This window comes from Chionomys nivalis, chromosome 23, assembly GCF_950005125.1.
Source record: "Chionomys nivalis chromosome 23, mChiNiv1.1, whole genome shotgun sequence".
Lineage (NCBI taxonomy): Eukaryota > Metazoa > Chordata > Mammalia > Rodentia > Cricetidae > Chionomys > Chionomys nivalis.
In genome coordinates this window covers 8,764,609-8,908,787 of record NC_080108.1, presented here as the reverse complement: position 1 = coordinate 8,908,787, position 144,179 = coordinate 8,764,609, and the positions used below count along the sequence as shown (strand labels likewise).

Here is a 144,179-nt window from a genome sequence, read left to right as displayed (position 1 = left end):
CTGAGAGACCTGAGCAGAGCTGTAACAACTTCACTGGAAAAACCTGCTTAGCAGAGTTGTTAAATTGGGGAATCCTTTCCTTGGAACAGGGCTGTGATCTGCTATGCTTACAGTGACTTTGTGGTACTCCTTGGCTCCCAACCACCACGACCCCTTTCAATCCGAACTGCAATGTTTATATCACTGCTCCTTAGTTTTCCTTCAGAAAAGAACAGGCCTTCTAGGCACATCAAGCAAACATGGCATAACAAGATGCAGTAATACTAGGCACAAAACTTCAAATGAAGGCTGGAATCCAATAGGAGGAATAGGGTCCTAAGGAAAGGAAAGTGAGTCAGAGACACCACCATTCCCAATATAAGGTGTCCTACAAAAACCTCAAGCTAAATAATCATAATATGTACACAGAGGACCTCACAGAGACCCATTAAGACTCTGTAATTGCCTTTTCAGTTTATGCAAACCCCTATGAGCCCTGCTTTGTTGATTCTGTAGGCTTAAAATGAAGAAAAAAAATCCTTGAATTTAAAAATACAAAGGATTATCAATGAATTCCAATGTGAAGTCTATATTTAAATATGGCACTTTAAATACAATGAACAAAAGTTTTATATTTATCACATAATTAAGAATTTGAATTTTTATAATTTCTGTTACAAGATTTTGCATCATTTAAATGAATATTTTTGAATGATCTTAATTTTCATATACTGTAAAAGTGCATATCATTAGTATGTAAAAAGTGGATATTATTAAATAAAACATTCACATGCCCAAACAGCTCCAACTAAAATACTTAACAAACCAGTGCTGCTACATTAAAAGTTTGTTTACTTAGCCTTTGAATACAATTAGATATTTCCGTGTGTTTTAGTATTTCAAGTCATCTTTTGGTAGTATAAGGATTCATTAGTTTTCTAATGAAGTTGGGATTTAAATTTCTACTAAGAATTTTCCTTTTATATTTATAAAAAGATAATTTTGTAACTTTAAATTTTCATACTTGTCTACAACTAGGCAGAAATAATTTTAATACTTTATCATAGTATCAATCATTTAGATCATCTATCTGAAAATCAGATTATCAGAAACAGTCAGACATTCGTGAAAGAGAAGATGAAGTAAAAGCCAAAATGGAGAAAGACATCTGTCCAAAAATGAAAGAATTTCAACAGTGTGACAAGTTCTGACCAGTTTAAAAGTTGAGTGACTTTTGTTGCTAAGCATACCATACAAGTTATTGTTCATTGCAAGGAGTAGGTATCACATTGCTTTTCAGGACATATTAATAAAATCTCTTAATCTAAGAGTAAGATGAAATGAAGGTATCTGCCTTTCCTTACCAATTCTTTCTTGTGTGAAAGAGACCACTTGTTGGTCCCTGGCTGCTCAGCCCCCAAAAAACCACACAGAAACTATATTATTTAAATCACTGCTTGGCCCATTAGCTCTAACTTCTAATTGGCTAACACTTTTATCTTAATTTAACCCATATCTGTGTATCGCCACGTGGCTGTGGCTTACTGACTAAAGAATCAGCGTCTGTCTCCTGTGCCAGCTCCATGACTTCTCCCTGACTCTGACTCCTTTCTCCCAGCATTCAGTCGAGTTTCCTCCACCCAGCTCTGTTCCCCTATACCTCTGCTATAGGCCCAAAGCAGTTCTTTTATTAACCAATGATTCAGCATTCAGAGTGGAATCCCACATCACTTTCCTCTTTTCCAACCTGTTATCTCCTTTCTCTCTTCTTCTCTGCTCTCTTTTTTCTTCTCCACTCTTCTCACCTCTTTTTGTTCCCCTGTTCTCTTCCTTCCTTCCTTCCTTCCTTCTTTCCTTCCTTCCTTCCTTCCTTCCTTCCTTCCTTCCTTCCTTCCTTCCTTCCTTCCTATCTTTTTAGCTTTCCTCTTTTTCTTTCTCTTCCTTTCTCTATATCTCTTGGCTACTTTTCTCCTTTTACTTTATTCAATACACATTGTGCCTTTAAAACCTCAAGTGATACAAAAATACTGAATCCTTATTGCAATGCACTGACTGAACTTTGTTAGAGTTGGAGACTCTAGGAAAGTAATCCAAAAGAAATTAATAATGATGGACCCTCTAGCTTCCATAGTTTTAAGCCTATGAATTCCCCATGTCTATAAATGACACCCTTCTTTCCGACCAATTGTTTTCCAAATTTTGGAAAGTGAAACTAATGATTAAGTTCTCTGAAATTCTTTTCAGCTGTCTGGCTTTTCATAACATGCTGTATCTCAATTTTTTTAAAAATGTGTAATATGTGATTAGTATATCCCTATCTGCTTCAAAATCTTTGCATAAAAGAGCTTATCAACAGTAAAATATAAAAGAAGTTTTGTCATTAATTTTATGCTAACATAATCTTCCAAATATTTCAAATTTCGATAATATCAATGTACTTCCTTAGTCTGGCAATCTCCTTTTATTATATTTTCAGAAATGATGTATTAGATGTATTTAGATATAGAAGATTAAGTCACTGAATGCCCAGGGAAATTTGATTTTGAAAATGTAAGATATGAACCAGTTTTCTTATGTCATTCACATATTTTTCTGAAAAATTGCCTATTTGGAAAGAGCTTAGGTAAAAGATTTAGATTAACGAACCCAAAGAAAGGTAACATTAAATATCTTTTATTATGAATTGAGAAATTTGAAAGTATTACTTGAAGTTTATAACACAACCTAGAAAGATAAGAATTATTATCTTAATTTTACTTAGAAGAAAATTGATAGTTAGAAGGATTAAATCAATAGCAAAATTTGTATAGCTAGTTGATCATCCTAGCTATAAGCTATAGGAAGTCAGATCCAGCTTATTACAACTACAGAGATGAATATTTTTCATTCTGTAACATAAAATTGCTTCTCAAGGTGTCACCATGTTTGCCTGATCCTCTCTACTTAGCCTATAATCTCTTTGGAAGTAATGAAGTGAAATTTTTCATGAATTAACTCAATTATATATGATTTTAATTATTAATAAAATGCTTAAAGGAGATGCAGAAATTCTTTCTTTCCAAAGAATTGTACAAAGACATAAGAAAAGTACATGTAATTTTCTAATCATTAAATTGCATGTTTATGACACAAATTGTTTAAAATCTAATTTTAATGAATATCTATCCATTTTTACAATTTTGGTGAGATTTTAATATCTTAATTTTGTAATTTTATTTTCTTGTGACAATTATAGGTGGGATATTTTTGCTATGCAAGTTTTCAAAGTTGGATGGTTGATAACCCTTATTTATGTGTACCTCATTAGTTTTCTAACTTTTTATGTGAATGATTATTAATAAGTATATCTGCAATTTACTACTATTAATACTTTCTACAATATTGAAATAGACAGACTCCCCACTGAACCAGAGGACAAACAGGCCTCCTGAAATCCTGTCCCCGTCTTAGGCAGAAACCTCCTGCTTAACTACAGGCTATACAAATCAGACAATCAGGGGGAAAAATGAAAACAAAGAACAAAAGAACCCATCCAAAAGAGACAAACTCCTAAATCAGCACCTAGACCTATAAACACCACAAATACAGATTCCTGGACACCAACATAGGAATGCAATCAACAACAGCCAGTGCAATATGTTACCACCTGATCCCAGCTATCCCACTATACCAAGCCTTGGATGTTCCAACACAAATATAACAAATTTATGGACATGATAGAGGGCCTTAAAGAACTGAGTAAATCTCTTTATGAAATTGAGGAAAAAACAAACAAAAAAATGTAGGAAATGAGTATATCCCTTTAAAAAGTCAAGAAAAACAAATGGTTAAGGAAAGTGAATAAAACAGTTGAGGAGAACTTGAGGGAATGGGATAGTCAAGATGGAGGAGGGGCAGATATGAGAGCAAGGAAAGAGATATCTTGATTGAGGGAGCTATTATGGAGTTAGCAAGAAACCTGGCTCTAAAATATTGCCCAAGAAACCACAAGGATGACTCAGCTAGGACCCTGAGCAATAGAGGAGGGGTGTCAGAATTGGACCCTGTGGTCAGATTGATGGTAATCTTAAATATCACCATAGAACCTTCGTCTAATAACAGATAGGAACAGAGGCAATGACCCACATCAGAGCACTTGACTGAGCTCCCAAAATCCACTTGAAGAGTGGAAGGAGTGAGAGTATGAGCAAGGAGGTCAAGACTATGAGGGGTTTATCCACTCAGACAGTTTGCTTGAACTAATAGTAGCTCACCAACTCCAACTGGACTGGGAGTCAACTCTGAAGGGGGTTGACAGTTGGGTCAGACTGAGGGGCCACTGATAGCGACACTGGGATTTTTCTCTAAGGCATGTACTGGCTTTTTGGGATCCTATTATCTTTGGATGTAAACCTTGCTCAGCCTAGATGTAGTAGGAAGGGCCTTGGACTTTCCACAGGGTGGGGTGCATGGCCCTCTCTTAGAATTGGAGGGGGGTTGGGTGGGAGGGTTTGTGGAGGGAGTGGGAGAGGAGTGACAGGAGGGGAGGGAGTGGAAATTTGAATGGATATTTTTTGAGTAATAAAAAAAGACACCAAATAACCCCCCAAAACAAACAAACAAAAAACTGTTCAAGACCCAAAAATGGAAATAAAATCAATAAAGAAAATACAAAATGAGGGAATTCTAGAAATGGAACATTAGGCAAGTGAACACAATCTACAGATCCAAGTGTCCCTATCAATATACAAGAGATGGAAGAGAAATCATCAGGCATTGAAGATTGAAAAAATAGATACAGAGGTCAAAGAAAATGTTAAATATATATAAAAAGTCCTGACAGAAGACATCCATGAAATCTAGGACTCTATGAAAAGATCAAACCTAAGAATAACTGGAATAGAACAAGGGGAAGAATCCGTGTTCAAAGACCCAGAAAATAATTTCAGCACAATCATAGAAGAAAACTTCCTATATCTAAAGCAGGAGATGACTATAAAGATACAAGAAGCATACAAAATACCAAATAGATCGAACCATAAAAGAAAGTCATCTTACCACATAATAATCAATACATTAAACATACAGAACAAAGAAAGAGTATTAAAAGCTACAAAGACAAAAGATCAAGTCAGATATAAAGGTAGACCTATTAGACTTACACATAACATGTCAACAAAGTCCCTAAAAACCATAAGGGCCATCTACAGATGCCTTGCAGACTCTAAGAGACCACAGATCACAGCCTAGACTACTATACTCAGCAAAACTTTCAATCAACATAAATGGAGAAAACAAGATATTATATGATAAAGTCAAATTTAAACAATAACTATCTATTAATCATGCTCTATAGAATATTCTAGAAAGAAAACTTCAATTTAGGGAGGTTAACTACACTGACCAAAACACAGGAAATAAATAGTGTCACACTAGCAAAACAGAAAAGAAGAGAATCACACACACACACACACACACCACAACAATGAAATAAAAGGAATTAGAAATTATTGGTAATTGATATCTCTCAACATCAATATTCTCAATCCCCAAACAAAAGGACATAGACCAACAGAATTGATATGAAAATAGGCACCATTTTTCTGCAGCATTCAAAGAACACACCTTAACCTCAAAGACAGACATTATCTCAGAATAAAGAGTTAGAGAAAGATTTTCCATGCAAATGGATCTAAGAAGCAACCTGGTGTAGACATTCTAGTATCTGACAAAATGGACTTCTAATCAAAATTAATCAAAGAGATGGGGAAAGGCACCTCATATTCATCAAAGGAAAACCCTTTAAGATGGTGTATGGATTCTTAACATTCCATGAAAGAAATGGTATACACATTTGTCTAAGAGAAATCACTAAAACTACTTATCGACTTCACACATTGATAATCAAATACTTCAATATCCCACTCTCACCAACAGACAGATCATCCAGACAAACACTAAACAGAGAAACACTGGAACACACAAATGTAATAAATCAAATGGTTCTAACAGATATCTACATAACATTTCACCCCAACACAAAAAATACACCTTCTAACAGCACCTCCTTGCATCCCATCAAACCATCGTGGATTAGAGATGGATATCAATAAGAACAGAAACAAGAGACAGCTTACAATCTCATAACAATTCTCTAATAAATAAAAATATGGGTCAAGACAAAGGCAGAAATTAAAGACTTCCAAAAATTCAATGGCAATGAATACACAACATATCATATGAATCACAGTAAAAGCACTGCTAAGTGAAAAGTTGATAGAACTAAGTGCCTTCATAAATTTTTTTATGAAGAACTCTTACTAGCAACTTAACAACACACCTGAAAGCTCTAACAACAACAACAACAACCAAAGAAGTAAACACACTCAAGAGGAGTAGATGGCACGAAATAATCAAACTGAGGACTAAAATCAATATAATAGAAACAAACACAATACAAAGAATTAATCAAACAAAGAGTTGGTTATTGAGAAGTAAACAGACAAACAAACCCTAATCCAAACTAACTGAAGTACTGATAAAGAATGCAAAAACGAAGCAGAAATAAAAGGGGAACATAACAAAAACCCCAAGGAAATACAGGAATAAAGAACCTCATAAAGACAAACTTTAAAAATCTATACTCCATCAAATTGGAAAATCCAAAAGTAATGGGTAATTTTCTTGGTAGATTCTACTTGATAAATTTAAATCAAGATCATATAAACAATTTAAATACACCTGTAATCCCTCATGAAATAGAAGCAATTATTAAACGCTCCCAACCAAAAAAAAAAAAATTCCCAAGGACAGATGATTTTAGCACAGAATTCTACCAGAATTAAAGTCAATTATCCACAAATTATTCCACAAAGTAGAAAGAACATTTTAAAAGAAGGAACATTGCCCAATTCATTTTATGAGGCTACAGTTACTATTATGCAAAATGATATAAAGACTAAACAAAGAGAATTACAGACCATTTTCCCATATGAGCATAGATGTAAAAATACTCAATGAAATATTTGCAAACAGAAACCAAGATCACATAAAAATATCACCCACCATGATCAAGTAGGCTTCATCCCAGAAAGGCAGTGATGGTTCAAAATACAAAAGTCAGTAAATGTATTCCACCACATAAGCAAATTGAAAGAGAGAAAAATAACACATGATCATCTTATTAGATGCTGAAAAATCCTCTGACAAAACTCAACATTCTCCCCTAATAAAAAAGACCTGAAGAGATTACAGATAAAAGGGATATATCTTACAAAATGTAAAAAAAGAAATATATAGCAGGCCTATAGCCAACATCATTTTAAATAGAGAGAAACTCGAAGCTATTCCACTACAATCATGAACAAGACATGGATGTCTATCTACTCTCTCCATATCTATTCACTATAGTACTTGAGTTCTAGCTAGAACAATATGAAGGAGATCAAGGGGATACAAAATGGAAAAGAAGTCAAAGTATCTTTATTTGGGGTGACATGATTGTATACATAAGTGACCCTTAAAACCCCATGAGTGAGTCCTACAGCTGATAAATACTTTCAGAAACCTAGCTGGTTACAATACTAACTCCAAAAAAATTCAAAAGCCCTCCTATATGCAAATGAAAATGAACTGAGAAAGAAATTATGGAAATTAGATCTTTCAGAATAGCCCCAAATAATATGAAATATCTTGGAATAACTTTAAGCAAGTGAAAGACTTGCATGGCAAAAACTGTCCTTCACATTCCCATAGACATTATTAACTTTAAATTACATTTTATTAAATTTCCTGTCCTCCCTATACTACACATGGCAACTGGATCTTTGGAGTCTTTCCTGATTTCATGTGCCTCCTCCAAGCTCCTCTGAGACTGACCTGTTTTGTTTCAAGTTTGATGTTAGGAATTAAAGTTCAACCATGAAATTTAGCAAGTGAACAGACTCTGGCAGGTGATCAGCGATGGGTATCCCTCTCAAGCATGTAGCCTAGATGTTTGAATGCTTCTACCCTTTGAATTTGTCTGCATGTGCTCCCCATCCTATTGCCAAGACACTTCCTGGGCACCTCAGACTGTGCCCTGAACTGGCATTTCTCTCTGCACCTGCCAAATTTATGCACTGAGAATTTGTTTCTTCTAAGTAGGAAGATTTTGCTTGGTGTTCAGTTCCAGCAAACTGCAAACAATAACCATATATCAGAAATTACAAACATATTACTGAATATAGCATTCAAACATCCTACAATTTTAAATTTAAAAAGTTGTTCACACAAGTGAAATAATAATTCTTTTTTTCTGATTATTGAATGGCTAGAGCAATATGATTGCTCTTTTTACAAGTTTGACAAAATTTTAAAAAATTGTATGTGAGTCAAATTACTTTTAAAAGTATAATTATTTTGATAGCTTTCTGATGTAATCAGGCTGATGTCTGCGAAAAAATCTTCCCATCAGTGCTGCATAAGCTCACGTGAAACTTGGTGTTGTTTCTTTTTAACATTCCTAGTGGTTATTAACTAACCAGCTGCCAGTGCTGGAAGAGACTTGGAGGTCAGCAGCTGGTTACTTTCTGAATGGAATAAAAGCAGCAATCTCAACCTTCAAAAAATAAACATTAGCTAAGATAATTCCTCTTCCACACTGAATTATCATCCAACCTAAGATTCTTACTGCTTCCATTTTTTTTTGAGTTTACTTCTTGGTCATCTTATAATTATACCAATTATTTATTATAATACATTAACTTCATTCTTTCATTCAAGACTATATATTTTTATCTACTGTCAATGTGGCCTTTTTCATTTGAGTCTTGGGGATTAATGTGTGTTTCATTACTCCATTTAGGCTATTTTACAGGAAAATAAAGTAGAAGTTTGACCATAATTAATGTCTTCAATACATACTCACGTGTGCCATACTAATCCTTGTGACACGGTCTAGCAATTGTCAAGATATTTCTGGTTGAATGACCTCTGTCAACTCCTCGAGGCTCCCAGGCTTCTCCTTCTAATTACAGATTCATCATTGCTGTCTAACTTAATATTGCATTTTCACATCTCTAGCTGTGACAGAACCTGACATGGAAGGTTTGGTCAGACAGCTTGAGGCCATAAAACCCCTTAAGTGTCTTTTGGAATGTTTATAACTTATTTTCCCAAGATAAGCTTAGTCCTTCAGTGCCTGCCAGTAAACTTTCATTTTGGGGCCTATTTAATATTTTATTCTTAGCATTGACTAAATGGGAGAATAATTTAGAGAAAACATTTTATGCTGGAAGAATACTAGACCCTGGGGCATGGATCAGCAAGTGTTCTCTGAAGAGGGTCACACAGTCTATACCTTAGGCTCCGTGGACCAGGCTGTTTCTGTTGCAAGTAACTATCTGTGCCACTGGAGCACAGAGGCAGCCACAGATGAAATATTAATGAGTAATTATTGGTGAGTTTTAATTGTAAAGTGTCAATTACAAACCTGGATGTAGATGAGATTTCAGAGCCATGGATTTCAAACCCTCCTCTAGTGTAGAAGTTACTCACTCTCCCATGCTGTTTGATTAGTAACAGTAAAACGATGAACAAGAAACCATGTAACCTTCCATTTAATTACTCCTCAAGTCTTGTGTACAGCAACCGTTATCCTACATTAACACAGCATATTTGATAGGGCCCCTAATCATTTCTGGGCATATTGAAAGAATATGGTGATTAATTAAGATCCTTTCTTTTAAAATTAGGCTTATCTGATGTATGAAATGTCTATGGCAACCATTTAAAGTCTGGATGAAAATATTCAATATTATCCTACTTAAAATTTGTTATTAACATCAATTTTGGATGTGTTTACTTGAGATCCATTTCCTCTACCAACTTATGGCCACAATGTGGATGTATTCATCAGATGTCAGTGATCCCCAGCACCTCATAGAGATGATGACAGTCTATAAACAGAATTCCACTCTCTCGTTACAAGCTTCCTTTCTCACAATTATTACATTCCTTTTTTCCAACCAAAATTTCCATTAAATCCTTTTGTTATCCAAAATGTCCATTGTGTCTAGTTAATCTTTATTTCCCTGTTTTCAGTTTTCCCCCAAATCACTGTTTCATTGATCTCTACTTCCTCTCCTATTTAGTTTAATCCCTATAATAAGAATAGGTAGAATTTATTGACTATTTACTGCCAGGCATTATGCTAACTATTTTAATTGTATTGTATAATGTTCATGCTAAAAACAATCCTACAGCATACATATTATTATCTTCAGATGAGGAAATATGATTGTGAGGAATGAAGTTTAAATTTGTAGTACTGGTATCAGAATGAATAGAGGCTTGCTACACCCAAACATACATCATGAAATAGAATATAAGTCATTATTCAAGGATAATTTTGGTGGTGTTAACATATGGTACTTTGAAACAACTAAGAGGAATGCAGTGGAAGAAAGGATAAGGTAACAGGATAGTAAAGAACAGAGAATTACTTTAAAGAAATATACTTATTAAATAAAGCAATACTGCGTCTGGGTCTTAAAGAAAACCCTGAAATTTTTCTGGGAAGAAAAATCATATCAAAGGCATATCAGAAGGATAAATACCAGGTAAATAGCAGGGAGGTGCCATTTACCATATATCATCGAGCCTCTACTATAGTCAACAAGAAGAAAAGGACTGGGATTGAGAAGAGACAAAACCCAAAATCAAGTGTGAGACTTCAAAGCTCCATTAAAGGTCCAATTAGACTAAGATGATCAAGTCTTAGAGATGTCCCCAAAGCCAAGAAAAAAGAACCAACATATTGAGAAGATGTGGACCAAAACCTTCCAAATAGAAAATAAGACAACAGAACTAGTGCATTAAGGACTTAGGAATAACTTCACTGGAGTCTCGAAGGCAAAGATCAATGAATGATTTTGTTGGATAAATAAAACTAGATTCATATCCTTGATTTAGCTTATCAATATCTATTTGTGCACTACTAATGAGAATCTTTTCTATTTTTGGAAAGTTTTGAAGGAGTTGAATTGTCTTTTAGAATTTGAAGACACTCTGGAGCCAATGGCTTCAGTGTGTTTTATAATGGTATTTGGTACTGAAATACAATCACCAGAAGTTCTGTTTTTGCTCATTGCAACACAAGCCCACAGGTTTATGAAGCAACCTGTTTTTCTTACACTGTCTGACATTCTTCTATTGTGATTCTGTTCCTGTGCTAACCATCTACGTGATTACAATTATTTTCTCAGTAATGATGTAATACCAGCTTTTACTTTACTCTGCAAAAAAATGAAATTCCAGTTTTAGAAAAAATTCCCACTTTTCTGCAGTAAGTTTAGGATTTTTCTGCTTTTTTGATTTAAATAAATTTATGATCAAATCTAAGATTAAAAATGAAGATTAAGTAATAAATGGTACCTCATTGTCAATATAGAGAAAAATAAACATGCTAAGCTAAAAATAGTTGTTTATACACTTGGCTTTCAAGAAAATTATAACAGAAAAGCAGCATCCTGAAATACAGTCCAGAAATCATGCACTTTAGACTAAAAGTGTTTCTTATTTTGAAAAGATGGAAATACTGATGATTGTGCCGATTTTAAGTCTGGACGGGTCATAAGGCTCCCTTGCAATCATGCAATAATGAATAACTAATTAATAGTGTGAACTTGCTTCTTCAGCAACTGCACCCGTCCCTGAGACAGGTCAATGTGAGATTGTGCGATAGAACTTTTCACCCTGTGTAGGATGCTGGTTTCTGCAGAGGGGGATAACGTAAAACATTATTACTTGAAACAGCTGCACAGTAATGGTCGTGAAATAAAAATGATCCTGGTCAGCTGATTTTATCCCATCTTATTTTGATTATGATGCCATAGGGGAATTGGGGAGAGACTTCTTATGACCACCATTTATTTTACAACCTTCTGAGTACATTCGACTTATGATCACCTCAACAAATGCTAAGAAAATGCTGTAGAAAGTAGCTCTTTTTCACACAGTAAACATTGTAGTGTGGATGGCAAAATGTATACAGGGTACTGACTAAAAGTCTTCTTGTTCTAGTGGGGCCCAGCTAGTCTTAAATGGGTACCCCAAAAGTTGATGTATTGGCAGCTTAAGTCCTTAACTCTATTTATATTTGATGATAGAGTCATTGGGAAGTGATCAAAATTAGATTTGACCATAAGAGTGGGAACTTCTGTTGGCACTGATAGCTTTGTAAGAGAGACCTTTAGCATGTTCACTCTGACTTGTGAATGTAATGCCTTTACCAAATCATAATTCAATAAGGAAATCTAGAAAAGATCAGCAGAGGCTGCTGGCACCAAGTTCTCTCAATCTCATGCCTCCTAGCCAAAGGCCACTTTGGCTGCTGTTCTTTAGAAACTATCCAATATCAGACACTTTGTTACATTAGCAGAAAATTGACCTTTCAGTAATATTAGGAATATAAATTGTGCTCCCTCCTAATCATTTTGGGGTACATTGATTATGATATCCATAATCAATCCACAAATTAAATCCACCAACTAATTAAATTAGTTCTATACCTGAAAATTTTCTAGAAGGTTAACCTACCTTGTCTTAATTGTTAGGAAATCTTCCTGATTCCTTTTCCATTAGACATTTTTGTCTTGGAATCCAGCTACTTGATTCTTTGAATCCCAAGTCACAAGGCATGATCATATAGAAAAGAAGACAATTATAATTGTTCTGTCATTTTGGAGATGACAGTCAGTTTATTTTGCCTTACTGTTGGCTCACCCACAGTGATAACTTATTAAAGGCAAAATCTGAAAGTCACAGAATGTTTGATACACATGTTTTCCAACTTCTTGTAGCTTATAACGTGGAGGTTATAAAATGCTCCTCTCCATTATGTATTCAAAGAGATAAAAAGTAAAATGCATAGCATACATAGCCTGGAAGGAGGCTGAATTTAAGTAGGTTAATATTTTTGTTACACACCCAGTTGAAATAGAGCTACCAAATGCTTGCGCCACAGCTGGAAGACACATCTAAAACACTGGGCTCCTGAAGTACACATGTCTACATTAAAAGCTACCATGTCAAAACCATATGAAAAATAGTCAATATCTATATAGGTGATACCCAAGGACACCATCTTTTCCTTGAATGAGTGACTTTTTTTCTTTTAGAGAGGTCCTGATAATGTCAAATCTTTTGGCCTTATAACTTTCAGCTAATAAAAATTCCTGTTTTGATTATTTCAGTTTCAACACAGGAAATAAAATCACATGTGTGGAAATGGTGTTTGCCTTTTGGGTACATTCTTAAAATAACCATCCGGGGCAAACGAGGACAACAAGAATATGTTAAAGGCAAACAGTGTGAAGAGGAGAAAAAGAAAACCAGATTAAAAGTGGGAAAAGACAGATGAAAAACTTTTAAGGTCAAAGTTTTACCTACTTTGTAAATTTTATGTAAATTTTATAGTCTCTGTTTTAAAGAAATGTCACTTTCATATAGTTCAAACACGCATAAGAAGTTATCTACAGCAAAAGCATGTTGATGTGGATCAAGCATGTTGCTAGCCTCCTGGCACTTTGTTCAGAACTCTCTACATTAGAATCTTCTGCACTATGGTCTATGGTTTGGGTTCAGTTTCTAACTTTTATTGCAAGGTGTGTGTGTGTGTGTGTGTGTGTGTGTGTGTGTGTGTGTGTGTGTGTGTTTGTATTCAAAGACCAGTGCTTTCTTACTGAGCACACATGGATACTGTACTGTCTTTTGTAGATCAGTTTTATAGATTCTGTAGAATCACAGCCCACTCAAGAATAAAACAGTTGGACCTCGCCTGACCTTGGTCTTCCCTACATAGAAATATGGATAACCAAAAATACTACATCTGCATAAGAATAACCACACCATCTTTGTCTCTTCACTTTCCATGTATTTTCCCATTGTCTAATAGGAAGAGACAAATATTTTCTTTAACTGCAAGTACTTAAGTTTACAAAGAAGGAAAAAAAAAAGCCCACACATACTAGGAAGAATGGTAGCTGGGTGTGTTGGCACACACATTTAATCCTTTAATAATCCTTTAATCCTAACACTCACACGAGGCAGAGGAAAGTGGATTTCTGTGAGTTTGAGGCCAACCTGATCTACAGAATGAGTTCCAAATCCTGTCTCTGAGACGAGAGAGAGAGAGAGAGAGAGAGAGAGAGAGAGAGAGAGAGAGAGAGAGTTATCTGTACACACACACATATCTTCATGGATCTGTCTGCGACCCACACTTAGTTCATTGAGCTGCTTGAAAAAGAGATTACATGACCTTGACCAAATTATCTGTACCTTTTGTCTGTTGCTGGAATAAAATACTCTAACAAAAGCAAGTTAAGGAGAAGGGATTTATTCTGGTTCAAATTCGAGGTGCTGGTCACAATAGCGAGCAAGCAAAGGCAGTAGGATCTTAAAGCAGCCGTTCAAACTGCACCCACAGCCAGGAACAGAGTGATGAGTTCATGGTGTGGCTCAATTTATTTTCTTCTTTTGGTATATTCCAAAATCACACCCATGGAATGGTGCCACCCAAAGTGGATGGATTTTCCTTTCTTGATGAATGCGGTTAAGATAATCCTCCGGGGAGGATGACTGGTAAAAATAATTGTCACACAAACCTAACCTGCGTTTGATTTCTAGAACTCAGGGTCAAGGGAGAGAACCAAATCCCAAATACTGTGCATGGAATGCCTCGTGAAATCTGATATACACACCCAACACCCAGTCCCTCATAGACATGCTCAGAAACTCTTCTGCCAAGTTAAGCAATGCTAGTTATCACAATTGTGTAACAGAGAACTCAGAACAAAGGGCTTGTAGGATTTTTCTTGAAGTGAGAACGGACAAAATGGCTTTTATGATAAGTCAGTAAGTGTGGTCCGGGCATTATTTGGCTGTGAGAAAGAAGCAAGGCTTCAGAGGATCAGCCACTAAACTTCTTTCTGAGACGCTTGAGGTCAGAAAATGGTGTGATCTTCTGCTAAATTTTAATCAGGCTACACCCATGTGAGGTTACTCATGGTTGCCTATACCTCCAGCTTCAGGATCTCTTCTGGCTTCTGGGGACGTCTGCACTCACATGTGCCTATGCCCCTTCACATACACATGATTAAAATTATAATTTTTAAAAAAAATATATCAGGTTGATTGAGGTAACAATGTTCAAACAATTGGGCTTACTCAATTTGTTGCATTCCACAACTTGGTACAATAATATTTTTATGCAATACACAGTAGGGATTGTTTGTACATTGTCATTTCTATGTTGCCCTACCTTTTCTGAGTAACCTTACTGCTGTGTATCAGGTAGTTCTAGAAAGAGAGCAAGATGAAAAAAATTTTCTTTTTGAAGTGAGTATTTCAAACCTCTGTGTGAAAAGCAAGGCTGTTATTATATCACTAATTCTATCCAAGTGGTTGCTGAGGAAACACCTGAGGCAAAAACACCAGATGGATATAGATAAAAAGTAGTTTTCCTTTCTGGACTATACCAGATGTGTTTTCATATAAGAATTACTGCCATGAACATCTGGCATCCTGAGTAATTCACTCATAATTTATCAGGATGTTTACTCATAACGTTGTCAGAGACTGCAAATACTGACATGCTTTCCTTTGGATCTTGGGAAGGGACTGTGACCATGCTAGGACATGATTGAATCAATTCTAAACACCCAAGGAATAAGCCAGTCTTTGTAAGCCTGCTGTACTGAGAAGTATATATTAAATATTAATATTACTGAAAAGAGGTAAGACGGCAAATAAGTGCAGCAAACACCCTTAAAAGGATTTCCCTCCCTCATTTCCTAGTGAAGCATGGGCCATTATTTTACAGTTTATAATGAAACCGTCATAAACATTCTCAATGAAGCCTGGCTTGAAAAACACATCCCTGGGTTTATTTACCACAGGCAAATAAAATAAACCAGTTCCCTAATTATTATCCAGCGGAGAAACACAAATTCTTTCTTCCTAAGTAATAAAGTATATTTGATAATAGCAAACTGAATAAATTTTCTACCTGTTGATTTCAAGCAATAGTGAGAACAGTGTTCAGAACGAAACTAAATAGAGAGTAAATTAGAATCTGTAATGATTTAAAAAAAATAAACAAAAACACAGTGCCCTGCATGGTGGTGCATGCCGGCCTTCAATCCCAGCATTCTAGAGGCAAACATGGGAAGATCTCTGAGTTCAAGTCCAGGCAGATGTACAGAGCTAGTTCCAGGATAGCCAGGGCTATATAGAGAAGCCCTGTCTCAAAAACACAACAACAAACTTAGATAAACACATAAATAAATACAGCATGACACCAAGAAAATAGTATTCCAAACACAATAGGACTGATGAAGAAATGAACTCACAGAGAATATGGGAGTACAAATAGACCCTGTCCAGGTTCAATCCAGACAGATTTTTTTAAAAATTGTTTGTATTGATCTATATATTTTACTCCACTCCACTCCCTTCCCCCCTCCCTTTTCTACCTTCTCCCATGATCCCCATGCTTCCAATTTACTCGAAAGATCCTGTCTTTTCCTACTTCCCATGTAGATTAGGTCCATGTATGTCTCTCTTAGGGTCCTCTTTGTTGCCAAGATTCACTGGGGTTGTGAACTGTAGGCTGGTTTTTCTTTGTTTTATATCTAAAAGGCACTTATGACTGAGTACATCTTATATTTGTCTTTCTGGGTCTGGGTTGCCTCACTCAATATGATGTTTTCTAGATCTATCCATTTGCCTGCAAATTTCAAGATGTTATGGTTATTATTATTATTTTGGCTCTGCAGTACTCCATTGTGTAAATGTATTCTAGGCCCATATTTCTACATGCTATGGCGACCAGAATCCCAGACCATAGCTTGCACCTGCTGCACAGGAGGTGGTCAGCTAACCTGTCGCCATCCCTAACAAAGGGTTAGGATATTGTTCTGCTCCTTCTTTGTAATTTGGAGGATGCCTGAAAAGAGATGTTAATTCGGCCCATGTGACAGAGCTGACACACAGAGCAGGAAGACGTGACAGAGCAGGCGTAGGTAGATGTGGCTATGACCACAACCATTCACCTGGTTACCTAGGAAACAGAATGCTAATGAATTTCCTCCTCAGTTTATGTTTTGGTATATAAAGCTGTTTGGAGAACAAAGCAGAAGAATTTTCAGGATGTAAACTCAGAATTTCATGAGGGATCACTGAAAATCTACTTCCCGAAAAAGCCATGTGAGCTCTGTCTTTAATCCCACGCCTCCCCTCTGGTCCAGAGGAGTAATTTAGGGTCCAGGCTGGCACTGGACCCAGGGAATATACCACATCTTCTTTATCCATTCCTCAGTCAAGGGGCATTTAGGTTGTTCCCAGGTTCTGGTTATTACAAACAATGCTTCTATGAACATAGTTGAGCACATTTCCTTGTGGTATGATTGAGCATCCTTTGAATATATACCCAAAAGTGGTATTGCTGGGTCTGGAGGTAGGTTGTTTTCTAATTTTGAGAAATAACCATACCAATTTTCAAAGTGGCTGTACCAGTTTGTACTCCCACCAGCAATGGTGGGGTTTTTCCTTTACCTCACAACCTCTCCAGCATAAATCGTCATCAATGTTTTTGATCTTGGCCATTCTTACAAGTGTAAGTTGGAATCTCAGAGTTGTTTTGATTTGCATTTCTCTGATGGCTAAGGAGGTTGAACATTTCCTTAAGTTCCTTTCAGCCATTTTAGAGTCCTCTGTTGAGAGCTCTCTGTTTAGGTCTGTATCCCATTTTTTATTGGATTATTTGTTCCTTTGATGTCAAGATTATTGAGTTCTTTGTATATTTTGGAGATCACTTCTCTGTCCAATGTGGGTTTGGTGAAGACCTTTTCCCACTCTCTAGGCTGCCATTTCATCTTGTTGATCATGTCCTTTGCTTTACAGAAGCTTCTTATTTTCAGGAGGTCCCATTTATAAATTGTTGTTCACAGTTGTCATGGGATGTCCTTCTTGGGCGGCTGGGAATGAAAGCACTGTCTCTGCTCATACTCAGTGTCTGTGCTAACTGGGGTTATATTTAGGAAGAGGTCTCATCTTCCAATGTGTTCAAGTGTACTTTCTACTTTCTCTTCTATGAGGTTCAGTGTGGTTGGTTTTATGTTGAGGTCTTTGATTCATTAGGATTTGAGTATTGTGTATGGCAATAGATATGGACCTATTTTCATTCTTCTATATGCTAATATCCATTTTATAATCCTGTCTAGGGCTGGGTTAAAGGTATGTACCACTACCACCTGGTTTCTATGGTAAACTAGTGTGTTTACTGGGATTAATGGTGTGTGTTTTTGCTTTCTTGATTATACAGCTAGCCAGCATGACTGTTTTGCTTTTCTGATCCTTAGGCAAGTTTTATTAAAATATAAATGAAATGCCACTACAAAAAACAGAGGAACAGAAGAGATGGAGGAAAGAGTCCATGAGTACCAACACAACACAACAGTAAGCCCTAATAATAGCAGAGGACATATCAAAGAACTACCAACAATTTAATTTAGCAGAATGATATATAAAGAATCCATGAAATAAAAAAAATTCTTTAAAAAATCCCTTAAATGCAACCATTTAAATGTCACCAACTGACTAAAACAGAGACTAATTGTATTTTTAAAAGCCAGAACCGATTATCTATTGCCCTAAAGAAATGCACATTACCTGAAAAGACATAAAATTACCAAGAGTCAAAGGTCAGAGGTCAGCTAACCAACAAATGGAAGCTACAAGCAAGTTGATATTATGATTACCCTGTTGGGGACTGTGGACCCCCAGAGCCTGAATTTTTTATAAACAACTTGTTAATGCTTGCAGTTTCTCTGAGCAAAACAACTTGCTTTCCTGTGTTTGTAGCTGCTCTGAGCAGGAGACCCTCAGGAGTTCCTGATGGCAGGAGAGTGGTTTCAGGTGGGTTTGGCTGGAGCGTGGCTATCAGTTAAGTTATCTGGAACACAATACAGTGGAGCATTCTTGTTTCAAGGATGACTTATGTACCCATGTCTCTGTCTGTGTGTGTATGTGTTTAAATCTCCAGGCCGCTTTCCAGGCTCACATATCGTCCTGTAGTGCAGGCGCTACATTATCCTATATGGTAAAGCGGTTTTCAAATAAAAATGTAGTCAAAACTTATTAACTTACCACTTCAGATAAATATGGGAAAAGATTTCTCAAGACTATCTGACAATCATGAAAAACAATTCATTGTATCTTGGGGTTCCTAATTTCATAAAGTAGACATTGAAATGTATGAAACATCACATATGTACTGATACAGTAGTGGTAGAAGATTGTTGTTTTTACCACTCTCATCTTTAACAAATCCTACAACATAAAATGCTCCACGGTAAATTATACCATGTCAAATATATATATTTATTTTATATATTTGACAAGCATCTATAGAGTATTACATTAAAAAATATGAATGCACAACCTTCTTACAGTTCATAAAAATAATTTATTGACTCATTATATCTTGTTTCATTGTGTCTGGTTGCTGTCTTTTGGAGCCCTGATTCTTTCTGAAGGGAAACGGAGGCATAATAGATCTAGGGGAGAAGGAAGGAGGGAGGGAGGTGATAGAAATGGTGAGAGAGGAAACTGTGTTTGGGCTGTAGCACATGAGGGGAGAATCAATAAGGATAAATAAAAATAGATCAGCTAAAACAGAAATTGATGCACAAATCTTAGTTATTTCCATATTAATATAAAAGGCAATGGTCTGAGATGTTTCTGGAAGAGACAAAAATTTGGAACTATTTGTTTGATCCTCTTCAAAATGAGTACCGTTTTCATTTTTGGTAGTCGATATGAGATTTGTGCCCATCACTGTGCTGGTCAAGGAAATCACTCAGAGCTTTCAGACTCCATGAATGCCGTGGGGGAGTTTAGCGGTGTGGCCGCAGCACAAGAAGCTCAGGTGTGCTTCAGCAATCTAACGGCACAACTGAATCAGACTTTTCCTAGGAGGTACTCGGATAGGATTGGTGGACTGCCCTGTCCAATGGATCCCAGGTTACCCAACCAGGGACCTCAGCACAGACCATAATGTTCTGCAGATTGCGACAGTAGACTTAAAAGTCCAACTCTAGTTGTTCACCAGTTTCCTGTCATCTTGTAATGGACACATACAAAGCAGTCTCTTAGTGATAACTCTTTATTTCTCCCTTCCTGTTCCCCCATACTTTCTCAAGTCTCCATGACTGCCTCTATGATATCTTCATATTAGAGTTTCTTCTCCACAAGAGTTTAAGCTTGACATTTTATCTATACCCCCCACCACCCAGGAATAGGTATATATATCGACATAAAATATTTGTCAGTTGAGAAAAAACAGATGGACTTTCAGGATGCGATCATGATGATGTATAGGACTGACTGGGTTTGGACAATGAAAACACAGAGCAAACAATTGTGCTCATGAAAACAGACCTAATATAGAAGCACAGCACAAGAATTAGAAAACTTGCAGGTAGGTAGTCAAACTTCCTCGTAAAACGGTGTATCCATTCTAAAACAATTTATTATTGGATGTGTTGTGTTCTGAGATCAATGATATCTGCCTGCATCATGGGAAGCTGCATATTAAGACTTTATATATATATATATATATAAAATCTGGACTTGAAGACTGAGGATTCTACCTTCTGGCTGTAGTAGGTGCTCACCATTGCAACACATTATCAATATTTTCTTTCAGTGACTCAGTCTATCCACGATTTCAATGCTTGACTACAATCCCAAAGTTTAAAGTATTTCTGTTTAGCAGTTTAATTGTTGTGGCACGGCATGGTAGTAAAGCAGATAAACACAGACATTCATTTTAAAAAACGAATGTAATAAAATGTATTCCTGAGATGCAATATATGAGACAAAAAAAAACAAGTATCTAATTAATTAGCTCTATGTGGAGGAGTTTGAAAGAGCTACTGAAAATTTCAAAGAGAATTGAGAGGGACTCTGCCTCAGAAACTAGAAAGAAAAGTAAAAGAAGCGGATTACATGTAAGAGATCAGGGGAAGTTGTTATCTAACCTCTCATGATACTTGAGACTGTTTTCTCAGGGATGGCACATTTTGAGAGCACATAAGGTCACTGGAAAACAGCAGGTAGCTACCAAGTGACCAGTAATTCCTGGAATGAGTGCAGGAGGTACAGAGATCATAGGAAAAGAAGCAGAAGACCAGGACAGGAAAGATCTTACAATGATGGGCAGTACCAGAAAGACAGGTTCAGTGATTCTAAAATGGGCAATAAAAAGTCCTCTGATCAGTAGTACCAGAAAGACAGGTTCAGTGATTTTATAATGGGCAACAAAATGACCTGTGCTGGAGGTCATGCTCTCTGCACTCAGCTCAGAAGCTGACTCATTCGCAGAGCCAGCCAGTGGCAGCAAAGCTGCAGACATGCAGACCAGGAGTGAAACTGCAAAAAGGGGGAGCAACTTTCCACCTATTCTAGTTAATCTTGCAGTTGGTGTGTTTTGTTACCATAATTATCTTCTTCTGTACCTGTAACGATTGATAAGCAACTCCTCATGATAAATATAAAGATAGATGTGTTTAAAACAATTTAAACATTACATAGATATATAATTACACATATATATATACAATGTGCATACAAGCATTATACAAGAATGCTGCTATGTTTGTACTATATATTTTGTACTATATACTCTACTTCTAAATTGGCAACCAAAGAAAGATAATTTATAAAGTTATAATATATACCTTTCAAATTAATAAAAATATAGAAATATAGAATGATGCAAATATACCTGCATATTTTGAATGTTTACGGTAAGGAACACATATTTTATTACCCAAATTGCTAGATAAGAGTTCACTTATCATTTGGATATAGTAACCCAAAGTTGAATATTGGTGAAAGAACATGAGTTGAGTTCCCTGATAAGCAGAATCTAGAGGCACCTCTCACCATGATAAATACTTTTGAGCATACATATCTTAACTTGATTAAACCTTTTACAGTGAGTACATATATCAGATCATTGCATGGAATGTCATTGATTCATACAGATTTTATACTTTTTATATAACTACAAAAATAAACTTTAAAAATACTTTTCCCCAAAAGGTTCTATTAGGATCCCAGCTTGTTGAAGGATGGAAATGAAGTGGGGAACGCCAAGAAGACACTTTGCATGGTAAACTAGGCAACACCCTCATTTGAATATATAGGTAGCCCTGAGCTCCTTGGTTTTGAGACAGCTTAGGCCAGTGTGCTGCCATACTTGTATCCTCATATGTGTGGGAGCCATTCAAGGTAAGTTTGGAGTCAGAAAAATCTACATTTAAATACTAACAACTCCTATTATGAACAATTAATAAAGTCCATAAACATCTGTTTCCAGAAAACACAAATTTTCGTGTAGCCATCTATCTCACCTAGCCCTTACAACCTTCCTGCCCCCTCTTTGGTAGTGATTCCTGAAGCTTGGGGGGGGGCATGTAAGATGTGGTTGCCCCATTTAAAATTGAGATTTCCACAACCTCTTGTCTGCTACAGACTGACCAACTGTTGTTCTCATTGCTAATTGCCATCTACTGCAAAAACAAGCCTCTCTAATGGGGGGTGGGGGGCGTTACAACAATCTATGGGTATGACACTAAATATTTCGGAGTTTATTTAACTCCATGTTCATTTAGCAAAATAATAACAGGAGATTCTCTCCTAGAACCTATGACTGCATAGCCTTAGGTTGTTGACCCTCTCAATGGTGTCAGGCCCGAGTTAGTTTCTTGTTGTGGAAGGCTTTAAATCTAATAGGAAAGTGGTTAGTTTGTTCCATAATATCATACCACAATTGTACCTGAGGGCATATCTTGCTAGGATGGTCATTATGTTAGCTCATGGGGTGTATATCTCATTAAGATTTGTAATTACCCCCCAACTTTTTTTCCCTTCAGGCTTATCACGGTGAATAGTGTGATACCTATCCAGTACAGATGAAACTTCAAGGTGAGTACCAGTTTAATTGCTCTGTGTTCTATGATTCCAAAATGTACTGTTTTCAGCAGTGGTATCTTACTGTTAAGTTCTGGATGGTAACCAAGAACAATAGCCTGCAACATTTTGGGTGTAAAGAACCCCACTGATCAACAATTTCTACAAGAAAATAGTGCTTTCTAGACACAACAGTGAGATTTCACAACTAAACTAGCAGTGCCTGCGACTGACTGCACCAGACCAGACAAGATCTAGCTAGACAAAAGTCACAGTATAAAGAGGAGAGGTGGTCATGAAGTTCTGTCACTAGCTGGGGAACTATTGACAGTTGATGGTCGCTGGGAGAGGGACAGTCAGTTTTCTTCAGGGATGTGGTTTCTGAAAAGCTACCCGTGTTCCAATAGACGGCCCTCTAAGCATGCAAATACACACAGTATTAAGTGGACTTAGTGGGTTACAAAAAAAAAAGTTTGAAAATGGATGGGAATGGTTGCGTAGGGAGGAGAGGAGATGAACTGGAGGGGTGGTAGGGAAGAGACATAGTCAAAACCCATTATAAGCATGTTTACAATTTTCAAACAATAAAAAGATAAATTATATACTACTTGACTCTCAATATAAAATTTGAGACATGGAATTATGATTATGAAAATTAAAGAGGGACATGGAAATTACATTAAACTAAGATAAAATGATAACAATGTACAATATAAATACATGACACCTGCTTAATTAATTAACTTTATCTTTTATGTAAACAGCCCAAATGAAACAAATAAAACAAAGCATGATTCAAATGTATGGTAGTATTCTTTAAGCATATGATATATTTATAAAAGCAGAGATAGTTACAGCTAAAACTCTTCCCATAATGCCATGAGAGTTCCTGTAAGTCTCTGAAACATCTAGGGTACAGTTTCTACAGTCATAAGGAGTATTGGCTTGCAAGACTCAAGAAATGTCTCGGAATAAGAGGAAGAAAGAATGTGAAAGCCAGGTGATGCAATGGAAGGTTATGAAATGCACACTTCTGGAGCTGATATATATCACATTAATGAATTCACGGCAGCTGTGCTTACCTGTTAAAAAAAAATAACTTGCACAAGACCAACCTAGCAAAAATTCCAGTATAGATGTCCCGATTTATGGCAGTTTTCAGGCCACACCTCTTACTGAGCTGGCTGTACATAGCTGCTGGGAAAAAGAGAATCATTTTTGTATGTGTGGCCACTGGTGTACTTCCCCGTGATAGATCTCTGCCCATATATACATTTGACAACACTAGTTATACTTAGTGGATTATGACACACCTCACAAAAAAACCATGGAATTGGGAGAAGGCCATAATGTGGGTGATTTCAGGGGATGAAAGAAGAGAGTGGGGAGTGGATATTAGCATTTTTCTTTATGGACATGTTTGACATTCAAATAATAAAGGAAAAATATTTTTAAAGAGTATGTATATAACAGCATTTAATTTTTAAAAAGGTCATGAATTTGAAAGGCAGAAAAGGGGATATTTGTAAGGGCACAGAGAGAGGAAAGGTAAAGGAGTTATGATGAAATTATATTATCTCAAAAAATAAATTAAATCTTTTAAAAAAGAGTATTAACTTGACAACGGAATTTGAACTTAGTCCCATGTACATGCTAAGCACGGGCCCTAAAACTGAACAGCATCCCTAGGCCTATCTCTGTGTTTTCTTAAAACCCCAAGATCTGAGAGGGTGATTCACAAGAAGGAATATATTAAAAGCAAGATTTGACATTAATAAAAGGAAGTGCTAATTATACATCTTACATAACAGCAAATATAAAAGCCAAAGAAAATAACATTGTCTCTAATACCTCTTAGATTCTACGGATAGTCAGTAAACAGGGTGACTATTCTGACTGATACAAAATATATTGAATAACATTCAATTGTGGCTTGGAATTTTATGAAACCATGACAACCAAATTCTTTTTAAAAAACATGTGGTGCAATACAGAGCCGAGTAGATTGACTAGGATTTCATTTAGCTTCTCAAGTCCTGTGCAAGTGCTCCTTAAACCCATAAAGTGCACTTTGCACAGCGCTGTGTGGTCCGTGTGATGCTGTTGTTAAAGCACTAAAATCTTGCAAGTGGCATCAATTCCTGTGTCTGGCAAACAAACAAAAAGCACACAAACTCAATTTCAAAGGCCTACAACTTCACATTTTTCAGTTAAGCTTGTAAGAAGGTATTTTTCTTAGATTCTGTATGTATAAGCGCACGCGCACACACACACACATATCACGTGTCACCTGCCAACTTTGTACAGTAGATACAATTCACTTGTATGAATAGAAAAATGTGTATGTGACAGAGATCACACCAAGGAAGTACAGGAACTAATACTAGACCTTAAGCTTCGTAACTTACTGAGGTACAGTCCTTCACTTTTTCAATTCTCTAGACATAGGGATGACAGTTATTTACAGAACACTTTCTATATGCCAAACATTGATCTCTTCAGATATTCTACGTAATATAGTCAAATTATTTATCCTGCTTCCTACTTTAGACAGTGAAAACAGGCTATTTTTGCCTATATTCAGCTAACAAAAAATTAAAAGCTTGACTACAAGCATTTTTTTACTCAAGGTCACCCATGGCGACACCTAGTGGTAAAACCTGCATTCACAGCCATAATCACCTACCTTCACTGTCATTTTGCCTAGTCTGAATAACATATATACATATATGAATAACATATAGAGAGAGAGTTGCCATTTCTGAAGCTTCCTTTGCAGGCAGCCAATACTGATTACAGTAGATGTTTGGCATAAACAGTAAGCAGTTCAGTGAAGACCCTCTGTAATTGTTTAAGTATTTACAATTTCTAGAATGAAATGTCACCTTATTTTACATAAACTATATGTTTTGTGTTTAATTTTCATGCTCAATATTCCAGAGGAAATTAATCAGGCAGGTTTTTAACCAATATTCACCTAATAAAACATTTAATAATTATTCATATAAAATTCCCTCTGAATAAATATGTGCATATAGATAGTAGTAAGGAATTAGAAAATACTCATCATACATATATTCCATATGTGCATAAACACACACAGGCACACACATATGCATGCTGGGGATTTGTGTGTCATATGTCCCGGAGATTAATTTTTCTTCAGGAAATAACAATTTTTCTAAAATTTTTAAGCAAATCTGACTGCTCAAGTAACCCTGAGCAGGGTGGCATATATCTGTGATCTCAAGACATGTAAGGGAAGCAGGGGTTTTATATATATATATATATATATATATATATATATATATATATGTGTGTGTGTGTGTGTGTGTGTGTGTGTGTGTGTGTGTGTATACCGATATATTGCGTCAAAAGACAAAATAAAGCAAGGCAATGAGATATTCAAGAATCATAAGGACGCTTTCTTCCTTGTTTCTTTTTCTTCCCTGTTTTCTATCCGTTATTTGTGTCCTACCATTCTTCTATATAAAAATTTAATTTGGCTGCTAAACACAAACATGACCTTGGGGAATGGCATGTTCTAGATAAGAGAGCACAAGATAAAACTGTTTTTCCTTCCTCCCTGTTTTCCATCTGTTAATCGTGTCCTTCCATCCTTCCATATAAAAATTTACTTCGGCTGTTAAGACAAACATGACCTTGGGGAATGGGAATGGTCTAGGTAGGAGAGAATTACAAGATATAAAATCTGTCATATAAAAACCAATGATGTATCACACACTATACATAAAGAATATTTTATATAAATTTGTGAGGATTATGAAATGCCGTAAGAAACACTGAAACTCATACCAAATAAAGTCAAATACAGAGGAAATAGAAACAAGGGGGAATCTTGGTAAATTTAAGAGAAACCAATAAATTAGTATTAATCCTACCTCGTCACTTAGCATACCAAGTGTAGTGATTAAGCCACACAACATGGCTGACACTTCCAGGTTCTAGGGCCTTGCTTGTGCAGACAAGCCCTCAGGCAGAAGCGCCTAATGCCCCCGGGGATGTTAAAGTACCCCCCCCCCCCCCCGCATGACCCACATACAGTGTGGTTGCATCAGCTCATCCAGGTATGACTCAGCTAATCCCTTGTGTGCATGCGTGAGCCCCGTCATCTGCATATGACTTAGGCACGTCAACCCCCTGTCCGCATATGCTAGGCAGCGTTTTTTAAAAAAAAATATTTTTTTTTATAATTTATTTAACTCTGTGGTTAAGAGCACTGACTGCTTTTCCAGAGGACCAGGGTTCAATTCCCAGCACCCACTCTCCCCCACCCGTCTGCACACCAACCTTCATCAGGCCCACACACAACGGGTTTGTTGCATGTTCCGTGTTTCCTTCTCACTTGCACCAGGTAATTTCACCAGGGCTCCCATGCAATTGCTAACCACAGACCACGCGTGGTTCTCCAGTTTCCTATGCAGTTTTGAGCTTCTTTTCCTTTGTCTCTGCTGATGACTTTGTCTAAAGAAGTCTCTCAACTTTCTAACCAAGTCTTCCACCCAAACTCTCTTTGTCACTTCAAGGATAAGGGTCATACAGGTTCTGGAAAGCTTGGCTTGCCTTCTCCCAGCCTCCCATCCATCACAGTCCACAACTCACTGTAGTGGCCTCCATCTGTTGTGTAAAGATGCTTACATTATCTTCACGCTACACTCCGCGCTATCTGTGGTCTCAAAATCAGCATGAGAGAATCACAGAACACTTAGTAAATGCTCGCCCTACGCTTGAGGAACAAACTCACTCTATATAAACATTTATGAAGTCGGTCTCTATAAACTTGGTATTGAGATAGTAAAGATTTCAGGTAACTTGAGTTATTCTGAACCATAATCTCCTTGCCGCTTTATCTTGAGTAAAATGATCACAAAAGAAATGGCTGAGAGTGTGAGTACCTACACCGCAAAAGAAATTATATCTATATAAACAATGAGGTAGGGCATAAATATGCAGAGAAAGATAAATGAGGCATTCATGCAACAGTCTAAGTCTACTACAAGTAGGCTGTGTTGCAAGCCTCTGGGAGCAGCATGAATAAAAGATTAAGTCGTGGGTATTTTAGGTAGGTGGCTGGGTGGGAAGTGCAGGGAATTGATTTTTAAAAAAGAATATTCAGATTAGGTACTCCTAAGTATCTAATATAAATAATTCATTTTCCACTGAGAATGAAACCCCAAGTGACAGCTTCTAAAATTATATTTGTATGAGACCTTAGAGAAGTTTTGTTCAATCTTCGATACCCTTCAAGCAGTACATAGAAACAGAAGTAGTAAATAATTTTCAATTGGCATAGTCTATAAACTGAAAGTATTTTTTTTAACAATGTGTCTACCAATTTATGGAATCTATAGAGAAATGAGAAGGGGCATAAAGGTTTTCCAGTTTCAGGGTCAATGAGAACGAGGTGGGGGTCGGTGTTCACAATAAAACAGAGACTGCAACAGGCCCTGAAAATTCTTTGAGCTAACACTATGGTCGTCACTACTGACGGGCAGCATCTACAATGCACAAAGCTGCCTCTGTGGTCATCACTACTGATGCACAGCATCTGTCAATATGCAAAGCAACCATTGTGAGAATGGGCCAGCGCCACCAGATTGAGAGAAGAAGGTGTTTGGGTTCTATGTGAAGACTGTCTCCTTTTGCCACCCCTATGATGTCACTTTCAGGAAACAGAGAGGTCGAGTGTCCTGCAGGAGACCCTAAGATAAATCCTCAGTACTGAAAAGACCTAGTTCAGAAAGGTGAAGAAATAGAACAGAATTAGAAAATGGCAGAATTGAAGCTAAACCCCACAAGTCTCAGTTCTCAGTGCAATGTCCTTTTTCCTATACTAGACTGCATCAAAATCCCCCCTAACATAAGTCCTACATCAATTAGTCTTAGCTTAAATTTACAAAGAAGCAGATTTTGCTCCTTGTTCTAATGTCAGTTCTTTGTTTCCTTCTTGTTTACAGAGAGAGCACCGCTTCCCACAGTCTCATAGTGACATCTAGTGTCGAATTCAGGTAATACAAGACATAAGACATAATAAATTCCTACGCACCACAGTTCTGCACCACAGTTAAAGAAAAACAGGAAGGGAGTATGTGGGGGCTCGAAAATGTGAGCCGTTTCCACCTGGACTAAAGTGCAGAGAGCTGGAATTTACCTACCTCAAACAAAAGTACCACCTAGATTTAGAACAGAGAGTTCTGGTCTCCCAAGATTGTTGTCAACAGGTGTGGTTAATAATCAGATCTTGTACTTCAGGAATAGAGAAGCAGACTGTTTCTACCTCAAACAAAATTCTAAGGATCCAACTAAGAGTCCAGTTCCTTTATAGAGACAACTTTGGATTCCGCCCAGGGCATGGTTTGCCTACACAATGTTTTGCTCTAGGGTGTGAGGTGACTTGCTTTGTTCTAGCAATAGAATGTTGAACTGTGTACTTACCCTGTGACCTTCAACTGGTCTGTTCCTTTCTTTGTATTGTGTTAATGCAGTCTTTTCTCTTCCTCCTACCTTTTGGGGACAGGGGTATTTTAAGCAATAGGAAATTAAATGCTGGTGAATTTCAGTACTCACTGGAACTTCCTCCCAATACCATTTTATTTATTTTTCCATTTTATTATTTTCATTCACGTCTTCATATCATTTACTATATTTCTAAATCCCCACGTCTCTACCCTGGTGAGAGGTATTTTTGTCGAGGCTGGTCCCTGACAGGAATTTAATGGAATTCTCATATACCAGCAAACAAGACAAGGCTTCACATGATTTCCTTTGGTTTAATAGCCTGGGATTATTGCCACTCAGAGCTTTCATCACATTGGCACGTCAACATTGATCTATGAGAATCCACCATGAAACAGAAGATACAGCCATCGGAGATGCTATAGTGCCTTTATTCCCTTTTCACACTATACCTGGGGAAATACACATGTGATTGGGATCAAAATTAAAGTCTGTGCAAAATATTTTGAGGAAGAGATGCTAAAGAGGAGGCTAGCTTATTATTACTTATTGCTGGGCAGTGGTGACACATGCTTTTAATCCTAGTACCTGGGAGGCAGAGGTAGTCGGATCTCTGTGAGTTCGAGGCCAACCTGGTCTACAAGAGCTAGTTCCAGGACAGTTAGGACTGTCACACAGAGAAACCCTAAGCATAAATCCTTATATATACACTTCTAGGAAGTCATTGGGAATCCACCTGAATTAACAAAACCAAAACAAAAGATAATGATTCATTTTTTAAATGTAAAGAACATCTTCTAGCTAATTTTAATATCAAAATTTATTCCATGAATATGATTGCTATTGTCGTTTCTTTATTAGTGAATTGCATCATCCTTGTAGAGAAAGATGCAGAATATGTAATGGCTTCTCACCAGTGGTATAGTCTGTCCCTGATGTTCTGTTCCTCCTCTTCCCTCTTGTAATTTTATCTGTGAGAATGAGCTTAGAGTTATCTACTTTTGATATTTGAATGTTATCTATTTGCTGCATTTTGCGTGTTTGATATTCTTAATAGTACTAGAATAAAACTGAACAAAATCAATGTCTTCGTGTCAAGGGGAGGACAATCAATAAGTCAATCACATAAAGCATAGAGAAAGCTTGAGGGGTAGAAAGGAATGTGCTACATTGTGTTGGAGTGGGCAATGTAATTTTAAACCTGGTAATGAGAAGAAACTTCCCAGAAAAATAGGTATTTGAACAAAGGCCCAATGAAGGCAATAGAGAGAGGGAAGTGCATATTTGAGAAGAATTCTCCCAAGAATAAAGCAATCAAGGGAGGGCTAGTGGTGGGAGGTACTTGGCGTGTGAAGTTGCCCACCCAGCAGAACATCAAGAATTCTAGTCAGGATGCATGAAATTGGAAATATTTATTGCACATTAGGGATACATATCTTCTACAATGTGAATAAAATTGAAAGACGAGTGAAGAAAGTGTTGGGAGGAGTAGCAAGCTGTTGAATCACAGTTATGAAAGGGTTCCTTAAGAAGAAGGCTGTGCTGTGTCAATTGGGGGTAACCCCGAAGAAGGCTGAATGTGTGGTAGCTCCTTGGGACTAGATTCAATAACACTGGGTGGAAAGAAATCATAGAAAGTTCTTGTGGAATATTTTAAGGTATGTTACATTTGTTTAACAATGTAAAGATGCGTGGCTTTTGTTTACAGTACATTTGTTTAACTCCGTGAAGCTGCGATTCTTTGCCTGTCTAAGACACCTGATGATCTATTTAATAAAGAGCTCTATGGCCAATAGAGAGGCAGGAGAAAGAATAGGTGGAGTTGCTTTTGTCTATGCTGCATTTATTTGACTCTGTGAAGCACATCCTTCTTCTTAGATAACCCTTCCATAAATGTGATTCAAACACTTGCTACTCGTTGCAACAAAGTACTTGTAGGGATGTTGAGAGAGTAATAGATATATTAACAATCGCTGTCAGGGTTGCAGTCAGTGGAGAGTATATTTCTTTTGTGTAGAGTTTGGTTTGTAGATATTTACTATTGAGTGGTATGGCTTTATTCTATAGTCTGTTATTTTCTGCAACTCTCACAAGCAAGATGAGTAACTTTGTTTACAATGAAGATATTCTAAGTTCCTATATCCTACTGATCTGTGGTTTAACTTTATCAATCATAATTCTGTCAGGTGGATGACAGAAACAGTCCTATTATATCATTTATGTGTGTTAGCAACACTCTAAAGTTTATAACTTCTAAATCCATTCAAAATCAATCAGAACTGACATATACAGCAATGGAAAGGAGGAATTGGCATTCTCTTAAAGAAGCCACATCTACACTGGGGTGTTACCTTCTTCCGTAGGAGAATACCCAAAGGTCAGAATGTATACCCTGGCGTTCTTTCATGGACTCTAAGAGAAGGTGGGAAGGCATGTAGTTTGAGTGTTCTCTATTTTGACTGATTGATGATGTCATATATTTTTCTATTATATATGTCTCTTCCTACTATAGATTTTAGTTGAGTTATATGCATACCCAATTACACATACGCACAGAATGATATTCTTTATAAAAGCTACTATAGGAACTAATTTTGCTTTACAGAGCATTCTTCCAAAACCAGCTTGAACCGGCTCCAGTTCTAATCGTCATATTTAGGGACATTGGGAACACACTTGAATAGAAAGTGTCTAAACATGGTTGGTACTGGGAGCACTGAAATCTAGACTTACTGCTTAACCATGCGAGTACATGTGTTCTGCTACCGGTGGGGGCTCAGTGAGTTCTGAGGTTTCAGTGTGCATTGGTTGAATGGACTGTGTGTACATTTTTTACACGGATGTGAAGGAACTAGCACACCAATTGCATTATTACAAAAGGTGTGTGTTGTACATAACCAAAGCCAACCTGAGTCCCAGGGTAAACCATCTCATGTGCTTGCCTGCCTGGCTTTTACCCTGCATGATTTGTTTTATTACCTTTTATTTTATTTATTTATTTATTTATTTATTTATTTAGGTAAGACAGGGTTTCTCTGTAGCTTTGGGGCCTGTCCTGGAACTAGCTATTGTAGACCAGACTGGTCTTGAACTCTGCCTGACTCTGCCTCCTGAGTGCTGGAATTAGAGGCGTGCGTCATCACACCCGGCTTTTATTACTTTTTAAAGATATCTATACTACTTACGCTTGGGCAGCAAAAGTAGTTCTGTATGGTTCATTCACCTCTCTGTGTCACGTGCATATTGTTTGCCAATACTTGCCAGGAACAATCCTTATCTATGGGAGCTTTTGTGGAGTCCTCTAAGTACTCATGACCAGCGGCCAATAAAACCATCTTTCTTTACTCGTTGTTTCTATTTGAATTTATTACTCCTTCACTAAGAAAAGAATGATGATATTCAAGTCAGAGTTTAATTTACCTACCTAACCAAAAATAACGTGGTGTGTGTGTGTGTGTGTGTGTGTGTGTATTTAGGAGGGCAAAAATATTGAGGAGAGTTGGAGTTTAACAGGAAGATAATTTAACATAGACATAAGCACAGGGTTAAAAGAAAGAAAAGTTCTTAGGGAAAAGCCAGTGCATAGTCGTGTGTAAATGTTGGCTTTTCAGGATGAAGTCTCTCCCATCCCTCAAACAAGGTTTATTGTGGTTAATACGGATCGTTAAGCAAGAATAAGGAGACCTTAATACTTTTCTGAATACAGGCTGTGCTATTTGGCACGCTATCTTTCCTTACTGGTGTTCTTTATCTAAGTAGCCTGTCAGTAAAGTTTCAAAGAGAACCGCAAAGTGTCACTCTAAAGAGGCCAAGTTTTCTTTTTAGGAGGTAGACATTCCCTTAGCTTAACTACAATTGGCTCGGAGTAAAAGAGAAATATACGGGGGTGGGGGGGGGGGGGGGGAGTCTTGGGAACGACTTCTATTCCCCAGGGCAGTAGTGGGAGGAAATTTTGGCCAGCAGAGGCGCTGCTGTGGGGCCACAAGAAACCCGAAGGGCGAGCAAGCTCACAGTTGCCCGAGATGTGGAACCCGCTGCAGGACAGCGACTCTGTGGTGGATCCGGGACGCCGCCAGCGCTGGCTCTGCGCCGGGACACTGGTGCTGGCTTTCTCCGGAATCTTCATCATTGGCTTTGTCTTTGGTAGGATGCATCGCGGGGCAAACCATAGGATCCCGACTCGTTCACCTCCCTTTCCTTCCCTTCTCTACTCTGCAGCTCTGTCTGCACCCAGAGGCGATCGTGTTGTCCTAACTGGGGGCGGTGGGAGGAGGAGGGAGTAAACCCTATGGGTTAAGCAGTGATTTGCTGGCCTCTGTACCAGACTGAGTTTTGAATAAACTGCTTGTAGGATTGCGCTGCACAGATTAAAGTCAGATTTAAAAACAAAAAAGCAGAACCGGAGCTAGGTTTGAGCCACTGGAACCCTGCAAGATGCCACACTTCTTAGAAGAGCTCCCCGGTGGCTGCTGATCCAGATCAATCAGCAGGATTGGCATGGAGTTGCTTTTGCCTGCTTGGAATTTCTTCTAGCTCGTTCCTGGGCCGGTTTCTGGGGGTACCACCGCATTTAGGGCATCGCTCTGAAAGGAGCTCCTTTCAGTTGGCATTCTTCCTTAGGCCTAACAGTGGCAACTCCTGAAATGTTAATTGCTGTCAGCACTTTCTCCACATATTCTTACCCAGGAGGTCTTTGAGCTTAGTTCAGATTGAGCCCAACTCTGTAAGAAAACATGAGCAACACAGGCTAACACACATGCATTCAGAAATGCATCACTAATCCTCACTGTGAAATAGTCACTGCGCCTCTCTTAGCCTTAGCTTCTCTATCTTTACGATGCAGCCAATATGAGCAACGTACAGAGAATAGAACAGGAAACAGCATGTGAGGCTGTCCTAGAACAACGCTCAGGTCTTTGTAACTGATTTTAGCACACAGGCCGGCCTAAGATGTTATCCAAGTCGGCCTTCTTGGCTGTGAATTCGGAGTAACCTTCGCGGGATTTGTAAAACAGGTTATGGACCAGTTGGGTAGCATTAATCCATAGCCTCCAATCTTAACTAATATAAAGATATCAGTAACCACCTATGATTGTTGTGGGACTTCGATGAGGTATTTGCTTAGAAAGATGACTTAAATTGATTTTCCATTATTTCAGTTTAAAAGTGAGAAACGAGACTTGGGAAAGCTAGCCGGGGATTCAAAAAGGCTGTGTGTCCTAAAGGCAATGTATTGTTTCTACTTTGTAACTCTCACTGCAATCCTTGGTTTCACTGCTCAATGAGTGAGTTTGTTAGTGTGTTCTGTCTTCCCCACAGAACTCTATCTTCTTCAGACCTTGGTTCTAATCTATCATTCTCAGGGTGTTCTCCCCTAATCTCAGACTCATCTCCAGGTCCCTTAGTTCCTTTCAGATTAAAATAGACTCATGGGACCAGGGGCTAAGGAGCTGGTTATAAAGTGTCTCTGGCTTTCTGGGCATTGGATTTCTTACAGTTCTATGGAGTACATTGTAGTTCATTGTGGTTTCCCACCTTTGAGTTCTCAAGTCTGTTTCAATGGGAAACAAAAATGTCAGTACATTTTGCTTTAGTTTCAAATTCAAAGCAGACTAAAAGTTTGGGTTTTATTTAATGCCTTGAGATAATTTAAATACTTGAAATATCATCATAATCAAGATTGTCCATGTATAAGATGAAAGAACGTGGTGTCCACAGAGTTAAGAAGAGGGAGTTACTTTCCTGGGAGCTTAAGTTACAGATAATTGTGAGCTGCCAGATCTTGACCCTGGGAATCAAACTTTGGTTGCAAGAACAATATACGCCCTTAACTGCTGAGCAATCTCTCTAGTCAGTGTACTCATAATTAATTCATTATAATCATTTGTTAAATGCTTATTCTATTCTAGCTCTATAGAAAAGCATGCAATTATGGGCAAAGAGACGATAATGTAGAAAAAGATACATTTCAAAACATCTTATCTACAATAGTTTGCACAATACTACCAAACTGAATTTCCTTATTAGACTTTTCTGAAAAGTAACAGCAATACACATAAACTGAAATTTGGTTAAAATACACTGTGCTTGCTTTGAAATTTAAAAAGTATATACTGATATGCTCTTTCCCACATAGAAGCAAGCAAGGGAAAGAAAACATCAAAATTCTGGCTGGTACAGAAGATAATTAACTGTGTCTTACATAAAAATAAGGCCCAACCCTAAGTTCATATCTCATTTATATCTTTGTATTTTTCAGGATGGTTTATAAAAGCTTCCAGCGAATCTACCGGTATTGTTCCCAATGCTGGCATGAAGAAGTTATTTTTGCAAGAATTGAAGGCTGAGAACATCAAAAACTTTTTATAGTAAGCATATACTTAAAAGTTGGACATTATATAAAAAAACGTTCTGTTTAGATGGTTTGTTACAGCATTTCATATACAAAATTTTCGCTTTTTGCAACGTTTTCTTTATTGAGGATCTTGCATTCCATCTCATAGAGGAGTATTACAGCTTCAACTTTAACTGCAGATCATTAGAAAGCTTCCAGAGTGGAGTCAACAAATATTTCATGTAAAAAGACTAGCCATTACAAGCCAGCAAATATCTGTCACAAGTGCTTAATCTTGCTCCTGCAGCGCAAAAGAAGCCATAGGAAGCATGAGGCAACTAACTACATGTGCCAGTTCCTATCAAATTGTACTCATGAGCACTGAAATTTGATTCTTATTTGTTGATGCATTGCAAAGTCCGTCGTGTTTACTCAACTACTTAAAACGCAAAGCTGTTCTTTGCCTATGAACTGTAGGAAAACAGGTCGTGACCTAATTTGGACTGAAGAACTTACTTTGTAGATTTGTCCTTTAAAGAAAGATAGTGTGTTTTAATCAAGAAATAGTTGACTTTAAAACTGCACAATTGTTCAAACTCCATCTTGGCTCATTGATAGGGCAGTAACTTTGAGTGAATAATGAACCTTCTTAAGCTTTTATTCTCATATCCATGAAGATAAGAGTAAAGATACTGTGATAAGGATGAAATTGGAAAACAGATGTTTTGAAAATTTACAGACAAATTCTATTCTTATTGAAATAGTTTGAAGCAAAAGAGATAAACAAACTTAAAAGTGTTGTGCCTTGCACATTCTAGACCTCTACCACTGAACATACACAAGGCCCTGGTTTGATCCTCAACAATGCAAGAAATTAAAAGCTAAAAGTTATCACAAAGTTAAATTTATACTTAGTTAAAAATAAAATGTGTGAATGTATATTTAGTGTATCCAACTACTACTAATGGTTTATAGTTTTCAGCGTTTAAAATAAGGTGTCAAAAGTGTTTGTAAACCCCCTAATGATTGAAGGATTTCCTAATGAATACAAAGTGATTTTATATGAAAAATACCATTAAATATTCACATATGGATTGAGTTTTATATTCGTAGGCATATGCATATATGCCTATATCAACTACAATGGAGTTAAAAACCATGAAAACCATTGCTTCCACTGATTTCAGAAGGACCCTGTTGAATGAGAGGCTTGGGTTTAAACTTCTTTATGGAAAAACCTCTGCAGATTGTATTTCTCCACTATATTCTGCATTGTAGGCGTGATAATAGTAGTTTTGTATTGTTGCTTATTGGAGATTAAAACAAAATAAACATTAATGTTTAAACATTTCCAATGTTTCTTCAACAGTAATTTTACACGCACACCACATTTGGCTGGAACAAAACACAATTTTGAGCTTGCAAAGCAAATTTATGCCCAGTGGAAAGAATTTGGCCTGGATTCGGTTGAGTTGTCCCATTACGATGTGCTGCTGTCTTACCCAAATGAGACTCGTCCTAACTACATCTCAATAATTGATGGAGACAGAAATGAGGTAAGAAAAAGAGAGAATATAAGAAACATTCCACCGTACTCTTGTATCATCTTCACATATTTATCAAATTCAATATTATTGACTTTTGAGATTTGCCTTTAAAATCTCCTTATCAATGTCAGTTTATTTCTTAGAGTGTTTGAATTTAGTGTGATTTAAGAAATATTTTTTAAATGAATGCTTTGTTATAGTTACTTTCTATTTTTTAATATTATATACCAATTTCAAATACAATATATAGTTAAGATTCTGAGCAGGTAAACAGACTCTCATGTGTTTAAAGTATAAAGATATCGCACAGATTTAGTGTTAGCCAGGATATTTACAGAGCAAGTATGGGTTTGAGCTAGCAAAAGTCTATTGGGGTGATAGAAGAGAGATAGGAGGGGAGGGCATAGGAGGAGAAGAGGGAGGGAAAACTGTGATCGGGATGTAAAATAAGTAAAAAATTTGAATTGATTAAAACATTCTCTGAAAAGCTATTATTCAAAAACTGTATTATTCTTTAATATTTCAAACTCAGTGAAAACCAGTTGGTCTCGATAATTGATTGCATAGAAGAACTAAAACAAGTAGTATAATTTTTAATTGCCATAAGGCAATTAATACTTTTAAAATATGTGTTCTTTATATCAACTTTCACCTTTTTAATCATACTTTTATTTAGTTTTAATAGTGTCTGTCTTTAATCCCAGCATTAGGGAACCTGAGTAAGAAAGATAAGAGATTCAAGGCCAGTGTGGACTAGCTCATAAATTCTTGGCCAGCTTGGATTACATATTGAAACTTTTGTCTCAAAAATAATAACATTACAGCAGTGGTGGTATAATGAGAAGTTATATCTTGTTAACTATGGGCTGGTGCACAGATGTTTTGTTGACAAAGTACTGCAGTGAGATACATACAGAAATACAAACTTAAAAAAGTAAATAATATGCATTTTTCTACTTTGTCTGAATTACAAGTTTTTTTACCTCCATTATTCTTCACATATTGCCACATTTTAAAATTTATATAATACCTAAATATATACCTAATATTGATTTTGCTATTTTGTCCTTATTGATTTTGTCGGAGATATGTCATGTTTGCTAATGTATTCAAGTAACTAAACTTTGTCTTTAGCAGTCTTCTGTAACTTCATGTTTTATTAATTACTTTCTAACCTTAGATTTTCTTTATTACTGTCTTTATGTTGACTTTGCTAATCCTTGTAGCATGTTCTGAAGAATGCTCAACCTACTGTTATCCAGTCTTAAGTAAACTGTGAGGTTCATGTTCTCTTACAACAGCTTTAACTAACTCTCACAAGTTTGGAAAAGAGGTATTTCAGTAATCACTGATGTGTAATTGCTTTCTAATTTCCATTTTTATTCTTAAATTATTTTCTTATTTATTTGTTCATTCTTTAAGACATCGTCTTGCTAGCCAGACTAGCCTAGAATTTGCAATCTTCTTGTCTCAGCTTTCACTCTTCTGGGGTTGCGGATATGCATTACTATGCTTAACATTTTTTATACATTGTCATTAGGTAATGTGGTTGTTAGGCAAAGAATTGTGATGATTATTTTTTGTCTACTTGACACAAATATAGAAATATCTGGAAGAGGGAATGTTAATTGAGAAAATGTTTCCAGAGAATTTACTTTCACACAAGTCTGTGAGGTACTATCTTGATTAGTGATGTGACAGGACCCAACCCACTGTGAGCATGTCACGCCTGGGCTGTTGGTTCTGCTTATATTAGAAAGCAGACTGAGCAATCCATGAGGAGTAAGTCATTAAATAGAGTTCCTCCATGTCTTGAGCTTCAGTACCCGCTTCCAGGCTCCTGCCTTGATTTCCAGCCCTGACTCCAGTGATGGACTGTAAACTGTAAACTGAAATAAACTCTTTTATTCCCAAGTTGCTTTTGGTCATGATGCTTTATCACAGCAATGAAAATCCAACTAAGTCAATAATTCATTTATAATCATTGAGGTTTCTTTTAGAAATCAATATGTGGCAGTTTGTGTAAACGTTCTGTTTCTTTGTCAAAAATGAGTCCTTGTTAGTTTGGGGACTTCATCTTTCATATTGGTTTAGTAGTTTGTGTCATCATCATTTGGATGAAATCTCCTTCTTAATATTATTTTCTTGGTTTTTTTCAATCACATGAAGATTAACATGATAGTTAAGTACTACACTGACCACAGAAGTTATACTTTGATAGACATTTATTGTATTTTCACAGAGCTTATTGGGAATCCTCATCTCACACAGAGCTTCCTCAGTTTTAGTGTGTTGTTTCAAATTTAGCTCTTTTTGCAGCATTTTATCACGACTCTTAAAAAAGTTTGTGTGTTCCCCGAAACCTCTATTTTTATTCTTCTAATCTCTTAATATTTATTTTATGTCCTTAATTTGTACACTGAGACAAATTATGCTTATAGGCCTGTCTCTGAAATTTATTAATTTCTAGAGCTTGCTAGATTTGTCTTTTTCAAACTTTGTCTTTGTTTTTTGATACTTTCTGGCTATGTAACCCAGGTTAGCCTTGATTTCTCAATCTGCCTGCCTGAATATCCTCAAGCTGAGATTTCAGGTATATGTTGCTGTGTGTGGACATTTTGTATGTTATATATTTTCGACATTTATTTAAAGATTTTCCATTTAAATTTAAAACCAATATCATATATAATAAGTACTAGACATGAAGTCTTTTTTTTTTTTTTTTTTGGTTTTTCGAGACAGGGTTTCTCTGTGGATTTGGAGCCTGTCCTGGAACTAGCTCTTGTAGACCAGGCTGGCCTTGAACTCACAGAGATCCGCCTGCCTCTGCCTCCCAAGTGCTGGGATTAAAGGCGTGCGCCACCACCGCCCGGCGACATGAAGTCTTTCTAACCATGAAATTATTCTCTGTTCTCTGTGCCTCTTTCTTACCAAAGGACTTTGTATGCATTTGGTGATTTTTGTTTGGGTTCTTAGTTCTTCTTTAATACTTTGAAGGACTTTCAAAGGTCTGAATTCAAGGATAATGCATCTTGACAGTTTCTGCACTTCCTCAATCATCTCTACCAACTGGACACTACTATAAAATAAATTCCTCACCTGGAGGCATTTTGTACTATCTAAGTAGTGAATGGGAAAATGCTATAGATTATTTGAGTTCTTTTTCCCTCCTCTACCTTGAGCCATCACTTTCTGTGGAATCAGTTGATATCTAATTTATCCTTAACTCTAAGATATATTGTTCTTTGGTGACTACTTTATGCAAGATTCTCCTGTAAGACTCCATTTCCTAAAGAGTAATTAGACTATATTAATGTCTATGTTCCTTTTATGGGCCCTTATACTTTGATAGATCCAACAGAGACAAAAATGGCCTGTTCTATTCTAGCAAGCTTTCATTACTTGTGTTAATTAATTTATTAAAGTTTATTTTGGCTAAAAGGTTTTTCGTTCAAGTCCATAATCAAAAAATTTTATCACTTTCAACCTTTAATGAGGCAGTGCCTAATGGAGAAGGTAGCACAAACTGCTAATGCCACAGCAAAAAGGCAAAGAACTAGGAAGATGCTGGGATGCCAGAAATCCTTTAAGGTCTTACTTTCCACTGAGAGATCACCCACAAGACCTCATCTCATACAGTTTGTACTTCCTCCTGACACTGCCACCCTAACAACCAATCCTAACACACAGACATTGAGGAATATTCAGTATCCAAACCTATAATGCAGATTTTAGTAGTACCTCTCAGAATTCCTGTTGCATATCTGTTTTTATTTGTTTGCTTTTTTTGGAGGAGGTTCTTACTATCCTTGATACTCCAGTTCAATGATGACATACTTAAATATATACACAGATTCAAATTTTGATTATTTTTTTTTATTTTCTCAAGTATAAATGTTGGTTATTGTCTCTAAGTACTATTGAGGATGGTTCTCTCAACTACGTAACCTTTTTGTTAAAGTAAATTTGATATCCAAATTGTTCTAGCCTTATTTTAATAGTTACCACCTTTAATAGCAAGGCTATATTTCTCTTTGAAGACTTTAAAGCAATGTCTGTGGACATTATCTCCTTAAGCAGAAGGAGCTTTTATAGGCCCGTCAAGAGGCTGAATCTCTACTAGCCTACTGTGGAGCACCTGAGTGTCTGGGCTGCTGTTATCTGGGATGCTCGTGAGGCTGAATCTCTTCTAGCCTACTGTGAAGCACCCATGTATAACCAGTGTGATTACTGGCTTGTTTGCTTGTGATAAACTTTAACTGATTTGCTCTTCATTTTCTTGTTTGCTTCTCTAGATTTTCAACACATCATTGTCTGAACAGTCACCTCCAGGGTATGAGAACATCTCAGATGTAGTGCCACCTTTCAGTGCCTTCTCTCCACAAGGGACACCAGAGGTAACAATGTAGCACACTACAATACAAATGATGAGCAGGAGTCCCATTTTTTCATAAATTCAGACAATAATTAAACTTCAATAAGAGGCATTTCCAGATAATTCAAATTCTTTCCTTTTCCACACTTAACAAACTAGGCTGAGTAAGAGAGAAGTATAGAATTCTTTTGTTGTCGTTCATGGTGCTTTTAAGAAGAAAATTTGCTCTAATTAGATGTGCAAACTTACATATTTTTGAATTTTGACAAATACAAACTTCTGTGTAATCAAAATCCTATTGATGTACATAGTGTTGCCATTAGTTCAGACAATTTCCTTAAGCTTCTTCTCAATTTTACACATCATGAAGGCAATCCTTGCTCATCTGTGCGTGTGGGCGTGTGTGAGAGAGAATGTGTTTGTGTGTGTGTGAGAATGTGTGAGTATTTGTGTGTGTTTATATGTGTTGTGTATCGTGTTGTGTATCTCTGCATATTTCATTACTATGTCAAAATTAAAATGCTTAAAATAAGCAACTGGAAAGATAGAGGATTTATTTTTATTTGAAATTTCAGAGGGCTGGGTTCATGGTCGCTCAAGGCCCATAAGGTAGGCCATTATGATAAAAAGACATGTTTTAGTAGCGCCATCATTGTGACTGGGAAAGAGAAGACAGGGAAAAGAAGATCCCAGGGGCCCATTTCCTCCAGTCAATTTACCTTTCAGTTTTCCCACCTCCCAATAGTCCATTCCATTGTGAACTCATTTGTGGCTTATTTTATTCTTTTTTATTTTGAGGCAAAAGTCCTCTGGAATTGTCTGAGCCAAGTTCCCTAAATGTTTGAAGGAACTTGTATTTGGCCTATTGGGGAGACAGGATGGAGTTATGCCTCCACCATGTACCACTGACCCCTGAACCAGCCCAGAAGTCCTTAGCAAAATCACAATACCAACCAGTTTGGTGAGAACAGAGACCATGAAAGAGCCCTCTCTGATCCAATCCAAGTATTTAAGTTAAAGGGAAAAACTACTGATTTCTGTTTCAGTGTCTCTGTTTATTCCACACTGTTCCCAGATTTTTTTATTTCTTATTTTTAGTCTTTATTTTTTACTCTCTCTCTCTCTCTCTCTCTCTCTCTCTCTCTCTCTCTCTTCTCGTCTCTTCTCTTCTCTTTCTCATGTGATTTTCCTTTAAAAATCTTCTGGATGATTCTTTTTTTTTCCATTTTTCAGGCTTTCCTTTCATTGTATTTTAGATTTTGTTATTATATTCCCTTTATTGCATTTAAATCTCTTAATGTATTCTGTCTGTACCTTTGCTCCTTTCTATGACCATCAGGGTAGTGGTATATTTAATGTTAACTACATTTTACTGTATTCCTACATATGATTTGATTTAGTGGTGTTGCTATGGCTTGTTTGCTATCTTGAGTGGTACTGGGTATTGAGCCCTCAACAGGTGGCTACTGCCTGAGAAAACCCTTGTTTATAAGTGGAAGAGGTGCTCGAGAGATAACTCAGTGGTTAAGAGCCCTGGTTTCTCTCGGGTTCAGTTTCTTGCACCTACACATGACTTACAAATGTCTGAGAGATCAGTTGTCACAGTCATTTGGGCAGTTAGTTGTGGTGTTCATTATGGTCCTCTGTAGTTGACAGCTTTATTGGTCGGTTGTAGTAGCCACTATGGATGTTAGTTGTCTTGCTCACTGTGGTGGAAAGCCATGGTGAACACTATGGAGGTCAGTTGTAATAGCAAACTATAGTGTTACTATTGTGGTCGGTTGTCGTCTTCACTGACAGTCATAGTGTTCAACATGATGATCTGTTGTCATGGTAACTGTGGTGGTCACTTACAGTTGCATTGGTTAGTCCTCATGAGTCCTCATGGGCTCTCAGCAAGTAACTACCCATTATTTTAGTGTCAAACACATAATTTGTTACTTACTCCACATTTTTTTGCAGCAATGTCATACTGTCTTTGAGTGTTTCTTTGTGTACAGTAAACAAAGAAGAGATTGCTACATTGTAGCAAATAGAGAATCTTTCAAGATCTATCCTGCAGCAGTTTATATGCCTATTTTTAATATGTGCATGCCCCTCTTCCCTCGAATTTTCATAAACATTCAAAATTATATAACTATAATTTTGTTTATTTTAATTTGTTTAAACTGAAGTTTCTCTCCATTACCAGTGAGGTCATTCATACATATTCATCATCCAATCTGGGCTTTCACTTTGCAAATGACTAACTATAGCCATTTTCCTTTTCTGGAGAATTTCTGACATTTTTCCTATTAAGTTTTATCAATTTCTTCAGTCTTTTAAGTATAACATACAAACCCAACAATTTTAGATGTCACACGTATCTTCTAAGTTTCCAATTATTGAGTCTTTTTGTCTGTATTTTGCTTTTTACAAAAAATTCCAAATTTTTATTTTTTTCAATTATTTATTCATATTTTTTTACTTTGAACATTTAAAAAGTTGTCTTTATTATGTATAATATTTCTCTATAAAGAGATGTATATGATATACAAGTTGTATAGCATACAAGACTAATAGAACTAATAGAACTTCATTTCAAATATATGATTAATTTTTCAAATCAGAGTCAAATATATGGACAAATACCATGAGATAATAGTACTTGTAGAAATGAAGTATAGTTTAAAATTACTTAAAAACATAAATTACTTAAAATTACTAAACAAAAAATCTTAGAGCATTAGTTTAGTGCGTGTCATTTGGGGAGCACTGTGAAATGTTTTGTCGTTAAAAGATTTTTATGTCAAAACAGATTATACTTCCAAATATTATGAAGAGAAAATTATAACCATACCCAGCTAGCTTGTAGTTTTACTGAGTAACTCATTGAAATCCACTAAAGTATTAATTATTTAATGATTCTACTCATAAGAAAGAAGCCCCAGAACTCTGAAGAATGAGGCAGGGATAGATACTACTGTGGGTTTGGGACTAGTCTGTATATGTAGTGTTTTCTCCTCTCCTAAAGGAAACCATAACCTTCATTATTTTTATTTCCTTCAAACATGCTTAAATTATTCTGCAATATAGAAGGTTTCATGCTCTGTGCTATCACTATTGCATTAAAATAGAAGGCCACGTGCTGACTATAGTGATTTGCTGGGTGATCTGTAACCCAATCACGAGAGTATTAATTCCCTACTAATTATACAGGTTCCTTACGTGTATGTAGTACATTTCTCCATCATTAATTCTTGAATCTATATACTCTGAATCCTGTGGAACTTATAACACTGGCTCATACATTAGGCTATTTTTAATTAACAATCGCATGTCTATAAAAATACTGTAGCATTTCTCAGGTTTTAATATTGGTCATAAGTGGAGATTTTGAAAGGCCCAGATTCTGGATTTTAACCCATGAGTTTCAGCAGGTCTGAGGATGTATCAAAGAGCTTATGGGTGTTTCTTTGAGAAGCACTGTTTTTTGACCCAAATTCTCCTATTGATAAGGGCAAACAAAAAGAAGCCTGAAGGAATCAGTAAAAATTCCAAGCCAAGCACGAGATTATTTTGCAATCAGAACAACAGCACAGTGTGAGTCATACAAGAAAGCCATTGTTTAAGACAAAATGGTTTTTCTTTTTTTTTTTTTTCCTGCTGATTTTTTTTATTAATTAATTAATTTAATTATTAAAGATTTCTGCCTCTTCCCCGCCACCACCTCCCATTCCCTCCCCCTCCCCCAATCAAGTCTTCCTTCCTCCTCAGCCCAAAGAGTAAGCAGGTTTCTCTGCCCTGTGGGAGGTCCAAGGACCACCCACCTCCATCCAGGTCTATTAAGGTGAGCATCCAAACTACCTGGGCTCCCACAAAGCCATTACATGCAATAGGATCAAGAACCCATTGCCATTGTTCTTCAGTTCTCAGTAGTCCTCATTGTCCATTATGTTCAGCGAGACCGGTTTTGTCCCATGCTTTTTCAGTCCCCGGCCAGCTGGCCTTGGTGAGTTCCCGATAGATCATCCCCATTGCCTCAGTGTGTGGGTGCACCCCTCGCCGTCCTGAGTTCCTTGCTCGTGCTCACTCTCCTTCTGCTCCTCCTTTGGATCGTGAGACTTTGTCAACTGAGAGTACAACTTGCCTAGAGAGTGTATCTATTGGTTACTTTTGTTTGTAAAGATTTTTAAACTTATTTATTTTTATACCAATCCCAGCTCCCCCTCCCTCCCCTCCTCTTGCTCCCCTATCTTCTCCCCATCCCCCATCCTTATACACAGGGGATAGGGCCTTGGTCCTGCCTCAGTGTGAGGTGACAGACTTTGTTTGCAAATTTTTAAGTCAATTCCTTCCCCAGTCTGTTCTCTACAATAGTTTATCTTATGATGATTGGCAGTTGATCAAAAGATAGCTTTCATTTTGCAATATTTAAGGGGGGATCTCCCCAAAATTGTGAGTTTCTCCCAAGGGAGAACTTACTAGTAAAATCAAGAAATGTGAGCAGACCAATTTAATCTCCCCTCCCCCCTTTGTCTGTCTCATCTCAGTCTCTGTCTGCTCTTTCTCCTCTCTTTCTTTACCTCTTTGCTCTTGGATGATAACTCTAGTTAGTTCTGCCCATACAGGTATGGTTATGAGGCCATCTACTGAAGTATAGGGAAACCTACCTGTGGCCACTCCTTCATGAAACCTACCAGTGGCCACTCCTTCATGAAACCTACCAGTGACCACTCCATGAAAAGATGATTCTCCCTCTTCTAGCAGTTAATAATTGCCGGTTTTCTAAGTAAGGAATGGGTCCTCATCCATCTGTGCAGGAATTTTGGTTGACTTGATCTTCTGGTAATCACTGGGGCTCTGAGATCCTGAATGCAATAGCCACTGTGTCTAGGAGACAGCATTTCACAGTTCTTACCCCCATCCTTTGTTCTTACATTCTTTTGAGAAGCCTTCCTTGAACTTAAAGCAGATCATTCACTGAAGAACAACCTAGGCAGTGTATCTTTGTGCCAGCCCATCACAAAGGTTTCTAAGTTAATGCTTAAGGAAAAGAGAAACTGAAAAAAAATTGTAAAAGTACAGAAAATACAGTCATAAGTAGATTTGAGGTTTTGTACATAATTAATATTTTTGTGGTATTGTTCATTGAGCCTGGTAATTCTCAGTAAATATTATTCCATGATGCTACATCCTTAGACTGTGTTCACATATATATATATATATATATATATATTTTTTTTTTTTTTTTTTTTTTTTGAGACAGGGTTTCTCTGTAGCTTTGGAGCCTGTCCTGGAACTCCCTTTCTAGACCAGGCTGGCCTCGAACTCACAGAGATCCGCCTGCCTCTGCCTCCCAAGTGCTGGGATTAAAGGCGTGTGCCACCACCGCCCGGCTCATATATTTTTTAAATGGAAGAAGTTAAGTGGTATAAATGTACAAGTATTTAAATCCTTCAGATATAAATTAATAGCTGTGTCATTGTTTCTGAAATCTTGCCATTCATAATATGTTGGAATTTATATTCCTTGCAGACACTTGGTATCATAAAGGTATGATAAACCTGTTTTAGATGCCTGTGTAAAATAAATAATGTATACATTTCTTTTCAGAATTTGTTTAGATACTAGATTAGGGGGAAACATTTCAGAAAATGACTTTACGAATGACAATGTTGAGACTTAGGAAGGGCAATGTGCTTGCATGTGATCATACAAACGACTGCAACTAAACCTTCTGGTGAATGACATTTTTTGGTCTCTGATGTTTGTGAAGTCCTATTATGCTCCTATTTGATTGTACAGTCTAAAGAATAGAAAGCCTTCTTTCACCAAGGGTTTGTCAACCTATGGTGACTGAACTTTTTCAGATTTCAGCCACTTGAATACCGATGCAGATATGTGGGTATCTCCACATTTTATAGTTACATAGTAACGGATAGGTAAAAGAAAATTTGTCATTCAATCCATATGTTTCTCTTAACTTGTCTAATTATGTTTTCAATTTAAGTTAACTTCTCTGTTGTCTCATTTGAGACTCCTCTGGCCCAGGACTCTTGGAGGTTCTTGCTTTATTTGCGTCTCTTCCGGTATCACATGTCCATCATTTGTAGATGCCTCCATATGCTACATCTTCTAGCTAATTGATCTCGATCTCAACAGGGGGATCTAGTATATGTTAACTATGCACGTACTGAAGACTTCTTTAAGCTGGAACGGGACATGAAGATTAATTGTTCTGGAAAGATTGTGATCGCCAGATATGGGAAAGTGTTCAGAGGAAATAAGGTAAGGAAATGATGTCCATACAGGAAAGTAGAGGAACTGGAGATCATCATATTAAGACAAATAAGACAAATACTGCATTTTTTCTCATAAGTGGGATCTAGATTCAGAAAAGCAAGATCAAAATTATGGATGAAAATAGAAGGGAGGTGATTGATTTGTAAGTAAGAAGGAGAGAACCATGAAGGGTGATGGGAGAAGGAAGAGGATATAAGCAGGAGGAATGCAGTGCATGTGATGCCCATGTGTGGATCTGCTCGAATGAATCAGCTGCGCTGTATCATGCGTATGTGCTGAGGACATTTTTAAAGGTCACCTGCTTCCCTCATCCGAAACATTGTATATATATACATGTGTAGAACCATCTCCTTAAAATTTCCGAGATTATGATTCTCTTGCCTTTATAAATTCTTGCCTTATAAGGAAGATGTTCTAACATATAGAAAGTGTTTTTGATTTGTGTTCTTGGAATTCTGAACTTACTGGCATGACTGAATGCACCAGGTTTTTCTGTTCCTGCAAGTTTCTGTGACTTAAAAAGAAGCATAAAAAAACCTACTAATTTTTAGTAACTTTATTTTAATTATTATCTCCAAAAACCTACTGAAATTAATTTAATGTAGATTTTTATTAATAGGTAATGAGAAAATTCCAAAACTCCCATTTCTGACGTAGATTTAATAATTTGGCTTGGGGATTCTACTTGGTTATTATGTTTCTAGAAAGCCAGAGGGAAGAACAAATCCTTGCTCCCACTGTGATGGGAATATTCCAGGTCTGCCATTCTGCAAACCCATCGCCTTTCAGGTTGTGAATTAGAATCTAAGCCTAGGATCACGTAGTTGTAAGCCCTTGAGAGGCCAAGGCAGGGGGATTACAAGTTCAATGCCTGTGGGCTATAGTGCCTTGAAAACGCAGTGAGATCTGATCTTTAAAATAGAAGATAAAGTTTGGCTATTTATTTAATGTAATCTTGGCGTCTGCCATTACTAAGTCTGGAGCAACTCAACCTACACTGAGAAGAGAAACACCATGTCTTCTAGGTTAAAAATGCTCAGCTGGCAGGTGCGAAAGGAGTCATTCTGTACTCAGACCCTGCTGACTACGTTGTTCCTGGGGTGAAGTCCTATCCAGATGGCTGGAACCTCCCTGGAGGTGGTGTCCAGCGTGGGAATGTCTTAAATCTTAATGGTGCAGGTGACCCCCTCACACCGGGTTACCCAGCCAATGGTGAGTGATCAGACACAAACCATAATAAGAAACTGACCATTTCAAGTGATTTTTGCAAAAGTTTTTATGACAAAATGACTAAGGGTTAATTTTTTCTCATTCTTCTTGAATCATAGAAATAAGAATGTTTCAAATTCTGAAAATCAATGTTCCTTATGCCATATTTTAAAGCTTGGACCTGAGGGGTTTGGGGTTCACACTTTTTCAGATACTGAAATGTAATGATGTTTATGTATAATGCATGACACATGAGACTATAGACACAACGCAACAAAAATGCATTTAAAATAACGCTGCAGCAAAGTGTGTGATTATCAACAATGAACATGTGTTAAAAGGAATATAAGTAGACTCATGTCTGTTCTATTCTGTCTTTTTCTGCTCATGTGTTTTGGCCAGGTTGACTTTTCTTGTCATGGAAATTTACTCAAAACCTATAATTCTCATAAATACAGGTTTTACTTTATTAGTAGTAAGCAGAAGAGCAAAATGTCTTATTAAGTAGTTTGATAGTACACTAAGGATACTGATACAGAGCCCAGACAGTGCACCAAGGATACAGCAACTTTCACGGCTTTGTAAAGATAAGTAATCACACTAAGTAATGATTCCTAAATGATAGCTTCTGCATGCCTTAGAAATCTTATTTCTAAGTATTATGGTCTCTGGCTTGGAAGAAAATATGCAAGATGCAGGCCATCTGCCCACAATCATTATACCACTAAGTAGGCTACTGGAGTTCAAAGTCCCAGGGTGGCCTCAGAGTCCACATTCTTGTCTTTTGCTGACATGTAGCCTGGTCAAACATTAATTAAACAGATAAATTGTTTTCGATGGATTCAACTATCAGATGTTGTCTACAAAGCTCTATGTTCATTTAGTTTGCATAGTTTGGAACAGAGTGAGTTGTTCTCTTAACTTTGATAAAGGAGTTTGCCAAAGTGCCCATGACACTTCCATATTTATTTTTGACTTCTGCTTCATTGAATCTTGTATTTCTCTAAAACTTATGTGTCTGGAGGGTATGAAAACCTTCTTTAAAAAATAGGGAACTGCCATAGCTGTTCTCATTCTTTAAAACCACTTTATATTACTCTACCATAAATAGAGTCATGTTTATGGGGCATGGTTACTGTTAGGTTTATCATGCCCCACTATATGACCCTAAACTCATCTAGATATGAGCAGTATTAATTAGACTTAGTGGATTTTTAATAAAATACATAAAATAGGTAGAGCAAAGTTTGTGGAGGATTCGTGGGGAGCTAGAGAGAGAAGGGATGAATATGATCAAGATACATTGTGTATATATATGAAAATTTCAAATAATATAAGAAAGAAAAACCCTCAAATTTTACACAGAATATTGATCATATAAATGGAAATAAAATCCTCAAGTCTGCCCTGCATGACTTTTATTTACTCTTGCCTTTTCATTTCCACATTAAAAAACTAAACCTCTTCCAACTCATGTTCATGCTAATTTAATAAGGTGAAAATACAATTTAAATTAGCTGGAACTTCTGTTCACGATAAGACCTCCTGAAACTGAAAAGCTTCTATAAAGCAAAAGACACAGTCAACAACACAAAACAGCAGCCTACAGAATGGGAAAAGATCTTCACCAAACCCGTATCAGACAGTGGTCAGATCTCTAAAATATGCAAAGAATTCAAGAACCAAAAAAAATCCAATAGAAAAATGGAGTACAGACCTAAACAGAGAACACTCAACAGAGGAATCTAAAATGACTGAAAAACACCTATAAGGGAATGCTTAACATCTTTAGCCATCAGGGAAATAGAAATCAAAACAACTCTGTAAGAATGGCCAAGATCAAAAACACTGATGACAACTTATGCTGGAGAGAATGTGGGGTAAAGGGTACACTCCTGCATTGCTGGTGGGAGTGCACATTGCTACAGCCCCTTTGGATATCAGTATGGTGATTTCTCAGAAAATTAGGAACAACCTTCCTCAATACCACACTTCCAGCAATAGCACACTTGGGTATATATGCAAAGAATTCTCAATTGTTCCACAAGAACATGTGCTCAACTATGTACATAGCAGCATTGTTTGTTATAGCCAGAAGCTGGAAACAACCTTAATGTCCCTTGACCAAAGAATGAATAAGGAAAATGTGGTACATTTACACAATGGAGTATTACACAGCAGAAAACAATTAATGACATCTCGTGATTTGAAGGCAAATGGATGGATCTAGAAAACATCATATTGAGTGAGGTAATACAGAGCTAGAAAGACAAATTTCATATGTACTTACTCATAAGTGACTTTTAGTCATAAAGCAAAGAAAAACCAGCCTACAATTCATGATCCCAGAGAACCTAGAAAACAATGAGGACCCTAAGAGAGACATATATAGATCTAATCTACATAGGAAGTAGAAAAATACAAGATCTCCTGAGTAAATTAGGAGCATGGGGACCATGGGAGAGGGTAGAAGGAGAGAGGAGAGGAAGGGAGGGGAGCAGAGAAAAATGAATAGCTCAATAAAATCAATAAAAAAATAAAATAAAATGACTGAGTTTTAGGGAGAGGGCATGCAATCTCTACAGATAACATTTATCACTTCATATGCCTTATCATTTGTTTCAGTGACAAATAAACTCTTTATTTTCCTCAGAATATGCTTATAGGTATGATTTGCCAGAGGCTGTTGGACTTCCAAGTATTCCTGTCCATCCAATTGGATACGATGATGCACAGAAACTCTTAGAGTAAGTTTGTCAGAAAAAAAGATAACTGTTTTTGTATTTCTCATTCTTGGGAATTTTCAAATGTTTTATCTTAGTCTTCAAGTTTTGGTACTCTGTACTCAGTGACAGGTGCAATCTTGAATGTTTTCACAATTTTAAAGAATTCTGGTTCAGATTCTGGATTTATTTCATGTTCTCGTTGCCTTTTACCCTGCTTCAAAATAACATCAAGCCTATGGATACTTTCCCAAACTTTTCTAGCTTCTTACTCAACTCTCTCCCAGTCTTTTCTCAATGTATCTCTTATTCGCCAATCTTTTCAATGTTATTTTTAAGCTTCTACCCTTCTGAGGAACAGAATAACAAATTAAGAACCACCAATGTCCAGTTTTTAGTCTGTATTTCTGTTCCCTTTCTGCCTTCATTCTTGAGCTTCCCTCTTTCCTGTCTTCCTCTCTTACTTCTGCTTGCCCTCCATGGTTCTCTTCCCTCTGGAAGAAAGGGAAAGGAATTTCTATGAAAGTAAAGTTGATAGAATCAAAGCACCTTGTCAGTAATCCTGGCTCAGCCTCCCATGTACTGTAACTGCAAGGGAGCTCCATCATGCCTGACTGCAAAGCATTTTTAATGATTTCATTATCATAACAGCGAGAAAGCATTTCATGAGTTAGTTTAAGGCCACCAATTTCATAAGTGAGGATCCCTATATCTAGAATTTGGAGCTATGTGTACAATCTAAGGACAGATCATTTTTAGGTTTGGGCTATTAGATGTGCCACTTGGGTTAAGATTAAGTTTGTGATAGACCCTTTACAAGCACCATGGCATATGTATTTAAATAAATAAAGCAATTATTTATATTAAAGATAAATATTATTATAAGATTACTTGCGATAGTGTAACAATTCAAATAATGAAAAAGTTCTGCCCCTTCAAGCATGTCATTGGTTATGATACTGCACAAAGCAATAAAATACAGAATAATATTGGTCAAGAATATTTAATAACAAGGAATATATTTGTGATACATTAAGTTAAAAAGCAGATTTTCAAAACAATATATTGTATGATTCCAGTTATAGAACCCATTAAAATAACCTCATATTTTCCTTGTAGTAAGAAACAGAATACATAGAATTAGATATGATTTATTTAGTCATGTCTCTAATTGTTTGGACTGGATAAAAAGATAAATATTAACTGTGTCCTAACTGAGGTAAGGTAATTATTTGATTGAAAAATTGCAACTTCAATTTATCTCAACTTGCATCTAACTTCTTAAGTAGGCTATGTTGTGCATGAAGTTCCTTTTATTTTTGTACGACTGAAGTTTTACATCATGTGATGATACTGCAGTTTGTTTAACCATTCACTAGTTAAAGGGCAACTGGGGTTGTTCCTTGTTTTTGTTGTTATGAAAGAAGAAACTGTGGATACTTGTGTATGAATTTCTTACCAATATAATCTTCATTTCTCTAGTGTACAGTTTTGAGTCACATAAAAACAACAGATTTACTTTGATAAGAAACTCCTAACAGTAGGTGCAGGCACTGTCTCAGTCTCCTTTGTCTGCTTCTGAGACTGTTACCCTCCTACTGTGTTGCCTTGTCCAGCCTAGTGTTGCTGTAACTTGATGTAACGTGTTTGGGTGATCTCCCTGGCAAGTCTGCTCTTTTCTGAAGGAAAATGGCGGAGTAGATCTGGGTGACGGGAGGTTGGGAGTTAGGGACTGCAGCCCCCCTCATCTATCATCCCTATTCTTGCTCTATACTCCTTACCAGGATCCTCTCCACACTTTACCATTTACTTTCATCTTTTCATGTTATTTATTTAAAATCCACACGTGTAAAACCTCATTTAGAAATGTGTTCCTCATCCCTCCCTGACTAAATTATTCACTCGTTTGTCCATGGTTGATAGCGATAAAGGTTTCTGTGGTATAATGTTGATAGAGTTTAGTTTTCTATTAACATTGACTGTGTATATTCCTTCTGAATGACTTAACCTCTTAGGTGTAAAGATCCTATTTTATATGTATTTGTCTTATTAAGTAGAAGAGGGCACATTTATCACAGTAAACAATAAAAGTTTGGCAAATGATGAGACCAAAATGAATGAACTATATCATAGATATTTTAAAAATTAGGACAGTTTTTATGTATTCCTAAAGCATCTAACATATGTCAAGTTCTAAAATATTTTCAAAATAAATTATTATTGTTTTTTAATATTTAAGTTTTTATTCTACTTGAGGGTTTTGTTGCCTGAAAGAGGGAGTAGTAAATACATTCGTCAGTAACATTTGTGAATTGAAACATCTATTCTCCATTCCTTTGTTTCTTTGATCCTTGTTAGACTTTTATACAACTGTTCTGTTCTGTCTAATTACCAGTGTGTGTGTTCTCAAGGGTATGGGCTGAGACACTGAATAGTACAGTTAATACCCTGCTTATGTTCTTCTTGTCTATATTTATGTATATAGACTTATGTGTGCATGCTATTTACAGTAAGGTTTCTTTTTACACATTTCTACCCAAAATCTCTATTAATTAATATATACTTGTCAAAATAGTCTATTCACAACAAACAAAGGTATAATTTAACTTACACCCAATCACATTTAGTATCTTGAATATTTTGTTGTTTTGACTGTAGATTATACTTTCTAGCTATGTAGATATATCTTTTTATACCTCATGCTTTCTGTTTAATTAATTAATTTTTCTTTTTGTGTGTATGCTTTCTTGCACAAGAACTTATGGAACCCAGATGTCAGTGTCATGTGTCTACTTCTATAGACCCTTAATATTTTTTATTGCTTTATAAATAATACCATTCAAAATTTCCACTTCCTCCCCTCCTCCCAATTCCCTCCCACTCCCCCATTCCCCCTCTCCCTTCATTTCCAGTCCTAAGAGAGGGCAGGGTATCCTGCCCTGTGGGGAGTCCAAGGCCCTCCCAGCTCCATTCAGGCATAGGAAGGTGGGCATCCAAACAGACTAGGATCTCACAGAGCCAGTACATGCAGTATAGACAAATCCCAGTGCCATTATCATGGAGATAGAGACAGAGACCCACATCAAAGCACTGGACTGGGCTCCCAAGGTCCAGGTGAAGAGCAGAAGGAAGGAGAAGATGAGCAAGGAAGTCAGGACCACGAGGGGTTGGTCCATCCACTGAGAAGGTGTGCCTGAGCTAAATGGGAGTTCACCAAACCCAGCTGGACTGGAACTGAATGAGCATGTGATCAAACCAGACTCTCTGAAAGTGGTGGACAATGGGGGCTGACTGAGAAGCCAATAATAATTTTGTTTTGAATCAAACTCTGTTACTGAACCTCAAACTGAAATATTTGACAAGACTGGCTGGCCACCATGTCCTAAGATTCCCTTGTCTTCCTATTCCACATTTCTTGGGATGCTAACATGTCACTCAACTTTTATAGCATCTTTGCAGGTCCAAATGTACATTCTTATGCTTATCCAGCAAATAGTTACCAAGGCATCTCCCAAGTGCATTTAATGCTTTTTAGTGAAAATACATTAAATACATTTTATAGTATATTTCCTGAAATTGTATTAATTGACCAAACTAATTAATGAGAAAGGAAAAAAAAAAGAGTTGGCAGATTTACTCTTTCATGGAGTTTATAAACAGTTTACACTTTTTAATATTTTCTAGGAAGAGATAATCTTAATGATATTTTATTGACTAAAAATTCCATGTATCCATATACTGTTTTTTGGTGAAATCCACCCTCCCATTCCTTTCCCATCAGATCCTCCTCTATCTCACCACCACTTCCCCTCTAAACTTCAGGTGATTTTTTTCTTATTTTATTTTCTTTGAATCCCCAGAGCCCCGATTAGGGCTCTCTGTATGTGCATAGAGTATATGAGCACATATAGACTTTCTGGAGTCACATTCCTAAGGAATACAGACTCTACCTCCCCCAGCAATCAACTACAATAATTCCTGAACTAATAGGGAATTCTCCCTTTCACTAGATTCCTTTTCACTAGATCTTGTGCAGGTCTACTGCGTGTAGTCACAACTGCTGTTAGTTCATTGATATAGCTGTCAAATTATGTCCAGAGATGATTTTATTTTATTTGTAATGTTTTTAAATTTTATGTACAACATTTTTACTTGCATTATGTATGTGCACCATCTGCTTGCCTGGTTGGTGTTCACAGAGGTCAGAAGAGGGCATTCAATCCCTTAGAACTACAGTTACAGATGTTTGTAAGTCGCTATGTGGACCTCTGCGAGAAGAACAAGTTCTCTTAACCAATTAACTATCTCTCTATCTCCATGAGTTATATTTCTTTCCTACTGAAATTATTTTTCTTGCAGTATATTGTTATCATGGTTTCCCCTCCATAATTCTTCTCCCAAATCATCTCCAACTCTAAACCCATCCATCAAATTCCATGTCTTTTTCTCACTTTTTAGCAAAAAGACAGGGCAATTAAAAAAGAAAGCAAGAGATGGCTCAGAGGTTAAGAGCACTGACTGTTCTTCCAGAGGTTCTGAGTTCAATTCCCAGCAACAGCATGGTGGCTCACAAACATCTATAATGAGATCTGATGCCCTCTTCTGGCCTCCAGGCAGGCATACAGGCAGAACACTACACATGATAGATAGATAGATAGATAGATAGATAGATAGATAGATAGATAGATAGATAGATAGATAGATACATACATACATACATAGATACATAGATAGATACATAGATACATAGATAGATACATAGATACATAGATAGATACATAGATACATAGATAGATACATAGATAGATACATAGATAGATAGATTGATAGATAGATGATAGATAGATAGATAGATAGATAGATAGATAGATAGATAGATAGATATGGATAGATAGGAAAAGAAAACCTATTAAAAAAGAAAGCAAACAAGAATCAAACAAAAAAATCAGAGAATTACATGATTTATCTTTGCACAGTTAGTTACACTTTTTTGGGGTTCTTGAAATAATTAGAATAATATCAACTGTATCTCTTACCACCATAATTTTGGCCATTGCTATGAGTTCACTTTGTCTTCAAGTTTCTCATATGCAAAGTAGAATGCTCAGTGAACACTGCCTTACAGGAGTGGCAGAAAGGGTCAGTGGGTATTACATGCAAAGCACTTTGCTCTGTTGTTCATTCTTAGAAACTCTTATGAATAGATGTCCTAGACAGTAGATTACTTGGTGTTTTAACTTGCTATATTAAAGTGTACCCAACTAATATTTTTTTCATGTTTAACAGACACATGGGTGGCCCAGCACCCCCTGATAGCAGTTGGAAGGGAGGTCTCAAAGTACCTTACAATGTGGGACCTGGCTTTGCTGGAAACTTTTCAACACAGTTAAGTTATTATAATCCTTTTATACAGACAACTTTAAAATAAGACAGTTATAGAAGGTGAAAAACATGTAAAGCCTAGTTAGTACCACAAAAACTCAAACTAAAAGTTGAATAGGACAATAATTTAATATTATTAAAATTAGCAATTAGCAAATGTTATTTTCCTCCTCCGTACAACTAAAAATATTTGCACATAATGATGAAAGAGTTAGGAAGTGTGGGTGTTAGATCCGTAACCACTATTCTCAAAGAATGTGTTCTTTGTCTTTGAATTAGAAAAGTCAAGCTCCACATACACTCCTACAGTAAAGTGACAAGAATCTATAATGTCATTGGCACCCTCAAAGGAGCTGTTGAACCAGGTAATAGGAGAATTTGTTTGGCATATATTGGTCAAGGAAATCTCATGTACGACTACTACACTGAGTGCAGAATGAACTAAAAATTCAATTTGATTATTATTATTATTAACATAAATAGTATAATTAAGTCAAATGTATTTTTCACAAACATGTTGCTTATTTGTTTTTCTGTAACAAGATCTCAGAGTAGATAGATTAGGCTGGGTTTAGGCTCAGTTTTATGTTATCTCTTCCCAAATGCTGAAATCATCAGTATGTTCTGTTCTATGCTGTGAGTTAACACAGGCTATTTTTTAAGAACCAAGAGTTTTATAAAATTAAGTCTTGTAAGCACTAAACCACATATTCATGTGGATACACACATCCAAGATTTATTGAATCTTACTAGATGATTATTTTGTGCAAGAACCATGGTAAACTTTGGATTTGGGGGAGGCACTCAAAACACACAGAAACTAGCAACAAGGACATCATGATTTAAAAGAAAAGCATAATAACATTTAAGGATGATGAATATCTAATCAAGTATGAAATGATTGCTACCAAACTTTCAGCACAAGCAGTTTCCTCTTCCTGTAGTAGACAGAAAATGTCATAGAAGAAGAGCACTTGCTGATGGGAACATAACCTAGAACTAGGAAGTGGAGGGCTGTGTTCTCTGTGGTGGACACAGAGAGGCAAGAGATATTAGAACATTGTGAGGAGGTAAACAAAGATAATTTCATATCTTCCTGTTATCCATATGCTTATTACTTTAATAATATACTGAATTATTTTTTAAGTCACATTTATAATTTCATCAGATAAATGAAACCAATACTAAAATCTGAGCAAAGAGTCTAAGCCTTAGGAAAGTTGGTATTTTTATTTTGAGTTGTGAATGCCTTTGAGTACATTTCAATTTGCTCTGTTTGTGACCCTTGTGCCACGGTTATATAGACAGATATGTCATTCTTGGAGGTCACCGAGATGCCTGGGTCTTCGGTGGCATTGACCCGCAGAGTGGAGCAGCTGTTGTTCATGAAATTGTGAGGAGCTTTGGAGCACTGAAGAAGGAAGGTAAGAGAAACAGTGAGTGAAAAACCAAATTCTGGAAATTTCAGTGTAACCTTTTGAAATGTGAGGGTGAAAGTATTATTTTAGGGGCTGTGAAGTTGCTCCATGTTAGAGCATGTGTCTTGTGTACAAGAAGCTCTCTTCTCAATCTGCAATATGCAATAGAAAACCAAATAAATTAATATGGACTCAATAATGTCAATAAATTAATAACAATAGCAGTGAAAACATTATGATGGTTTATTCTATTTTTATTATTTTGAACTAGTTTAATATATATATATATTCAGAAAATCTGAAGTAAATTACAAGATTACTTATTGCTCTGTCAAGGGTTGCCTTGCTAAGTGTTTGCTGGACAAAGAAACAGAAAGAATATTGCTAAATTCTTTTTATGTGGCCACAGTCATGCTGATACCCAAACCACACTAAGGCTAAGACTCATCAAAGAAAGAAAATTACAGACCAGTTTCCCTCATGAACATTGATGTAAAAATACTCAATAAAATATTCACAAACTAAATTCAAGACCACATCAAAAGATCATCCACTGTGATCTAGTGGGCTTCATTCTAGAGATGCAGGATGATTCAATATGAAAATCTGCCAGTGTAATCGATCATGCCATCAAACTGAAAAAAAAAGTTCACATGATCATCTTATTAGATACTGAAAAAGTTTTTACAAAAGCCCGCATCCCTTCATGATAAAAGTCTTGGAGAAATCAGGGAACCCAAGCCAACAGTCAATATCAAATTAGAGAGAAACTTAAATCAATTGCACTAAAATCAGGAAAGCGACAAGGCTATGCATTCTCTCCGTATCTATTCAATATAGTACTTGAAGTTCTAGCTCGAGCAATAGACAGCTAAAGGAGACCAAGGGGATACAAATTGGAAAGTAAGAAGTCAGAGTCTCGTTATTCACAGATAATATGATAGTATACATTGCATCAGCCAGAGGGGTCAACAACAATATAAGAAAATTCACAGAATCAACTAACCTCGGTTCATAGTACCTCAGATTGTCTGAACTAACAACCAGGGAGCCCACATGGGACTTATCTAGACCCTCTGCATCTATGTGACAGTTGTGTAGCTCGGCCTTACGGGACTTCCAACAGTGAGAGCAGGGGCTGTCTCTAACTCTTTGACTGACTTTTGAGAACATAGTCCTTATGCTGAGTTGCCTTGCCCAGCCTTAATACAAGAGGAAGTGCTGTGCTGCTTAGTCTTACTTCAAGTTGATTTGCAATGTTTTTTTTTTTTTTTTTTTTTTTTTTCGAGACAGGGTTTCTCTGTGGCTTTTGGAGCCTGTCCTGGAACTAGCTCTGTAGACCAGGCTGGTCTCGAACTCACAGAGATCCGCCTGCCTCTGCCTCCCGAGTGCTGGGATTAAAGGCGTGCGCCACCATCGCCCGGCCCTTGCAATGTTTTTATATCTATAAGAGGCTTGAACTTTCCTGAACAGAAACAGAGGAGAAGTGAATCGGGAAAGTAGGCAGAAGTGAGGTGAGGAGGAAGGAATGGGAGGAGAAGTGGTAGGAAAAACTGAAGTCGGGATATAAAAGAAATAAATTTATAAATTAAAAAGGAAAAAAAGAAACCAAATAAATAAATAAAAGCTCAACAATGTCAATAAATTAGTAACTATAGCAGTGCAAATGTTAATGTTGGTTAATTATTTTTATCATTTTTAATTATTTTACAAAATATGTGTATATTACCTGACATCTGAAATAAAGCACATGGTTATTGTTTGCTCTGTCAGTGGTTTCCTGGCCAAGAACTGGGAGAGACATTTCCATGCACCTCCATCATAGCACCTCAGGTCACCTATACTATGTAACTCAGGAGGGTAAGGGTCTAAATAGAAAAATATCGGTGGTTCTTCTCAGTGGGAACCAAGATGGCCACATCATCTCATTCCTATCCATAACCTTTTCACCTTTGATTAGGTCATTCTAGAATTTTCAAGTGTGATATTGAAATTAGACAAAAGGGATCACTCAAGGAAATATTTGTGTGATTTTTTTTGCAGAAATATTTTGTTTGTCATTTAGAGTTTTCCAAAATTAGTTCTTTGAGAGTTCCTTAAAATGTGTGTTTTTTTTTTGTCATAACCACTTTCCCTCTTTTTCTTCTGCTCTCCCCCACATTTGTGTCATTTTTTTTTAATTACCAAAACTAATTTGTGCTGCCCAATTATTTTTGGATGTGTAGCCTTCTGGAGCTTGGTTTACTTAGTAGGGGCTACCTTCTCAGAAAAACACTTTCTATTCCTTTCCCAGAAGTATCAATCGCCACAAGCTCCAAAGCTAAGGGTGAGATTTTCTGTCCAGTTCCTATCTCAATGTTGGGATATGATCTGAATTGTTAGTTTTAAAATTGATCATTACATGTAGAGATCCAATCCTTTATTCTCTTAACTGAGTCTACAAAGAAGGTATCTGGGTCCTGAACAATGTGAACCACACACACACACACACACATTTATTGTGTATGTGGCACATGCATACATATCACAGAGAGTTGTATGGAAATCAGAAGGTAGCTTTTAGAAGTCTGTTTTTTTTTTTCTTTCAATGTCGATTCCATGGATCAAACTCACGCTAACAGGTATGGCAGCAAGTACATCTAGAAGCAGAACCATCTTAAAGCCCTCGAGTATTAATCAACAATAAGAAAGTATGTTTACTTGGGGTACTATTTTCTGAGAAACCGTTTACATATGTGTCATCTATTGTGATGTCATAACATCCATGGAGACATTTTCCTTATTGTGTTCCCATTTTACCTATATTAGCCTCGGGTAATATAAGTAATTGTGACAGAGGTTGAAGACTGGGGTTGACACATTGCAAACTCTTTTCTCTGTTTGGAATAAATGTGCACCACTTAACATTTTAACAAACAAAATTGGGAGGTAGGTGTTTCTGTAGTTCATTATCTAGGTCATATTTAACCTCATTACAAAAGGTTTCATAATTTCGTAAGAAGTTTTCTACAGTGAATGCAAATCAGCATTGTCATAGCTAAGGGGTGCGCTCAAAAATGAAATGATAAGGAATGAATGAAGATGGGATTTGGTTAATACCATAACACATCGGACAAAAAAAGAAAGCATGGATCCAACAGTTATAGGGAAAACATACTTAATCAGTACACCTGAAATATTTATCAGCATTACAAGGACTTTACAGCATTTACTAACTCTTTCATTTAATGCTCCTGAAAATCAAACGGTGTCTCCTCTTTATTCTGCTATGCTGTCTGTTAGATGAAGACATGAAAAATTAGTGTGTGTGTGTGTGTGTGTGTGTGTGTGTGTGTGGCATAGTCTTACCAGAATATAGGAAGTGAGGAAAAGTTACTCACTTTAAAACTTTATCTTTCTTCAACTCCATAGGCTGTGTTTATTACCTCCAAGCCGTAAGACCTACTTACCAAACTGCATGATTTGCAGTATCAGTACCTGATGCTATCTCAAAGTGAGCCACTGGTAACACATTTTACAAGACAATGGAGGGGAAATCACTGAGTCAGATGGCCTTGAGAAATAAAGATGTTATTTGAGGACATCTTGGCAGAGTTCTATCTACCTTCCCACAGTGCCCCCTGCCACTGCAGCATTGGCTGTACCTGTGCTATCTTCTTCTGTATCAGTCACCTGCCAATCAGAGTGGTTTCCTACTATGGCCAATTGTAAAATATTTGGAATATCTCATGACTTCATTTGGCTTTCATTTCTACATCCTTCCTTTTGTACTATTTGATTTTTAGCAAAATTCTTTTTAAAAATATACCAAAAAGAAATTGTGGAAGTAAGGATGTGAGCCACATTACTACTTTTGAAGTTGAAAAAACAACAGCACTTTGGGTTTTCCTTTCTTGTAGACTTTTCCATGTCTTGGGTGTGTGATATACTTTATCAGAATTTATGTGTTATCCACCTTTATATTAGGATGGAGGCCTAGAAGAACGATTCTGTTTGCAAGCTGGGATGCCGAAGAATTTGGCCTTCTTGGTTCTACTGAGTGGGCAGAGGTAGGTTGACAGTTTGCTTCCTTCCATATGAATTTTTCCAAATGGCAAAGCAGTTGAGAATTTTTTTCATGCAGTTTGGAGAAATAACAAGTGATCCCAGTCAGGTAATGCTTTGAGTGTTTCTAAATGTCTCTCATATGTGTTCAAACTTTTGATATTGGTACATAATGTCCTGTAGGCAAAATTCATTCCAAGGAATGACACAATCAAGTTATTATTAAAAATCACTTAACGAAAACCACCTCATAAGGTTTTAAGCATGTAGACAACATTATGTTGGGATTCATTCATACCTATACTTGGCTGCACATGACTCATAGGCACACGGTGGACACGCCTAATTATCTGAAAGGAATGTAGCGTTGTTCAAATGTCTACAAGAGAGCAACAAGATCACTCAGCTGTGAAAGGCCTGCCAAGCTGATGATTTGAGTCCAATTCTTGGGACCAGATGGTGGGAGGCGAGAACCGACAGCTGCAATCTGTTCTCAGATCACTAATATGTGTCAGGGCACGCGGACTTACAAAACATGCAAACAAGCACTAAGTCAATCAATAAATACGATTTTTTTTAAAAAAAAATAAACAAAATTATCCTATTTTAAGAATTCAGATTCATTTGATTTTTTTGAGAAACATCTAATGTCAACTATTGAAATCAATTTACTTTTTTGACAATGCAATAGGGTTAACAAATTAATGTACTGGAAACCAAATACAAGACCGAACAAAATAAAATAAAATAAAACTACATGGAAGTTTCTAATGTGTTTCTTCCACATCACTCAAAACAGCTGCAAGTGGTACTTCCACAGAACTCTCAATTTCTACAGTAAGCCCCGGTTAGCACTTATCTTCTTATCCCTGCGGTCTCGCTATATTAAATATGGCAGACAGTGAGGCAGACAGAGTACTTACCAGGAGTCCTGAATAGTAACTCCACTGGAATTACTGGTTTGGTGTGAACGAGAAGTAAATACGTGCAGCATTGGTATCTATCTGCTCCGTCAGCTTCCCCTTGTTGCCCTGAATGCTCACGTGACTCGTGTTAAACACAGGTATTACAGGTTTCTCTGGAAACCTGCTGTATTCCTGTTGACCAAGGTGAAGTTTTTCTCCACAAGAAAGTTTCATCCTGGTGTCAGGCAAACCTATGAATAGTCAGGAAGCAGTTTGTCTCTATACGATTATTACTGTTGTTGATACTATTGTTTTCTTGGTTTGCAGCCTCTTTAGCGCAGGCTGCCTTGGAACTCCCACATTCTTCTGTCTCAACCCCCTGTACTATGATCATATTGTATTTTATAATTCAGACTGGCATATGCTTTTCTGATTTTTTTTCTTACATCCAAAATTCTCAAGAAATGTGCTGTTTTAGAGACCCAAAATGTCTCCGCAGCGCTTTACACTTTAATTAAAAATGTGCACTTAGTGAAAGTTACCAGTAGGTGGCAATATACTACAAGAGAAATTGGCTATATGGACAGATTTCCTTGGTAAATTTCCCAGCCAGTAAACTGGAAACAGGTAGCTTACTAGATTTGTGAATCTAGGAAAACACCTTTGGTTAAATAATGATAGTATTTTTTTAAAGTATGTTTATACTGAAAAGACTCCTAAAGTGATGTTTACCAAGAAAAATTATGACGGACAGGTGTGTATGTTCAAAAATCCCACTTCCTTTTCATCTACTTTGTGTGAGCAGTTCATCCTCTCAAATGAGTTTATCAGACATTTCTCTTGTTTCTCAATGGCAAAACTTCAACATGTTCTCAGTCCAAGAATCTTTTGAGACTTTTATGCTCCAAACTTGCGGAACACATGGTCTAACTTCATTTAAACTTCTATATCCAAGAAAGGCAGATGTGCTTTGGGTGGGAAAGAGTTATATTACACTTAAAATCTTAATGATTTTTTAAATATCTTGTTATAGGAACATTCCAGACTCCTCCAAGAACGTGGTGTGGCTTACATAAATGCTGACTCTTCCATAGAAGGTGAATATTGTTGCCCTTGATAGAGAATATCTGGTTACTCTGGAGTTCACAATTTAGTTGACAAATTGCATCCTAGCACAGAAGGCAGACAGACCATTAATGTGGAGTTAGGATACCTCTGGGTGTTTCCACACCTCTCCCCTTGATTCGTAGCTCACTGCATAAATAACTCAGAGATATTTTCCTGAGGTATTGCAGTGCCAGTCCAGAAATACAGTATTTCTTACTTTGCCTCCTCTGTCAGATTCTCTTATACAAGGTGACAGTTACCCATTGAGTGCCTAAGTCATAAACCTTAAGAATCTTTTGTTTTTGAATGCTATATTTAAGTATAGAGATTACAGAGATGGCAAAGCCAGCAAGACACTTTTAGGCAAGACTGACAAACTAAGTTGTATTCTAGAAACCCATTTAAAGATGGACAGTGAGAACTGACTGCATAAAGTTATATTTTGCTTTCCACATGTCCATTAGCACACATACATAAACACCCATGCACGCATGGTTGCATGCATGCTTGCACAATGCAATGTAAATTCTCCATGCCAACATAGTGCCTTGATGGTGTCATATTGACGTCTGCATCTTCTTCTTCATCTGAATTTCTATTTTTGAGCACTATTGTTTCAAAGTTTAGCCTTTCTGGTGCAAGTCAATTCTCCTTCCTCCAGTCATTTAACAGATAAAGGCATTGCAGTTCACAACAGATTCCCATCTCCTTCCTTTGTGATTCTTTACCTCTAAAAAGGTACCTGTCTCAAAGGTTCTTATCATGCTTTTAAAAGGAGTTGGTGTTTGCAAACTCCATGATATCTGACTTGCATTCAGTGACTATTCAAAAATCACCAATGTGATCATCACTCTTCCCTTGCTTAAATCATAGGCTCGGGGGAGTTGGAGATGTAGCTCAGTGACAGAGAGGTTACCTAGCATGCCCCATTTATTCACCAACGTTGCAAAAATACAAGTACAGATGTGATCATATGGCACATGTGTGCCTTATATAATAAATACTCCAAATAAACAAATTTCAAATAGTGCAAAATGATGCTGTTATTTTTACTGATAATTTCAAACATTAGACCTCTTTGGTATTTTAGTATATCACTGAGTTTAGATAACTATGTTATATTTGAAACTGGATCATAATTTTTAGGATCAAGAACAAATACACATAGGTACAATATGATTGAGATACCATATTCCTTACTATATTGCATTTTTTGGTTAGATGTTCATTACTAAAAAGATGAAATAAACCACATGTTTATGAATTTATGTAAAATGCAATCATATACATAAAACAAACAACAAATATGTTTTATTTTTTAATGTTTTTGTAAATAATAAAATTTATTATATTAAAAGAAAGTTAAAAGCAATACGCAAACAGCTCTTATTGTTCTTTCCGAAAGAACTTTTATCTTCTGTTTAGAGCATTTTTATTATGTGAACTCTGAGACTATTTAGCTGATACATGTTCCAGAAGTGATTTAGATGCTGTCTTAATTGTTTTCCTTCTAATCCGTATGCAGTGTAACCATCATATGTAAGTACTTATATTATCTCTATTGTACAAAGAGGAAGCTGTGATTTGGAGAAGTCAAATAACTTCCCATAAGTTACCTTCTAGGGGAGGGTTGAGATCAGAGCCGTCCTATTACACGTTTTACCTCCTGTTAAGTCCTACAGGACTTTGGTTTAATATCACACATATATGGTTCTAGATCCTACTTTTCACTCAGAAAACATTATATAAAATTTCCAGTCGGGCGGTGGTGGCACACGCCTTTAATCCCAGCACTCGGGAGTCAGAGGCAGGCGGATCTCTGTGAGTTCGAGACCAGCCCGGTCTACAAGAGCTAGTTCCAGGACAGGAACCAAAAAAAAAGCTACGGAGAAACCCTGTCTCAAAAAATCCAAAAAATAAATAAATAAATAAAATAAAAAAACAAACTTCCATATGTGGAATATACATTGTCTTACTAGACTTATAGAGCAAGAACTACAGTATATCCCAAAGCAAAAAAAGACAAAAATAAAATGATAGAGCCACCTTCGTAGTGTATTCAGTAGAACAGTTACATTTTAGTTCTGTAGCTGATACTGCAGCAAGGGTCCTTTAATGTATACAGACTTTTCTAAAAGAGGTTTGAAGAGCTACAAGTGTAATTCTTTGGTACAAAAAATAGTGCATTTAAATTGCAATAAATACCTTCAAACCATCTCCCTTCAAGTCACTTTTATACAAATGCATGTGAGTATCCAAAATTACATTTTCTATTTATATATGTAGTCTATGTTTTTGAGTTGAAGTTCTCACTTTGTAGTCTTGTCTGGCATGAACATCCCGCTTCAACTTCCTGAATGTTGAGAATGCGTGTCTGTACCATTCCGCCTTCAGTAGCATGGATCCTTTAATTTGAGAGTAAAGATACATAACATTCTTGGAAGGAATCTCATGATATGGACATATATGTGAAGGCTGTTTTTTTAAACAATGCATTTAGAGGAAAGAAATGATAAGACAGTTAGGCAATGTGTGAGGGAGGAGAGTGGTGCGAAAAACAGAGCAAGGGCAAGAGAGGATGACAGCAGCTTGTCTGGGGTGGAGGCAGCGTGCAGTCTCACATAGAGCAGTGAGGGAGGTCACGCAGAAAATGTAACATGAATCCAGAGGGTGAAGAAGTCATGCAGATATGACGTAGAACACTGATCCATACTGAGGTAACAGGGTTTGTCAGGTCCTTAACGCTTTAAGTCTTGAAAGAAAGTGAAGATTTGGAGAGCTGATTGTCAATTTAATTCTCTCCCCAACCTCAGGCCTACTTTCAACCATGTCAATGCCAAAGGTGTCGGATTTTATAGTTTAAGGTGGAGAGCATTGACGAGATCATGCTATGTAAAGTTTAGCAGTGGTCTTTGAAAAAAGTAACAAACAAAACAAACTATTCTATCCTTTCTGTTACAGGAAACTACACCCTAAGAGTCGATTGCACACCACTGCTGCACAGCTTAGTCTACAACTTAACAAAAGAGGTAAGGAGAAAGACAACCCATCTCAGGAACTCTGCAAATGATATTGCCTGGGGTGCAATTATTATGCGACACATTATATTGTTTATAGCCAACCTTATTTTCATCTGATAAATTTTCACTTCCCTGAACCGTCACAGTTAACCAACTCTTTCTCAATAAACTACCTTCCATCTCCTAACCTCTGTGAGGCAGCCTTTAGGCTGCTTTCTGTCTACAATTCCCACTTTCTCATTGAGGGACACATTTTAGCTTATGCATCAGATTTGTGAGTATTCTCTTCGTTTTAACTTGTGTAGCTCCAAAGCCCAGATGAAGACTTTGAAGGCAAATCTCTTTACGACAGCTGGAGAGAAAAGAATCCTTCACCAGAATCCAATGAAGTGCCCAGGTACAGAAATACCCCAGCCATTCTACCCAGTTTGGTTGTTTTGTGGATTGTGTTGGAAATAAAAGGGTACTTTTAAAAAATTGTTTGTAAAAAGGGAACTTTCAAAATTCTCTGACATCTGACAAATGAATTTAGTGCTTAGATTTACAATAAAATATTACCCTGTGGCTTGAAATTAAATCTGTCAGTTTCAAATGCTGATCTTTGGACAATCTATATGCATGAGGCAGCTGCCAAGCTTTTAATGACATGGTCCCTACAAAGTATACTGTGAAAATTAATTTTAATATTTCTAGAGGAAAGGGAGAATAATTGTGCTTATTAGGATACATGATGCTCATATGTGGTTCATATAAATGGTCACAATGGAGAAAATGGAACACAATTCATGACAAATATCTACCCCATCTCAGTCTATAGTTGATCATTTTCCTGAGCGTCATGCAGGTAACACATATTTTGTTTGCTCTGATAAATTAAAACTATGACTGCATGATTGTATCTTTTCATGCAAGAGAAGGGAAATAATTATCTCAATAGTTTGTAAATGAAGACCTTTACAATATGAATAAATTAAAATTTTCAGGCAGAATTTATATTCTAATTATCTGAATATGTCTGATTCCTTTCATTAGCATATATGACAGACACAGATGAAACAGATAGTTTGAATGAAAGTATTCTCCAACCTTCAGAATGCTTAAATAAAACAGTGACTTAAAGAAATACCACTCCATAAAATTGTATTACAAAGTAAGCATATTTTCAGAACCAGAATAAGTATCTTACTTTAACTGTATATCTAAGGCTATCACATTTTTAATAGTTTAACTATAATTTAGTAATTGACCTTTGATCTTTATAGAATGAACATAGTACTTTGAACTAATTGTGCTAATTTTAAATCTGAAAGGATTAGCAAGCTGGGGTCTGGCAATGATTTTGAAGTGTTTTTCCAAAGACTTGGAGTTGCTTCAGGCAGAGCACGGTACACTAAAAATTGGGTAAGTCTAAATTGATGAGTTCTTAAGTATTAAGTATGGGTACATTTAACTAAATTAATAAGTTTTACTTCAATAAATACCTCTGGCACTAGAGGAAGAATTGGAGAGCCAAACAGTGATGTCCTATTGGCTGTCTCTGTTTTTCATGGGCATGCATTCACATTCCAGTTGGAACTCATATTGCTTTCTGCAGTCTAGAACTTCCAAGATAACCATTAAGTGTATTCTATTTTACTGATTTGATGACTTAATATTCACTTCATCATTAAAGTTAGTGAGAATTATCTTGGACTCATCTTTCTCTAGTTTCTCTCAAAATTCATCCAAATCAGCAAGACCTGACAAATATTTGGATTTTTGCCTGTTATATTGTAGTTCAGATCATTAAATAAACATCAGATCACTGAAATATTGGCATAATACAACAAAATCGTAAATAATTTTCCATACCCTTCCTTGTTGTGAAAGATAAATTTTTAGTTTCAAGTTTTAAATGTGTTTTTTATGAAATCTCAAGTAGTTTTATGAAAGCTCATAGCAAGAGATTTCTGATTCTTATGTTCAAACTACCATTAAGTTCTCTTTTACAGTGAAGTCTTTTGTACATTTGTTTTCTAATCCTTACTTTCTTCAATATTTGTAAGTAATAACTTACATTTCTAATATTTTGTTTTCCAGATTTATATTAGTAAGAGAAAGTGTCATAGTTATTTTCTTATTTAGGTTTGATTGTTGTGATGAAACACCATGACCAAATCAACTTGGGCAGGACTGTACAATATTGAAGGAAGCCAGGGCAGGGACCTATAGGCAGGAGCTGATTTAGAGACCATTGAGCAACGCTGCTTTCTGACCTGCTTGTTCTGACTGACTTGCTCAGTCCAAAGATGGCACCACCCACAATGGTTTGGACCCTTACCCACTAATCACTAATTAATAAAATGCCTTACAGATTTGTTTACAGCCTCATCTTATGGATGCATTTTCTCAACTCAAGTTCCCTTCCCTTAGATGGTTCTAACTTGTACCAAGTTGACATAATACAATTATTAAAACATAAGAGAGACTGTATTTAAGTTGATTTCAAACAGGGATATAGTTATAGGGGAAATCTATTAGACCCAACTCTGACTTCCTATTGTGCGCCAATCCTAAAGCCACCCAGCATTGAACTTTTGTAATTTTTTACTCACTTGTAAATTATTTGCCCCCAGCCAGGGATCTTTCGGGGTTACGAAGTTATATGGGTTCTTGCGGGGATTTTGATAAGAATAGATACATTTGACATATAAAAAACTAAATCAACCAAAGTTCAGACGACTACCAAACATTCTTGGTAATGAATTTTGGACTAAGAATGAAAGTCTTCCCTCATTAATAATGCCCGAGTCTCCGTCTCTTCAGCATGATAATAAATAGCATGTTCTTTATATCAGTGACAGAGGAGCATATTGAGAAAAGGTGAGAAGACATTAGTCAGCAGTTCACTGTGTGAAAAGTCCTTAATTTCCACATACGTAGCTTTCTTGTACCTCATTGAGCATCACTTCTCTCTCATTATGTTTCTCAACTCTCCACTGTGGTCCTTGCTGCTTGGGTTCTCCACTCTGCAGCAGGCTGCTTCTCGTATGTTTTACTGTGGAATTTTCAGTGGTAAATTTGACATAGTCACCTATATTCTAAAGTAGCAGAATTCTAAGTTCCTAAGTTTACATGGTTCCTGTTCACCAGTGATCAACCTTAATAATATGCAGAGTAAATACCATGTTGTGGGTCTTATGAACTATCTTACAAGAGATGTATTTTGTTTCTTCCTCCTAGAAAACAGACAAAGTCAGAAGCTATCCACTCTACCACAGTGTCTATGAAACATATGAGTTAGTGGAAAAATTTTATGATCCAACCTTTAAATATCACCTCACTGTGGCCCAGGTTCGAGGAGGGATAGTGTTTGAACTAGCCAATTCTCCAGTGCTTCCTTTTGACTGTCAAGATTATGCAGTAGCTCTAAAAAAGTATGCTGAAAATATCTACAACATTTCAATGAACCACCCGCAAGAGATGAAGGAATACTCGGTATCATTTGGTAGGTTGCAATTTATCTTTCACATTCAGTCTTGTGCTTTTAATGATTTCTCATCATTGTTTCTATTATTCTTGATAAGTCTTTTTTCTTAAAATACCTTTTTAAAAGCATAGATGTGTTAAAATATAAAAAGACCTCATAAAATACAAAATGGCTTCCTATGTTATTTGCACATTTTGAACTGTACAGAAACCATGCTTTTTTCTTTTATTGAAATGGGATTTGCATACCTTGCACTGGCTGATATTAGACTCTCGAATGGAGGTGCTTCACCTGCTTTAGCTTTCTGAGTGCTGAGACTGTAGGCATTGCCAACTTTCTTGCTTTAGAAATCATGTTCTTAAGGCTTTTGCTAATTTGAATTTCCATTTCAGATTCACTGTTTTCTGCAGTAAATAATTTTACAGAGATTGCATCTGAGTTCAACAAAAAACTTCAAGGCTTGGATAAAAGCAAGTATGTCATATATTAAATCATATCTGTATGAGATAATTATGCCTAATACATGTGCATAAGTATATAATAAAAATAACACTACTTTACAGTTTTGTTGCAGAAATAGCTTTCCTGTTTTCTGTCTTCACTCTAATGCATCTTGTTGAGGGTTCTCTAGCATTCAGAGATTTTAGTTCTTACATGAGTTGGAACTGGACTGCAGTGCCTCCTTCCTGCCAGCCTATTTCAGAACACTTTCCTACTTTAGTATTGACTCCAACATGTTTTGGTTTCTCTTGTTCTTTATTTCATCCCCTATGCACCATATTCCAACTATATTCTTTTGTTCTTGGAGCAATCTTCTCTCTACTTATGCTCAAAGTCATTATATGCATACTCATGATCCTTTCCAACGCCAGTAAAAAAAAAAATAGTTTCAGAAATAATAAATACTGATAAATCATTCTTTTCAGAAGTGCTGAACAAATAGGAATAATTCTATGTAAAGTCAATACCATAAGCCAAATTTGATAAATGCTACAATGTTTACTGTTTCATTGTAAAATTATAAACTTTGCCAAACAAATCCTTAGTTTATGAAATGGAGTCATAACCCTGTATAATGTTCAGGATTTCTCTGAAGTTAAACTTACTATAAAACATTTACAAGAGTGAGGAACTATAATTATTATTAAAACTAATATAAAATGAAAATCTTGATAAATTAATGGATAAAAATATTAATTAAAATTATAACATTCACTAATTATAACATAGTTAGAATACTGTTTTCCATAATTAATGATTGAGCTATTTGGGGCTTGATGGTAGATTTTTAATTGCATTAATTCAATTTTATTAACAATGATAACTTCGTAAATCAACCCTATAAGCTCCCTTGAGAATATGAGCTCCATAATAACGTGTTTGCTACATGATGTTTGAATACAGAAAAAAATACAAATTAAGGATTATATATTTGACAAATATATTTTTAACAATAAGGATATATATTGTCACTTATTTAATATTTTTAATTTTCATAAAGTTAATTATATTAGTAGATTTTCACATTTCAATGTTTTTGTTAATTTCTTGAGTATACTGTTAGGTTCTCTAAGGTGAAAAAGAACTTGACAATAATTATAAACACAGGGTTATTAATTCTCATCTTCCTGTGCATCAAGGTTATCGTCATGTGTTACCGCCAGCGTCTTACTATTTCATAACTCATGTTTTATTTGGGTAGTATTATATGGGATTTATGAAATATGAGAACTATGCACGCTAATATCCTTTTTATTACTTTTATTTTTTATTTTATAATGTAATTAAATCATCTCTACCCTTTCATTCCTCTCTCCAATCCCTTTACACCCCTCTTTTTCTCTTTCAAAATTCATGCTTCATTTTTCACTAATTGTTGTTTATAATGGTTCTAAATAAATAAGTACAACCTGCTCAGTCTATGTTATGTTTCTGGTATTCTTAATTTGCATATGACAATGATTTAAAATGCATTCATGAGTTTGATTTTATTACAGACTTATAGTTTGCCAGGTAGTGTTCATAGCTTCCTGAAGGTATAACTTTATCAATTTCTGTTTTAGCCCCATGTCACTGAGAATTATGAATGACCAGCTGATGTATCTGGAACGTGCATTCATTGATCCTTTAGGGTTACCAGGCAGGCCTTTCTACAGGTGAGGAAAAAATATTTTTATAGTATAGTATCACTTTGTGTCAAAAAAAATCATAGCTTATTTATTTTAATGTTCAAAATATTTTTAATGAGTTAATTTTACTGTACACAGATTTAGGTTCTGTAAAATGTGTTTGTTTCAAGTATGAACATTTTGTCCTTCATCCCAGTCCATTCACTGCTCTGAGAACCCCGTCCCCTTGTCCCCTCTAACTGGCTTTCTTCGTTCCTCCAGTGTCCTTTCTGTAGTTTACTTCTCTTTTTTTTTTAAATATTAAACATTTTTATGGCAAAGAAGGAAAATACTTCAAGTTTAAAATAAATATTTATGTGAAATCATAAATAATTGCAGGAAAATAATGTTTATGTAGAATATAATCACATTACCAAAAAACCATAAGCCAAGATCAAAAATATGCATCAAAATCTGAAATAGAGTAATTTTGGCTGGTTCTTTAACACATTATCTTGACTTACAGTTAAGAAATATTATTGCTTAATTCATTCCTACCAGGCATATTTAATATTGATAATATTTGATATTTGAATTGTTATGTTTTAAAAAATGAAGCGTAAATAATTTATTTTATAGTGAATGATTCATGACTATAATGTTCAAATATGACACAATCATTCTAAATTTATTAGGACTGTAACACTGGATAAGTATTCACTAAGCTTAAATTGCAGGATTTCAGTTTGGTGTAATTCATGAATATATATATACCACTTTTATATTAATTCACTGATAGCTAACTAGGCTGGTTCTATGAGCTGTAATATAAACAGTGCTGCAATAAGTACTGGAATGCATTTATCTCAGCCACAGGTAGAGAATCCTTCAGGCTTACACCAGAAGTGGGATAGATGAGTCATATGGTAACTCTATTTGTAGTTTTATTGAGGCGCTTTCATATTTATCCATGTAGTAATTGTTCTAAGTACACTGCAACCGTTACTGTATAAATGTTCCCTTCCCCATACTTTCTCATCAGCATTTGTTTATGTTTGATGGTTACTGGGGAGAAATGGAATACCAAGGTTTTTTAATTGAAATTTCCATGATAAATATCCAATAAACATATAAAAACTTTCTTTTTATATGTTTATTGGATATTTATGTCTTGTTTTGTGAGACCAGTGTGTTTATTTCATTTGCTCATTTGTTGACTGTGTTGTTTGGGTTTGGGTGTTAAATGAGTATATTCTTTATACATTCTAGATAAAAATCCTCTGTCAGATATTTAACTAAGAAAGGTATTCTCCAATTTCATCAATATTTTCTTCATTTGGATTTTCTCTACTGCACAGAACTTTAAAATTTCCTTAAGTCATATTTAGCAATTCTTGGCATTATTTAGTAGCAACTGGAGTCCTTTTCAAATATCCTTGTCTATGCCTACACCTTGAAATATTTTCCCTATATTTATCATTATCAGGGTTTCAGGTCTTACAGTATGGTTGTTGATTCATTATAAAATGCTTTTTGTGTAGGGTGAGAGACAGGGATATAGTTTTATTCTTTTTATCTAGTTTACTTAACCATTTGCTTTTTCTCAATGAATATTTTTGACATATTTTTAAATGTGAGGTTTTATTTCTGATTCATCTCTTGTGTCCCATTTATCCATGGATTGTTTCGTGGGCTCTGTAGTGTGACTTAAAATTAAGCACTATGATACCTCGAGATTTATTCTTTTTACTCAGAATCGTTCTGAATTGTTGGAAACTGTGGTAGTTAATCTTATAGTCGAGTTGATGAGCTTTGGAATCACCTGAGAGACAAACTTCTGGGTGTGAGGTTGTTAACAGAGATGTTTAACCAATTCGGGAGCACACATACTTAGCCTAGGTGTCATCGTGACACAGGGTCTGGATGGAATAAAGGGGGATTGTAATTGGATCATCAGCATTCATCTCTCTGTTTCCTGACTGTGGATGCAATATGCTCAGCTGCCCACACTTCTGTTGTCATGAGTCCCCCACCATAGCAGACTTTGTTAGCATTCAGACATCATGCTGGTCTATACAGGATGCACTTGCTAGTAGTCAGACAGTACTCTGACGTGCTCAGGGTCCCGACATCAGCTACATCACTACAGCTATGCTCACTTTTAAAAGGTCGGCCACCTGCCTCCTCTCTCTCTGCCCCTCTGTGTCTCTCTGTCTTACTGACTCTCTCTGTCTCTCAGTTACTCTGTCTCTGTCTACTTTGTCTCTCTGGCAGTCTGTCTCTCTCTCTGCTTCCCTATCTCTCTTTGTCGCTTTTTCCTCTCTTCTGCTGTCCCTGTCTGCAGAAGTGAGTCTCCCCTTTTCCCTCCCTCCTTTCCCATTCTTTTCCCCTAATAAAAAAAACTCTCCAAGTGAGCTCTGTTACATGATGACTTCCCTCCCTCTCTCTCTTTGATTTTTAAATTATAACACACTGTAACCTTAAATTGTGAGACAAAATATTCCATTCTTTCCTTATGCTGATTTTGGGAGGTATTTTGTCACAGTAAGGAAACCGTGAGTCATACAGGAAACCTGTTTTGAGCATGGGTTGCTGTTGTGATAATCTCACTGAGGCCCAAGGTCCTTTGGAATTAGCTTAAAGGTTGAATGTGGGAGAGTTCGGGAATCAAGCCTTAAAGTAAGAACACTTTATTGAGCCTATCTGATGAGAGTTAGGAATACTAGAATGCTGTGGGAAATATGGAGACTTGCTGTTCAGCTCCCCAGTTTTAGGGGAGCAAGAAGATTCTACTAGAACCTGGGTCAAGGGTATTTGTATTTATTCTAATAAAGAATGAGAAGAATCTGACATTATTCTTATAGGCCAATAGTTCTCAACCTGTGAGTCCTGACCACTTTTGGAGTTTGAAGGACCCTTTCATTGGGACCACTTATCAGATATCCTGCATACGAGATATTTGATTCACAAGGGAATATTATGTTAACCCTTATAAAATATGAATCCATCTTACCAAAAGAATAAAAAGTTGAACCTAGTGCACAGTAGGCTGGTTACACGTATGATGTCATGAGGTGTCTTAACAAGGAAGATAATGTAAAGATCATCACTTACTGGCAATGCACTTGGAGACTGAGAACACTGTTGTCAACATTATACAGTTTATTTTCAGTGATTATAAAAGGTGTAAGTCACCATTTTAAAACCTTAAAACAGTTCACAGTGGCTATCCTTACTGTTATTTGTTTAGCTCTGAAGCACTTTGAGTTGTCCACTTAAAGTAAAAATTAATGTGCCTGAGGATTAAAAAAGTTTAGGTAACAAGTGAATAATTCAAATAAGAAAATAAGAAGTATGCAGTTTGAATATAATGCCCTCGTTCTCTTGCATATTGTTTGTGCAACGAATGGACAGAAATCTGTTTTTATCAACAGGCATATCATCTACGCTCCAAGCAGCCACAACAAATATGCAGGAGAGTCATTCCCAGGCATTTATGATGCTCTTTTTGATATTGAGAGCAAAGGTGACCCTTCTAAGGCCTGGAGAGAAGTGAAGAGACAAATTTCTATTGCAGCCTTCACAGTGCAAGCTGCAGCAGAGACTTTGAAAGAAGTAGCCTAAGGGTACGTCAGAGAGTCCATATTTGGTAGATATGATATTATTGGAAGAACCTATATAGAAAAATAAATATATGAGATTTTATGATTATGTATAATATCTGTATGTGTATATATACATATATTTCTTTTATTTTTCCTTATGTATCAAAAAAGAAAAATGGAAAATTTTATTTTATAATTGTAGAATTTATTTATGAAATTTGAAGTTCAATGGTTAAGTGATTAAAACTAAGGTGAACAATTAAATATAACAACTCATTTATCTGGCATCATCAGATAATCATCAGAAATCTAATACAGCATCTAACTCAGTCATTTCAATGTAAACCAGCACCATTTCATGTCACATCTATGACAGTGTACAAGGGTGCTCTGCCCATAGGCTTAGGTGGTGCCTGGCCACCAAAGCTCAAAGGTTCGTTTAAGACACAGTAGCAGATCATACCACAAGGACATGTGCTCAACTATGTTCATAGCAGCATTATTGGTCATAACTGGAACCTGGAAACAAACTAAATGCCCCCTACCAAAGAATGGATAAGGAAAATGTGGTACATTAGCATGATGGGGTACTACACAGCTGAAAGAATAATGCCATCTTGAAATTTGCAGGCAAGTGGATGGATCTAGGAACCATCATATTGAATGAGGTAACCCAGAGCCTGAAAGACAAATATCATATGTACTCACTCATAAGTGTCTTTTAGATATCCTACAATTCATAATCACAGAGAACCTGGACAACCAAGAGGACCCTAAGAGAGACATACATGGACCTAATCTATGTGGGAAATAGAAAAATGCAAGATCTCTTGAGTAAACTAGGGGCATGGGGATCATGGGAGAGGGTTGAAGGGTAGGGGAGAGGAAGGGAGGGAAGCAGTGAAAATATATAGCTCAATAAAAGCAATTTTAAAAAGACACAGTAGCTGATGATTTCTTGTCTGTTCACAATTGTAGTAAACCTCTTTACTCTGTATTATAAAGCATAACTATTTAGACTTAATAAACATTTTATTTTTGCTAAAACTATGTACAGCGTACATGTACAATTATTAATCAAACACTTGTATTTTGCAGTGCTCATCTTTTCTATTTGTCTTTGAATTATTCCTGTAGTTCATCAGATTTCCTTATGGCACTGCACTACCTTGAGTAATGTCATATTTATCAGTAAGGGTTGAACAAAGAAAAAAAAATCTCATAGTTATCTGAACAAGCAGAGACATCAAAAAGAATCACAAGTTATGTCAGTATTGATTCTTTGTATCATTGGCATCCGAAAAGTAATGGGACGTTTAGATATGTATAGAAGCTATAAGAAATGGTCACTATACTGACTATCTCTGTCTTCCCAGATACTCATCACCTTTCTACCCATCCAACTTCATGCATGCTCTCTCTCTCTCTCTCTCTCTCTCTCTCTCTCTCTCTCTCTCTCTCTCAAAAAAAAAAAAATAGGAATAAATTCCCAAAACAAAATTCAAAACAAACACGCAAAAATACTAATAAGGCAAAAATGTGAAATTGTGTTAGCATGCAAAAGCCCTGCATATGTTCAAGGCAAACAAATCCCAGAGGGGAACAGAGAATGTGAATACAAAGACCCATCTGTAACCGGAGATATTTATTTGCAATTGATACCTGCTAGGAAGGGAAAATCAGTTTGCTCCAATACCATGTCATTGAATCTATCAATCATACTCCAGGGCAGGCCACAGGTCCAGGAGTAGTTGGTCAAAGCAATCAGAGTCCATGTTTTCTTTTGTCCGTTTTTTGCTTTGATTTTAATTATTTTTCCTATTGACAGCAATTCTAAGAGACAATGTACCCATATTAGAGAGAAAAAGCAAGCGAGCGAGAAAAAGAGAGAGAGAGAGAGAGAGAGAGAGAGAGAGAGAGAGAGAGAGAGAGAGAGAGAGATCATACTGCACACCTGAAAAGTTCTAGGACAAAAGGGAGTCACACACCAAAAGGAGTAGATGGCAAGAAATAATCAAAATTGGGGTTTAAATCAACAAAATAAAGCAATACAAAGAATCAATGAAACAAACAACTTTTTGAGAAAATCAATAGGATTGACAAAACCTCACTCAAATTACCTAAAGTCCAGAATATACAAATTAGAAAAATCAGAAATGAAAATTAGAAAAGAGATCATAGGGCATCCTTTAAAAACCTGTATTCCACCAAACTGGAAAAAAAATCTAAAAGAAATGGACAATTTTCTTTATAGGTACCACTTACCAGAATCAGATAAGCAACTTAAACATACCCATAACCCCTAGTGAATAAGAAGTAGACATTAAAATCATAAAAAGTCAACTAAGTCCAGGACCAGGTGATTTTATTGCCTTATTCTACCAGACTTTCAAAGAAGATATTTTCCAAGTTAGGTCACAAAATAGAAAAATAAGGACCATTGTTCAATTTGTTTTACAAAGACTACAGCTTCCCAGATATGGGAACCAAATAAAGGACAAATAAAGAAAGAGAATAACAGACCAATTTCCCTTATCAACATTGATTCAAATATTCTCAATAAAATACTCACAAACTAAATCTAAGAACACATCTAAAAGGTAATCTACCATAATCAAATAGGCTTTATTCAAGAGATCCAGGGATGGTTCAACATATGTACATTAATAATTGCAACATATCATATTATCAGGCTGAAAGACAAAACATACATGATCAACTCATTAAGTGCAGAAAAGGACTTTGAAAAAAATGGCTTTTAAATGATAAAAGTTCTGGAGAGATTAGGAATACAAAGAACATACCTCAATATACTAAAGATTGTTTCCAAGTAGTCTAAAGCCAACATCAGATTACATGAAGAGAAATTCAAAGCAATTCCACTTAAGTAAGGAACAAGACAAGGTTGTCCACACTCTCCTTATCTATTTAATGTATTACTTGAAGTCTGAACTAGATCAATAACACAGCTAAAGTTGAAAAATGTATACAAATTGAAAGAAAAAAATCAAAGTATAATCATTTATAGATGATAAGATAGTATATGTAAGTGGCCCTAAGGACTCTGTTTGGAAACCCCTATTGCTGGTATGGACTTCAGCAATGCAGCTGGCACAACATCAACTCAAAAAAATCAACAATATTCCTCTATAAAGAAAAAAAACAGTGAAACAATTTCTACAACTTCATAGTGATGCACAGATTAATGGAAATGGGTTAAATTAAGATGTAAGAGCTAGCTAAAAATATGTTTAACCCATTGGCCAAGCAGTGATTTAAATGAAAGAAATATACATACACATGAAGGCAATCTAAAGGAAACCACAAAATAATGGGGGAGATAGAGTCCAAACTGGTCATCTGTTGTCATTAAATGAAGCTTCCAGTACCAGGTTTGAGTTCTGTTAAATTAAATTGATGTCCAAAGTGGTATGTGGACCATGAAAACAACCCAAATCATTGACAAGACTCCAGATTGCTTCCAAATCTGACAGCAAGGTTGATTGCTAAAGACTAAACTAAACATCTCATTGAAGATGGAGAACTCATACTGGTGTCTACAGAGTGCCTTGACTCTTATATTCTAATGTGCTTGTACTGGAAAATTCTTTGCATGTAGAAATGTAAACCCTAATCTAGCCACAAATGCTTAGATATACAGTTGTGTCCTGACCTGTAGAACACTAGTACAATGATGATCAAAGTTTGTCTGGTTTGAGTTACGATCCACACCTCAAACTGGAACCCATATACACACACCACTGCCTGGGTGACCATGAACCTGAGACTAGATAACCCTGGGACCTAGAGTAAAACCAAATGCTACTGTTTTAAATAAATTAAATTTAAAAACTTAAAAATAACATGGCTCTTAATGATAATCTGCTACTCTCATAGACCAGTGTCTTGTTCGATCATCATTAGAGAAATTTCCTCCTGTAGTAAATGGGACCAAATGCAGAGACTCACTGCCAGACATTATGCAGAGAGTGAAAGAACAGAGACCTCAGAGCAGTCAGCCCTAAAGGGGATGCCTCCTAAAAATCCTTGCCCTATGGGCTCAAGTAGCCTTGTACAAAGGGATCTGGGAGAGTATGAATCAGAGATGAATGAGGAAAGCAAGAAAACAAGGTCTTCTAAATCATCATGATCTGCGCACATATGAAGTCACAGAGACTGAGGCAGCATTCACAAGCCTACATGTGTCTCATTACATGGAGTACTCGAGCTGAAAGAAGAAGTGGACACATGCCCTTTTCTCTAATTCAGAAACAATCTCTATTTGATAACCACTTTCAAGTGCAAATTTAGTTTCATCCAAAGGAGTCTCAGTGGGTAAACAAACTATTCTTAAGAGTAGATTGCACATCCAGCTGTAAATGGTCAAGAGAAAACAAACTCAATGATTTAATTAGAGACTCCTTGCCTCATAATTTCATTTCAGGGCTATTTTTTTAAATCTTATTTTTAATATATACTATATAGATTTCTTTCACCCTCTTTTTACTATACAAGTCTTCTGCATATATATCACTGCTTTCAATTTAGTATTTTTATGGGCTTTTTCAGTGTTTGAATGAGTGGAACTCTACATCTATTTTGGGGGCCTTTTCTTCATCCCTTTTCCATCTGTTTCTTCATTTTGGCTTGTTCTGATGTACTGGCTTTGTTTTATCTTATAATACTTTATTTTATTTTATTATTAACTTTTAGAAGTCTGTTAGTTTTCTAATGAGCGATAGGAAGGGGTGAATCTAGATGGAAGGACAGGTGAGGAGGAACAAGGAGGAGAAGAAGGAGGAATAACTATAATCAGAATATATTATGTAAAAACAATTTCTTTTTAGTATGTATGTGTTTGTTTATTTTTCTCTAGAAAACCCTGACCTTTATAATTTCTTTTTATGTTCAACTCTGAGAAAAATATCTTTAATGTTATTTTCCTCACAGCCTCCTTTATCTGTTTGTTTCTAAGACTATAGATGATAGGGTTTAAGAAGGGTGGAACAATGGAATATAAGACAGAAAGAGTCATCTCCTGAACTACTTCTGAGGTTACTGGAGTTCTTAGATACACATAGGTACCAGAAGTAAGGAACAAAGACACCACAACAATATGAGGGACACAGGTGGAAAAGGCCTTCCCTCGCTCTCCTTTAACAGGAACCCTCAACACAGTTGACAATATGTGAATGTATGATACAGCAATTAAGACAAAGCAGCTGCCACTGACCACAATGGCAGACAGAAGAATTAAGAATTTGTTATTAAAGGTGTCTGAACAAGAAAGTCTCAGTAAAGAAGGGACATCACAGAAGAACTGCGGGATCAAATTAGACCGACAGAAAGACAACTGGACAGTTTTGATAGTGTGTACACCTGCAATGACAAGAGAACTAAGTATGGAAGCTAGTGTCATCTGAACACAGACTTGGTAGTTCATGATCACAGGAGAGAGGAGAGGCTTACAGATGGCCACATAGCGGTCCTGAGCCTTGACAGCAAGAAAGAGAATCTCTACACATGCGCAAAAGAAGACAAAAAAGATCTGCGCTGCACAGCCAGCCATAGAAATATTTCTGTGGTCAGTAATAGAGTTGGCACAGGCATTGGGAACAGTGACAGAAACGTAGCACATGTCTAAGATGGATAGGTTCCTGAGGAAGAAGTACATGGGTGTGTTCAGGGTCTGGTCAACTGTGGTAGCAATGACAATGGTAAGGTTCCCTAACAGGCTGCTCAGGTACACCAGCAGAAACAGGACACTCAGTAGGAGCCTGAGCTCATAAGTTTCAGCAAAAACCTCCAGGAGAAACTCAGTCACCAGGGTGGAATTGGTCATGGTCTCAAAGTACAAGTTTATCTGAAAAGGAAAAGCAATGACAGAGAATAACCTAAAATAATTTATAGATCACTAACATTTCTTATAATGCTCTTTACTTCTATTTTCTAAAACTAACTTTATGCACAAAAAGTCAACTATTTATTTCTTTGATTTGCATATGTTTTATCATGCATATTTATTAATACACAAAGATAGCACATTCTGCCTAGTTTTACAGTATGATGCTAAGTACTTTGAATTAGTTTCCATAATAATGTTTCCTAACTCTATTAACAACACATATTAAATCAATTAATATATGGCAAGTTTCTCTTCCAGGTAAACTACCTGTACTTTTAGGAATGGCAAGAGAAAATCAACGCGTGGGATATATTTTTAAAATGGTGTTTTTATATTTATTATCATATATTTATTTACATATAAAGTGCATTTATATTCTATGATTATCTATATACATACACATAAACACACACACAACAGACACACACACACATATATATATGTTTTATATATATATATATATATATATATATATATCTCAAAAGGTATGGGGAGTGAGAGTGGAGATGAGAGATGTGTGGAGGTAAGAGGACAGGTTGCAAGAGAGAGAGAATGAACACCGAAAAAGAGAGTGTTTAAGAAAATATCTCAGTTTTTAGAATGTCTGAGACCTTCAGAATAGGTCATTTGCCTGGAAACTCAGGCACAGTTTAACTTGCTGGCTTAAGGAAGAAGTTTCTCTTCTTGGTGAAACCTTAGGTTTTCATGAGATTCGCTCAATACTAAAGATGATAATCTCGATTTCTTAAAACAAAGTATTTAGAATGTGAACAATATTTATATACACAACCACACCAACATCTGGAATATTATTTGGCTAGCTGGGTACTGGAGCAAAAACAAATTTATACATAAAACTAAACATGATACAATGCATGAAAGCTTTTATGTTCATGGGAGTTGGGCTCCAAGCCTGATTGGGCAGCAATCTACAGAATTAAATGTCATACCATGTTCTTCCAATAGTGATCAGCATACTGTTATATTCTCTAAATAATGTACAATATGAAAAATTAAGTTCTAAATTTTATACTTGTATACAGGGGTGTTAAAGTGCAGAATTTCATGCACATGTCATTAAAGGTAAGCTTTTCTCAGATTAATAAAATAATGTAACAAGTTTTATCAAATGTCATGGTGACCACCAAAGATACTACTTAGATATAAAACATTAATTAATTAAAAACAAAACAGCAAGAAAACAGACATAAAGCAGGTAACAAAGGAATGGCAAGTGGTGAATTAGCTATAGATCACTTTTTCTTTAAAGCATATGATGCATTAGAAATGCATTAGAAATGTCAAAATACTAACAGCATGAAATGTACAGAAGTTACATTTACTTAGTGATAGTAGTGAACATTAACTACTTTAATCATTATTTGCATAATTTATTTCATTTCCCAAAATTGTAGTTAATCATTTCTTTAAGATGCATAGAGAGAAAAACTATTCTTCCAAAATAAATATTTTTACCACATCTATTGAGTGTATCAGAATATCTCTATTATATTTAACAAGTGTCTATCAAGACGATAGTCTAAAATCCCCACAAATTAGTTTAGAGCAATAGTAAAGCGAGCATTGAAATTAAAACTCAGTTAAAGAATACAACAGCTAACAAATATCGACTGAAATGCAAAAGATACCAGATGCAGGTTTTATCAGAAGATGACCCACCTTGCAATGGATGAGCAAAACTGGTGTCTATGGTGTGTTTGGTGTCACCTTTGGCAGCAGTGTAAGACGGCAATTCAGAAGGAGTAACTGAGCATCAGATCAGGCAGGAACATCCATAATGTTATTATGGCTACAGAAAAGGAAAACTGGTCACCTACAAAGTTCATTCTTTCACAAAGGTCCACGATGCCCACTCAGGATAATTATATAGCATTATATTTTGGACAAAGTACAGGGTGATATTATGTTAAAACTCCACAAGTTATTGAGAAGCTAGACCTAGCTGTTTTTACCAAGTGTAGCCTACAAGTATAAATGTAAATTGTCAACACCTTTGCAGAGATTTTTAAAAACTCTATTTATATATTTTAAATACAAAAACAATGTTGGGATTTAAATGGCAATATAGTAAGCAGAAATAATGCACAAGGTAATATTATATGACATCTTTGGCAAGATTGCAAGACATCCCATCTATAAAAAAATCATAAAACTGCAGCTGAGGTGAATGGCCAGAAGGAGCAAGTGTACCTTCACAAGACTACCTTGCTTGGGGACCTATTACAGTCGCTCTAAAAAGTTGTCTAAAAGGAGTCAAACAGGTGAGTTGAGTCCATTGATATTAAGTGATATTAATGACCAGTGGTTGTTAACTCCGGTCATTTTTCCTTTCTCTCTTTCTTTCTTTTGGTAGTAGAGTTTGTGTGTTTCCCTTCTTCAAGTCTTCAGTATCGAGAGGGAGGGGGAATGGTGTGGGGGGAGGAGAAGAGGAGTGGGGATAGGGGGAGGGGACTGGGGGGAGGGGGCAATATTTGGGAGGAGGGGAGGGAAATGGGAAACGGGGAGAAGGTGGAAATTTTAATTAAAAAAGAATAAAAAAAAATAAAAAAATAAAAAAATAAAGTGCACACACATGCAGCAGTGAAAAAAAAAAGGAGTCAAACATCATTAAGTTACGGATACCTGTGCTTCAAATATAAGAGTATATCTCAATATAAAATGCAAGCTGAAAGTTTTTTTAAATAAATGCCACAATAAAAAGATAAAATTTTAATAATCAGCCTTCAAAATACCCAATAGCTCATATTGCAAATAGATGTTATAAATGGTAGATGTGCACACCATGTGCCAAAACGATCTCACAGAAACATATGGAAAATTCACCACAAAAGTGTTGATATAATGATGCGCTGAATATTCTCCAGCAATAAGATTCACGAATTCTTTAGCCTGATAATCACTGATTTTGAACACAATCACATTCTGCCTTTCATCCATTTGAAGCAGCGTGGGTCATCCTGTATGACAGACACTCTTATTTCATATCTTCCACTGAACATACTAGTGGGAAATTTTCCATAGCATGTAGTCCAAAAAATAATAAGTAAAATTAAGGGACCTGGAATACCTTATTCAGATTCAGTGTGATTTGTTATTTTGTTTATTTTTGGTTTTGGATAATAATATAATTACATTTCTCCTTTACGTTTTCTCCCTTTAAACCTGTCCATAAATCTCTCTCTGTTCTTCAGGTTCAAGACCTGTTTTCCAGCTGTTAAAGCCCTCATAAATGTATTCATGTATACATATTTATTCCTAAGTAAACTTGTTCATTTGTTATGTAATGAACTGACCATTTATCACTAAACGACCAATTTAAAATTTCATTTTAGAAACCAATAAGCATTGATATAATTTAAATAATACAGTTTATGTTTTTCAAAATTAAATATCCATGTTTGAAAAATAAGGTGATAATATTTAATACCTGCAGAAGTATGGAAACTATCTTACTACATCCCGAGGTTCTCAGTGGGTTTTTCAAAGCTGAATATTCATAATTGTTCATTTTCAGAACTGATATACCAATACACATGCATTCAATAACATTTCTTCACTCAAACTATTAAAAAACTGAAAAGATATTCAAGAGTATTTTGTCAACATAATATGTAGCAATGTGTTAAAATACTAATGGCAATGAATACATATTCCCTTTTGATGAAATATGCCAAGATTTTATAAGCCTAGAGCAAAGAATGAATCCTCTGGGAAGAATATAATATATTGACATGAATATAATTAAAGACATATTTATTTATAATTAAATATTTTCTATAAATAAATGTAATTTTAAACTTCCAGTGAGATCAGAAGACAGGTTGAAAGTCTTTTTTCATGGTTACCATTTAATTTTTATATATAATAAGGGCATTTAATGTTTATAAATGATTTTATATATCTAGTTTAGATTATATTTCTTTGATTTTAAAATAGTTTATTCTTAATTTTTTGCTAAAAGTTATGCACAGTTGAAATGGAACTTAATGAGTCAAGGTTAGCAAGAATGAACACTTTATCAGGTAAGCATTTTTAAGAGTTGTATCTTATACAACATGCATTAAGCATTGCTTATCACTTTTACAAATAAATGTTTATTATTTCAATATAATAAAATATATTTCAAGTAAAGTAATATCATCAAAACACACTAAAGAAAGTCTTTATAATTGGTTCATGGAAAATCTTTACAAATATGGGAAGAGGGACTTAATAGCTGGCTCAGTAGTAGTTAGGGGCATTGGCTAGTCATGCAGAGCTGATTCAGAATCAGTATCGCATGGTGACTAACTGTTCCACAATTCCAGCTCTAAGGGTTCCTGCAGTCTTTTCTGGCCTTCTCTAAAGACAATTCATACAGGTGGTATGCATGCATTCTTGCAAGCAAAACACCCATACACATATAGTTAGGAATATATACTATATGAGTTTATATACACACATATATATCTGTATATGTAGCAATGAAAAAAGAGAATGTGATGCTGAAAGAGAGAAAGAAGGGTATATGGGATTGTTTGGAGGAAGAAAAGGGAAGGGAGAAAAAAATATAATTATATAACTTCAAAAAATCTTTTAAAATGTTTTCAAAAAAGTTTACAAAATTTTTTAACTCCAGGAACATATGCATCTGCTATATAGGTAATGCATACATAAATATATTAATATTGGTATATAAATATAGCAAACATTTTAATATAATATGAATATATTATATATTATATAAAATGTTTCAATCCTATGTCTTTCTTTCCTGGGACTGTTTTATATACAGTTGTGTATCATTTTGTAAATATTGAATAAAAGGATATTGTAAGTACAAAGTATTAGGTGGCATAGAAACACATTGATCAGCTGTAACATTTTATGTGTGACACTTTTGTCTACCACACTCCATGATAGTGCTGTCATAACGAAACTTCTACAAAATAGTAAGGTCTTTCTGCGATTACTTTTCTCTAAAAGTAATGGATGCTGTCTTCGCTCATTCTTTTAATGAAATTACTGACTGTTTCACAGGTGAAAAATATGAGTTTTCTCAAACATTCAGGACTTGTAATTTGACTGTCTTTTCCATTTTAAAAGCTTTCAATCTGAAGTGGGGGAAATTCTGGGAAATCCCCCTGTATGTAAATAAGAAGGACGAGACAGGACACTCACCAGGCATTGTTCATCATTCAAAAATGAGACTTAAAAATGAGTCTTAAAGATAGTTCATGCTGTCTATAACAGGATACAACAAGTCTTCAAATGAGTAAAAGACCACTCTTGCCTTTTAAAAATTGGCTATTTATGTCCTCTTTTATCAAAAATGTAGGCATCCTCCTGAGTGCAAAGGTTCTAAGAACACAGGCTTTAATTGGGACAAAATGTTTAGAGGATTTAGGTAGGTGATTATTTATAGAGAACTGATAAAACTGGACCCAATTAAAATACAGGATTAGGCATCAGCAGAAGAACAGGATCAGATGTCTCCTGAGTCACTTGAAAGTGTGGCAATGGTGATTAAGATAATGGAATAGAGTGGATAGCACATGGGTAGTCTCTATCATCTGAAATATGTGGCAGGTTCCTGCATGGACCTCAGGACAATATTCTCTGTGGATTAACATCTCAAACCAATTAGATATTCTCTCTCTCTCTCTCTCTCTCTCTCTCTCTCTCTCTCTCTCTCTCTCTCTCTCTCTCTCTCTCTTTTACTTTTTCTCCCCTCACCCCCCTTTGCCTTTTCTCTCTCTCTCCATCTCTTTCCTCTACATTTTGATATGCTCATCTGTGAGAGATACTGAAAGAAGAGAATGAAATCATCCCTTTTAAAACCAAAAACAGACATGTAAAGTTTGATTGTTAAGGACTGAAACAAGGAATTAGGTCTTTGAATATCCATTAACCATAACATTGAGATCAATAGCAACATGCTCCGTGCTCAAAAACTGCATTAAATTAAAACCCAAATGGCACTTTTCAGTTTCATGGGTTTCCAAAAAATATTTAAGTCTTTCAATTCCTTTTTTTTTTTTAGTTTTTTTGCAGATTTAAAAAAAATATGTAAAAATGTATATTATGAATTACACTTTGAAGTGTTAAATGAAGTGAACCCTTTGGGTAAAGATTTTGCTGTAACCTCCTCAGAGCACACTTGACATCATTGTTTCTTAGACTGTAGATCAAAGGATTTATTGCTGGAGATAACACAGTGAAGATCACAGAAAAAAGTCTGTCTGTTATTGAAGGTTCTTCTGCGGGAGCTTTCAGAAATACAAAGCAAGCAGTAGCAATAAAAATAGTGAAAACCGTGAGGTGCGGTAAGTGGGTCTCGTAGGTTACAGTGTCCAGGTAGGAGTGGTGGTGCCGCAGTCGGCCAGCAGGACGCTTACCTGCTAACTGGCTGATGGGGTTCAGGTGAGAGGTAGAAAGGCATGGGGATTAGGACCTAGGGATTGGGTCAGTTTAGCCGGGACCTCAGTCACTCACCTCTTCGTCCAATTGGTGCAGGCATGCCTGTGTCTCTAGCGGCTGTTGCTCTTATAGGGGGAATTTGGTCAGGGGAAAGGTTATGGGTTCTCTATTTCTTACTTTTTATGTTGCAAAATACTCTATATTTTACATATTCCTCCAGAAATACTTAATTTTATATCTATTATTTAAGAAAAACACTAAATCTGAATATTATATATAGACATATATATCTGTAATTGTAGACATATACAGATACACAGAGAGAGAGACAGTATGATGTTTAAAAGTACAATTATTTGTCTAAGAGAAAATACATTAGAATTTCAAATAGACTGAGAAGATTAACCAATTGATAAGATTATTTCCTTACAAATAAACCTGGATTATCTTAAGTTGTGTTTTGTTTGTCAGGTTTTTATTATAGTGATGATAAAATAACTAATAACATGAATATGTGGCAAGAGTCCTTAGAGAAATTTTTTGCATATAGTTTAATATTTACTAAAAGCTAAAATAACATTTTTCATTATAATTTAAAGTATATGTGTTTAGTTTAATATAATCCTGAGAAAAGTGTGAGCCATGTTTTTCATGATCTATTCTAGTGTATTTTCAGGGCACTGATCAGTTCTTTCTATAAAAAGCACCAATTATAACTAATTAAGAGAAAAGTAAATAATAAGTAAGGCTATTCATAAAGGATTTCCCTTGGGTAATCTTAAGGTTGTAGCCAAGTGCCTTAAAGATCTATCAGAGCCCTTTGGATCATACAGTGCTTCAAAGGAAATCTAAGCAAAATTTATAAGACGGTAAACAATTTTCTTATTCTTATTTGCTTTATTCTGTACTAGAAAATGACTACATATAGTATTTTAAAATAGTAAGAAGACCTCAAAGATTACAGGAATGAATTATAAGAGCTATGAATTCTCAAGCACTCCTTTTCAAATTGTGGCCTGGTTGTTAGTTATCTCTGTTATCAACATACAGAATTTTAACTGTAAGCAGAAATTTGATGAGGCTGAGTTGAGGATGATCCCTATTTGATTAAGCTCATTTGCATTACAAGGAGTTTATGTATTAGACATGTAATCTGGAAACAAATTGGTCCCTAGGAGATGATTGTTTCTGCTTATGGGCACAGGCTCACCTTTGAGGAATTTTTGAGAAGAAAGCTTCTCTTCAATAAAGATTTAGCCAATGAATGTAAGCATCCATGTGCTCTTCAAAGGGTCCAGAACACATTGTAAATGATGGAATTTAGCAATCTCTTTAAAGTATTACAGGTACAAGAAAGACACTAACTTGCTGAACAACTTTGAATGGTAAGTGTGGCTATGAAAATTGAGCAGAGATCTCACCCAAGATTAAGACGAAGGAAGCAAAATACAGAAGGGAGAGAATTTAAGGTTTTATACTGTTGTTTCTTGCACACTAGATTACTGCAGTTTCAGGTGAAAAGCCATTTCTACTAGGAGAAGTACCAATATTTCTGTTATAATTTCTCTAAAATTTGTGACAAAGCATGGTACAATAAATTGGTATAAATGATAACTCAGTACAATTTACGTAATAAGTGAAAGTATCACTTTATGGAAAGATAAGATGTGGACTATTAAAAATAGGGAACTGCCTATATAGTGTCCTGGATCCATTTTTGTACATCAGTGTAAATATTTGAGACTGTATCAATTTTTGTTCATTTATCCTCCTTGACAGGCCGTTTGAAGAATATGTTATGCCCAATCTCACGAGAAAAACAGGATTCATCCTTACGGGGCTTTCAGACACCCAGGAGCTACAGACTGTCTGTGGAGCATTCTTCCTGGTAGTGTACCTAACAATCCTGATGAGTAACTTCCTCATCATCACTCTCATCACGCTGGATCTGAAGCTCCAAACACCCATGTACTTCTTCCTGAAGAATTTGTCCTTATTTGACATCTTCTTTGTGTCTGTCCCAATCCCAAGTTTCTTTGTCAACAGTCTGACTCACAACAATTTTATTTCCATTCTTGGTTGTGCCTTCCAGATCCTTTTTATGACTTCCTTTTCAGCAAGTGAGACAATTGTCCTGACTGCCATGTCCTATGACCGCTATGTTGCCATCTGCTGTCCCCTGCACTATGAGGTCATTATGAGTAGTCGAACCTGTATGCTGATGGTGGCTGTTTCCTGGGCTACTGGAGTACTCTTTGGAGCCATATATACAGCTGGAACATTTTCCATGCCTTTCTGTGGCTCCAATGTGATCCCACAGTTTTTCTGTGATGTTCCCTCATTGCTAAGGATTTCCTGCTCTGAAACACTTGTGGTCGTTTATACAAGTCATGGAATTGGTCTGTGTCTAGGCATGTCTTGCTTTACATGTGTGGTGATCTCTTACTATCACATATTATCCACTGTACTTAAGATTCCTACTACTAAAGGTCAGTCCAAAGCATTTGCCACATGCATCCCCCACCTCACTGTCTTCACTGTTTTCATTGCTACTGCTTGCTTTGTCTATCTGAAGGCTCCCTCAGATGTGCCGTCAGTCACAGACAAGCTTTTTTCTGTGTTCTACACTGTCTTACCTCCAGCACTTAATCCTTTGATCTACAGCCTGAGGAACAGGGATGTCAAGTGTGCTCTGAGGAGGTTACTTCAAAATCTCTGCCCAAGGGGTTCACTTTAGTTAACACTTCAAATTATCTGTCAGTGGTATAGTGTCTCACAAGTTACAAGCAAGGTTTTGTAATTTTTTTACTTTAGAAAGACAAGTGCAAATATTCACTTTTGTTCTTAAAAATACATATTCAGAATAAGACTAATATTATCTATGATCAGAAAATTTAGTTATATCTGGCTAACATGTAAAGTCATGACACCAGTTTCTGCTCTTCTATGATAAACTGTCATCATTTGGGGAATATAACTTACTAAAATTAGTCATTTTTTTTGGTAGATTTCAGTATTTGGTTCATTTACAAACAAAATTAATAACCACCACAACCAAAACAATTTAGGTGGTGGAAGTATATGATCAATCACACGTTTAACACATGATTTCTCTGTTAGTCTTTCTTCTGTTTGAAAATAAAACAGTCAGGATTCGAAGCCAAAGCCCAGTGCATTCTGGAGCTTTAACTCAAGCCTCAAAGTATTTTTAATGCAAAGACAAACTTGGAGAATGATTATATAAGACAAGTTCTAAAAGAGAAATAGTAGCCAAGCAGATTGAAAGTGCTATCAGAGGGACACGGGAGAGGCAGACACTTGTGTGACTATTTTTCTACAGTCTCTCCTGAATAGAAGCATTCCTTACAGATGACAGAAGGCTGGCTTTTGAGTCTAAGGAATAATCTTAAATAATCTTACAAGTTCTTGAGAGTCTAAAGAACACAAGTTCCTTTCTGTTATTACAGAAGTGTTAAACAAGTGTTGGCGAGAAAGACTCTCTGACAATCCTTAGAGCCCGGATGCAGCTCTGTGATCTATAAATCTATTTGAACTTCATGCATTCAGCAGCAGTACTGCAGTTTCTGTGAGTTTTCACCAAAACTGGATATGAAAACATTTTGTTGATGCAAACTACCTTTTAGTCTTCCAGGGTGCTGTAAGTAAGTAATCCCAATAAACACATTAACTCAAAAAGTTGTATTCATATAGAATTGCTTTGGTTGTCTGTCTGGTATGCGTAGGTGTTGTTTCTCCACAGGATATGTTAGCATAGCAATGAGCAAGATGTATTTGTCAGCCTGCCTGTAGTCCAGTAAAGTATTCCATATAACTTCATGAAGATCACTGTTCCTATCATCTGCTACAAATAAAATTATAATAGAAATCACGTGTCTATGAAAAATTTCTCTAGATGAATTTCCTAATAAACCAAGCAATGTTTTAAGTAATGCAGTTTCTGTGTGCTTATTGTGGGTCTGGGAAGCCAGGAACAAACAAGCAGCCTCTGCCTACAAAGCACAATGATAATAAATACAATTTGTAAGAAAATGACTCTAATATGCTTCACTCCACTTCAAACTGTAGCTGTACATGATTTTGGTTAATTGCAACTCGATGTATTTTGAAGACCTAATTTACAACCAAAAAGGAGACAAACAAGACACATCACAATGGATACACCCATTAACATTAACTAATTTATGTAGAGAAAATAATTCTACCTGCCCTAACATGATCCCCACAAATCACTCTCTCCAAGGTTTTATGTTCAGACCTCAGATGTTTTTATTATACAGATAAATTTTTGTGTGGTAATGTTTTGTGTCTGGTTATTGATTAGTTAATTGATGAGGCCAAGAATGTGGACAGTCCTCTCCTTTCCTTGCAAAACTTCCACACAAAATCTGTGATCTTGATTAAAACACTCTTGTCTTTTTCTACATGACTGAGAATAGCCTAAGCACGCATTTGAGAAATTTTGGTCCTAAATCAAATGTCCTGGTAAGCCAAATTTAATTTTCTTTTCTTTTTTTTTAAAGGTTTATTTATTTATTATGTATAGTGTTCTGTCTGTCTGTATGCTTGCTGGCCAGGAGAGGGCACCAGATCTCATTACAGATGGTTGTGAGCCACCATGTGGTTGCTGGGAATTGAACTCAGGACCTCTGGAAGAGCAGTCAGTGCTCTTAACCTCTGAGCCATCTCTCCAGCCCCAAATTTAATTTTCTTGTTTCTGTTTTTTTTTTCTTTTGTCTTCTCTGCCTTTTCTTGTCACACATTATGACCTCTTTTCTCTGGGTTTAAGCTCAAATAACATTAATTGTAAGCATACACAAAGGTGCCAGAAGCCATTGCCGTATAAAACTTCTGATGCAAGGGAAAAAGATGAAAAGGATGTTCAGGAAACATCAAAAACTTCACTATAAGAATCACAACTTTGAAACTGCTACAGAAAACACTTCAAGATAAAGGCAGAGGCAAATATATATATATATATATATATATTCAAACTAATTTTTCACACTTATTTTTTAATTTTCTAGAAGTTTATACATGGATACTACATTTGTATCATATCCACTACATCGTCTCTGCTTTTCAATTCCATCCATATCATCTCCTCACTTTCTCTCAACTTTATGGCCTACTTTTAATTATTACTATTGTTACAGAGAGAGAGAGAGAGAGAGAGAGAGACGCATGTTCTATTAACACCACCTAAATTACTCTGGAATATTTTACTGTTGTGGAATAAAGGAAAATTGAAAGGAACTATCTTATGAATGTTCTGTTTCTTGCACACATTATGCTATTAGTAAAGAATTAAAGAGTTAAACATATGGCATAATATCATGTTATATAATAAGAAATCATGTATCAATTTTCTATTTGGAAATAAGGCAGCAAAACTGTAAAATTGCTGCTGTGTAACCCAAGCAAGAAACTTAAATATAGCCATTTCATTGAACATAATATTTTCATATAATTTTTACTTTGAAGACACATTTGTTTTGATAATTGTCAAAATGTGTCAAAAAAGATATTACACAGAGAGAACTTTTAAAATGATGCAAATTAGGATAAATGAAATAACTGGCTCTAGTTAAACACATAACCGTGTGAAAGAGAAAAATGAAACATAGATAGATAAATATTAAGCAAGATACTTTAGCCTATATGGCTAAAATAGGGGCAGGAATATAAAGAAATTTTCAGCAACTATATGAAGGATTCTTAAAGGGATGCTATGATCACATAAGTTTGTAAACTTTGTTATGCATACTTTAGAATTTGCTAGTGAGGAAATGCCTAATATTTCTGAGATCTCAGAATTTCAGGAAAGAAGGATGATTTTAAATAAAAGAAAAGCCACCAACAAGCCAGTGGGAATCCATGTTAGTACTCTTCTCGTTGCTGTGCAGGATAACTGACAGCAAGGTCATACGGTGGGAGAAGAAGGCACTCAGTTTGGCTCCTTTACAAAATCTATGTGAACTCATAAAATGGGTTTTTGTTTTTTCATATGAAGTTGATTATTGTTCTTTCAAGGTCTATGTTGGGATTTTGATGGGGATTGCCTTGAATCTATAGATTGCTTTTGGTAGGATTGCCATTTTTACTATGTTGATCCTCCCTCTCCAAGAACATGGGAGATCTTTGAATTTTCTGGTATCGTCTTCAATTTCTTTCTTTCAAGACTTAAAGTTCTTGTCAAATAGGTCTTTCACTTTTTTGGTTAGTGCTATTCCAAGATATTTTATGCTATTTGAGGATATTATGAAAGGTGATATTTCTCTGATTATTTTCTCAGCTTCTGTATCATTTATGTATAGGTGGGCTACTGACTTTTCTTTTTTTTTTAGTTGATCCTGCCACATCACTGAAGGTATTTATCAGCTGTAAAAGTTCTCTGGTTGAGTTTTTGGTGTCACTTATATATACTATCATACCATTTGCAAATAACAAAAGTTTGGCTTATTTCTTTCAAATCTGAATCCCCTCGATCTCCTTTTGTTGTCTTTCTAGATATCCTCATGAAGACTGCATGTCTTTTTTTTCGAGACAGGGTTTCTCTGTAGCTTTGGTGCCTATCCTGGAACTAGCTCTTGTAGACTAGGCTGGCCTCAAACTCATAGAGATCCACCTGCCTCTGCCTCTGCCTCCTAAGTTTTGGGATTAAAAGCGAGTGCCTACCAACGCCTTGCTGAAGACTGTGTGTCTTAAGACAGTTAGTGTTGTAATAATCTCTGCTTTCTATATAGCACATTACTCAGCCTGCTGATAACGTATTTTAATACAGTATGAATATCGTGATAATATTTTCCTAACAATTAATTAATTATAAATTTTTATTTGCATATTACATAGAATTGGAGACCATTTAGTTTTAAACAAATGTTTCAAAATGCATAAATTAGTATTCTGAATAAAGACTCCAGTCATACACCCTGTATTAATTACTTTTCTCATAGGTGTCCCAAGTTATATTGGAAAACATCAATGTGAGAATTGATTTTAGCTCATTATTTGCAGGTACAGTTCAAATGTCAGAGAAAGCTTAGTTGCTAGATCATGAAAGAGCTGGTAACAGCGTACCTACAGTTAGAATGCAGAAAACAACTCTTTAAAGTTATGCTGGCCAGCTTCTCCTTTTTTCCCCAGGATGCACATCCAGAAAATAAAGTCACCCATCTTCCTACTAAGGTCAGTCCTCTCTGAAAATGCCTTTAGAAAAATATACATATTGTTTTTCTTAGTTTATAATAAATTTCATCAAATTTATAAGAAACGTTAGCTCCCTCAAATTTATGTCTTGACTACTTGCTGCCTGAAAGCATCACTCTTAATATTACACCAAACTTCTTAAGTATGTATATTCACTTCATAAAGTCAAATTAATTTAATAAACCCCTAAAATTCCTATAGCTTTAACACTTACAACATTGCACAAATATCTCTGGTCCCGAATCTCAGAGTGACGGCGCACCTATTAAAACTTGAAATTCATCCTGCTGAGGAGGTAGGTTTTATTTCCAGTGTTTACATTAGGCTATGCAGAGTTACACAAAACTCTACTCCAAATGATCTACTCTGGTATTTGATATCATCTTTTTTCACGTGTACTAAGTCAAAAATATATGACATAATTTGAAATAAAATAATTATTTTTAAGTATATAATCCAATTTTCCCCTGAAACTCAAAGACATAGTATGTCTGGTCTTAAAAACATTATGTACTTCATATATATATATATGTATGTATATATATACATATATGTGTGTGTATACATATACCACTTCAAGAACTACTGTGTAGTGTTATGATTTAAAGTTGTGCCATTGGGTATCAGGTTGACAGGAGATAGTGTTGAGATGGCTAGTATTGATTGTCAATTTGATGAGATTAAGTTTTAGAGACCAACTATCTCTAAGTGCAGAGATATCCAGTGAGGTTTAAGCTTGGTGAGAGGATGTTCTAGGTGTGGGTAGCTCTATTCTCTATGTTTAATTGTTGGGCATAAAATAAAACTGTGTAGAATATAATTTGAAGATATACTTTGTAATTTTGTTCCTTCTCATTGTATGTCCATGGTAACCAGATAATTCATGATCCCACAACTGTGATTTCTCTACCATGAAGTGCTACACCTGCAAGCCATGAACTAAAGTTAGTCCTTCCTTCCTCATGTTGACTTTTATCCTCATATATTTTGCCACATATTTGAGAAAAGTAACTTACACAGGTGGTATGACAGAAGTTTTTAAACACAGTTCATAATTTTTGTGTTTTGTAACATTTTTAAAGATATAATGTTGTCTCTAACATCATGCATTGGTTAACTGAAGAGATACATAATTAATTTAATTGTGGGGAATACATGAGCATGTTCTTCATGATATAACACAGTGTATTTTCTTGTGAATAGGTAATGTATGAAGTAACAATTATTACAACACTAATTGTCTTAAGACATAGATTCTTAATAAGGCTGTCCAAGATTTTCCTTTGGGAACTCTCAAGTAGTAGCCAAGTGACATTCAAAGGTCTGTTATAAATATTTTGACTATATAAGGTTTCAAATGAATCTATATCAAAGGTTACAAAATGGTAAAATATTTTTCTTATCTTTGTATACTTATTATGAAAAATGATCACAGTTTATTATTTGAGTTTCCTTGCAACATTAGAGATGCAACAATATGATATAATTTTAGATTTTCCAAATGAGGTTCCTTGCAACATTAGAGATGCAAAATATGGTAGGATTTTGGATTTTCCAAATGAGATTTACATTTCTATTTTCCTTTCAGGTGATCCACTGACAGAGGGAACCCTAAGGTTTATGGAAAAAATTTTCCTCTTCAAATTAAAGTTACTGGAACATTTTCCTACAGGTATCTAAAGAGTAACTCTTCTCAAGTAATGTAAACAATCTGAATAATTTTAAGGTAAAGATTTCAATGTTGTATAAATAAAATGTAAAACTATGCTCTCTAAAACAATTTTTAACGTATTATAATGTTGAGGAAATTCAACATATATGGATAGCAATGTAATTTAGCAGAGATTTATGCACCCTTATTTCTCCTATTTACCTTTTTTCAGTATTTTTCCAGCATTTTGGTTGGTGTTGCTGAATGTCAGCCCTCTACCACATCTCCTTCCTGAGCACACAGAGATTTTTATCTCTAAATTGTCCAATTGGATTTTCCTTATGTTGCACTAGAGCTGTGTTTTCCTAAATGTCATCTCTAGTGATCTTGTTTTTGTGTACTTGTCCTGTAAACTTTCGTGGAATCCCCTTCAGCTTAAGCAGCCACCTGAGCAATCTGTACATTATAATCATTTATTGACATAAAATAAGACATCTTAAGTTTTTTGTTGTTTAGCAGAATATCTTGTATATTCTTATCTTTGCCTCCTCCAATGGAGAATAAGATGCCCCCGTACTCTCTACATAAGTCTCTGTCACTTAGTCACCTCTCTCTCTCTCTCTCTCTCTCTCTCTCTCTCTCTCTCACACACACACACACACACACACAAACCCTCCTCCCACAGAGTTATGTGATTAATTTTGACCCTGTAAATAATATAGTTTTAACATAAGGCATTCGATTTCCATCAAAACATATCAGATAATATTTAAAAGCAAATTATAAACACTATGACATGATAAAAAATACTCAAGAAAACAAGAAGTCCTTTGCAACTGGGATTCTAGCTTTAGAAAGTCACAACTCATTAGAAATAACTTTCACAGAAACCAAACACTGAACATATTAATGAAAGGCGGAAAAGAAACTTAGTAAATACAATTGCATTGAATAACTTTCTCTTTAAAAACACTGATAAGAAGTCCACAATTAAACAGAGAAAAAGCATAAGAACCACTGTGTCAGATTGTGCTGTTTCGTTACTATTTGTCTGAGCACACAGAGTCTCAACTGTATCTTCAACATTACAGTTGACTCAGTTTAGAAAGGCACACCCTTTTTAATCTAAATGGGAGTATTGTCAGATGTTTTATTTGTTTTGCAAGGTGATTATATATCAGATGTATCATTTAGAAGACTTGATATTTGTTCCCAGTAATTTTTATTAGTTCTCCTAAGGTCAGCCTCATCAGTGAGTCACCTGCCTACAATCCTCTACTGCTCAAGCAAGGATTAGGGGAATGAGTGTTTATATATGTGGCCCTTTTGTAGTATGGAATACATGATGTAAAATATGGCAGTTAATAAGTTGGAAGTATTCTTGGTTCTTTTCTTTACTTCAGCCTTTAAAAGAGATTATACTGGCTTGAGGAAAACAACATACTTGTACTCAATGTTGAGCAAGAATTTATTAAAGTTTATGACAGTCAAAAACAAAGAAAATCATGGGAGCGATGTCAAGCTTTTCTCTTATCACTAGCATTTCATTGGGTATTTACTGTGGTTTTAGGTAAAGCAGCATCTAAAACACTATTATTGTTTCATTAATATCTCTTATGAAAACTGTTAAGAAAAGAGTTGACATATATATTCAGCAAACTCATTCAACTTCTGTTACCCAAACTCATAGCCATATTATACAAATGCAAGATTGTGGTTACAGAACTAAATGAAACCCACACGTTTTATTTTTAGATTTTAGGTATTTTATTTTATTTTTCTGTATTTTTACTTTATTTCTGTGCTTTAATGCATAATACCAATATTATATATGATAATGTTGTCTTTTTATACATTCGTACTTACCATATCAAGGTAATTTTTAGGCTTATCTTTATGTTAATCTATCATTTCTCTACTGTCCAAACATTCGAAGTTATTTCTTATACCTAGATGAAATACACTCAATATTCATAAAAAACCTGATTACCACTTAAATGGAAACAAGGCTCTTCAAAACACAAAGATTCCTGCTAGAATAATTATGACTATACAAATTAAACAAAATAAGGCTGATTTATACCACACCTGCTTGTGTTACTCAGGCTTAATTTTAAAACGGTGAGGAGTTATGATTCTATAGCTCAATTATAGAATGTAGGTATACTTACTGAGCCTTAAAGACAATATAAGGAGAGAGGGGGAGAAAGAAACGAGAGAGACAGAGACAGAGAGAGGAAGAAGGAGGAGGAGGAGGAGGAGGAGGAGGAGGAGGAGGAGGAGGAGGAGGAGGAGGAGGAGGAAAGAAAATCAGAGAGAAGTAAGCAAGTGAAGGGAAAAGGATGGAGAGAGAGGCACGCAGAGAGAATATACAGATATACAGTAGGGAGAGAGAGGGGAGAGAGAAAATGAAAGATTGAAGGGAAGAAAAAAAGATACAAGAGTTTTTGAAAATTTATTTGTACCTTAAGTGTAATTTCTTGATCCCTTTCCACAGGGCATTTCTGTATGTCAGTGTTATCATTTTGGGGGGTAATGCTAATTTTTAGTCATTTTTCTTTTCCTCTTAAAGGGACTGAAAAGATTCTGGTATGCCCAATATCACTGCAATAACAGAATTCATCCTTATGGGGTTCTCTGATATCCATGAACTACAGACTCTATGTGGAGTTTTCTTCCTAGTGATGTACATGGCAGCCCTAATAAGTAACCTGATCATCATCACTCTTATCACCCTCGACCTGCATCTTCAAACACCCATGTACTTCTTCCTGAAGAATTTGTCCTTGTTGGATGCCTTTTTTGTGTCTGTTCCAATTCCAAAGTTCTGTGTCAGTAACCTAACTCACAACAGTTCTATTTCCATTCATGGCTGTGCCTTCCAAGTGTTTTTAATGACTTCGTTTGCAGCAGGAGAAGTCTTTATCCTGACAGGTATGTCCTATGACCGCTATGTGGCCATTTGCAGTCCTTTACACTATCAAACCATAATGAGTAGTCGTATGTGTGTGCTTATGACAGCTGTTTCCTGGGTTACTGGAGTAATAATTGGAGCCATATATACAGCGGGCACATTTTCTATGCCTTTCTGTGGCTCCAATGTGATCCCACAGATTTTTTGTGATGTTCCCTCATTGCTAAGGATTTCATGCTCTGAAACACTTGTGGTCATTTATTCAAGTCTTGGAATGGGAGTTTGTGTAGGCTTGTTTTGTTTCATCTGTGTTGTGATCTCTTACTTTTACATTTTCTCCACTGTTCTTAAGATTCCTACTACTAAGGGTCAGTCCAAAGCATTTGCCACATGCATCCCCCACCTCACTGTGTTCACTGTTTTCCTTGCCACTGCTTGCTTTGTCTATGTGAAGCTACCCTCAAGTGTCCCATCAATGACAGATAGGATTTTTTCTGTGCTGTACACTGTGTTACCTCCAATACTTAATCCTGTGATTTACAGCCTGAGGAACACTGATGTCAAGTGTGCTCTGAGAAGATGGCAGCAAAATCTCTGCCCAAGGGGTTTACTTCATGTCACATTTTAAAGTATCTGTCAGTGATATAGTGACTCGTAAGCAACAAGTACGGTTTGCAATTTTTACTGTTAGAAATAGAAGAGTAGACATTCATATCTTGCCCCCAGTAATTTGAAACTCTGATTAAGAAAAATATTTTCTAAGTTCAGAAAATTAGATTATGTGAGAATAATATATAAAGTCACAGTACCAATTTCTTTCCTTCTGTAATAAAGTAATTCTCATTTGAGAAATATAATTTCCTAAAAGGATTAGTAATTATCACAGTAAGATTCCATTTTCCGTCATTTGATGACCCCTTATTGTGTTCATTAACAAAAGTATCAAAATAAATAATCAAATGGGGAAGGCATGTGAGTTATGAAGGTAAATTCACACATAATTTCTATGCCAATCATTCTGGTAGTGAGAAAATCAGTAGGAAAGTCAACAAACTAGAAACAGCACTCTGGAGATTCAACTCATTCTTTAAAACAGTGTCACATCCTTAAAATGGTACCAAATACTTAAAACAAAACCATGAAGAAAGAGTATAGCAGCCAATCTCTAAAAGAAATATAATAACCTTTAGTTTGAGGGTATTATCAGAAATACACTGAAGAGGTAGAAATTTTGTTACTCCTTTTCTATAGTTCCTTCTGAATAGAAATATTACTTACAATGATGGAGGGAGATCATTGGTTAATTCATAAAGAAACTGCTTGGCCTCATAGGTTAGAACATAGGTGGGTGGAGTAAACAGAAGAGAATGCTGGGAGGAAGAAGAAGTGAGGTAAGATGCCAGGCCACTGCTCTCCAGGGCAGACGCAATGAAGCAAGCCGCCAGGTCAGACATGCTGAATCTTTCCCGGTAAGACTGGTGCTACACAGATTACTAAATATGAGTTAAGGCAAGATGTGAGAATTAGCCATTAAGAGGCTAGAACTAATGGGCCAAGCAGTGTTTAAAAGAATACAGTTTCCGTGTAATTATTTCGGGGCACAAGCTAGCTGGCGGCTAGGAGCTGGGCAGCGGGAACGCAGCCCGCAGCTCCTACAACATTACAGTTGAGATATGGCGGGTTGATGAATCTGAGGAATTAAATAGCCTTACAAGGTCTGTAGTAATAATTCTCAACCTGGGGATCAAAGACAATTTGGGGTCTAATTACACTTTCACAGGAATTGCATATCACATATCCTGCTTATCAGATATTTATATTATAATTCATAACCGTAACAAAATTATACTTATGAAATAACAAAAAGTAATTTTGTGGTTGTGGGACAGTACAACACCAGGAACTGTATTAAAGTGCTTGTGAAAAATAAATAAAAATAAAAAAAATATAAAAAATAAAAAAATAAAGGGCTTGTAGCATTCATTAGGAAGGTTCAGAACAAGTATTCTAGAAAGTTAATAAAGACAAAGACAAATTTGTCTCCCCAAGTTACAGAAGTGTTAAATAATTTCTGAGGTAAGAAGTACTGACTATCCTGGGTGCCTGACCAATTTTCTCTGATCTGTGAAACCACACACAAACTACATGTGAAACTATAGCTGTAGGGCTGCTGCTGTTGTGACTGCGAGCTTTTTTGTGCTATGGCTGGTTTTGACTCCTCCATGCTTCTATAAGTAAGTAATCCAAATAAACTCATTGTTCACCATGTTGTACTATGTAGGAATTATTTGGTCTTTCTTTGGTTGTCTATCTGGTTGGAGTAGGTGCTTTTTATTCTCCAGAGGAACAGTTAACACAACAATGGTCCATGTATAGCTGTCAGCTATACTACAGGTTAAAAAAGAACTACCTGTAACTATATGCAGGTGAGTTGTTCCTATTGCTGTCTAGAAAAAAAGATATAGTACTACCATAATTGCAGAAAAAAAATCACTTTTTTATGAAACATTTCTTTTGGTGAATTTACCAGTGTCTTCAAATTAAAAAGATTTTCTTTACCATGTATGAAACTTCTTTGGTCATTTTATGTATATCAGTATAATTATCTGTCTTTTGTATTTAATTTAACATAATAGAAACAAAAGAGTAATTTTTCAATTCTAGAAAAATACGATGTTTAAATGCATTGCTTCTTTCAGTTATTTTTTTTTTTTTCTGTTTTTGGAGACAGGGTTTCTCTGTGTTTCTTTGGAGTCTCTCCTGGAACTAGCTCTCATAGACCAGGCTGGCCTCCAACTCACAGAGATCCACCTGCCTCTGCCTCTGCCTCTGCCTCTGCCTCTGCCTCTGCCTCTGCCTCTGCCTCTGCCTCTGCCTCTGCCTCTGCCTCTGCCTCTGCCTCTGCCTCTGCCTCTGCCTCTGCCTCTGCCTCTGCCTCTGCCTCTGCCTCTGCCTCTGCCTCTGCCTCTGCCTTCCCAGTGGTGGGATTAACGATGTGCATCACCACCGCCCAGCTTCTTTCAGTTATCTTAATAGCAAAATTTACCTCCCTTGTCCTATCCCTTATTAGTCTCACATATACTAAGGCAAATCATTTATCTTTCTCATCCAAACAAAATATAAAGGGACTCATTTTTCTCAGGTACACTCTGGGATCTTCACAACCACTGTCAATGACAAAACCCATCAGCAATACCTGTGATGTTGACTAAAACACCCCTGTATGTTACTGCATTACTGAGAACATGCTATTCATACATTTGAGAAATTTTGGTTCTAGATCAAAGCCTAGGTAAGCAAACTTTATTCTTTTTGTTTCTATTTTTGTATTTTGTCTTGTCTGCAACTTCTTGAGACACATTATAGTTTCTTTTTTCTGGGTTTAAACTCAAATAACATTTATTGTAAGCGTAATTCAAGTTTGAGAAGCTGCTTACTTTATATAGCTCCCACTGATGGCAAAAAAATAAATTGAAGAGGAAACATCAAAATAGGGTACAAAATCCTCTCAAGTTTAGGCTACATGTAACAAAAGAAAAAACTTGTAGAAATGTGTTCAATATATTGATAACTCATAAAGAAGTGCAGATATTTTGGGCATACCTAGAATTTAACATGTTTCCAAAAAATAAAATTTCAGAAATTAATTAGTACATTTAAACAAAGCAATTTAGCAGTCATGTTAAAATTTAAAAGTCACTGTATCTAGTAAAAAACACAGTAAACAGTGGAATTATAAAAGACAAACAAAAGATTATTGATGATGAGAACAGGGTTACTTATTGAAAGGGTCAAAGACTGTATTATAAGAACCAAAAAAGTGAAACTGTTACAGAAAAGAGTTTAGGATCAAAGCAAAGGCAAAGACTTCTTTTTCTAAGATTTGCTTTTCACAATTATTATTTTAATTTTCTAAATTTTATACACAAATACTATATTTATATCATTTCAACTACATTGTCTCAGTTTTTTAACTCTGTCCATGTCCTCTCCTCACTTTCAGTCACCTTATGGGCTTCTTTTAAGAGTTAGTATTGTTACACACACATACTTACACAGAGACATAGAAAGAGAGAGAGAGAGAGAGAGAGAGAGAGAGAGAGAGAGAGAGAGAGAGAGAGAGAAATACATTCTACTATAACTATCACATCAAAAACACCCTGGACTATTTTGCTGCTGTGGGATAAAGAAAAACTAAAGAGAACTTTCTTTCTGATTGCTTTCTAATCATTTCTTGCATGTATCATTGCTGTAGAAACTTTATCAGCCAGTAGCCTTTAAGTTACCAGCCCACTTGGTTGTGGCCTTTATATGCCAATGCAAAGTGTCTACAGGCTCTCTTCTGGCTGCTGGATTCAGTTTCTGTTTTTCCCATTCTTGTAGAGGACTGTGATCTGTGAGTCTACCCCTAATTAAATAACCCTTTATTATACTCAGTTGTGAGATAGTGTGGGGTTTCTTTATAGCATCCTTCTTCATCTGGCGCCCACATGGATCCCCACACCATGCCTACTGGGTGGACCTATCTGAAGGTTTCAAATAACTTGAGAGTGACAAAATTCATTACAGTTTTCAGGGAACTTTTAAGATAGTTTTTGGTTGTGAGCCTAGCCTTTAGTGGTTGAACCATCTCTCCAGCCAAAGTTTTAAGATTTTTTTTTTAATTAAAATTTCCAACTGCTCCCCGTTTCCCATTTCCCTCCCCCTCCTCCCACATATTGCCCACTCCCCCCGCTCCCCTCCCCCTATCCCCACTCCTCTTCTCCTCCCCCCAGTCCATTCCCCCTCCCTCTCGATACTGAAGAGCAGTCCAAATTCCCTGCCCTACAGGAAGACCAAGGTCCTCCCACTTCTATCTAGGTCCAGGAAGGTGAGCATCCAAACAGGCTAAGCTCCCACAAAGCCAGTTCATGTATTAGGATCGAAACCTAGTGCCATTGTCCTTGGCTTCTCATCAGCCTTCATTGTCCGCCATGTTCAGAGAGTCCAGGTTCAACCCGTGCTTATTAGGTCCCAGTCCAGCTGGCCTTGGAGAGCTCCCAATAGATCAGTTCCACTGTCACAGTGGGTGGGTGCACGCCTCGTGGTCCTGATTTCCTTGCTCACGTTCTCCCTCCTTCTGCTCCTCATTTGGACCTTAAGAGCTCAGACCGTTGCTCCAAATTGGGTCTCTGTCTCTCTCTCAATCCATCGCCAGATGAAAGTTCTCGTGCCATTCTCCTTGGCCTCACATCAGCTCTCATTGTCCGCCACATTCAGAGAGTCTGGTTTTATCCCATGTTTTTTCAGTAGCAGTCCTGCTGGCCTTGGTGAGCTCCCAATAGATCAGCCCCACTGTCTCAGTGGTTGGGTGCACCCCTCATGGTCCTGACTTCCTTGTTCATGTTCTCTCTCCTTTTGCTCCTCATTATAACCTTGGGAGCTCAGTCCAGTGCTCCAGTGTGGGTCTCTGTCTCTATCTCCATCCATCGCTAGATGAAGGTTCTATGGCGATATGCAAGATATTCATCAGTATGATTATAGGATAGGTTCATTTCAGGTTCCCTATCCTCAGGTGCCCCAATGAACTAACTGGGGACATTGCCCTGGGCATCTGGTAGCCATTTCAAGTTCAAGTCTCTTGCCAACCCTTAGGTGGCTCCCTTAACTAAGGTATGAGTTTCCCTGCTCCCCTATCCAACCTTCCTTTATCCCCAATCACCCCGATTCCCCCAGTTCCCCTCATCCTCTCCTTCACACTTTTCTCTCCCCATCACCCCTCATCCTCATCCCACCCCACCCCCAAGATTCCAATTTTTTGCCCATCAATCATGTCTATTTCCCATAGCTGGGAGGATATCTATATGTTTTTCCTTGGGTTTACCCTCTTATTTAGCTTCTTTAGGATCACAAATTATAGACTCAGTGGCCCCTATCCATGGCTAGAAACCAATTATGAGTGAGTACATCCCATGATCTTCTTTTTGGGTCTGGGTTACCTCACTCAGGATAGTATTTTCTATTTCCATCCATTTGCATGCAAAATTCGAGAAGTCATTGTTTTTTACCGCAGAGTAGTACTCTAATGTGTATATATTCCACACTTTCTTCATCCATTCTTCCATTGAAGGGCATCTAGGTTGCTTCCAGGTTCTGGCTATTACAAATAATGCTGCTATGAACATAGTTGGACAAATGCTTTTGTCATATGATAGGGCATCTCTTGGGTATATTCCCAAGAGTGGTATTGCTGGGTCCAGGGGTAGGTTGATCCCAATTTTTTTGAGAAACCGCCACACTGATTTCCAAAGTGGTTGCACAAGTTTGCAGTCCCACCAGCAATGGATGAGGGTACCCCTTTCTCCACAACCTCTCCAGCAAAGGCTATCCTTGGTGTTTTTGATTTTAGCCATTCTGACAGGTGTAAGATGATATCTCAAAGTTGTTTGCCCTACAACATATGGGCACAGGAGATCGCTTCCTATGTATAACCCCAGCAGCACAGACATTAACGGCAACATTGAATAAATGGGACCTCCTGAAACTGAGAAGCTTCTGTAAAGCAAAGGACACTGTCATTAAGACAAAAAGGCAGCCTACTGACTGGGAGAAGATCTTCACCAACCCCGCAACAGACAAAGGTCTGATCTCCAAAATATATAAAGAACTCAAGAAACTAGACTTTAAAAGGATAATTAACCCAATTAAAAAAATGGGGCACTGAACTGAACAGAGAATTCTCAACAGAAGAAGTTAAAATGGCCAAAAGATACTTAAGGTCAAGCTCAACCTCCTTAGCGATCAGAGAAATGCAAATCAAGTTTTAAGATTTTTATCTTTTGAAAGAAATTAATAAATATCTACAATCACTTGATAGCTCTTTTATCATATTTTATAAACAGAAGATGAACACAATTGTTAAATGTGTCCATATCATAGAAAGCAAATTAACTCTCAAGAAAGATTCATACTTGGTTTCTACGAGATTCTAACTTATTGTGAATCATTATAATAGCAGAGAATGCAACAAATTGAGTACAGTGGCTTACTTGATATTTATTCTAGTTTATAATGCACCATTAGAAAAACTGTACAGAATATTTATAGAAAGATACTAGGTATTCTTAACCATTGTAATCTATATGTTAGTCTAATGTCTGAAATTGAGGAAGTATTCACCTCTTCTGTGAAGGTAAATGCTTTCTGTTGGAGGCTGTGAAGCTGTGTTGGAAGCTATTATAACTATTGCAGAAATCACTTGATTTTGACTGATTTTTTTCACTAGTGTGTCTGATGGGAAAGATTGCTTTTTATTGTTGTTTATCTTCTGAAGATTCTGTTTTGTTTTTTAAAAAATGAACTTAGTATTTAAAAGGAAATCAAGATCTCTATTAATTTTCAACAATGTTCTCACTTTCAATTACATTAATGATATTCTATAGTTAGATTGACAAAACATTACTAGCTGGAAACCTTGCATGGATCAGGTCAGTATTAAGCTCCTCTCATTATCCTATCTCATTTTTGACAGAAAATTCCAACTATTCTTCTCAATCATTCAGAATTCAGAATAAAGAAATCCAAAGTTCTACAATCTATTCTGATGATTTGATACTATCCCTATATACTCAATACCAAGTAATATGTAGCTCATTGAAGCCTATTCAAATGACTGGGATATCACCTTATACTGATGGAACTGAAGTAATAAGCACAAATTATGGGAAAGTTAGACCATTTTTGCCAAATCATGATTTCAATCTCTATTTGTACATTACTTTTTCTCTCTCAAATATAGAGCATATTAAGAACCTGATTTAGAGCAAAATGAGAGTCAACTAAACCTGATTAACTTTATGATACCATTAATTCACATCTGCCAACACACAAAACAAACAAAATCACCTTTGAAAGCATGCCTCTCCTTGCAATGTCACTTACTCTGTTATGTGTTCATTCCTGGCATACTTTCATTTCTTAAATAAACTTGCTTACTCACCTGTGTCTTCCTATAAATTATTAAATCTCAAAGTTGTCAATGTTAAAAGTCAAAGTTTTGAAACTCAGAGAAAATATTTCAATACAAAGAATTCTTTTTTCACATTTATTTTATTTTCTAAAATTTCCTACATGTATACTGTATCGATTTTATTTCATCTACACTCACTCTTTTTTTTTTTTTTTTTTTTTTTTTTTTTGGTTTTTCGAGACAGGGTTTCTCTGTGGTTTTGGAGCCTGTCCTGGAACTAGCTCTGTAGACCAGGCTGGTCTCGAACTCACAGAGATCCGCCTGCCTCTGCCTCCCAAGTGCTGGGATTAAAGGCGTGCGCCACCACCGCCCGGCTACACTCACTCTTCCTTCCAACTCATTCCTTGTACTTCCTGAATTTATCTCCAACCCATTTGTTCTATTTAAAAATTATTGTTGTTTAAACCCACACACCAAAACAACAATACTCCATGACTATTTTTCAGATGTGGTGTAAGAAAAATGTTGAGGGGAGTTTCCCAGCTGATTGATATCTTGTGGTGTTCTTCAAGAAGTAAGTAAATGAACAAAGGGTTAGGCACTTGAGAGAGTAATAAGCTACGATCACCTTCCTGGACCCAGATAGAAGTGGGAGGACCTTGGTCTTCCCGCAGGGCAGGGAATTTGTACTGCTCTTCAGTATCGAGAGGGAGGGGGAATGGAGTGGGGGGAGGAGAAGAGGAGTGGGGATAGGGAAAGGGGAGTGGGGGGAGAGGGCAATATTTGGGAGGAGGGGGAGGGAAATGGGAAACGGGGACAGGTGGAAATTTTAATTAAAAAAGTATAAAAATAATAAAAAAAGAAGAAGAAACCTTATGCCGGGCGGTGGTGGCGCACGCCTTTAATCCCAGCACTTGGGAGACAGAGGCAGGCGGATCTCTGTGAGTTCGAGACCAGCCTGGTCTACAGAGCTAGTTCCAGGACAGGCTCCAAAACCACAGAGAAACCCTGCCTCGAAAAACCAAAAAAAAAAAAAAGAAAAGAAAAGAAACCTTATGTGTATTTCCACATTCAGAAATAAAACAGATAAACATTAAAACTATAAAAGTTCTCTTGCATAGACTGAGGCAATAGTGAAAACTTATAAATTACTTTTCTTTTTAGTAAGTTTAATTCTTTGTGGATTTCACATCATGCATTTTGTGAAATCCCACATGAAAAAACAGAGAAAAAAGAAAAAAAGGACTCTTGTCATAAAGACTGTAGTGTGGCCCCTTAAGTCACCCATTTTACCTTTTAATCCATCTTGACTTGCAAGTGTTCATTACCTTGAGTCATTGGTCTGCCAATGGTTTCTGCTACCCCACTGAGAGTGGATTCTCACCAAGGCTCCTCTTGGATATCCTGTTTTCCTAAATTATGGCGATCCTGCTGTTTTGACCCTTCAGATGTTCCAGAAGTTCATAGGCTTGCATGATGTTGGGGTGTGCCGACTCATAGCCTTGGCTCTGTGCCTGAATAGATGTTAGGTCGGTCAGTTTGCCAGCTTTCCCTTTTCCCTCCTGTCACTACCAAGGAAAATTCCCCAGTTCAGTCATTCTAGCTCACCCAGTTCAACCTATAGCAAGGATAGGTGCCTGTTCTCCTGCTCCCAGGTTCTCAGATTCACAGCACCACAGCAAATTTCCAGGGCCAGCTCTGTTGTTTTGTCCCAGCAAGGTAGGGTAACCTTTTCCCCAGTTCCTCTTAGGAAGGTAGGGTCAGCTCTACTGCTCTCACACCCTCATATTTTGCTCACCTGCATCCCTGACCACAGGATAAACTCTCGTGTGCTGTCCAGGTGAGGTGAATGTCTGTGGTTAGGGTAGCACCATCTTTCCTTAGTTGGAGCATCAAGCTCTCCCCTGAGTCGGAGGGTAAGTTCTCCTGTTGAATTGTCCAGACAGGGCCACGGACCGGTGTTCTAGGGCTTGCGAAGGGCTGGGCTGGCTCTGCACAGCTTGATTTCCACAAGCCCCTCTGATAAAATGGGCCACAGACATCATCACAAACATCAGATCCAGGAACATTAATGCTAACATGACCGTTGGCAGCAGTTCAGTGCCTCATGGACCTTGTGACAGCACAGACCATTAAAAACAATATAGACCAGGTGGCAGTAGTGGACCAACATGGTCTCCAGACACTGTACATCTGTAGAGGCTTCAACGGTAGCAGGAACTATGAACATACCTCAGACCACTGCCACAGCAGGGCCTCAGGCATGACAAGACCCTATGCAGTGCCACCTGATTAATGTCTCCATGACCCCAGAGGGAAGCATCAGGCACACTGATCAGTATGGTCCATGCAGCAGCATGATCCTTGGATACCTACATGGTCTCAGGCAACTGATGGACCATGCTTTGTGGTAACTAGAGTCATTGCCAACAACTCAGACCCTGGCTGATACAAGTCTATTTGGCAGCAGTTCTGGCATGTTTGACACCATGGCCCTGCATGACAATGAAGGTCACTCAAAACAGCAGGTCCTTGATGGGTACATGGATTTTGGATACCCTCATGTTCACAGATTCTGGCCCAGACCCAGATATCTATGTTGTCTTTAGTGACAAAATGGGCCAAAGTAATCCACACTGAACTTGACTGTAGTGGGACCATGGGACCAGACATGGTTTAGGCATCAGTCTGGAACATGGATGTCAGTATGGCCTCAAGTGGCAGTACAGAGTTCTTAGACCAGCCTGGTCCCTAAGGCAACCTGGCCCATGGACACCAACATAACCTCAGATGGCAGCTGAGACACTTGACATTGGCATATTCTTCAAAAGTCTCAGGAGCTACAGGTGTGAACACCCAATCTAGCTGGGGAAGGGTGATGGACCCAGACATGTCCTTGGTGGCAACCCTGGTCTGGAAAATACCACGACCACGACACCTGTTGACAGCACTAAGAAAAAGTGTGAAAACGTATGAGCCTGTAAGTGGTACTTTACAAGCAAACCTTAAGCAATATTTACATCAAAAATTCTGAGTGAACACATTATATGAATTAAATGAAACCCTTATCAAATTGGTGGGTGAACAGCAACAGACAAGGCTAAGTTAAACCTTCAGTTAAAATTTTCTTTAGTTAGCATTTTAGTACAACTTGTTCATATGCAAATAAGTTATTTGCTTTGTGGCCCCCTACCTCACTTGTACTTGTTCACTTATCTCTCCCTCTCTTTCTTCCGTCTGCAGGATGTACACTCTCACTCAAGCATGTGCTCCAGAGTCCACAAATTGCACACAATAAGTTAAATAATAATGGTTAACGACCTAATAAAATAGTTAAGAGAAACTAATGTGAAGTTCTTGTGAAGATGATTCATCTATAACATGTGGACCAGGATAGCAAACATAGATACAGTCATGAATAATGTGCAAATAATAACAAATGAAGGAATATATCCTTAAATAATTAAACTATATTAATGTCTTCAATATTAACAAAGCCGTGAATGGAAAATCTGCACTGAAAAGCCATTGAATTATTTCACATTACAAAAGACAAATGGAACATGGCTACTTTCCACCAAATCTGACCCCCATATATGTCAACCAATTTTAGAAGAGAGTGTGAGGTGAAGTAAACCCAATAGTATCCATGAAGAAGGAGGTGAACAGGAAAAGAAACTAGACATTATTATTAGATTAATAATCAGTTTTGCTATTTCTGATGTCTGAAATGTAGAGAAGTGTTTGAAGATTGGGGTCTAGACAAAATTTAATTGATAGATGTCCTTAATATACTTACAATATTTAAATTTGAAAACATTCTAATGCTGTAGGAAGACCTGAAGCTTGTGATTACCCGCCTGCTGGGGCGTGGCCTCTTATACTATATATGCAGACTCAGAACCTGCATCCGTCCCTTTTTTCCTTCCTCCTTTCCACCGGCTGATTGTTTGGATTGTGGGATTCAACATGTCAATCAGAGGATTCTGATTTTTGAGTCTATCCCTAAATAACTATCTATTTCTCATTTCTGAGCTAGTGTGGGATTTCTTTCAAGCATTGGTTCATCACTTGGTCCATTCCACACTTGATGCCCACGTGGATTTAATCCACTGAGTGGAAAGACTTGCTTTTGCCTAAGCGTTTTTTGTAGAATCCCCATCACCACGGAGTTTGCTGCATGTGGCAACTTAGAATTTTTTTTCCCAGGCGCCCCCCTCCCCCCACCCAGGATGATTCCTTGCTGCCTGGTGGTTTGTGCAGCTTCTGTGTTTCTGTTCCCTGCCCCTGGATTCTGGGTTTCTTGCTCCATGTATGGAATTGATTTCATTTCTTTTGATTTGTCAGGCAACACATATTTCTCAGTATTTAACCAGTACTAACAATGGTTTTCCGTTTTCCCATCCTTACAAGGTTCTGTATGTGCTGGTTAGTTCCACTTTCTGAAATCTCCCCAGTCTTGTGCTCTACTACAGATTATGACTTTTCTTTTACATTACCAAATATTTAATTTTCATAAAAGATACAAAGCCAACATTGGATTTGTTTTTGTTTGTTGTTCTCATATTCCAGATAAAGGCCTTTCAATGCTAATGTAGTTAATATTTTATGTGCTAAAGATTATGATTTGAGAAATTCTATTAGAGGTTGAAATATCAATTGATTCATCCCCATAATTACTTTCAAGAACCCAGACTCTAGCAATGACAACTAATGAAGTCATTAGAGACACCATTCTCAGTTCCTGTGGTGACATTTCTATGCTGTGAAGAATTTCTGCTCTTCTCTGGTCCCCAAGGGAAAACATTCTGACCTCAACAAAGAGAATTCATCAAGGAATCAATTTAGTTGTTCCAAAGTTCCGGGATGATGAAATCATAATTCTTCTTGCGGGGTTTGGGGAGGGGAGCTATGAACTCTCTTTTTCCTGTAATGTGACCACAGTAGGAAATTACACCTGAGGAATATGAAAGAGTGTGGTGCTACCAAGAGTGCCAATGCTGCATCATGGACAGTAGCACAACAAGGAGAAGACACAGGATCCCTCTGAGTTTCCTGAGGGGTGTATTCACTTCTTAGCTTTGCTGAAAATGAGAATTCAGAGTGTGATTAACTGATAATACTAAAATTGTGTAAAATGACAATGCAGAACACTCCAGGTAAGTGCCCTGTGGAAGAATTGTATGTGTCATTCCTCGAGTGTCCTGATCCTCACCCACCTACCGTCACATGAAAGCTGTTGATCCCTCCCAGAGCAGAGACGAACTATGGATGTAACAAACAGAACAGCAGTGACAGAGTTTATTTTTCTAGGATTTCCAGGCTCTTTTGCACTGCAACTTCATTATTTGTGATGTTTCCCACTGTGTATTTGCTGTCTCTAATGGGAAACACTCTCATAATTTTCCTTATTCTGATGGATTCCACACTGCAGACACGCATGTACATTTTCCTAGGAAACTTGTCCTTCCTGGAGATCTGGTACACGACAGCCACAGTACCTAAGTTGCTGGCTACTTGTGTCACAAAGTTTGTCACCATTCCAGTTGCGGGCTGTATTGCTCAGTACTACTTCTTCTCCTCCCTGGGTGCCACTGAATGCATCTTGTTGGCCGTGATGGCCTATGACAGGCATGTGGCTGTATGCCGTCCTCTCCACTACTCACTTCTCATGAGTGGGCAGATTTGCCTGAGGTTTTCAGCTGGATGTTGGATTGGGGGCTTTATTGCCCCTTTGCTACCCACCATACTCATCTCTCAGCTCAACTTTTGTGGCCCACAAAAAATCAACCACTTCTTTTGTGACTCGGACCCTATCTTTAAACTCTCCTGCTCAGACACCTTCTTGGTGGAGGCCTTGGGTTACACCTGCAGCTCTGTGGTGATTCTCAGCTCTTTCCTTCTCACAATGAGCTCTTATGGCAACATCGTGGTCACAATAATCAAGCTATCTTCTCTGGAGGCTAGGAAGAAAACATTCTCAACCTGTGCTTTCTACCTCACAGTGGTTACCATCTATTATGGCACCATAATCTTTGCTTATGTCCGCCCTCCAGCCAAATCCAATTTTACAATTGGAAAAGTGTTCTCAGTGTTCTACTGTGTGATTGCTCCGTTAGTCAGCCCTCTCATATATACCCTGAGGAACAAAGATGGGATGAAAGCTTTCCAGAAATTCCTAGTACAAAAGAGATTTCTATTAAACAGAAACATCCAAGAGCCTTGAGAAGGCAATGATTAAGTTTTCTTTAGAGAGAATTCTCAGATCTCATTTGCTCTGCTCGTGGTAAGCATTTGAAATTAAGAAATGGAATTCAAAAAAAAGAAATGGAATTCTTATAAACCCACCTCTGTATATTATATGTTTTTCTTTAAATTATATTAAAAGTTATTTATAACTATCCTATTCATTTTGTTTAATACAATACCATAGTGTAAATATTGAAAGCTTTTGCCAATAGACTGTTCACAATGGGTTTATTTCAAATAAATATTTTTTAATATTACACCTTGGTAGGAAACCTAGGCTATTAAAATCTTTATTAAATTAAGCAGTGTTTCTCCAAGAGTCTGCTGAAAACTCAATAAAAATACCTCAAAAATCATTTAATAATCATTTACTAAACACATATGGTGAGCCAAATACTATGTTTAGCTTTTATAATTAATTGTTAGAATAGACATAGCTAGATAGCCTCACTAGAAAAAAGATTAGATAAATACAAAATTTTGAAAAACATGAAATTTTAAATAAATGAATATAACTTAAAAAATTAACACTTGCTCTGTGATTAAAATGTTTATTCAGATTAGAATGAAATGACATAAGAATGGGATATTTAACCATTTTAAGTAATCATTAGACCTTTATAGATGTTCAAGCAGATGAGAGTGCAATAAAAATTAATTTAAGTACTATGTGCCCATAATCTTAAATTCTGAGGATACTGAGTCAGAAAAATCATGATTTCATGCAACATAGCACACTCCCTCCTCTTGAAAAAAGAAAAATAACCAATATTATTTTTGAAATAATAAGAAGGAACTGTAGGATTTTCATTGTTTTATATGATTTTTCTTTGCCAATTAAGAAACTTAATGGTCTTTATTTATTTCAGGCAGTTTAGGAATAAAAGAGATAACAAAGTGATGAAAGAAGCTAATCACAAACATCTTTATGGTGAGAGTTCACATGACAGCCCCTTTAGTGTTGTACCTTCTAAGAGTAGCATTGTGACTGAGCACCATCAGAATGCTGGAAGCGAATGCACATTACCACCCTAGATCCAGAATGAGAATCTGCAGTGCAAAAAATCACCAGCTGATATTACCCAGAGTGAATCTTGAAAATCACAATTTGAGGTGATTAAGAGATGAAAATAAAGTCACAGCTCTTTGCACATGTTCACTCTTGAGATGTTTCTTGAACTCAAGCACAAAATCTTTCTGGAATACATAGAAATTAGAATTATACCTATACTCCTTAATGTGTTTCACAAAATAGAAACAGAAGAGTCATTGCCAAACTCCTTTTATGAAGCTACAGTCACCCTGATACCAAAACCACACAAAGACTTAACCAAAAAGAGAATTACAGACCAATCTCACTCATGAACATCGATGCAAAAATTCTCAATAAAATACTGGCAAACCGAATCCAAGAACACATCCAAAAAATTATACATTATGATCAAGTAGGCTTCATCCCAGAGAGGCAGGGCTGGTTCAACATATGAAAATCTATCAATGTAATCCATCATATAAATAAACTGAAAGAAAAAAACCATATGATCATTTCTTTAGATGCTGAAAAAGCATTTGACAAAATTCAACACCCCTTTATTATAAAGGTCTTGGAGAGACTAGGGACACAAGGTTCAAGCCTAAATATAATAAAAGCAATATACAGCAAGCCGACAGCTAAAATTAAGTTAAATGGAGAGAAACTCAAAGTCATCCTACTAAAATCAGGAACAAGACAAGGCTGTCCACTCTCTCCATACCTCTTCAATATAGTGCTTGAAGTTCTAGCAATAGCAATAAGACAGCATAAGGAGATCAAGGGGATTCGAATTGGAAAGGAAGAAGTCAAACTTTCGTTATTTGCAGATGATATGATAGTGTACATAAGCGACCCCAAAAACTCTACCAAAGAACTCCACAACTGATAAACACCCTTAGTAACGTGGCAGGATACAAGGTCAACTCCAAAAAATCAGTTACCCTCCTATACAGAAAGGATAAAGAAGCAGAGAGGGAAATCAGAGAAGCACCATCTTTCACAATAGCCACAAATAGCATAAAATATCTTGGGGTAACTCTAACCAAGGAAGTGAAAGATCTATTTGACCAGAACTTTAAATCTTTGAAGAAAGAAATTGAAGACGATACCAGAAAATGGAAGGATCTCCCTTGCTCTTGGATTAGAAGGATCAATATAGTAAAAATGGCAATTCTACCAAAAGCAATCTATAGATTCAATACAATCCCCATAAAAATCCCAACAAAATTCTTCACAGAACTTAAGAGAACAATAATCAACTTTCTATGGAAAAACAAAACACCCAGGATGGCCAAAACAATTCTATACAATAAAGGTACTTCCTGAGGCATTACCATCCCTGAGTTCAAACTCTATTACAGAGCTAAAGTAATAAAAACAGTTTGGTATTGGCACAAAATATTCACTTTATATAGGGAAGAAATGTAAGTCAGTTACAATTTGTAGGTGAAGATGATAGAGAGAAGTCACCCTAATTCCTAAATATAGTAGTCCAACTAAAGAGATGGAACATAATCTGTCTTTGGATGACAGCAAGAAAGATCCGATGGCAAAACCTTGCCTATTAAAGGATCCAACTTGTAAAAATGCAAATTCACTTCATAGGAAATAATTGAGAGAAAGAATGCTATAGGATTTCTATATTCACAGAAGGCCTTCTAGGATAGTGTCTCTTAGATGTTAGCATCAAAAGTATATAGAGGATGTGTAAGCGTATGTAAGTAAGCTAACTTGACGAAGTTCTACTTGTGGTACTGTGTTGAGGAAACTCCTGCAACCAATAGCCTTTTAGATAGCAGCCCATTTGGGGCATGATCTCAGGTACTATAAGTGCTGATGAAAAGTATATGTGGCCCCTTTTTCTTCTGGATTCAGTTCCCAGTTTCCAATGCACACCGAGGATTGCAGGTACCTACCTGTACTGTGAGTTTATACCCAAATAAATAAATCTTTCTTATACTCCATTTCAAGCTATTGTGTAATTCTATATTTTGGCACCTATATTTTGGCACCCAACATGGCCTGAGTCTATGCCACTGCTCCCTTCCTCTGCCATATGAAGCTGAGCTACCATTCTGACAGAGCTGTGTGCTCTTTGCCTTGCCAGACCTGCCCTGTGGCTTAGCAGTTTACTGCTGTACCATACCTACGTGGAATACCACACAATCATATACTTCAGGCAGTTATATAAGGCTCAAATTGAACTATAAAGTTTATGTTAAATAAACAAAAAGAAATGATAAATAATCCCAGAAATAGATTGCAGAATGCTTTATTAACCTCGACTTTTCCTAATGCTAATGAGAAAGGAGCAACAGCTGTAACGAGACATAAGATAACAGAAAAAAAATTCTGAATTAAATCAGCTGGTGTAATTCAAGGATACCTTGACCTCAGAATGGAAACCAGCAGTTGTGCTACTTGGAGGAATGGGATTTGCTCTTGCTTCCACAAGAGAAGAAAAGCTGTGGATATCATAAAAATTAATCAACATTCAATTTGAAAAAAAAGCCTCTTGATAAGGAGAAATAGCAGCTAATCCACAAAGATGAGAATCCTACAGGTTGGAAGGAAACCTCAGAAAAGTTGGGTCAGGGTTGTGTTCCTGGCTTTCCAGGAAAATATCCTTCTTAAAAAAGTCAAGAGACCCTAAACATCTAATGTCTAAAGAAGAAAAGATATCTATCCAGAAAAAAATGTTCAAGCTAAGAGAAACCTGACTTATGATACCAGTATCCTCTGCGGGGTAAAATTCTCACTACCTAAGCATACATATAATGGTGGTCATGACTCACTAAAAAATTAAAGCTGTCTTTGCAGTTGGACAGTGGCTCTTCTTCTCCATATTGAAATGTTTTTAAAAGAAAAATTCATAGTTTCTGTTCCATATCAGAAGCCACATGGAATGGGACCAAAGAAAGATAAAATCTATTAACTAAGGTTATCAAAATTCTGTTTTCAAGATTTTCCTTCTTTCCCTACTTACTTTTGTCTCTATGGTACTTTTGTTTAAATACATGTCTCTAGAAATCCAAACTTTCTATTTTTATGTGAATAATGTTTAAGTATCCACAATGAATAAAACATTTTGTATAGTAATCTTTGAAGTGTCCAGTAAGAAGATAGGTTCCCACAACAATAATTCTACCTGCTTTATATGAGGCCATTATGCTGGAAGCACCATTCTAAGCTCAAGTTTGGACTACAAACTGCTCAAGAAGATTTCAACATGACAAGCGCAGATGGTGCACATTCTTACAATAGTCTGACTAGAACTGCAAATAAGAACTTCATAAAAACCATACCGACTACTCAGAGACTATCTGCAATTGTAACAGACAGTAATCTTGAAACTTAATCATCATTTTAGTTTTTGCAGAATCTCACAGAATTAATATCACCTCCATGACAGGTAGAATTCAAGAAAGTGATATCCCCTCTTAAACCAAGTTTGTCCTAAGGGTTAAGAACAACTGTCATCTGTTAAGGGTTGGTTATATGTGCTATAGGGTTGGGTGTGAAATGAAGTAGGCTCAAGATTTTCTTTCGTATATTGAAGCAATTTTAGGATATATTTATCATATTGCATGACACATTTCTCCCTCTGATCAAGAAACTTTATATATTGTTTACATTTTGAGGTCATTGACCTCATTTGCTGAACATTTGTTTAAAGATTGTTTAATAATTTTAATGTGAAGACTTACTCTTAAAGCTATATAGGTATAAAGAAATATAGGTATAAAGAAATATTATTATTTAATAAAGAAGCTGCTTTGTGCCTATTACAACATAGAGTAGGGCAAGGTGGGAGTTCCAAGCTGATAGAGAAGGAGAAAGTAGGCAGAGTCAATGAGAAGCCATGTAGTCACCACAAGAGATAGACACCGAATGCTTGAGGGAACCTTACCAGTACACCACAACCACACCACATGGCAATACACAGATTAATAAAAATGGGCTAATATAAGATATAAAAGCTAGCCAAAAAGAAGTGTGGGCTAATTGGCCAACCAGTGCTGTAATACTTCAGGTCTAGGTGACTGGGAAGCAAACAAATAACCTCTGCCAACTAAATAGTGCCCAAATGACTAGGGCTAACCCATGTGGCAAGCCACACACTTTGGGTACGAGTGCTTATATGCCTGGTAGGGGTTAGAAGGAAAGTAGCTGAAAACACGTATGCCACTAAGAACCTTGTCTTGGTCAAGCAGCTGGATTGGGTCTGGTAGGCATGCACAGGCAGTGTGCTGCATGGCAGGTTTAGATTTTCCACAGATAAAAAGGATACATATACAATACAGTGATACCCAGAGATGAGATAGTGAGGACAGTTCCCTCCCAGTTGTCCCAGAACTGACAGTTAATGACCTCCACCATTTTAAAAGTCCAAGAGAGGAGAAACTAGCATCCTGGGATGTGATGACCACCCTAATTACCATTTTAAAAATGCATTCTACCTTTTCGTCAAGATGGCGCCGAAAGCGAAGAAGGAAGCTCCTGCCCCTCCCAAAGCCGAAGCTAAAGCGAAGGCCTTGAAAGCCAAGAAGGCAGTGCTGAAAGGCGTCCACAGCCACAAAAAGAAGAAGATCCGCACATCGCCCACCTTTCGGCGGCCCAAAACCCTGCGGCTACGAAGGCAGCCTAAATACCCCCGGAAGAGCGCGCCCAGGAGGAACAAGCTTGACCACTATGCCATCATCAAATTCCCCCTGACCACCGAGTCAGCCATGAAGAAGATAGAAGACAACAACACGCTTGTGTTCATTGTGGATGTCAAGGCTAACAAGCACCAGATCAAACAGGCTGTGAAGAAACTCTATGACATCGATGTGGCCAAAGTCAACACCCTCATAAGGCCCGACGGAGAGAAGAAGGCATATGTTCGGTTGGCTCCTGATTATGATGCTCTGGATGTTGCCCACAAAATTGGAATCATCTAAACTGAGCCCAGCCGGCTAATTCTAAATATACACTTTTTCACCATAAAAAAAAAAAATGCATTCTGTCAAAAAAGGATTTTAGATACACAATAGGGCAGATTCATAGATAAAAGACCTCTAAATGAGACACAGTCTTAACACCTGTCTTCTGGGGTTCATAATTTAGGTACAATGTGACCAGCCACCCCAAACTCCTGGCATCATGTGATCGCTGACACGATGTACTTGTATACTCAAAAAACATGAACCCAGAAAAGCATTGGTTTCCTTAAGTTGTGTTTTGCTTTTCAGGTATCTTTTTACAGGAAAAGAACTAAATAACTTGAGAATATGACAGGAGTCCCTAGGCAAGCTTTCTGCTTATATTCTAATATTCTACTAACTACTATAGTAATATTGTCTATAAATTTATAGTCAGTAAAGTATTTACTTTAATATAATTCTCATTTACTGTGAGCCGTGTTATTCATGATCTATTCTGGTGTATTTTTCAGGGGACTGATCAGTTCCTCCTAGACAAAGCTCCAATTATTATAACACTAATTGTCTTAAAAGAAAGTAAATAATAAGGAAGTCTATTTGGAAGAATTTCCTTTGGGTAATCTTAAGATTGTAGCCAATTGCTTTAAAAGATCTGCTAGAGACCTTTGTATTACATGCCGTTTCAATGGAAAGCTAGCCAAAATTTATTAAGAGGGTAAATGGTTTTTAATCTTTGTATTTGTTTTATTGCATTTTAAGAAGTCATTACAGCTTAGCACAGACTTTTGACTCTTAATCAGAAGCCTAAATTTTAAGAGCATGTTATGATTACAGAGTTTGTAAACTTTAGGTGATCCATTAAATGATAATGTTAAAGTGTATGAAAAAAGTTTCCTCCTCAATTGGACCTGCAGGAAAATCTTCCTACATCTCTCTAAGGACCAATCCTTTTCCTTGAACTTTAGGGAATCTGAATTGTTTTAAAGTACAGACTGCAATTTCCAGTTGATAAAAATACTAAAATATTCTGCTAATATATATGTAATGTTGTATCCCTTTGCAAGGAAGAATAAGTCAGTTCCCTAAGCCTAGTAAACAGCAATATGCCAACCAATACAACTTGAATATACATAGGAGAACCCAATATTTTGTACATTACTAAAAAGTGATTCCAGAGAAGTATTGAGGAAATATTTTGATGTAGTGGTCTCTCAAGTTTCTTTTACAAACAAAAGACCAGAAAATCCTGACGTGTCTCTAGTACAATGTGTAACTTAACAACACAATTTTTTAATTCATCTATTTTATTTCTTTAATATGCAGCTATTATTTTATTTCATATTTATTTTTTTCTCCATTTATGTTTATTGACATTGTGCCTTCATGATTCAGAGATGAGAAATAGATGTTCAGTCTTGTAAACAGAGTTATGGAGCTACAAATAATTTTATGCCATCCATGTAGATTGTGAGAACCAGACTTCCATTATTTCCAAGAGGAGTAATGGTTTTTATTTGTTGATCAACGTCTTTGGCCAATTACCTTGCTTTTTTCTTTTTTTCTTTTTGAGAATCTAATTACAACATTTCTCCTTTCCCTTCACTTACCCCAAACTCTCCCACATAACTCTCCCCTCTTTTAAATCCATTGTCACATTGTTGCAGTTGTTATTTTGTTGATAGGTACTGCATGCACATATGCTTGTGTGTATATTTGCACACACATCTATCTATATATATACATGTATATATTTAAAACATATATGTATATATTTTCTTTACTGGGAAAGGCAACTATTCCTATTCCTCAGGAGGCCCCAACCCTCATTTCTTTCCTCAACAAACTCAGTATAATAGTTTGTGACCATATAAATTTAGGATGATATAATATTGAACAACAAATATATGTTTATATGAATATTATGATAGAAATATCTATTTGTATATGTTAGAAGCTGTTTGATATAACCATACCTGGAACATTACAAATACAACACATGACTATTTTATACATAAATGGAATGTGATGGATAATATTGTTCTCCCAGACAAAAGGATTTGTATTATTTGTTGTGAAAATATTTTGCCATGGGAAGCCTCATTTTGGGGAGTTAAAGCAAATTAAGAGAGGTTAATCACTGCAAGAAAACAAAATCAATTGAAAAGGTCGGGAATGGAGTTTGATAAATATAGCATATATGTTAACTATATAATTTAAAGTAGTGAGAAGAACTCCAAGACTATCATTAGGAAAAGACAATAAGAGCTATGGATGCTCAAGCTTCTTTTCACACTGTGACCTGGTTAATTGTTGTCTCAATTCTGAATATATAGAATCTTATCAGTAAGAAAAAAAATGGCTTAGGTTCATTTAGGATCAATCATCATTTGATTCAGAGAGAATGCTTCTACTTCAAAGGTGAATGTTCATTTTCAATGCAAGATATTTTTCTATCAGATATATGATCTGGAAAGGCCCTAGGAAATGATCATTTCTGTACAGTGTCACCATTGAAGTATTTGCTTGAAAAACCTCTGTACAAGAAAGTTTGAAGCCAATGAGTAAAGGTATCAGGTGTCATTCAAAGGATCCAGAACGCATGATAAATTGTGGAAGACAGCAAACTTTTGAAAATATTATAGGTACTCTTGTCTTTAGCTTTGGAGACTAATTTTTATTAACTTTAGGTGAAATCCCTTTGCATGATAAGTGTGGCTATGAGAGGTTAAGCAAAGGAAATAAAACAATGAAAGATGAGACACGAAGGTTTTATTCTGCTGTTTGTTATCTACTTGACAAGTACAGTATCAAGTGACGAGTCCATTCTATTAAGGAAAGCACCACATATTTCTGTTGTTGTTGTTGTTTTCAAATTTGTTGCACAACATGGTACAATAATTTGCCATACATGATAAATTAGTTCAACATAGTATCAAATGAAAGTATTACCTTATGATAATATAAGGTGGGTGCAAAAACAATGAAGAGCTACCTGTGTACTATCCTGGCTCCTTTTCCACTGAGCATTCCTGTACATTAGTGTAACTGTTTGGGTCTCTGTCAATGTGTGTGCATTTCTCCTACCAGGCAGGTCATTTGAAGAATCTAGAATGCCCAACTTCAGTAGAGTAACAGGATTCGTTCTTACGGGGTTTTCAGACATCCAAGAGTTACAAACTGTCTGCGGAATGTTCTTCCTGGTAATGTACCTAGAAATCCTGATGAGTAACTTTCTCATTATCACTCTTATCACCCTGGATCTGAAACTTCAAACACCCATGTACTTCTTCCTGAAGAACTTGTCCCTGTTTGATGTCTTCCTTGTGTCCGTCCCAATCCCCAATTTTTTTGTCAATAGCCTAATTCACAACAATTCCATTTCGGTTCTGGGTTGTGCCTTTCAGATACTTTTCATGACTTCTTTTTCAGCAGGTGAGATATTTATTCTTACTGCCATGTCCTATGACCGCTATGTTGCCATCTGCTGTCCCCTGCATTATGAGGTCATTATGAATAGTGGAACTTGTGTGCTGATGGTAGTTGTTTCCTGGGTCACTGGGGTACTCTTTGGAACTGTATACACAGCAGGCACATTTTCCATGTCTTTCTGTGGCTCCAATGTGATCCCACAGTTTTTCTGTGATATACCCTCATTGCTAAGAATTTCTTGCTCTGAAACACTTGGTGTAATTTACACAAGTATTGGAATAGGCATGTGTCTGTGTATGTCTTGTTTTATCTGTGTGGTTATCTCTTACTTTTATATTTTCTCCATGGTGCTTAAGATTCCTACTACTAAAGGTCAATCAAAAACATTTGCAACATGCATCCCCCATCTCACTGTTTTCACTGTTTTCATTGTTACTGCTTGTTTTGTCTATCTGAAGCCACCCTCAAATGTACCATCAATCACAGACAGGTTTCTTTCTGTACTCTATACTGTGTTACCTCCAGCCTTTAATCCTTTAGTCTACAGCCTGAGGAACAGTGATGTCAAGTGTGCTATGAAGAGATTGCTACAAAATCACTTCCCAAGTGGTTCATTTCATTTAACATCTCAATCTCTCAGTAATATAGCACCTCACAAATTACAAACAAAATTTGTAATTCTTGACATTGGAAAGACAAAGGGTTGATACTCATTTTTCCCAGAGTAAATAAACACTCAGAATAAGGATAATATGATCTAAGATCAGAAAATTAGATTGTATGATACTAACATATGAGATCATGGTTCTGTTTTCTGCTCCTGTATGCAAAAGCTGCTCTCATTTGGAAACAACAACTATATAAAAGTATTGGTCATTATTTTCATTGTTAGGTTAAATAACTTATCATTTGATAACTCCTTATATGATTCATTTACAAACAAAATAAGAACTACAATAAGAAAATAACTTAAATGGTGGAGGCATGTGAACAGTCAGGGTAAATTCACACATGCTTTCTGTAATTAACTTTCTAGTAACTGGCAAGAATAAGCAAGAAGTTAACCCAATTGGCCTAGTGTCTAATTGGCCTAATCCTTAAAGAAGGACCAAATGCTTAGCAAAGACAAACATGGGGGAAGTTCATGTGAAACAAATTCTAAAAGAAAAGTAGTAGCCACTCAGGTTGAAGATATTACTAGAAAGACACTGAGGAGGTTGAAATTTCTGTGGATGATTTTCTGTAGTTTATTCTGCATAAAAACATTGTAGGTGAAAGAAGGGAGGCTCCTGAGTCAAAGGAGCACTTCTAAATAATTTTATGTACTAGTGAGTTTAAAAAACAAATTCCATTTCCCATATAATCGAAGGATTAATTATTTGCTGAGGAGAGGAGACTTTCTGGTTATCTTATCCTAGAGGCCTGGAAGGGGACTTGTTTTCAGTGAACCTATTTGAACTTCATTTATCGAGCAGTAGGCATCCAACTACTGTGAGTTGTCACCAATTTTGGGAGTTGAAGATTTGTGTGCTGCAGCTGCCTCTGAATAATCCATGTTTTTGTAAGTAAGTAATCTCAATAAATACATTGGTTGAACTTTGGTCAAGTAACTTGGATCTTTCTTTCTTTGACAAGTGTGAGTAGGTGTATCTCTACAAATGTAAACTTTAAAATCATCTATGCATGTTTCTCAGCTTGCCTATAGTGCAGAAACACATGACTTCTAACTACTTGCAGGTGAGTGCTCTCATCAGTGTCTTGAAAGAAATTATGGAACCTACCACAATTGCAAATAACAAGAATCTCTTGTCTATTAAATATTTCTCAAGTTGAATTTACCAGTGTCTTCCAACACGAAGTCTTCTCTTTGTCATGTCTTAAATATCTCTGTAGATTCTAAAGTTTATCAGAATCATTATCTTTCCTTTATAGTTATTTAGTTTTCATTACTAGAAAAACTAAAATATTTTTCATGAGACTTTCATGATGTACAACCTCTTCATAGTGATTTATAATCACTTTGACAAAAGTTACTACAAGCAAAATAAGAAGTGAAGCAATATCCACATCCTATATATCCTACTCTATTGTACACACACACAAACACACACACACACATACATGTAAGAGGAGGGTTAAATTAATATGTAATAATTAGCCAATAAGAAGCTAGAACTAATGGGCCAAGCAGTGATTTAATTAATTCAATTTCTGTGTGATTATTTCAGGGTTAAGCTAGTCAGGCAGCCAGGAAGATCAAATGGGTCCCCTTCTCTTACAATTGGCACCCAACATGGGCAGCAGCCCTCTCCTTGCAACACATACATTAAGGCAAATTACTTAACCCTCTCATTCAAACAGTAAATAAATATACTCACCCTGATACTATACGCTCTGTAATCTTTAAAACCACTGCTCATATGAAATCTCCTGAGTAATGTGCAGTTCACGAAAAGCTCCATTCACTGAGAAGTATATAAAGTTCTAATAGGAAAACTTCATAATAATAAGCACAATACAGAGAAATCTAAAATGGCGGAAAGATACTTAAGGAAATACTCAACATCCTTAGCCAAAAGAGAAATGCAAATCAAAACAACTCTGAGATTCCATCATACACCTGTGAGAATGGCCAGTATCAAAACCGCTGATGACAACTTATGCTAAATATACTTTTTTTTAACAGGGGGCTTAAAACAATCATAAAAAATTACAAGAGTTTCATCTCATTGGTCAAAAGCACATTTCTTTGGGTGAGCAACAAGGGCAGAGCCCTTTCTCAAGACAATGCAGAGTTTCAAATTCTCTGGAGTAAGAGTGTGACCAGAGGGTGGGGTTAAATTGCCCATTGAGAGATGCCATGAGAAATGGTTCTTTTATCCACTGGACAAGGATAATTAAGAATTGGCATGATTTTTCAGGCTTCTTTGTGTCAATAACTTTGGTCAGACACCTGAGACTCTTAACTTTTGTATCAGTGTAAAGTTTTAAACTTATGCATTTACAAAATCCTATAGGCTAGTTTGACATTATTCTGAGGTAAAAACAAGAAAATTGTGTGCTGTTTGTCTTAGACTAAGAAGAATTTCTTATTTTCTTGTGTTAATCTGAGAAAAATGAACAAAGATTGCATCTAAGTGTCTCACAATCCTCATTGGACAATAGATCTAATTGCAAAGCATATCGATATCTACAATATTTTTATATATCAGAATTACACAGAAATATGGAAAGCCATCATTATGACCATCAACAGCTATAATGTGTGTCAGATAAGTGTAAAATAAATCCAAAGGGCTGTGGATAGAACTCTACAGTTGTTCTTATTAGGGAAATATAGGAGTGGCACATAAGAAAATTATGGACAGGAGCAACTGGTCATTTATCATCAATAACCCCATGACTTTTCCAAGTGGGCCTTCCCAACAGAATGTACACAAGTGGCGGGGTGACTTCTTCAGTACAAATTGTAAATGCTGAACAATCTCATGGCCTCTTGCAATCAGAATCTCTCGGCAATCCTCTTCTTGTACAAATGTAACTATCATATATGTTATATAAATTTATATTTTCTATAAAGATATTGCTTAACTAGTGTTCTCCGACCACTTCTTTTTCACTAGGTCACTTATTCATCTCACTTCCTTTTTCTTTGTATAAATTAAAATATCTTAGAATGAAACATGATAATATCAAATAAAACTTAATTCTTGCAGTAATTTTAAATTGTTTTTAATGAGCGAATGATCATGAGATAAAAAAGTAGAGTTTTTTAGTTCAAAGCATTGGGACTTTGGGGGTCCTAAGTACAAACTGGTCATATATCACAAACATCCTATTTGTCCTTTCGTTACCTTGAGTTCTCATCATGGAATTTTTCCAGTTGTCTCATTAATAAAATACAAAACTATTTTTATAAACAATAAATAATATTAACATAATATTAATAATACAGTAGCTGAAATGAGTACTAAAATATTTAATTTTCTAGGTTAATAGTGATAGCATGAATGGCACACATAAAAGAGACTAAGCTTTATTAATTTAAATGCCTAACTGGAAGTACTTCATGAATAACAACCAAGTCTAGGTTTCGATGACTTTTGCTATGCATTTCCATTAGATTTTGAATAATTTTAAGGTTTTTCAGTTTTTTGAGCATATTCACACACCACCACCACCTATTTCCAGATCTATGACACATTAGTATCCACTCAACTTTATGTTATTTTTTTAAGCACTACAAAACCAATTTGTGCTGTCCCAAAATTCTTGTATATGTGATCTAGCACCAGTGATTGGCTAACCTACCAAAGATTACACTCATAGAGAAAACTAACTACTGACTTCTCAGCATCTATGAATTTACAGTACCACTTCTGCAAGGGGTAAAATTTTATATTCAATTCCTCTTTTAATGCTGTAATTTTTTAGTATTTGACAAGTTGTATAAATGTTGCCACAACCTGTATGAATTTGTGTACAAAGCTTCCTTTCTGTGTTGAGAAAATATTTCTGGTTTGTCATCCAATAAATCTTGTTTCTTTATATATATTTTCCATACCCTCTAAGCAATGATCCCTCAGGTCTGAGACCTGAGAGTGAAGTGTATATCTTCTCCTTAGGGTTGAAAATTCTGTAGACTCTTATTTTCTTCACCTCTGCCAGTATTAAGCATTTGTGTTAATACCCATCTATTCCAAAGAAATACTATTTTTCATCATGGTTGACAGAGGTTTTCATCTAAACAAATTACCATAAAGCATTTTAGGGCATGTTAATTCTTTGTCCATTTAGGAGAATCCTAGTAAAAGGCTTTCCTTCAAGAGATATGAACTGTCTCGCTAGAAGTTCTAAGCACTTGCAGAAGATAAAACTTCTTTTTATTTATTTTTAAAATAATCTTATTTTACACAGCAATACTCATTCCCTCTCCTTCCTTTCCTTCCATCCCTCCCACCTTCTCCACACCCCAGACCCATCCACTTCTCAGAGAGAGTGTGACCTCCCATGGGGAGTCAACAAAGTCTGCCCCTTGAGGCAGAACCGAGGTATTCTCCTCCCTCGTATCTAGGCTGAACAAGTTATCCCTCCATAGGGAATGGGTTCCAAAGAGTCAAACTATACTCTAGGGATAAATACTGGTTCCACTGAGAGCGATCCTACAAACTGTCTATGCCCGCCACACAATTGTCACCCACATTTAGAGGATCTAGTTCGGTTTTATGCTGGTTCCCCAGCTGTCAGTCAGGGGAACTCTGACTAGCTCCAGTCAGCTGTTTCTGTGAGCACTCCCATAATGGCACTTTTGCTTATAATATTGCTCCTCTCTCTTCATGACTGGATTCAAGGAGTTCGGTCCTGTGCTTAGCTGTGGATCTCTCCATCTGCTTCCAACAGTTACTGAATGAAGGTTCTATGATGACAATTAATGTAGTCAAAAAATCTGATTACAGGGGAAGAGTAGTTTAGGTATGCTTTCCACTACTGCTTAGCTTCTTAGCTGGGGTTTCCCTGGTGCCTGATTTCTCACTAACCCACAGTAGCTACTATTTTAATGGTAACTTTTTTCTTTTTTCTTTTTTTTTTATTAAAACTTTCCGCCTCCTCCCCGCCTCCCTTTTCCCTCCCCCTCCCCCCACTCTCCACATCCCCCCTCCCCTCACCCTCCCTCTCCAGCCCAAAAAGCAGTCAGGGTTCCCTGCCCTGTGGGAAGTTCAAGGTCCTCTCCCCTCCATCCAGGTCTAAGAAGGTGAGCATCCAAACAGGCTAGGCTCCCACAAAGCCAGTACGTGCAGTAGGATCAAGACTCAGTGCCATTGTCCTTGGCTTCTCAACAGCCCTCATTGTCTGCCATATTCAGAGAGTCCGGTTTTATCCCATGTATTTTCAGTCCCAGTCCAGCTGGCCTTGGTGAGCTCCCAATAGATCAGCCTCACCGTCTCAGTGGGTGGGTGCCCCCCTCGCGGTCTTGACTTCCTTGCTCATGTTCTCTCTCCTTCTGTTCCTCGTTTCCCGGATTTTAACCCACAAACCTATGAACACCTGATTTTTGATAAAGGAGTTAAAAGTATACAATGGAAGAAAGAGAGCATCTTCAACAAATGGTGCTGGCAGAACTGGTTGTCAACCTGTAGAAAAATGAAAATCTATCACCATGCACAAAACTCAAGTCCAAATGGATTAAAGACCTCAATATCAGTCTGAACACACTGAACCTGATAGAAGAGAAAGTGGGAAGTACTCTACAACATATGGGCACAGGAGACCACTTCCTACGTATAACCCCAGCAGTACAGACTTTAAGGGCAACATTGAATAACTGGGACCTCCTGAAACTGAGAAGCTTCTGTAAAGCAAAGGACACTCACTAAGACAAAAAGGCAACCCACTGACTAGGAGAAGATCTTCACCAGCCCCACAACAGACAAAGGTCTGATCTCCAAAATATATAAAGAACTCAAGAAACTAGACTTTAAAATGCTAGTTAACCCAATTAAACTTTTTTCTTGCTCTACCTCTCTGTCCTTTACCCAACTAAATCTTCCTGATCCCTTATGTTCTCCTCCCCAATTCCTTACCACCATGCCCCACACTGCCAATTAAGGAGATCTTGTCTACTTCCCCTTCCTGGGTGTATCCATGTATCTCTATTTTAGGGTTCTCCTTGTTTCCAGTGTTCTGTGGGGTTGCAGAATATAGAGCGGTTAGTTATCCTCTGTTTTATGTCTAAAATCCAATTATGAGCCAGTTCATACATTTTTCTTTTTGGGTCTGAATTAACTCACTAAGGACGTTTTTTTCTAGTTCCATCCATTTGCCTGCAAATTTCAAGATGTCATTGTTTTTAACCACTGTGCAGTAATCCACTGTGTAAATGTGCCACATTTTCTTTATTCATTATTCCACTGAGAGGCACTTAGGTTGCGTCAAGGTTCTGGATATTATCAATAATACTGCTATGAACATAGTTCAGCAAATATCCTTGTTTTATCAGTCTGCATCTTTTGGGAATATGCCCAAGAGTGGAATTGCTAGATCTTGAGATAGATTATTCCCAATTATTTGAGAAACTGCCATACTGATTTCCAAAGTGGCTGTACAAGTTTTCACTCACACCAGCAATGGAAGAATGGTCCCCTTACTCCACATTCTCTCCAAATTCTTTCTAGTCTTTCTGAAATTAGCGTAAGTATATTCAATATTTATAAAATTATAACTCATTAATACATAAATGGAAATAAGTCAAAACTAAAACTGAAAATCTCTCCCTAAACTTATTTTCAAAATATCTTAAAGGTAAAATAATAATTATTTATATTACATGATTTTTATTCTAATCAGACTTAATTTTAAAATAATGGTGAGTTAATATTTTATATCTCAATTGTAGAAAACTTACATAGTTTGTCAGAACCTTAATAAATTTCTGAGGCCATGATAGAAAGATAGAAAGGGATAGGAAGATGGAAAAGGGAAGAGGAAAACATGAAAAGAAGAAATTCAGAAGGCGGTGAACAAGAAAAGGGGAAAATATGGATAAAGAATTATTCACATAATTATAGAATGTTATGAAAGGGAGGGAGAGAAATAAAAATTTATGAAAAAATGTGTCATATTTTTATATTAGGTAGATGATTGAATTGACACATTTTCTTCTTTTGGATATGTGCTATTTTATTGATTTGTATTGGGCTCTACATGAGTATTTCTGTAAACTAATGCTAATACTTGGGACACTAATAATATTTACCCAGATCATGTCTCTTACACTATGTAGTTTGTCAGTGTTACTTCAGTAACCAGATTCATCTTTCTGGGATTCTCTGACATCCATGAGATACAGACTTATTTGGAATTAACTTTCTAGTGATTATTTGCAACCTTCAATGAGTAACTTCTTTTTACAACTCTAATATTGTCTTTAACTTTATGCACTGTCAAGTTAGGAAAATATATAAATGTAATTTAGAGAAAAATATGACTATGTTCTTTGTGACCTATTCCAGTGTATTCACTGGGACCTGATAAATCTCATTTTTAATAACAGCAATTATTACAACACTAATTGTCTTAAGACATGGGATAAAAATATAAAGAAAGATTTACCTTTTGGGACTACCAGGATGTAACCAAGAGACTGAGAGAGGTCTGTTAGGAATATACTCATTATATATAGTGTCAAATGAATCTATATCAAAGTATATAAAAGGTAACATATTTTCCTTTTTACTAATATTTGGTTTCTTGGATAAGAAATAAAGACAGTTTATCTCAGAGTTATCAGTTTTATAACAGTCTTAAAAACGGAATCAGATATAATTTCAAAACTTACCAGAGAGAGCTGTATGTACAATTCTCTTTTCAGGTGATCCAATATTAAATTGAGCTCTTGTGTATGTAAAAAAAAAAAAAAATTCCCAACAGGAATTGACCTGCTAGAAATTCTAAAGAGTAAATCTTTTCTAGGAATGTGAAGAATCTGAATTGTTGTCAGGCACAAGTTTCAAATTTTCATTAGTAAAATGTTAAAATAGGCTCTCTAAAACAAATTTCTAAGATTTTATGATAAGGATGAAATTGGAAAATTTATTGAAAGCAAGATAATTTAGTAGAGATTTGTTTTTTACCTTTATATTGAATATTTGCATTTTTCTGTATTTCTCCAGTCTGAGAAATGCAATAGCCTGGCCAGTGTCCAGAATCTCACACCTCTACCACACATTTTTTTTTCTGTCTACACAGACAGCTTTTCTGTAAGTATTCCAAAATGGATATTCATCTTGCATTGAATTAGAGGTGTGCTTTTCTAAAGTCCATCTTTAAGGAATTTTAACCTGTGTACTTATCCTGTGCACATTGATAGAGATTCCTTAAGTTTAAGCAGCAAGATGAATAATGACTAAATTATAATCATTGATTGCAATAAATTGTGCCAACTGAAGATTGTAGACCTTTTGTTGTTTAGAAAAATATTTGCATATTCTTGTACATACTTGTGCATCTTTGTCTCAGCAACTAATAAAAAAATGCCTTGCATAGTCCATATTTGTTTTCATCATTAAGTCATAGAACAGACATGGACAAACACACACACACACACAAACACAGAGAAAAAGAGAGACAGGTTGTCTACTGGTTTTTTAATAAAGAATAGTTATTTAAATGGTTTTGATCAAGTAACCAAATAAATGCATTTGAACATACGAGGTTTAACTTGAATCAGGAATACCAGGTAATGTTCAAAAGTGAATTTCAAGCAATAAGGAATTAGAAAGAAAAATACTCAAGAAACGGGATATTTCAGGCGGATCTCTGTGAGTTCAAGTCCAGCCTGGTCTACAAGAGCTAGTTCCAGGACAGACTCCAAAACCACAGAGAAACCCTGTCTCGAAAAACCAAAAAAAAAAAAAAAAAAAAAAAAAAAAAAAAAAAAAAAAAAAACGGGATATTGGTTTGGAGTTTGTTTTTTTTTTAATGGATTCCTGAGCTATAGGAATCATTGCTTTCAAAAATTACAGCACATTAGCAATATCTGATAGATAGATATCTCCATAGAAATCAAACAGTAAACAAATTAATGGAAGTTAGGACAGAGATTTTGGGAATATAACTGTATTGGATAGCCTTATCTTCTGAAGTAGTGACAGGAACACCAACACCAAATAGGAAAGCGTATATTAACTACTGGGTTAGGCTGTGGTCTCATTGATTCTTAGTCTGATCATTCAGTGTCTCAACAGGGCCCAGATAATTACAGTTAACTCTGTTTAGAGAGGCAATCTGTGTTTAATCTAAAGGGAAATGTCTGGATGAACAATCTTTAATTGCTTTGCAGGCTGTATTTATGACATGTTTTATTTGTAAGATTTGATATTTTATTTCAAGTTTGGTTATTACTCCATCTTATAAGGTCAGTCTTACCAGTGTGTCTTTTGCCAACAATTTTCCATTGTACAGAAAAGCTTAATGAAAGGAACTTTGTGGTTCATTTTAGATATTGTAAAAGATAGGTGTTAAAAAATTGGAAGATCTTAGTTAATCAAATATTTCTATAGCCTTTAAGAAAGAATATTACTGTCTAGATGTAGACACAGTGCTTCTCTGAAGAGTTGAGCATCAATTTCTCTTAGAGTTTAAGACAACCAAAAGCAAAATAAATTATGGAAAAGATGCTAAGGTTCTATCTCACTCTAAGCCTTCATTGGACATTGCAGTGGTTTTAATTAAAGCAGTAGCAAAATCTTGGTTGCTATTTTATTAATAATATACTTATGATTAAAACGATTAGAAAGAATTGACATGAGCACTCAGTAAATTATTAAAATTTTATTGTTCAAATTCAAAGCAATCTAATACAAATGCAAGTTCATATTTATAGGATTAAAACATTATATTCTATTTTTATATTTTATGTATTTTATTTTTTGCATTTTTCTTTTTCATGCATATTAATGCCCAGTAGTTTTATACTATATAGTAATATGATCTTTTGATACATGTATAATTATCATACTGAGTTAAATTTTTAATATATATTTAAAACTATTTATCATGATTCTGTTGTTAAACCTTAAAAATCTTTCTTACAGCCTACAGATAAACTCTATATCCAAAGAAGAATAAGTTACTAATACTTAAAAGGAAAGAAGACCTTCCCAATGTCATGGAAACTTTTTCCTAACCTAATTATGAACATAGAGTTAAATTATAAGATTAATTTATATCAAATGTTATAGTACCCAGAAATCTTAGGCTTTATAGCTGAATCATAGAGAACCAAGTTTGCATATATAGATCTGTAAGGACAATCTAACTCTAAGTCAAGAGAGAGGGTGAGAGAGACAGAAATAGAGACTGAGAGAGAAAGGAACAGGAGAAGTAAAGTTAGGAAAGTAAGAAAGAAGAGAGTGTGGGGGGGAAGGAATATAGAGATACGCATATAAACACAAACACTAAGAATAGAAAGTAGGGAAAGAGTGAGGCAATATTATGATGGCAAGGGAGAATGAAACAAGAATTCTTTGGAAATGAATCTGCACTGTATTTGTAATTTTTTAATGCATTTCCTCTGAGCATATCTGTACATCATTGTTATTACTTACAACACTGGCAATACTTATTCATTTTTTTTCCATGGTGACAGGGTCTGAATGGAGTCTAGTATGACCAATGTCACTGCAGTAAGTGGATTCATCTTGATGGGGATCTCTGACTTCCAGGAGCTACAGACTTTATGTGGAGTGTTCTTCCTAGTGATGTACATGGCAGCCCTAATAAGTAACCTGATCATCATCATTATTATCACCCTTGACCTGAAACTTCAAACACCCATGTACTTCTTCCTGAAGAATTTGTCCCTGTTGGATGTTTTCTTTGTGTCAGTTACCATCCCGAATTTTGTTGTAAATAGTCTAACACACAACAATTTCATATCCATTCCTGGTTGTGCAATCCAGGTATTTTTATTGAGTTCTTTCTCAGCAGGGGAAGTATTTATTCTCACTGCCATGTCTTATGACCGCTATGTTGCCATTTGCAGTCCCCTGCACTATGATGCCATCATGAATGCTACTACCTTTGTGGTGTTGGTGGGTGTTTCTTGGGCAGCTGGGGTATTCTTTGGAACCATGTATACAGCTGGCATATTTTCCGGGCCTTTTTGTGGTTCCAATGTGATTCCACAGTTTTTCTGTGATGTTCCCTCATTGCTAAGGATTTCCTGTTCTGAAAGACTAGTGCTCATTTATACAGGTCTTGGAATTGGTCTTTTTCTAGGAATGTCTTGCTTTACCTGTGTGGTGATCTCTTACTTTTACATTTTCTCCACTGTTCTTAAGATTCCTACTACTAAGGGTCAGTTCAAAGCATTTGCCACATGCATCCCCCACCTCACTGTTTTCACTGTTTTCATTGCTACTGCTTGCTTTGTCTATCTGAAGGCTCCCTCAAATGTACCATCAATCGCAGATAAGATCTTTTCTGTGCTCTACACTGTCTTACCTCCAGCCCTCAATCCTTTGATCTACAGTCTGAGGAACAATGATGTCAAGTGTGCTCTGAGGAGGTTACAGCAAAATATCTGCCACAGGGGTTCACTTCATTTAACACTTCAACGTATCTGTCAGTGGTATAGTGCCTTACAAGCTGAAAGCAAGATTTGTAATTTTTGACATAGGAAAGAGAAGTGTGGATGCTCCTTTTTGCCTTGGTTAATGAACATTCAGCATAAGGACAATATCTAAGATCATAAATTTTATTATATGTGACTAACATTTGATGTCATCGTACCAGTTTGTGGTTCTGATATGCTGAATCTGTTCTCATTTGGGAATAGTAACTATCTTAAAGGACTGATCACTGTGATCATGGTAAGATTAAATAACTTATCATTGGATAACTCATTATATGATTTATTTACAAACAAATATAAGTCTCAAAAAATCAGCTTATACAGCAGAAGCAAGTGATCAATCAAGGTAAATTTAAATCTATTTTTCTCTGCTAATCTTTCTAGTAATTATAAAGAATAGGCAAGAAATCAACTCAATTGGCGTAGCTTCTATTAGGCTTAATCTTTAAAGAAATATCAAATGCTTAAAGCAGAGGCAAAACTGGAGGAAGATACTGTGATACAAATTCAAAGGGAGAAACAGCAGCCACTCAGGTTGAGAGTATTATAAGAAAGACACTAGAGAGGTTGAAATTTGTGTGGATTTTTTTTCTGTAGTTTCTCCTGAATAGAAACAGTATAGGTGAGAGGATGGAGGCTCCTAATTCTAAAGTTTGCATCTAAATTCTCTTTTATGCTCTAGATAGTTTAAAAACACAATTCCTTTTCCAACATTATAGAAATGTTAAATGTCTGCTAAGGAAAGGAGGAACTTTCTGACTTTCCTAGTGGCCTGGAAGGGCTTTTGCAATCTGTGAAGCTGTTCGAACTTCATGCATCAAGCAGCAGATATACAGCTACTGTGAGTTGTCACTAATAATGAATGAGAATGGAAGGTTTTGGTACTGCAGCTGTATTTGAGTCTTCCATGCTCCTGTAAGTAAGTAATCCCAATAAACACACTGGTTTACCATATAGAACTTTGTTGGTGTTTCGTAGGTCTTTCTGTGTTTCTCTGTCTGGTCTGGGGTGGCGTTCCTCTACAGATAAAGATAACACATAGTCATCCATGTATCTTTGTCAGCCTGCACACAGTGCAGGAAAGCATCACTTCTAACTATATGCAGGTGAGTGTTCGCATCAGCGTCAGGAAAGAAGCTACGAAACCTACAACAGTCGCAAAAGACAAGAATCACTTGTTCATAAAATATTTCTCGAGGTGAATTTACCTGTCTCTTCCAAAATAAAATATTTTCGTTGCAAAGTTTTAAATATCTCTGTACATTCTATACTTTATCAGAACAATTATCCGCCCTTTTAATTTAATTGGTTTTCCTTGCTAGAAAAACTAAAATATCTTCCAGGAGATTTTTATAATGTACAAACAAATTTAATTACATTAGTAATGAAGTATAGTTATTTTGAAAAAGGGTTAATATAATCAGTGTAAAGGATTAAAACAATATCCATATTCCTTATATCCTATTCCATCTGAGACACACACATAATGAGACAAATAACTTTTCCCTCTCTTTTAAACAGAAAAAATAATATACTTACCCTTCTGGAATATACTCGTGATCTTTAAAATCATTGTTCATAACAATTTTTTGAACAATGTGCATGTCCTTAAAACCTCCATCCACTGAGCTACATAAAGTTCTGCTAATAAAACTGAAGAAGTACAATATAAAAGACTATGCTTGACTCAACTAGCTGTGTATGATTTTTCTATATTGCACCTCAGTATAGTCAATCTCAAAACCTAAATTACAAAAATCAAAGGAGACAAATAAACTACATCAAACTATAGCACCATCAACATTTGCTGTTCTATAAACAAAACCCTTCTCCATACCTTAACATGGTCCACAAAAAATTAATCTCTCTGATATGTGATGTGCAGATTGCAGCTGTTTTTTACTTCACAAATAAACTTTTGTTTACTTGTCTTTTGTGTCTGTTTAACAATTTGTTCATTGATGAGGCTAAAATCATAGTAAGAAAGTCTTAGATCTTTGTTGTCCAAACTCCCTCAAAGATGTGTGGTCTTGCCTATACACCCTTGTGCTGCATGACTGAGAATAATATCCTGAACTCACACACGTGAAATTTTTTCATCCTAGATCATAAACTGGGTAAGCTAACTTCTGACTTTTGATTTGCATCTTTTTGTTTTTTCTTGTCTACCTCTTCTTAATACGTGCTAGGTGCTTTTTCTTTGGGTTTATACTCAATCAACATTTATTTTAGGCATAGTTCAAAGATACTAGGATCCATTTTGCTCTATCCAGATATTACTGATGCAAGAAAATAGGATGGAGAGGAGGTCTGAGAAAAAAATGGTACTAATTTGCAAAAAAAGACAGGGAGACAGAGACAGAGAATACCTATAATTCTTCTCAATTACAGGTGGCGTAACTAAAGAGTACACTTGTAGAAATGTGATTGTTATGTCAATAACTCAAAAAGAAGTATGCAGGTTTAGGGCACAAGAATATTGTGTCTTTGAAATTCATTTTCAGAAATCATGCAAATTTAGAAGGAAAATAAGGATATTAAAACAAAGCAATATAATGGAAATATTAGAATTGAAAACATCACTTTATCTAAAAAGAAGACATCTAGACAGAAGGAGCAGAAGATGCAACCAAGAAAAAGAAGTAGTATTGATAATGAGGACTGGGATGCTTTATAGATGCCAGACTTTATTGCAATACCAACAACTTTGAAACTACCACAGAAAACACTTAAAGTAAGAAACAAGGGTAAAGATTTATTTTTTCAGATTTGTTTTTCACACTTATTATAATTTTCTGGAATTTTGCATTTGATTACTATATTTATATAAAATAAACGGACAATTTTCTACATAGATACCAATATTAAATCAAGACCAGGTGAGCAATTTAAATAGACCAATAAACTATAAAGAAATAGAAACTGTCATCAAAGGCCTCCCAACCAAAAAAAAAATATCCCAGGAATAGATTATTTTAGTGCAGAAGTCTACCAGAACTTCCAAGAAGAGTTAATACCAATACCCCTTAAATTTTCCACATAATAGAAACAGAAGGAACATTGCCAGATGCTTATTATGAGGCTACAGTTACCCTGATGCCAAAATCACAGAGACTGAACCAAGAAAACGAATTTTAGACCAATCTCACACATGAACATAAATGCAAAAATATTCTTTAAAAAACTGGCAAACTAAATCCAAGAACACATCAAAAAAATGTACTTCCCACTCTCTCTTCTATGAGGTTCAGTGTGGCTGGCTTTATGATGTCTTTGATCCATTTGCACTTGAGTTTTGTGAATGGTGATAGATATGGGTCTCTTTTCATTCTTCTCCATGTTGATATTTAGTTATGCCAGCACCATTTGTTAAAGAGGCTTTCTTTCTTCCATTGTATACTTTTAGCTCCTTTTTCGAAAATCAGGTGATCATAGATTTGTGGGTTAATATCCGGGTCTTCAATTCGATTCCATTGGTCGACATCTCTGTTTTTATGCCAATACCAAGGTGTTTTCATTACTATAGCTCTGTAATAGAGTTTGAAGTCGGGGATGGTAATGCCTCTGGAAGTTCCTTTATTGTATAGGATTGTTTTGGCTATCCTGGGTTTTTTGTTTTTCCATATAAAGTTGATTATTGTTCTCTCAAGTTCTGTGAAGAATTTTGTTGGGATTTTGATGGGGATTGCATTGATTTTATAGATTGCCTTTGGTGGAATTGCCATTTTTATTATGTTGATCCTACCCATCCAAGAGCATGGGAGATACTTCCATTTTCTGGTGTCCTCTTCAATTTCTTTCTTCAAAGCTTCATACATATAACCCCAGTAGCACAGACAATAAGAGCAACAATGAATAAATGGGACCTCTTAAAACTGGGAAGCTTCTGTAAAGCAAAACACACTGCCATTAGGACAAACAGGCATCCTACTGAATGGGAGATCTTCACTAACCCCACATCAGACAAAGGTCTGATCTCCAAAATATATAAAGAACTCAAGAAACTAGACTTTAAAATTCTAATTAACCCAATTTAAAAATGGGGTACTGAACTAAACAGAGAATTCTCAAACGGAACTTCAAATGGCCAAAAGACACTTAAGGTCATGCTCAACCTCCTTAGCGATCAGAGAAATGCAAATCAAAACAATTTTGAGATACCATCTTACACCTGTCAGAATGGCTAAAATCAAAAACACCAATGAAAGCCTACGTTGGAGAGGATGTGGAGTAAGGGGAACACTCATCCATTGCTTGTGGGAATGTAAACTTATGCAACCACTTTGGAAATCAGTGTGGCGGTTTCTCAGGAAATTCAGAATCAACCTACCTCAGGATCCAGCAATATCACTCTTGGGAATATATCCAAGAGATGCCCTATCATACTACAAAAGCATTTGTTCAACTATGTTCATAGCAGCATTATTTGTAATAGCCAGAACCTGGAAACAACCTAGATGCCCCTCAATGGAAGAATGGATAAAGAAAGTGTGGAATATATACATATTAGAGTACTACTAAACGGAAAAAAAAAAAAAACAATGACACCTTGAATTTTGTGTGCAAGTGGATAGAAATAGCAAACATTATCCTGAGTGAGATAAGCCAGACCCAAAAAGATGAATATGGTATGTGCTCACTCATTTGTGGACTCTAGCCATAAACCAAGGATGTTAAGCCTATAGTTCACAAGCCTAGAGAAGCCAAATAACAAGATGTATCCAAAGAAAAACATATATAGATATTCCTGGAAATTGGAAGCAAACAAGATTGCTGGGCAAAAGTTGGGAGCACGGGAGTGGGGGTAGGGGTGGGAGTGAAGTTGGGGGAAGGGGATGGAGGAGAAGGAAGGGAGAAGGGAATGACTGGAGAGAGTGGGAGGGTAGAGACGGAGGAAGGGCGGATATAGAAGCAGGGAAGAAGATATCTACATTAAGGGAGCCATTTTAGGGTTGGCAAGAGACTTGGCTCTAGAGGAGATCCCAGGTGTCCACGGGGATGTCCCCAGCTAGTTCCTTGGGCAGCAGAGGAGAGGGTGCCAGAACTGTCCTTGCCCCACTATCACACTGATAATTATCTCAAATATCACCATAGAATCTTCATCCAGCGACGAATGGAGATAGAGACAGAGACCCTCGTCAGAGCAATGGACTGAGCTCCCAAGGTCCAGTTGAAGGGCAGAAGAAGGGAGAAGATGAGCAAGGAAGTCAGGACCGCGAGGTGTTGGTCCACCAACTGAGGCAGTGTGCCTGTTCTAATGGGAGCTCACCAAATCCAGCTGGACCGGGTCTGAATAAGCATGGGATCAAACTGGACTCTCTGATTGTGGCTGACAATGGGGACTGACTGGGAAGCCATTGATAAAGGCACTGGGACTTGCTTTTACAACATGTTCTGGCTTTTTGGGACCCTAGTCTATATGGATGCACAGCTTCCTAGGCCTGGATGTAGGGGGGGAGGGCCTTGGACTTCCCAAAGGGCAGGATTCCCTGCCCTCTCTCAAGAAGGGAAGGGGACCTTAAGAGCTCAGACCGTCCAAATGAGGAGCAGAAGGAGGGAGAACATGAGCAAGGAAGTCAGGACCACGAGGGGTGCACCCACCCACTGTGACAGTGGAACTGATTTATTGGGAGCCCACCAAGGCCAGCTGGACTGGGACTGAATAAGCATGGGTTGAAACTGGACTCTCTGAACATGGCCGACAATGAAGGCTGATGAGAAGCCAAGGACAATGGCACTAGGTTTCGATCCTAATACATGAACTGGCTTTGTGGGAGCTTAGCCTGTTTGGACGCTCACCTTCCTGGACCTAGATAGAAGTGGGAGGATCTTGGTCTTCCCGCAGGGCAGGGAATTTGTACTGCTCTTCAGTATCGAGAGAGGGAGGGGGAATGGAGTGGGGGGAGGAGAAGAGGAGTGGGGATGGGGGAGGGGAGTGGGGGGAGGGGGCAATATTTGGGAGGAGGGGGAGGGAAATGGGAAACGGAGACAGGTGGAAATTTTAATTAAAAAAGAATAAAAATAATAATAATAAAAAGAAAAAAAGAAGGGAAGGGGAGAGAGGAGGGTAAGTGGGGGAGTGAGAGGGGATTGGGAGGAGGGAAGGAAGTGTAAATATTTGAATGGAAAAATAAAAATAAAATAAAATTAGAAAAAATACTTCTGCTGCTTGAGGGCTGAGGAGCCTACTTTTTAAAATTTGTGTTTTGTCCTTGGTACGTCTACATCTTTCAACTGAGTTTGATATGCTTCTTTGACTCTGTGTCCCAGTTAGTTACTGCTACTTGTTATGGATTTCTACATCTAAAATCAATCTCACACAGCTATGTGGGAGTCCCCTCTGTGTGTTGCTTGTATTGGTTAATGAATAAAGAAACGGCCTTGGCCTTATAGGGGAGAACTTAAGTAGGGGGAGAAGACAGAACTGAATTGTGGGAGGAAGAAAACAGAGTCAGAGAGACATCATGGATCTACCAGAGACAGATGCTGGGAATTTTATCGGTAAGCCACTGCTGTGTGGCAATACAAATATTAATAGAAATGGGTTAAACTAAGTTGTAAGAGTTAGCAAATAAGAAGTTAGAGCTAATGGGCCAAGCAGTGATTTAATTAATACATTTTTTGTGTGGTTATTTTGGGGCTAAGCTAGCCAGGCAGCCAGGAAAAATAAGTGGCTCCTTACCTTGCAACAAACCAGCACAACCCAAGTATAAGAGAAATCATTTATCTTGCTTGATTACAATGTTAGAAAACAGGATAAAGAAGGAGGTTGTATATAAATGTGGAAGAAAATATGAAGGAAATAGATTACTGAGAAAGACTGCAAATCCCTTTGACCATGGACTATGTGTGACAAATACAGCATACATAACAAAGTATGTAATATGTAAATTATCTATAAAGAACACAGTGTGTGGTATGTAAATGAGGCATAAACATTCCACAAGGCTCCAGGTATGGGACCACTGAAATTTTGACTTTTTCACCAGTTTTGATTCATTTCCAATTTCCTAAGTAATTTTCTCTTAAGAAAATTGTCTCTGTTTCTGCTACTACCCCACATATCCCTGGTTTAATTTCTTATTCCAGGACTCACCAATATGAAAATTAAATCAGGTATCCTCCAGACCCTAAACTATGGCTTTAAGCAGTGGTTCGAGCCACCAGTCGGGATTTATTTTTTTCACTTTTCTTTTTATATATTCTTCTCTTATATAATACATCCCAAACACAACATACCCTCACTCCATTTTTACCAGTCCTCTACAAGCCTCTCCCCAGATATACTACTCATTGAGTTCCTTCAGAAAAGTGCAGGTCTTCCAGAGTTATCAACTAAACATGGCGAAGAAAGATATAA

General features: G+C 36.4%; 7 protein-coding genes across 8 annotated transcripts; 6 read left to right on the top strand and 1 right to left on the bottom strand.

The window, feature by feature from the left end:
• Positions 1–33,428: 33,428 nt before the first annotated feature.
• On the top strand, positions 33,429–92,078 carry Folh1 (folate hydrolase 1). Of its 2 annotated transcripts, none has more exons than XM_057756287.1 (19): positions 33,429–33,597; positions 35,714–35,822; positions 37,158–37,344; positions 41,631–41,732; positions 47,855–47,980; positions 49,021–49,207; positions 51,858–51,951; positions 57,214–57,312; positions 57,589–57,674; positions 58,614–58,733; positions 62,694–62,776; positions 64,710–64,773; positions 67,745–67,812; positions 68,109–68,200; positions 69,114–69,204; positions 71,026–71,290; positions 71,665–71,746; positions 73,336–73,428; positions 91,090–92,078. In XM_057756287.1, exons 1-19 carry the CDS (start codon positions 33,477–33,479, stop codon positions 92,045–92,047), a joined length of 3,027 nt encoding a protein of 1,008 aa, XP_057612270.1. In that variant the 5' UTR covers positions 33,429–33,476; the 3' UTR covers positions 92,048–92,078. The 2 variants fall into 2 exon arrangements, with proteins under 2 accessions (XP_057612270.1, XP_057612271.1); XM_057756288.1 differs by lacking the exon at positions 91,090–92,078 and adding an exon at positions 76,815–77,844.
• LOC130865523 (olfactory receptor 14C36-like) lies at positions 79,674–82,827 on the bottom strand. The gene is made up of 2 exons (XM_057756633.1): positions 81,873–82,827; positions 79,674–79,678 (listed from the first exon to the last, which is right to left on the bottom strand). The coding sequence occupies exons 1-2, from the start codon at positions 82,825–82,827 to the stop codon at positions 79,674–79,676; spliced, it is 960 nt and encodes a 319-aa protein (XP_057612616.1).
• Positions 92,079–100,779: 8,701 nt separating the features above from the next.
• Positions 100,780–101,730, top strand: LOC130865466 (olfactory receptor 14A2-like). The gene has a single exon (XM_057756530.1). The coding sequence runs from the start codon at positions 100,780–100,782 to the stop codon at positions 101,728–101,730; it is 951 nt and encodes a 316-aa protein (XP_057612513.1).
• A 12,587-nt stretch (positions 101,731–114,317) lies between these two features.
• Positions 114,318–115,276, top strand: LOC130865540 (olfactory receptor 6F1-like). The gene is given in 2 exon segments (XM_057756648.1): positions 114,318–114,390; positions 114,393–115,276. Coding segments are annotated over 2 exon segments (957 nt in total).
• Positions 115,277–120,804: 5,528 nt separating this feature from the next.
• On the top strand, positions 120,805–121,275 carry LOC130865463 (60S ribosomal protein L23a-like). Its single transcript, XM_057756525.1, has one exon. It carries the CDS (start codon positions 120,805–120,807, stop codon positions 121,273–121,275), a length of 471 nt encoding a protein of 156 aa, XP_057612508.1.
• A 3,092-nt stretch (positions 121,276–124,367) lies between these two features.
• On the top strand, positions 124,368–125,371 carry LOC130865538 (olfactory receptor 14A2-like). Its single transcript, XM_057756644.1, is given in 2 exon segments — positions 124,368–125,316; positions 125,319–125,371. Coding segments are annotated over 2 exon segments (1,002 nt in total).
• A 10,480-nt stretch (positions 125,372–135,851) lies between these two features.
• LOC130865467 (olfactory receptor 14A2-like) lies at positions 135,852–136,859 on the top strand. Its single transcript, XM_057756531.1, has one exon. It carries the CDS (start codon positions 135,852–135,854, stop codon positions 136,857–136,859), a length of 1,008 nt encoding a protein of 335 aa, XP_057612514.1.
• The last annotated feature ends 7,320 nt before the right edge of the window (positions 136,860–144,179 follow it).

Bases quoted from the DNA above. Each gene is read 5' to 3' on its own strand.
- LOC130865466 (XM_057756530.1), top strand. From the start codon at position 100,780: ATGCCCAATATCACTGCAATAACAGAATTCATCCTTATGGGGTTCTCT.
- LOC130865463 (XM_057756525.1), top strand. From the start codon at position 120,805: ATGGCGCCGAAAGCGAAGAAGGAAGCTCCTGCCCCTCCCAAAGCCGAA.
- LOC130865523 (XM_057756633.1), bottom strand. From the start codon at position 82,827: ATGACCAATTCCACCCTGGTGACTGAGTTTCTCCTGGAGGTTTTTGCT.
- LOC130865467 (XM_057756531.1), top strand. From the start codon at position 135,852: ATGACCAATGTCACTGCAGTAAGTGGATTCATCTTGATGGGGATCTCT.
- Folh1 (XM_057756287.1), top strand. From the start codon at position 33,477: ATGTGGAACCCGCTGCAGGACAGCGACTCTGTGGTGGATCCGGGACGC. The intron at 58,734-62,693 runs GTAAGAGAAACA...CCTTTATATTAG, and splicing joins TGGAGCACTGAAGAAGGAAG to GATGGAGGCCTAGAAGAACG. The intron at 62,777-64,709 runs GTAGGTTGACAG...ATCTTGTTATAG, and splicing joins GTTCTACTGAGTGGGCAGAG to GAACATTCCAGACTCCTCCA.